The sequence below is a fragment of the Tiliqua scincoides genome, chromosome 7 (assembly GCF_035046505.1).
Source record: "Tiliqua scincoides isolate rTilSci1 chromosome 7, rTilSci1.hap2, whole genome shotgun sequence".
Taxonomy (NCBI): Eukaryota; Metazoa; Chordata; class Lepidosauria; order Squamata; family Scincidae; genus Tiliqua; species Tiliqua scincoides.
Genome location: NC_089827.1, coordinates 26,997,984 through 27,142,162, shown reverse-complemented (window position 1 = coordinate 27,142,162; position 144,179 = coordinate 26,997,984). Strand labels below are relative to the sequence as shown.

General features: G+C 43.0%; 2 protein-coding genes across 3 annotated transcripts; both read left to right on the top strand.

The window, feature by feature from the left end:
- The first annotated feature begins 65,632 nt into the window (after window positions 1-65,632).
- On the top strand, window positions 65,633-94,679 carry NAMPT (nicotinamide phosphoribosyltransferase). The gene is made up of 11 exons (XM_066633698.1): window positions 65,633-65,821; window positions 80,093-80,249; window positions 81,890-81,993; window positions 83,055-83,183; window positions 83,691-83,849; window positions 84,197-84,333; window positions 85,343-85,568; window positions 86,693-86,812; window positions 89,699-89,839; window positions 90,272-90,406; window positions 91,955-94,679. The coding sequence occupies exons 1-11, from the start codon at window positions 65,762-65,764 to the stop codon at window positions 92,066-92,068; spliced, it is 1,482 nt and encodes a 493-aa protein (XP_066489795.1). The 5' UTR covers window positions 65,633-65,761; the 3' UTR covers window positions 92,069-94,679.
- A 6,917-nt stretch (window positions 94,680-101,596) lies between these two features.
- On the top strand, window positions 101,597-143,283 carry SYPL1 (synaptophysin like 1). Of its 2 annotated transcripts, XM_066633531.1 has the most exons (7): window positions 101,597-101,793; window positions 123,092-123,176; window positions 134,392-134,463; window positions 136,217-136,335; window positions 139,593-139,797; window positions 141,307-141,495; window positions 142,299-143,283. In XM_066633531.1, exons 3-7 carry the CDS (start codon window positions 134,395-134,397, stop codon window positions 142,425-142,427), a joined length of 711 nt encoding a protein of 236 aa, XP_066489628.1. In that variant the 5' UTR covers window positions 101,597-101,793; window positions 123,092-123,176; window positions 134,392-134,394; the 3' UTR covers window positions 142,428-143,283. The 2 variants fall into 2 exon arrangements, with proteins under 2 accessions (XP_066489628.1, XP_066489627.1); XM_066633530.1 differs by lacking the exon at window positions 123,092-123,176.
- The last annotated feature ends 896 nt before the right edge of the window (window positions 143,284-144,179 follow it).

Genomic DNA, 144,179 nt, shown 5'->3' with positions numbered 1-144,179 from the left:
CAGGCCAGTGCTGGTCTCCATGGGAGCTGCTGGTATAAGCTCCCTCTGGTCAGGGCACTTCATCTTGTTTCCTCCCCCAGAGCATAGAGATCTCAAGCATATATACAATTTAGGGCGCAATCCTAACCAACTTTCCAGCACTGGCATAGCTGTGCCAGTGGGGCCTGTGCTGCATCCTGCACTTGGGGGACAGTCACAGAGGCCTCCTCAAGGTAAGGCAATGTTTGTTCCCTTACCTCGGAGCTGCATTGCCCTTACCTTGGTGCTGGAAAGTTGGTTAGGATTACGCCCCTAATAATATATAAGTGAGGAGCTGGGTGGCTCCATATGAAATGCAGGTGGAGAATGCAATAAGACAGTTAATTCTGCATACTGAATTGGCAGTGATATTGGGAAGCTTAGCAGCCCAAACCTGTCTAAACGTCCCCATCCTGCAGGGGAGTTTAGCAGGCTAAAAGTTTAGCACTAAACTCTGCAGGGAAGTTTAGCAGGCGGTATAAGGGGGCATTTGTTCTCTTGCCCCGGATAAGCCCCAGCCACCACTATGGGTCAACTTGGACCCACACCAGTGATAGCACTGCCACAAGTCCAAGTTGACCATGTTGGTGGAATTGGTAGATCTGGCCCAGGAAGGGGGATAGGATACGGCATGTGCCAGTGCTGCCTATCCCACCCCCTCCCAGGCCTGATCAGCTTACTCCCTGCCCATCACTGTCCTCCCCTCCCCCATTCCACCCTATTCTACCCCTCTCCACCTTCTCGCGACCCCTGCACTGCACAGCGTAAACCTTATTTAGTCCAGCAGGTGTCCTCCACTGTGCCAGTGCATGTGGGTAGGCTCTGGTCTCCCCACCAGTGTGCCTAACTCTAATAAGATTGCAAAGTGCTTTACGGAACTTTTGTAATGGCTAGTGCCAGTGAAGCGTGCACTCCACTGGCACAGAGCAAGGATAGAATTGTGCCATAAAGTTCAGAGGCTCTAACTAGTCACAAACGTGGTCATGTGTGATATCTCTTCCATCATCTTGAATGGAATTATTGCTCTGTTTAGTCAGATATACAAGCTTCATCTTCTGAAAATAGGTTACATACCTCTTGAGAAATGGTAAATTTCAAGTTACAGCATACACACTTCTTTTAGTCCTTTCCATCCTGTGTCACTTATTCTCCTTTCAAGTGCTTTTTATCTTGCCTTGAATGGGAAAGAATTTGAAGGGAAAGGAAAAAACAATCAAGTATTTATATTCATCAGATCTCTTCCTCTCATCATAGTTCTTTTCTATTCTACCCCCTTGCAGATATTATTCTTTCTTGCAAATGCCCTGCAAATATTCTCCTGGGCTCTTGGTCACCAGCGGGAGTTTTCCTTTTTCTATGATGTTTGGATTACAGAAATTATTAAGGTCTTTAGAAAGCTCTATTAAAGCAAGTAGGTAAATAAATGGCTTTCAAAAATCATGTTTTCAAGTGACTGAAGCTGGAAGCTGGTGAAATGGCTTTACTGAAAGAAAACGAATGGAGCACAATGACTTTCTTGTCAACCATATTTAGTATCTCTTTCACAGCCCAATCCTGAGCTTGCCAGAGCCCACCGTATCCAGCAAAGCAGCTACCGCTGTATCCAGCAAGTGCCAGGAATGAGTGGGAGGTCATGAGTGAGAAAGCCCCAAGCCCCGCAATAGGGCTTCTCAAGTCTGCGCCAGCTCTTTTGCCAGTGCAGACTTGAGAGACTTTGTACTGCTGATTCCACTTCCCTCCTGCCCTGGTTCCTCCCCCTGCCTTCCCCCACCATCATTCCTCCCTCCCCTGCCCCCTAGAGGCTGCACCGCCACCCTGCCATTGCACTTATTCCTGGCAGTGGCTTGTCCTTTTCCTGCTGGTGCTGGGCCTGGAGCCTGGCTGGTAAGGGCTCAGCACTGGTTCTCCTTACTCCCTGGGTGCTGTAAACATGTTTTGTGGGAGGATTATGGCACCCAGCACCATTGCTAAGGTTTGGTGCCAGCTCTAGGTCTTTTTAGGATTGGACCCTCACGCAGCTCAACATAGGCAAGCCAAAATTATCCATTTTTTCAATTTTTGTTCCCAAGGCAGAGGCAAAAATGAAATGGAAATAAATAACCTACCCCCTCCATATAGTTTTCTAGACATTTTAAGAAAGTTCATTAAATGTGAATGCATTGAAGTCAATGTAGATGCACATGTCCACAAGTATATGACTAGTTTTTAATGAAGTAGAAAACGTCAGCTGTTTCTGCCATCTGTTAAATGGAGATCTGTTTGAGGGTTCACTGTTTATTAATTCATGCTATCAATCATTTGGAAAGTCATGTTTAGTGGGTGCAGACACTGCTTTGTATTTAGATTTGTCTTTCATGTTGTAGATGGTTATCAAGATTCTAGTACAACAAGTGAAGAAACTTGAAAAGGGAAGTTTGGTGCACCATCCAGGCTTGTCTACACATTACTCGTTAGTATCATTTGTGCAAGAATGAGCAAATCCATTTTTCAAACAGACCAGCAAGAATGGACACATTTTTGAGTACTGATTTCTTTAATATCCCAAGTCAACAAGGACTCAACTATCAGGTATATAGAGCAGGGGTGCCCAAACCCTGGCCCTGGGGCCACTTGCAGCCCTTGAGGACTGCCAATCCGGCCCTCAGGGAGACCCCAGTCTCCAATGAGCCTCTGGCCCTCCAGAGACTTACTGGAGTATGTGCTGGCCTGATGCAACTGCTCTCAGCGTGATAGCCAACTCTTCAACCTCTCATGTGAGCTGTGGGACGAGATCTCCCTCCATTGCTTGCTACTTCACATCTGTGATGCAGCAGCGGCAGCAAAGGAAAAGCTGGCCTTGCTTTGTGCAAGGCCTTTTATAGGCGTTGAGCTATTGCAAGACCTTCATTCATTCATATAAGTTCCATCTCTTATATATTCATTTATGTAAATTTATTCCAATTTGAAATGTAAATTAATTCTTCCCCCCCCAGCCCCCGACACAGTGTCAGAGAGATGATGTGGCCCTCCTGCCAAAAAGTTTGGACAGCCCTAATACAGAGTATGGTCAAACGTGCATGTACTAACCTCATATGGGTGTTGAAGAAATCAATTTCATCTTTAGATGGCATCATGTGCCTTGATTTTTTTACTTGATTTTTCAGACTTGCTTTCTTGCTTTGTGCTTTGGGTTTCATACACTGTAAAATTCAGGATACAAGGAAATGCATATATTATTTAGAATAATAATAATAATAATAATACAGGTATTTCTATACTGCCTTTCTTGGTCCTCACATTTCTACTCGGACTTTATTTATGTAACATTAATGGCAATTTAATGGCTTTGATATTTATCAATTAACTTATTATTTTATATATTTTAAATACTTTTAAAACTATGTTAGAAGTAGTAGATCTTCAAAAGAGGTGAGCCCATGGCCTGGCTCCAACAGACTGCTTAGGGGTCTTGTCACAGAGCATACAGGTCAGGGGCAAAGGGACAAGTGGCACCAGATATGAGCAGGACAGGGTGGGGTCAATGACAAGAGGATGGACCAGAGGCAGAAGTCATGGTCATGACAAGTGGGTCATCTTGTTCCAATTTGGCAAGGCAAGGCTGTAGCTTTACTAAGTGGTATTGCTCAAACTGAGGAATGAAGCTTAAAGCTCTCGTTATATGGGGCCAACTAGGCTCCATATAGGTCACTGCATCTGCAGTGCTGGTTCTAGCCATTATGTGTCTTGCATGCACTGCTGATAATTCCCTGTGGGGAACAAGGTAGCTGAGCCCAGCTGCCAGAGTCCATGGTTGGAAGGCTTCAGTGCTTTACAAGAGTAAGCACCAAGAGTAAGCTTACCAAGAGTAAATTACTTCTAACACAGTGCTTAGCTCGGTCGTTCCCAGACTGCTGAGGGAGAGAGTGCCATGAGGAATTAATTAATGGCTCCTGTAGTGAAAGGAGAGAATAACTGGGACATATAAATGCCAAATTCCTTGTTCCTTCAATTGGTTTTTGAACCTGAATTTCCCAAATATTAGGGGGTTCTGATAAAGTGCCACCAAATTGGTAAAAGGGCCAAAGGAGCACCCAATCCCACCCCACTGCTGGAAGAAATGTTCTGGCCCAATGGTCCCAATAGGGCACTGGCAAGGCAAGGTTGCAAGCAGCCAGACATGTGATTGGTTAGACATGTGACCAACCAATGTGATAAGGGGCTTATTCAAAAGCAAAAGACATGGGGGCTTGAGGTATAACACAAGGAAGTCTTAAAGTTGAAAAGGCAAACACACAGAGAATAATAAAACTTCAGGCATCTGGCTACACAATACTAGCTAAAATTTACTAAAGTGGATTCTTCATGGCTGTTTAGTTCCCAACCAAGAAAGGACAGTTGCTTCAACCTCTAACAAATGGGGCCCTTAACTATCATCTTATTTCACCCTGAGAAATCCAAAGCAAACAACATCAAACTGCAACATGCAGGTCCTGATGAAAGTTTTGGTCCAGCCAGATTTTGGGATTCCAGTTGACTTGTTCAAATATTAGTCATCACCCAATATTATTGATCGATACTTGGTGACAGTCAAAGGGGTGCTTGGTCAGTCCTTTCTGGGAATCCTGGCAACCACTGAGGAATCTATATGTCATAGATATTTTATACTGAGTCAGACCACTGGTTCATTTAGTATTGTCAACACAGATTGGCAGCAGTTCTTTCAGGTTCCAGGCAGAGGCTTTTCCCAACCTTCCCTGGAAATGTCAGGATTGAACCTGGCACCTTCTATTGGTTGAGGTTGTATAAAATCTCATTTTTGAATTCTCCCCATCTATTATGTTCACAGCTTTGACTTACTCCTGGATCAAGTGCTCCTCCTCCTCAACCAACAGTACTTCCATCTTCTCTGGATTAAGTTTCATTTTGTTTGTCCCACTCCAGGACTGACACCAGTTGCTGGTTCAAGATCTCCACCACCTCCCTAGAATCAGAGGATGAAAATGAAATATAGAACTGTGTGTGTAATCAATGTGATCATGTTAGAAAGCATGAGAGACAAGAGTCCACAAATATCCTCTTAAGCTGTAATCCTGTACACACCTAAGTAGGAGTAAATCACATGGAACTCAATTGAACTTACTTCTAGGTAGACATGCATAGGATTGTGCTTTTGGGATTAAGCATCCATCTGCTTCCCAATACCCAACTCCAAACACACAAACATGCACACATGCGTGTAAGCACACAGACACAAACACACCCTCCAAACTGCTTCCCTAATACCTCCCAACACCTGCCACATACACAGCCTACTCCAGGGGTGGCCAACCTGGAGTACCTGTGGCACACAGACACTTTCTGAGTGGCACACACAAAGCTGATATATATTTTTGAAAAACATAAATAATAACAACAAAAGCACCACAGTAGTTTATGGTTTGCTTGATTTCTTTGCTGCTCCTTACACAGCATACCCTCAAGTTTCTAATGCTGCAGTGGGGATATTCAGTGTCGCCACTCCAACTCTACTTGATTTGCTCTGATTGGAAAATTGGGAGAAAGTTGGAAAAGGAATGATGGATAGGAGAGAGAGAGAGAGAGGGTCAATAGGGCAGATACTAGGGAGCTACATTTCGGTAACTGGTGGTTCACTTGCTTATCCAAGAAGGCCTGGGGTGGGCAGTGGAAGGCAGCAGGGGCTCAGCAGGGCAGCACAGAGATGGCCCAGAGATTAGCAAAGCCCAGGTAACCCAGCTGGGTAGAGATACCATCTCTGAGAAAATCATCCACAAAGAGATCCTGACTAAGACCATCTTTGAGGGCAAGAAGGTGGGCAGGTGAAGAGGGGCTGGGCTGTGTAGCAGGGCAACCAACATACCTTATATGAGCTTTGGAATAGGTCTGGCAGAGCCAGACTAAAGGTCCATGCAGGCCACCTTTCTGGCCTCATCAGCAGTCAGCCAGGTGTCTTTGGAAAACCCCAAATAGGCAACAGCACTCCTGTGTTTCTTGCTCTGTACTTTCTGGCACTTGGAGATATACTGCCCTTGGAGGCTCCATTTACCTAATGTGGTAATTGCTAAAAGCAACATTAAGGTGGAGTGGCATGTTCAAGATTCACTACATAAAAAGTGGCACATGGTGTGCTGCAGGTTGACCATCCCAACTCTAAGGCAGTGTTTCTCAAACTGTGGGTTGGGACCCACTAGGTGGGTCGTGAGCCAATTTCAGGTGGGTCCCCATTCATTTCAATTTTTTATTTTTATATATTAGACTTGATGCTACCATGGTATAAGACTGCATTTGGGGAAATGTTACAGACCTGTACTTTTAACAGGCAACTATGGAGATGCTTTTAACAATGATAGTAAATGGGACTTAAATGATAGTAAATGGGTAAGTGTGGGTAGGATTTCAGTCTAGGATTGTGAAAAATTTTCCTGCTTGATGATGTCGCTTCCGGTCTTGACATCACTTCCGGTGGGTTCTGACAGATTCTCATTCTAAAAAGTGGGTCCTGGTGCTAAATGTGTGAGAACCACTGCTCTAAGGTAACACTCACATGTACACCAACCTGTTTCCAAAGCACAGTCCCACACGCACACTCCCCCAAATATTACTTTGTCCCTCCCTTAATTCTCCTGCAACCTGCTCTTGCCACAAGCAGGTTTTTCACTGTTTGCAGCAATCCAGACACAGAGCTTCAGTGGTGCTACTGTTCAACAAGAAGCTGTTCATCACTAGACCTAGTGAGCACAGTCTTTTTCTAAATTCTCTCTCTCTCTCTCTCTCTCTCTCTCTCTCTCTCTCCCCCTCTCCAGGGTTTTGTGCTAACCCATTCCTCCAAAGCAGCATCTTTGGAGACGGGCTGGTTCTTTGGAAGGTTTCTTCTTTCTTTCTTCAATCAACCTTGGGAGGGCAACAGGGAGGGAGATCCCCCCCCTTTTTTTCTGAAACAGGCTTTGCAGCACAAAGCCCAACTTTCATTCAGCAGTACAGAGTAATTCACATGATCCCAACCACAAGAAAATCTTGCTCCTCAGTCAAATTTGACTTTCTATGAAGTCATTTTATCCATTTGTTTTGTTTTTGTGAATTTTTCCACTGTGTACATTTGGAATGGAAGAGTGTGTGTGTGTGTGTGTGTGGTGGGGAAGAATGAAGATTGCCTGGCAACATTAGGGTAAAGGGAAGAGGAGGAACATGAAGCATTAAACCTTCTCACATATTCTGAAAGCAGCCTTCCTGTGCTCTGTCTTGGTGCTTAAAACACACAAGGGCTGATGTGAGAACAAAGAGCTTGAGCTTTTTTTTGTTTTTTTGTTGGCATCCTTCAGTCTTGGAAGACCACGGTATCACGCTCTGAATGGTGGTTCTGAAACAGTGTCCTCTCCAGTGCGTGAAGCCTGGGTAAAGTAGATATGGAGGATAGACTGTTTCCCATGCAGCAAATCCCCCCTCTTCACGTTGCTGAAATGGTCCAATGGAAAGGCAGAAGCCAATACAGTTGGTTCCAGCGGCTTCGCAGGAGTTCCTAGAATGTGACTGTGTTCAGCCATGAACTGCCTCAGGGACTCCGGCTCCGGATTTTGCCTTGAGGTTGACTCCTGAAGCCTTTTCCATAACTGGATGTACCCACAAGGCAGTGGAGGTTTGGGATCAGAGTTTTCCTTCTCTCAGATGAGCTGCCTTCCCAGGCAGCATGGCTGGTTCCATCTACCAGGTGGCTGTTTAGTCACCTCTTAGTTTAGTCACAAGTACAGCCAAACTGAGGGCCTATTCTTATCCCCAGCCCCCAGCGGAAAGAGCTTGAGCAGGCACATACATAAATGGAGTCAAAATGCAAAATCCTTCTGAGGGAAAGACGTTCTGCTTTCCCAAGATGTCTGTGGAGACTGAGGTTTCTCTTTCCTGCTAACCATGTCCTTGCAGGAGGACACAATCTCTTTCCTTTCCCCAAAATCAAATCCTCCAGTGGGAGGAATAGACCTTCTCCACACAACCAAGTTTTTTTGGGAGCCTGATAAGAGATTGGATGAAACTCTGTGGCACCCCACAGTGAAAGACCATTGAGAAGAACAGTGACCACTCAGCACAATCATCTGGACAAACCTTGAGAAATGACTGGAGCCATGCAAACCAGTCATATCCTGGAAAGGCAGCCCAGAAGGATACCATAACTGATTGTATCAAATAGTGTTGAGAAATCCAGAAAGCCATCAGAGTTGCACTTACCCTGCCCCATATCCTAGATTACATCATATACTAGGTCAGTGGTTCCCAAATTTACCGTGTTCATGGTGCCCTTTGCACTCACAGGGGTGCCACGCCATGTAGCCTCTTCTTCCTGACTCACCAGGCCGGCACTGCACAATATTTCATGGTGCAAGAACTCATGCTATTCACATGAGATTTCATACAATGTTGACCTGGTGAGACAGGAAGAAGAGGCCATAAGGTGTCTCACAGCGCCTTGTGAGCTTGGGCATTGCACTTCTCTCGGAACCTCGGAACATTGCACACACTTTCGGAACCTCTGCACTAGGGTAAATCAGGGTGGTTTCAGTTACCAGATTTGAGCAGATGCAAGCCAGAAATTGATCTAAGTGTAATCTGAATCATTCAGGCATACTTAGAGTGGGCAGCCACCACATTCTTGAGCTCCTTGCTCAAATATGGCAGCTTTGGGTGGTATTTCTTCTAATCATTAAGGTTCATTAAGGTTTTGTTTTTTTCCCCCCAGGAGGAGTCCCTCTCACTACAGCCTTTTTTATGGCTGCAGGAATGATACCCTTCCTTACACAGGCACTACCTACCCTGTCAAATTTGCTTTGTTAGTTGTAATCAAGGACCGGGCATGTACATGGTTTCCCTCTCCTCTCCAAGTATCATGTTTCAGCTCAGCTAAGTTTACTCAGCTCAGGCTGAGTAAGCGGAATGATATCCATAAGGAAACACTACAAGACTGAGTCATTCCATGTTATCATAGGTAGGAGTTATCAACTATATCAGAGTAAAAGTAATTGGATAAAAACGTACCACAAATATTGAAATGGTACTTTTATCATTTCTTGGAGAAACAAGGTATGCACACCAATAAATTTCATTCACACATTTATGAGTAGTTTAGTGTGATACAGTATTAATGTTATTGTTACAGCTGTAACAATGAACCCACATCATCCTGAGACAGCTTGGTCTTCTGTAGACCTCATGAAACTCTTGCTGATTAAGTAAATGCAGAGAAAGGAATTGTGCTTGCCCCCTGATGTCAGCATGCTTGCCACACATGTGATCATACATTTGGTCTTTATGATGAAGGGGCAGTACCCATGCACACCACAGAGCAGGAACTCTAAATTCCTATTCCTGTGATGTAAGCAGGTACTGCCCATTTCTTATCAAAGCTGAATGCATGACTCCTAAGTGGCATGGCTAGCAAGCACATTGTCCCCAGCATACATGACCAGTGGGCACAGTTCTGTTCCCTCTCCCAGCATCTACTGAATGCAGGGAGGATTTTATGAGAAGAGGGCTCCTAATCATCTTACCAAGTAGTATGAAGTATTTTTCTGTACCTCAAACTGTTAATTCATTGGTTTGGACACTATCACCCAACCAGTCCTTCTACTCTCGTGATGACGGGCATGTGTGTGCATATCACACTTTCCTTTCTGGCACACCAGCACGCTTCTGCATGATTGCATGGGGACAAGTCATCCAAATTTCCTTTTACCCATTTTTGCCCTGCCCACAGGTATACAAATTTGATCTCTGTTGTGTACATGCAACATTGGGCAGAAATGGCTTAATTTGTATTTTATTTGCATGTTAAAGGGTGGTTTGAGTGAATAACACAAACTAGCTATGATGTGGGAGCAGGACATGTGCATGCATACCCCTCATCATGAAACTAGAATGACTGGTCTGGCAGTATCATCAGAACCAGACCACTGTAGGTAAAATGTGTAGGAGACTATATGGTGAGTTAACTTATAGGATGTCTGTTCCTAGGCAGCAATCCTATACACACTGACCTGGGAATAAGTCACATTGAACTCAGTGGGGCTTACTTCTGCATAGAATGCTCATAGGATTGCTCTGTAAGACATTATCTTATTTTCACAAAGTTTAATAAATTGTTCAGTTTAAATATTTAATATTGACTATTTTGCATGTATGTACAAACAGTGCCATTTCTAAGAAATACTTCCATTTAAAGGAATAGTACCATTAAGTACCTCCATTAAATGGAAGCAACATCCCCCTCTGGTTGACTGCAAAGCTGGATTTAGTTTTTCTTTTTCTTTGCTTACATTTGTCAACATTTACTGTAGCAAAACTGAACTGAGTTGAAAACAAAACCTCAGTGAGACTGCTAGATGCCAGGAAGTTGAGTAATTCGAAACCTTGCCCTCAGAATTTGACACCCCATCCTCCACCATGCAGAGATCTCTGCAATTGGTCCCTTCCTGCCCCCACCCTTTTCTCTGTCTGAGACCAGATTGCTCATAAACTTTTTATCTCAATCATTTTGCTACTAACTCTTGGGATAATTAATTTGGGTGTAGCAAATAAATGTGTTTCCTATTGAAAGTATGCAACTCATGGCTGACTTTCTCAGAAAGCACATGGAGACAAAGGGAATACACACCACTGTGACTATTTTTAGTTTATTAGTCAGCTTTGTTTCCTTTGACCCAACAGCAAATATTTGAATGCTTAGTACATCTCTACAGCTTGCCCAGATTAACAATAGTATGATGGAACACATGTCAACTTTTATTGGGATGGGGATGATATTCATATCATCATGGATTGCATTGATCCTGTGAATGTTGATTCAGAAAGATGCCCCACTGAGTTCAAGGGGACTGGCTCCCAAAGTATAGGATTACCATCAGGAAGGGTTGTATGCTGAAGTATTTAACAATGAACCCAAGCTTTCTTTCCTGGTTAGTCACCAACAGCACTCTCTCTCTCTCTCTCTCACACACACACACCCCCACATACATCACCCACACGCACGTACACACACACATGCACATATGTACATGTGTACACACACATGTACATATGTACGCACGTACACACACACATGTACATATGTGTATAAGTTGGAGTTTTTTTTATCCTAGAGTTCATCACTTCACACTAACCATGGTTGTCCATGCATTGGTTACATCTTGATTGAACTAACAGAAGTTCTCACACATTTGGCACTGGGACCCACTTTTTAGAATGAAAATCTGTCAGGACCCACCGGAAGTAATGTCATGACCAGAAGTGACATCATCAAGCAGGACAGTTTTTAACAATCCTAGGCTGCAAACCTACCCACACTTACCCAGGAGTACGTCCCATTTACTGTCATTGTTAAATGAATATATATAGTAGCCTGTTAAAAGAACAGGTCTGTAAGATTTCTCCAAACCACAAACCATGGTAGCATCAAGTCTAATATATTAAACATAAAATATTGAAATGAATGGGGACCCACCTGAAATTGGCTCGCAACCCACCTAGTGGGTCCTGACCCACAGTTTGAGAAACACTGGACTACTGTAATGCACTCTACGTGGAGCTGCTTTTGAAGACCATTTGGAAACCAGCAAGTGCAAATGCCGCTGATGTTTGCTAACTAGCACGATCTCGTCTGATCTCAGAAGCTAAGCAGGATCAGGCCTGGTTAGTACTTGGATGGGAGACCACTTGGGAATACCGGGTGCTGTAGGCTTATACCATGGTCTTTCGAGACTGAAGGTTGCCAACCACAAGTCAGGTGGAGTACATCACATCTGTGTCATCTTGCCTGCACTGGTTGCCAGTATGTTTTTGAGTGCAACTCAAGGTGTTGGTGCTAACTTTTAAACCCCAACATGGCTTGGAACCAGAGTATTTCAAGGACCACCTCTTCCAATCTTTGGGGAAGGCCCTATCTGTTTTACTACTGAGAGAAGTGCCTCTGGCTGCAACATGTGAAACACCTTTCTCTGTGGTGGTACCCAGATGTACAACACCCTCCAGCAGGAGGTGAAGGTGGTGCACCCTCTAGTGCAGTGGTTCTCAAACTTTTAGCACCGGGACCCACTTTTTAGAATGACAGTTTGTCTGGGACCTGCCAGAAGTGATGTTATGGCCAGAAGTGGGAGCTGGTAGTGATACCAAACCATTTGAAAGATCCATCTGGAATGTTGTTTGGGTCTTGAAAGATAGAACCTCACTGTAATTGTAAAAACCTGCTCGGGGGTTTAGAGAAAGCCTGCCTATGTGAACCGCCTTTGACTTGAATAAAGTCTTGACTTGAATGAAGTCAAAGGAGTAATCCAATTACTAGAAAGACAGTATATAAATACTGGTTATTATTATTATTACTACTATGTGACTTTTGATTTTATTTCTCATTGGATTTAATTTTGGCATGTTGCTTTGTTTGGTGGTGTATGCTGCTTGTGATTTTAATGTTTTTAGTTTTTGTTAGTTGCCTTGAGCACCTTCCATTGGAAGGGGAAACAGGGTATACATTTTAAAAAGAAATAAAAATAACTGTTATTTAGATTAAACAATAATTATGATTTTGTTGGTTATCCACCCACTTTGGAGATATTGTTTGATGCTCATTGGGGAAGATCACTGCAGTTGGTGAACAGGAAATAAGAATGAATGACAAAATCCAAATCACCCCAAGTCTCCTCCTGCCACTGCAACCACACCAATAGGGTTCATACTGCATCCCGTGGGGGAGTTTTCAATCCTGGAGACTTCCTCAAGGTAAGGGAACATTTGTTGACTCTGCCCTGATGGGTCTACAGGGCAAAGCCTCCATTGACCTGATGGGTCCACTCCAGATGTGGCCAACCATTCAACTTTAGGGCTTCTGGACCTTTAACAATGACAGATGCACATGCTGAAATTCTCGCCTCTACACAATCGTTAAAGATCCTGAAGCCCTAAAGTTGAACATTTGGCCACTCCTGGTCTCCTCAGATCTGTGCCAGCTACTTTGCTGGTGCAAGTCCGAAGGCACCTGGGTAGGAGGCTAGAAAATAAATTGAACTGGGCATTGGGTGGGGCTGAAAAATCTTATGGTTTTTTGGGGGAGCAGGGGTTGAGATTTTTGCAGGCAGCCTTCAGAAAGAATTCACTTGGTGGAACAGGGCTGGCTTCCCCATTTCACCTCATTTTTTTTTTTTTTTACTTTTATTATTTCTAATTATTCATTTTAATTTACTTAATTAATTATAGCCTGCCTATCTAGGGAAAATGTCTCAGGAATCTTGGTCAAACCTCTCCAATTTAGGTATTTTTCTCCTCATATTGCAGATATGATTGGGGCATAGAGAGACAATGTGGTTTGCCTAAGGCCATCTAGTGAGTTTATGGCAGGCATGAGATTAAAACTTGAGCCTTCAGCCAGCTCCCATCATGCCTAAGATGTCATGTCTCCCTGCCATTCTCCCTGCCCCTCACAGGTAGTGGTGTGTGTGTGTGTGTGTGTGTGTGTGAGTGAGAGAGAGAGAGAGAGAGAGAGTATGCATATAGCTGCTCACCTTCCTCCACTGCTGCCACTTCCATTCTTGTTGTCACTGCCCCGCCTCCTCCACAACAACAAGCACTGCCATCTCCTCTGAGCCTTTCTTGATTGGCTCACTCCAAATTTACAAAGGCTAGTCTGGTCTAGAGTTGGAAGGGGACAGAAAGTGGAAGAAGTGAGTGGCTAAAATGTCAGTACAGGTGGGGCCTAGGTATCCTCAGAGATCTGTTCTCAGCGTGTCCACCCGCTGCCTCTGTAGGCTTCAGAATGGCCCATAGAAGCATGAAAACATCAGTTCTGATTTCCCGAGGGAAACTGGAAGTGACGTTTTTATGCCTCCATGGGCCTTTCTGAAGCCTGCAGAGGCAGTGAGCGGACACAGGCAGCCTCTGCGGGCTTCAGAAAGCCACCTGGAGGTGAACAGAGCTGTGTTCTGGTTGCCTTCAGAATGTTCAGGTGGGGCCGAGTCTAGCCCAACGTGGGTCCAGGGGATGTAAAATCTGTGGATAAACAAGCCCCACCTGTACTGAGAGGGAAGGAGAGCACCTGGAATGAGACAGAAGGTGAAGTGGGACTGGAGTGAGGGTGAATGAGCCTGGCTCAATGGATGAGGGGGCAGCCAGGCAGTGGGCAGGTGGAGGCAGTAGGGAGACATAGGGGCTGCATGGAGACAGCCCAGCCAGTTTGCCATTCCCTCCAGGCCACACCCAAGGAGGAAGCTGCACCTGGTCCCATGAGTCTGCTGGCTCTGTGAGGCATCCTGATTCACAGATCAGTCACTTAGCCCCTACACTGCACCAGCTCTCAACCGCATAACTTCTCAATAATTCCTTGCCCCAAATTTATACTGCTGTACAAAGCATACAGAGTACTGGTGTAAAATACACAGCACTCTGATTGTCAATGCACAGACGTTTTGCAAGGAATTATTTAAAAGTTATGAGTATTCTTATAAATATGAGAACATAGCTGCTGCACTTGCATTATCTAATGGAGTCAGGAATCTTTTTGCTGTTCTTGCTCTTTCTCATCAAGATGAACAGTGAGGCTCACAACAGTGGCTGAAGGAGATTGTTATTCCCTGTTGTGCCTGCAGAGGGCACAATGTTCTCAATGTCTAGTGTGGATGGATCAGCTTCCACATGAAGGTAGAATTGCCACCAGCTTGGGAGCCTGTGTGATTGAGAGGGTTGCCAGCCAGACAGTATATGATTGGGCCAACAAACAATACTTTGGTCTATCAGGTAACCAATACTAGGTCCTGAAAAGCCTGTAAAATCCAGATTCAGTTAGGCTCTGTCCTCAGTTCACCAGATTATCCCCAATCTGCTTCATTTCCCACTTTAAATACCACTGGTGAGAAAGGTTGCAGGGGGTAAGAAAAGTTGCAAGGGGTAAACATGACTGGTGAATAAAGGGCTCAGCTGGTTCTCTGCAAGGTCTAATTGCTGCCTGCTGCTTGACCATTTTATAACATTTAGACTGCAAAATGCATTGGAAATATAGTTTGACATGGTCTTCATGTCTAGTTCTGCCTACAGTAACATGTGCTCTACCCTGAGCTCCTTGGAGGAAGGACGGTATTAAAATGTGAACAATAAATAAATAACATGGAGAATAATTGACCTATAGTCCTTGGACCGGTCTGTGTCTACAAGTGCATACTGACAGCCACATTGCTAGAGACAAAACCAGAGGGTGAAAATCTTAGGATGAACTGCAAGACGTTTTCTTCAGATTCCAGTTGTTGAAATCAAAATCTCAGCACTCACATTTCTAGCTGCTTTCTTGAAACAAGGTTTGGAAATGTGCTGAAGGCTCAGAGAGCATTTTCAGAAGCAGCTGGAGGTAATTGATATGGTGACTGGCATCCTGTTGGGGATCCTAGAAAGGTCTTACAAGGGAAACCCTCCGTGCCCAAACTCCAGGAACAAGTGCACACTTTTGCACCATACTATGTTGAGCCCATGATGAAGCATTTCAGTAGTAAACGTCATGCTGAAAAGCACAAAGTTATGACTGAGAAAAGGAAGCCAATGAAAATGCTCCCCTGTGTGGAACTGTCAGAATGATCCATGTGAAGTGGAACAACCAGCATCTGAGCAGTGATGTGGGAAGAACTGGTAACAAATAGGCAACCTTGAAAAGAAATATGAAACAGTTCTGTGGAAACTCCCTGTAGTCACACTGCTGTAGGAAGCTGAGGAGGAATGTGACTCTGGTGCAGAATTTGTCAGGGAACCTTTTCCTGATAAAGGTCAGCCAGTGACAAGTCATGCAGGCTGCAGGGCTGTCTTGGGAAATGGACATGCAACAATAGTACAGAGAACTTCAGAAGCTGTAGATAAAATTTGTCCAAGAGGCAATCCATTTCCCAAGGGGGTTTGCCACTAGGAGCCCTGTCCTCTCTGCTGTTGCTACCACTGTATTCTAAGTGGAGAGGTTTGCAGAGGTCTCCTCTGGGTAAGGGAACAATAATTCCACCACAGGTAAGCCTCTGTGGTGCAGGGGAAGGTCTACTTGCACTAGATAAATAGCTGGCACAGGTCTGTGTAGGCGTGCAGTAAAGGATCAGGTTTGGGAGTGGGGATTAGAATTTGGCATCCACTGATGCTACCTAACCCACCACCCCTCCTGGACCCTCCACCAGTCAGGGGAGGAAGGGGAGGCAGAGCCTCACGAGACCCAACAAGTAAAAATAAAGCACTTTGCCTTCCTGCCAAAGCTTATCAACTCCTTTCCACTTTACCAACTCCAGCAGTCAGTTAAGTACGCACACATACATGCAGGCAGAGGCAGCAAGCACAGCTGCCTCAATTCTGTGCATAAGAAATCAAGGGAAACAGTGGGGCATCTGCACAAAGTGACCCAGCTCCATTTAAAGCAGCAGGGTCTCCAGCTGCTGCCTCCAACTGCTGCTTGTGGATACAAAAAGAAACAGCAGGGCACCTGCACAAGACAAGATATCCAACTCCAGTTTAAAGCACCAGGGAGGCAGCCATTGAGCTGCCTCAGGAAGGGGGTACATTATTCTTGCTCTCCCTCGCTCTGACTGGCTAAAAGAGGCAAGTTATGGTATTTCCTGTTCCCTCTGAGAGAAAGTGCTCTTGGAACATTGATCTCTTGTTGAAAGCAATGTTGACTGCTTCTTGTTGGTGGGCTACAACAACGAAAATTGAGAGTGACTGATCTGTAGTTATGCAGAGACAGAGGGAAGGGGGGGGGAGAGAGAGAGAGAGAGAGAGAGAGAGAGTTTCAAGAAGGAAGGTAAAATCTGTGGGCATTGAGTGAGCAGACACAGAGAGAGTTTGGAGGGCTGGAGGCAGGCCAGAACACTTTTCTGTCATGACCAGCAACTGTGGCCTCTAATGAAAGGAGCTTTAGAGTGCAATCCTAACTGTGCACTCAGCTGGCACAAGTTCTTTGCGCTGGCCTGGGAGGGTCGCAAATGTGCTGTAAAGGTGCACATTTGCACCTCCTCAAGTGTCAGGTGGTCCAATGCAGGGATGCACACTGGCCCGCAGAAGTTGCAACCAGCCTCCGCGCCAACGACATAAAGTAGGTCCGTGCTGGCCGAGCTTGGCTGGCACAAGGGTCTGGGGGAGCTGGAAGGAGGTGTTTCAGGGTGGGGAGAGGGTGGGCAGTGGGTGGGTGGCAGGAGAGCAGGGGGTGAAGCCAAGACCTGGCACTTGTGCCGAATCCTGACCCCATTCCTGGGCAGTGCGGCACATCTCCAGGCTGCTCAGATCTGCACCATCTCTTTAGGTGTCACAGATCTGAGTAGACCCATTGGGGTTGCAGTGGCTCTCCCTGAGGTAAGGGGAAGTGTTTTCCCTTGCCATGGGCTGAGACACTTGCAGCCCAAAACTTGCACTGGATACAGGGCAGGTCTGCTGGCCTCCCTGTTCTGGCACAAGTTAGGATTGCACTGCCAATGTTATAAAACGAATTAAGTCATACTTTTGGTCCACAATGGTGCAAGAATGGTTGAACGGTTTAGCTATTTGGAACAAGACAAGACAAAGTTGTTTGATTTTTCTGATGTTATTCATGATTTTTCCCAAAGAAAAACATGTAAAGCATTTCTAAATGTGAAGAAATGATGCCCATTTCTGATCTGAAATTCCCATTACAGAATGTATTTGGTGCTTCTCATTACATCATCTTAATAGCTGAATTTGCACTAAGTTTGAAAACTCCTCACAAGGTTTAAGAAGGAGATATTTTAAGCATTTTGGGGCTGGCGTTTTGGCGAAATAATTGACTTCTGAGTTAGTCTTTGTATATTTGACGTTGTATTTGGGTTTCTTGGATTGTATAGTTCTAAGAATAAATTGATTTCTTGATAGTGGTCATGATTTTGTGCAAAACAAGCAGCTCCTTAGTCATTTCAGTTCTATTTCTTTTATTCTGTTCTATTACTTGTAAGTATATCATACATCATATGTACGTGTATATACCCATGCATAAATCATATGTATATGGTACTGATTACAAAAGTACTTGAAAAGTACAGTTTGAAAGTGGGCCTACATTTCCCACCTGGCCCAGGCCTATATCCAGCTCTACAATGGTCCTGGCTGGAGTTGGGGAATGGGTGAATTGATTGGAGCTGGGAGGGGGCTGGAGGCGCATGTCCCCCTATTGGCATCAAGAAAATGCAGAAGTTTGTGACCTGGAAGTATGGTTGTAACATTATCAGGTCACCACTATACTGAGCTCTGCACACAGTACCTCCGCAGCATGGTGATATCACCACAATCCAGTGGCATCACTAGGAGGTGCGGACCACACCGGGTGATGCGCACGGGGGGGGGTGATGTGCACTAGTGTGGTGACACGCTAAAATCGCAGTGGTTAGGAGTAACCCCATCATATTATATACCGTTGGATGCAGAGTTTTGAGTGGAATGCAATGCAAAAAGCCCAAGTGAAATATCTCCTTTCTATCAAAAGTTATGGCCAAAAAACTGGAGAACAAAAATGGCATGGATCCCTATGGAAAGTGAAAGTGAGCCGTATAGTGTGTTTGTTCATGAGTAGGTGAACGTGCCTTAGTTCATAGGAAAGGGCAGGCTGAGAGGAATCCAATGACACAAGAATGGTCCTGATCCAATGAATGGAGCCCCAAAAACACCTGAGAAGGAAGTCCTTCTCTCCAACCAGATGAATGTTCTGAGCCCTATGGAAAGCGGAATGAAGCCTCATGGTCGCATTTACTCATGAGTAAGCAAATGTGCCTTTGGTGGTGTGGAAGATCAGGTGAAGGAGAGTGCAAGGCTATCAGAATGGTCCTGATCCTATGCACCTGCAGCTAAACAAGTGCTCCAGAAGGCAGCCTTCCCCCCCCCCCACTAAAAAGGATCAAAACAGAAGCTTCAGCTGATAAGGTGAACCTTTTTGAGACTTGCGAAGCCAGGTGGATCCTGACAGTGATCTGGTTTAAACAGAAGTTCTTAAATTGAACTGGGCACTGGGTAGGGCTGAAAACCTTACTGACTTTGGAGGGGGGTGCTATTGCTGGCAGGCTACAGAGGAAATTCACTTGGTGGAACAGGGCTGGCTTCTGCTTATTTAATTATTTGTTTTGCTTTAATTATTTGTACTTATTTATTTTAATTTGCCTGATGATGTCACTTCCACCATGACATCACTTCTGGTGGGTCTTGGACAGATTGTCATTCTAAAAAGTGGGTCCCAGTGCTAAAAGTTTGAGAACTGTGCTGCAATAAGGTGTTAGTAAGTTAACACCCTGGGGGGGTGGCACCAGTAGTGACCAAAATCACTAAAATCACAGTTTGGAGGAATAATACCAGCACGTTATATATCAATCAATGTGTAATTTCATGCAGAATGTGTTCTATCTTTGTTCTATCAAAACGTACAGCCCAAAAACCAGTGGGGGCGGAGTGATAGTACATCACCACGCCCACCACCTGCGGTGTTGCCCCGCCCACTGCATGGGAGGTGACAAGCTGGCATCCCGCACCGGGTGATGCGAACCCTAGTGACGCCACTGCCACAGTCCACTCACCACACATCAATGGAATCTGCCCTCCCTCACCCCCATTGCCATCTTATTTCACCTCCCCTGCTCCACCCTCCCGCAACTCCTCCTGCTTTCTCCACCATCTTACCTGAGTCAGCTGATGGCTCCTGATGTGCTGGCATGGGCAGGAAGGCTTTACAGCCATCAGAGCCAGTGGAAAAGTTGCTGCAAGAACAGCCAGAGCAGATAGGATTGGGCCACAGGTGGCCTATGTTTCCAGCAGCAAAAGTCAGTGTAGCATTTTGCTGCTGATGATGTTTGCTAATATTATGCTGCAGTGTTGCATGCAAACTTCATTGACATAAGTTACTACTGTCATTCATTTCCAGGACTGTTGATGCATTGGTACCGTGGTCATGTCTGTCTGGCACACTGTGAACCGTTCTGGTTGTAAAGCAGGAGAATGTATAGCAAAGGGTATCAAAAATCAACAAGGGGTGGAAGCATGAGGAGGGCATATTCAACAGTTCAGTTACTTGTTTCATGGTGCTCCTGGCCCATGTCTTTGGTCAACGGTCAATGATAGACAAGCATGTAGTCTGAACTCAACTTAGAGTGCAATCCACAATGCACCCTTGGCTGGTGCAGTCCCCTGTGCCAGTTGCATACCTGCCATAGAGCGGGACGGGGCAAAAGCTCCAGACGTCAGCCGCTAGGACCCCACAGAGGCTCTGAGGCTCCCAACAGGGGTGGTAATTGTGCTTCTGGAAATCCGGAAGCACAGTTTATAGCGTCAGGGAACCTAACAGAGGCTTCCCCAACGTGGGTGGAGGTCACGCGAGGCTCTGTGAGCATGTGGTGAGTACGGGGGTGGATTTCTGCATGGGGGGCGGCGGTGGCGATAGCCCACGGCAGGGCACCATAGCAGAACTTTGCCCCGGGTGCAGGGCTGCGGAGGTCCCCGGCTGCCCTACACTGACCCAGGACTGTCACAAATATGCTATAAAGCTGGTTTGCACCTCCTCCAGAGCTGGCTAGACCAGCACAAGGACATGCACCAGCCTGTCAGCGCTGAATCCAGACCCAAAGGGAGTAAGTTTGTGTAGGCTAAGGCAGGCCAGTGGCAGAAGGGCAAAATGGAGGCAGAGAGGGGACGTTTGGGGGCAGAGGGAGGGTGGACTTTGAGGTGGATTGGGCTTGGGAGAGGGGTGGGATAGGCCACAGCAGCTCAGGCTGAATCCTAACCCCCACTTTTGGGCCCTGCAGCCTTATATGGGCTGTTTGGATTTGCAAAAGCAAAATCACTGGCACAGATCCAAATAGCCCAATGGGGTAGCTGGGATGTGACACAGGATAAGAGGGAAAATACCCCCTTATCCTAAGTTGCCCTTAAGCCCCTACTTTACACTGGATACAGGGCAGGCCACTTGGCCTGCCTGTTGCAGTGCAAATTAAGATTGGGCTTTTATGTTCTTTTTGTCCAAAGGTGATGCTAGAAATGCATTAGGCCTAATTCAAATTGTAAAAGCCATATTGTTTTCATTTGCACCATCCATCCCTCCCCCTGGCTTGAAAAACCCAGGTGGAAGTTTCCTGAAATGACTGTACTTGCCTAATTGTATTATTGAGACATGCAGGGCTTTGAGACATCCTAAGCAGAGAAAGACAAGACCATTTAGGTCAACAAAAGAAACTTCCACCATGCCTTAAGTACCATTCAATTCCTTTCTCCCTTGAATATCAAAGGAGTGTGCAGCCATCAAGCCCCTTTTGAGAGGCTGAAGACTTTAGTCATCTTCTAATCCTTAACTCATTTATCTTGTCCTGGCTCAAAATGGTCCATGGACCAAACTCCAACTCTAACCTTTTCATCTCAAGGAAGCTGAATTGGCTCAACCCTGTGGAAAAAAAGATGAAAAAATCAAACATTTAGGGGACAAAAGAAAGAAATGAACTTCTGTTGGCTCATACCACCATACTTTCCATGTGTTTAAAAATATCCTAGTAAAGGTCTGGAAGATAGGGAGAAGATAGGGAGAAGGGCCAATGATCCCAGTCCCCCACCCACATTACTTACTCTTCTCAAAATTTGTTCAAGAGATACCAGCTGTGCTGCATTACTGCACAATGCCCTATCAGCTCCACAGAACTCTCTATGCCAAGCCAAGCACAGATCTGTTATTTCTTCAAAGACTATTTTCTTCATAAGGAAACACTCCAATCTCCATAGAATGCTAACACTTCTCTGCTTCTGCATCTCCCACTCTCCCATTCTCTTTCAAGCAGCTAAATCTCTCCCTTTTCCCCCAGAACCAGAGCTGAATTGAAAAGGCACCCTGCCAGAAGATTGGAAGATAGCAAATGTCACACCAATCTTTAAAAAGGGAAGGAGAGATGACCTGGGTAATTATAGGCCAGTCAGCCTTACATCTGTTCCAGGTAAGATGGTGGAATGCCTCATCAAAGATAAAATCTTAAAATGCATAGAGGAACAAGTCTTGCTGAGGGAGAATCAGCATGGCTTCTGTAAGGGTAAGTCTTGTCTCACAAACCTTTTAAAATTCTTTGAAAAGGTCAACAGGCATGTGGATGCGGGAGAACCCATAGACATTATATATCTGGACTTTCAGAAGGCGTTTGACACGGTCCCTCACCAAAGGCTACTGAAAAAACTCCACAGTCAGGGAATTAGAGGGCAGGTCTTCTCCTGGATTAGGAACTGATTGAGATCCAGGAAGCGGAGAGTGGGTGTCAATGGGCAATTTTCACAATGGAGAGAGGTGGAAAGTGGAGTGCCCCAAGGATCTGTCCTAGGACCTGTACTTTTCAACCTGTACATAAATGACCTGGAGGCAGGGCTAAGCAGCGAGGTGGCCAAGTTTGCAGATGACACCAAACTTTTCCAAGTGGTGAAGACCAGAAGAGACTGTGAACATAAGAACATAAGAACAGATCCACTGGATCAGGCCATAGGCCCATCTAGTCCAGCTTCCTGTATCTAACAGTGGCCCACCAAATGCCCCAGGGAGCACACCAGATAACAAGAGACCTCATCCTGGTGCCCTCCCTTGCATCTGGCCTTCTGACATAGCCCATTTCTAAAATCAGGAGGTTGCGCATACACATCATGGCTTGTACCCCATAATGGATTTTTCCTCCAGAAACTTGTCCAATCCCCTTTTAAAGGCGTCCAGGCCAGATGCCGTCACCACATCCTGTGGCAAGGAGTTCCACAGACCAACCACACGCTGAGTAAAGAAATATTTTCTTTTGTCTGTCCTAACTCTCCCAACACTCAATTTTAGTGGATGTCCCCTGGTTCTGGTGTTATGTGAGAGTGTAAAGAGCATCTCCCTATCCACTCTGTCCATCCCCTGCATAATTTTGTATGTCTCAATCATGCTCCCCCTCAGGCATCTCTTTTCTAGGCTGAAGAGGCCCAAACGCCGTAGCCTTTCCTCATAAGGAAGGTGCCCCAGCCCCGTAATCATCTTAGTCACTCTCTTTTGCACCTTTTCCATTTCCACTATGTCTTTTTTGAGATGCGGTGACCAGAACTGGACACAATACTCCAGGTGTGGCCTTAGGAATTCCTTATAAAGACTTGATAATTGAGTTGTCTAACTGGACTCACACAAAAATTATGCATGCTTCAACTCATGCTGGATGCTGGAGAGAACTTAACTAAATGTCAGCTATAGTTAGCTGGGGCCCCACTCCTATTCAACTTTCCAGCACCAATGTAGCCCTGAGGTAATGAGGAACAAATGTTCCTTTACTGTGAGGAGACCTCCATGACTCTACTCCCCCCCCCCCTGTGCCCACCATTGGCATGGCTACATCAGAGTTGAAAAGTTTGGTAGGATTGGGCACTAAATGTGACAAGTTTGGAATATGTGACAATTTTATGTGTCAATTATAATTGAAAATTATAATTGACAATTAAAATGACAATTATAAGTGTCAAAATTTAGCTCTTTCAAGGAAAGGATGGGATTCAAATGTAGCCTAAAAAATCCTAGCTCCCTTCTGTAATGGAAGATCAGACGACCATCAGGTGGATGATGTGGTGTTGACAGCTATTCCATGTTTTGACAGCTTTTTGACAGCTCTGGGAAGGGCAGGGCTGGCTCCACAGCTGTAATAAATCAAGGCCAGTGGAGACTCTGATGGACACCTGAGCTTCATTTGACCTTGATGGGACTTTGAATGGACATGGACTGAAGAGATGGCTCACCTGAGCCTAATTTGGACTTAACAAGGGGCTAACAAGGTAACCCCTGGGGGCTGGGGATAAGAATAGGCCCTCAGTTTGGCTGTACTTGTTGTAAGAGGCGACTTAACAGCCACTGGGTAGATGGGACTCGTCAGCCTGGGAAGGCAGCTCATCTGAGAGAAGGAAAACTCTGATCCCAAACCTCCACTGCCTTGTGGCTACATCCAGTTATGGAAAAGGCTTCAGGAGTCAACCTCGAGGCAAAATCCGGAGCCGGAGTCCCTGATGCAGTTCATGGCTGAACACAGTCAACCATGTTTCTGGCAACTCCTGCGACACCGCTGGAACCAACCGTATTGGCCTCTGCCTTTCCATTGGACCATTTCAGCAATGTGGAGAGGGGGGATTTGCTGCATGGGTAACAGCCTATCCTCCATACCTACTTTACCTAGGCTTCGCACACTGGAGAGGACACTCTGTTCCAGAACCACCATTCAGAGCGTGAAACCATAGTCTTCCGAGACTGAAGGATGCCAACACATAACAAGGTAAGTCATAGCTGAGCTGCATTTTGGATAATGGGACATCCAAGGATAAAAGGCAGCTTCAGAAGAAGCCCAGAGCTACCTGACCCAGACCTACAGGACCCCAGACCTATGGGACATAGATGGACCAGGACCTACAGGAGAAGGGAACTTCTAGGACTCTGCTAGAGAGGCTACAGAGGAGGGACTCTGCTGCAGAAGACTGAACTGGGAAGACTGGACTGTGCTTCGGACACTGGACTTGGACTGGAGGCTATGGACCTTTACCCACTAAGTTAAGTGGAGTTTTGGGAAGGGGGCAGCCTCTAGACAAGAGGAATTGCAGGGAGTGTCTGTGTTTATAGCAATAAATTTGGTCAACTGCTATAGATAAGGAGTTCTGTGTTCATTCCTTTGCACACCAACAGCTGTTGTTTCTAGAGATAAGGATGTGTTGATTAGCCAAAAAAGTGGGCATTGAGAGACGGAACATTTTTTGGACAGGACACCTTCCCACCAACTGAAACTTGTTCCATGACCTTTACACAGCATTATACAAAACAACTGACTATGGTCAGGAAATGGCCAATTGCTTGTGTGTCATGGCTTAACTATACCAGGGACAGCAATTGTTCATTTTATGTTCTTTTATTGGAATAAAGTTTAGTGCAGAAAGGCAAAAAACAGTTACTAAGGCAACAGCACAAGGAGGGTTAGTTGCCCCCAGTACTGAGCATTCATTTGTTTGAATGAATGTGTTGAGCTTGGGTTTTTTTAGAATATTCTTTTTTAGAATATTGATATCCCACTTTTCAACAAAAAGTTATCAGAGGTTGTAGTTCTATATGTATTTACCAGGGAGTAAGCCTCATTGGACTTGGTGGGACTTGTTTCTGAGTAGACTTACCTAGAATTGTTTGTGTAATGAGATAGATTTACAGAAGTTGACATGTTGATTTCAACGGAGAATCAAGGCCATGTCATTTACAGAAGGACAGCAATAAGCTACAACAGCTTTTTGGTATGAAATATCTTGTTGAAATATTTTGGTTGTTTCAATCCTTCAGATGCCTGAAAGAGAAAAAGCCACCTTGCACTTCAGGTGGATTTGGTGCATTCAATATAAGTGCATGAAATATGTCAGGTCTATGTTCTGGATAAGGCAGAAACACAGCCAACAAGGTGGTTCAGGAACAGGTGCAGATTGCTGGAGTCAGCAGGATCAGCAAACACCTGTGACTGCCTCACCCTGGGTATGGCTTAGCCTACACTGATTGGCCACTCCAACTACTTAATGTTTGGTCTGTTGAGCTTCCAGTGCAGCAGTAGGAGTGTAGTAGGAGACTACTGAACTGCTGCCAGTAACTTGGGAGGCTGGATGTGAGTATATACATGTTGTTACTGACCATGGAATGAACTTTGACTGTGTATCTTGGAAAGCTGATTTGGATTTGTTGTTTATGGACTGACTGCTCATCATGCTGACTAGGACTGTTTACTGATTACTCTACCTGTGATAACCCTTGCTCTGAAATATAACCACTGCATTCAAAGAACTCTGCTGGTTTATGCTGTTTTGTGTGCCTGCTCATCCAAGGTTCCATACAACTCTTTACCAGACAAAGGGTTGCAACTCTAACAGAGAAAAAGCCACCTTGCACTTCAGGTGGATTTGGTGCATTCAATATAAGTGCATGAAATACAACCACTGTTCTCAGATAAATGAACAAAGGGAGCCATGATAAAGGATTTTAGCAGGACCTTGTTCTAACCTCATTTCCTGTAAATGAAAAGAGATCACTGTTAGAATAACTTATAACGGTGTTAGACAAAACTTATGACAAAACTTCCTTCTCTATATGTATTTCCTTCCCTGTTTATGCTGTTGTCTTATCTGCAACTGGGAGTTTTTACTAAGCAAAAAAGGCAGAAGATTGCTGTATGCTGTGTATGTCACCCCACCCTCCCCCTCTATAGATATTCCAACCACATACACAGCGTCCAAAAGGTGGTGAATGACATTTGCATGCGGATACTAACAATCTCAGATTCATTCTGTGAATGCCCTTCAAACAGCTGTATAGCTCTTCACTTTTCAGACATACTCTGATGATCTCATTTAAGTGATTGTCAACATTTGTTTTCACTGGTGTATCTTAGTTTCTATATATTCACGAAATGTGTCATGGATCAACAACAGTAATATGTGAATGTCTAGTCACCAAATGTCAGACATTCCACTGTAACATAATAAATATGTTCTTTAAATGGAGTATGCTTTTACCATATGGTCCAAATGCCATAGTTAACAGCGACCAGCAGAGGTTCGACATGTGATGACACAGGAGAAGGCATTCACCAGGGTTGGCACCTCATATGTGGAATTCCCTGCCTTTGAGGTCCAGATGTCTCCCTCTCTATCAGCTTTCCAAAGACCCATCTATTCTCCCTAGCAGTGGCATCACTAGGGGAGTGTGGGGGATGCAGGCCACACTGGGTGACATCACTACTGGCCAAAAAATTTTAAATCCTTGTACTTGTGAACAATGCCACCATGTTAGATATCATTTGATGTGTAATTTCATGCACAATGCAATGAAACACAATTGTGTTGAAATATATCTAGCCTATCCAAAGTTATAACCAAAAAACAAGTGGGGCAGGACAATGGTGCATTACCACGCCCACTGCCCAGGGCATTGCCCCACCCACTGCATGGGAGGAAGTCCATCATGGGGGTGATGTGCTGGCCTCCTGCACCAGATGATGCAAGCCCTAGTGACGCCACTACTCCCTAGTATTTCATGTTCAATTTTGTTTTTGTTCAATTTTATATTATACCTTGTTATGTTTTATTGGTTTTTACTGTCATTTTGTTTTCAATTAATGTAAACCATTTTGGATGCCACCAATTTGGGAGGAAAAGGGGTAGATAAAAGCACACTCCATGGCTCTATAACTCATGGAGCTCCATGGTTCCATGAGTTACATCTGAGTTACAAGCATCTTGCTAATGGATAGTGCTTTTGCTTAGATGTGGTAGTGCTAGGCTGGCAAGAATTGGCTGATTTGACCTCTCAAGTTATGTGCAGACCTCTGGAAAAATCAGTATGTGTGTTGGGGTCTTAGTGTAATGTAAATTATAAATATACTGTATAATCAGTATATACTCCACAGTGCATGGCATGAAGCTTCTGCATGAGTAAACATCCTCTTTGACTTATCAAGAGGGCAGCTTGATTTGCACACCCCTTTACACTTGCAAAACTACCCTGTCAAAGTAAACAGGGAAGCTCACAGATGCAGCACTACTCATATTATTATTCCCTGGTTTGAATGACAGGTGATCTCTGGCTCAGTGCCCAAGAGTGGGAGGGCTCAGCCTATGAAGAGTGACTGAAACACAAGTAACTTCAAGGTTCTGAAGAATGTTCCCTGCACAGATTCACCTCAACAAGAAGTCCACCAAGACTGGAGGATCACTGTGGGTGAAAGCTTCAGATCTGCCCTACAAGTCTTCTCCTTGTAGTTTAGGCACTTCTAATGCTCACAAAATGTTGCTGGCATTCGGGAAGCTTTTTCAGAGGTTTATTGCTCACCATCAATGCTGCCCTTGCCAATATACTACGTACATCTGTGATACTTGTACAGTTGCTTGGCAAACAGTGCTGCAAATTGCAATGCTCGCAAGAGCTGGGGAAAGAATGGCTTTTTTCTCTGCAGCAATATGCTGATGGGAGCCATGGCTGCAATAGTGTAAAGTATTTCAGGAGTAACTTGGTCCTTAGTGGGCAATCAAGATTAATTAATTTAGGAAAGAACCAATTCATTGGAAGAGAAAAAAGTGCTTCTTCTTGGTGGTGGGAAAAGAAAGTGCAAGGAGAGTATTGGGGTGCTGGTCTTATGGTGCTTGGGATCAGAGTGACTGGTCATTCTGCTTGTGCTGGTTGCTTTCCTTGTAATTTTATTTATAAACATATTGTTCCTTTTGGATGACTGCAAACTCTTATAACAAATGAAATTAGACCCCCTAGTGCTGCTCAAAGAATTATTGTTGTTGTTGTTGTTGTTAATACTTATTTGTATAGGGCTTACTTCCAAGGGAGTGTGTACAAGATTGCAACTGAGACCCAGCATTTAGGTTTGTGATAAAGCACTCCAATAGCCATCCCCTTTGCTCAGGAACACCAAGTGACTGTGACCCCATTTTAGGATGTCTGAACAAGGCTGTGAAAGATGTAAAGAACCCCAAATGAGAGCTTGTATCCAAATTCCCAGGTCTGTTTGCTGAACAGCAGAGGCATATCTTGGGTGGCACAGGAAGGACGGGTGTTCCAGGCACCAGTTGAAGTGAGGTGCTGTGTGCAAACTTACAGGTGAAGAGTAATTGGAGCAGTAGATGACAAAAAAGAAAGTGGAAGCAGGAGCAAAGGAGGGCCGTCCTGCCCTTCCCTGTGTCCAAAATGGAACAATTCCAGGTGCTGGGGGGTGTGGCAGGGTGCTGCAGGGGAGACAGGGTGACACAGGTTGCCCCACCCCCACTGTCATTAGGCTCTGTTATGGTGTACGCTGTACAGCAATCTATTATGCATACAGCACATGCACTACACATTTTCAGGAATGGAAGAGTATAACTTGGTGGTGGCAGAGAAAAGGGCCATAACAGAGTAGGAGGCTGAATGTAGAGCTAGCATCAGGATTCAGCATCAACAGGCAACTGCTGAGGGCCCAGGAAGGCCCACTCTGGATTTCTGTGACCATCTCTTTGCCCACAGCCTTGTGGTTGTGGTGCTGGAGTGACTTGGCAAACTGCTCTGCCTTGGGTATTTACCATGGTGAGCCCCCCCCCCAAAGTACAAACAGTTTGCTAAGGGCCCCCAAACCTGGAGCTGGCTTTGGTTGGATACTAGGATTGAGGATGGGTGACAATGCCTCTCATTCAAAACTCTGAATTTCTGAGACCAGGATTTGACTTGGAATCCATGCTCCCATGTAGCCGTTGCTTCCATAGAAAAAAAGAGTAGTTCTATATCTGGTGCATATTTGAGAGTTCTCTTGTTGCACATTTGTTGTATATACCACTGGTGAAACTGGTGTACACAGTCTGTTTATACCAACAGTCATTGCTTGATTCCCCTTCCAAACAGAAACGCAAATTACACGCTCGCAAATTACAACAGACCAGTAAACAACACTCAGATACAAAATGATTGCAGTTCATGCCATCTGATGGCATCTGCCTTTCAGCCTGCTACACTTCAGTGCTTCAGATGAGCTGTGCAAGGATGCCATGGATACCTATCTCATTTGAAAGCTAGTCAGTGAGATGTTGCCATCAGTTTTCAATTCCGTGCTATCAAACTGGAATCTCTTTCAAGTAGAACCCACATTAGAGATATTTGCAATAAATGCAGTTCTTCCACATGGCCAACATAGAAGACTGACCTGTGCCCCTTGACCCTTCCTCTTGCTGCTGAATATCTGGATAGACACCTCCTTTTATCAAGAAAAGATGAGACAAGAGCAGTAACTACCCACTCTGTGGTACTGGGTTACTGTTCTCATTACAGGTATTAAACAATTTTCTCCACTCATTAATGCAATGAAATTGAACCAACATGGGAAGCGTGGATGGATAATGGATGGGTGACAAAATCCTATGAACCACTTGTAAAGTGAGTGGTTCCTTATTTTCCTTATTCAGAATATTTATATGGCACTTTCCAAGCAAAAAGATCATGAAGTGTTTTACATAAATAAATGAGAGCACCATGCCAAGGAAGATCCTAAAATTCAGGATCCTTGCAGTAATGACAGCAGTGGCCACTGAGCCTTTCTGCCTACCAGCTCAGGGGAGGGAACATTCAAAAAGCAGCAAGGCTATCCCTTCCCCCACCTCTTGCACCATCCCACCATTCTGGAGGTATTTACTCAAGGCTTTGTAGTTTCCTGGCTGCTCCCTTCCTTTGCAACATCAGCACTGAAGCATTGTCACACCTTAGCCCTATTCAAAACGGCCACAGTGCCAGAAGATTGGAGGATAGCAAATGTCATGCCTATTTTTAAAAAGGGAAAGAGGGGGGACCCGGGAAACTATAGGCCGGTCAGCCTAACATCCATACCGGGTAAGATGGTGGAATGCCTCATCAAAGATAGGATCTCAAAACACATAGATGAACAGGCCTTGCTGAGGGAGAGTCAGCATGGCTTCTGTAAGGGTAAGTCTTGCCTCACGAACCTTACAGAATTCTTTGAAAAGGTCAACAGGCATGTGGATGTGGGAGAACCCGTGGACATTATATATCTGGACTTTCAGAAGGCGTTTGACACGGTCCCTCACCAAAGGCTACTGAAAAAACTCCAGTCAGGGAATTAGAGGAGAGGTCCTCTCATGGATTGAGAACTGGTTGGAGGCCAGGAAGCAGAGAGTGGGTGTCAATGGGCAATTTTCACACTGGAGAGAGGTGAAAAGTGGTGTGCCCCAAGGATCTGTCCTGGGACCGGTGCTTTTCAACCTCTTCATAAATGACCTGAAGACAGGGTTGAGCAGTGAAGTGGCTAAGTTTGCAGATGACACCAAACTTTTCCGAGTGGTGAAGACCAGAAGTGATTGTGAGGAGCTCCAGAAGGATCTCTCCAGACTGGCAGAATGGGCAGCAAAATGGCAGATGCGCTTCAATGTCAGTAAGTGTAAATTCATGCACATTGGGGCAAAAAATCAAAACTTTAGATATAGGCTGATGGGTTCTGAGCTGTCTGTGACAGATCAGGAGAGAGATCTTGGTGTGGTGGTGGAAAGGTCGATGAAAGTGTCGACCCAATGTGCGGCGGCAGTGAAGAAGGCCAATTCTATGCTTGGGATCGTTAGGAAGGGTATTGAGAACAAAACGGCTAGTATTATAATGCCGTTGTACAAATCGATGGTAAGGCCACACCTGGAGTATTGTGTCCAGTTCTGGTCGCCGCATCTCAAAAAAGACATAGTGGAAATGGAAAAGGTGCAAAAGAGAGCGACTAAGATGATTTCAGGGCTGGGGCACCTTCCTTATGAGGAAAGGCTACGGCGTTTGGGCCTCTTCAGCCTAGAAAAGAGACGCCTGAGGGGGGACATGATTGAGACAAACAAAATTATGCAGGGGATGGACAGAGTGGATAGGGAGATGCTCTTTACACTCTCACATAATACCAGAACCAGGGGACATGCACTAAAATTGAGTGTTGGGAGAGTTAGGACAGACAAAAGAAAATATTTCTTTACTCAGCGTGTGGTTGGTCTGTGGAACTCCTTGCCACAGGATGTGGTGACGGCATCTGGCCTGGACGCCTTTAAAAGGGGATTGGACAAGTTTCTGGAGGAAAAATCCATTATGGGGTACAAGCCATGATGTGTATGCACAACCTCCTGATTTTAGAAATGGGCTATGTCTGAAGGCCAGATGCAAGGGAGGGCACCAGGATGAGGTCTCTTGTTATCTGGTGTGCTCCCTGGGGCATTTGGTGGGCCACTGTTAGATACAGGAAGCTGGACTAGATGGGCCTATGGCCTTATCCAGTGGGGCTGTTCTTATGTTCTTATATTCAGATATTTGGTTTTCTTGAAAAGTGAATGTCTGAAGGACTGTGCCTACTAACCATACCCCTGCAATGGCTAGCCCCCCCCAGCTCTCACTACATTCTGTATCTGCTGTGGAAGTGTTTGGTTCCAATCAAGGAGAAACTGTTCCTGCTTTCAGCATTTACAGACAAATGCCAGGCCTAGCCATCATGTCATTGGTGGTGTAAATGGTTAACATGTTCATTCCACTCACACATTTTACTTTGATGGAGAGTGAATGCCTCAGTGGGACTGTATGGCATTTGGTATACAGCCAAAAAGTTGCATAGAACAACATGATTCAGTGGTGTGCAAAGAGAGTGGCCGGGGGGGAGGTGACCCCAGGTGTCAGGCAGCAGGGGGGTGTCCAAGAGGCCACCCCAAGATGGCAGCAGTGACAGAGTGAGTCTGGCTGCAAAGCAATTTGACTAGTGCTGGTTGCAGCCATCCGCAAGGGAAGTATGTTTATTGGTATGATTATATACATGATGTTACAAAATTATAAGGATACAAACTTACCAAGTTAGTATATCTATATTAAATATTTTATTTATTTATTTTTCACATTTTATACCGCCCTTCCTCCGAAGAGCTCAGGGCGGTGTACACAGCTGCTCCCCTCCTTTTGTCCTCACAACAACCCTGTGAGGTAGGTTAGGCTGAGAGAAAGTGACTGGCCCAAGGTCACCCAGGAAGTCACTTCATGACTGAGGGGGGATTCAAACCTGGATCTTCCAGGTCTAAGTCCACCTCCCAAACCATTACACCACCCTGGCTTTGAAACATACAAAGTTTAATAAAGAAAAATGTCCTCTGTGCGTCTCCTCTCACCATTATTATTATTGATTTCTAGAGGTGTTTGTTTCTGGTAAGGTAGAATTACAGCTGAAATCTTACTGAACACAATGGACTTACTTCTGAGTAAAATAAATAACATTGTTTTTATTTCAAGTCATTACTGAAAATAATTTTGTCATGGGGGCCTCCAAAAATTTATGGGCCCTGGGTGCCAAATGATCTTAGTACACTATTGACATGACTATTCCCCACCCCCATGCCATTTCCATTTATTATGTGAAGATGAAATCTTGCAAAAATGGCTTTGTGGATAAAATCCATTTTTTAAGAAGTCTAGGGGAGCCCAGTGCCAAACTCAAATTTTCTGAACAGGAAACCATCTTCATTTTTATATATAGAATGTGATTTTTTAAAGGTGATATCCACTCTTCCCATGCCCTAGTTCTTCCAACATCTAGAAGCCTTTGGCGGCAATCCTAACCACACTTTCCTGAGAGTAAGCCCCATTGAATAAACTAGGACTTACTTCTGAGTAGACCTGATTAGGCTTGTGCCCTTTGTCTCTTAAAGGGGTCAGTTTGGAAATATTTGGAATAGTGTCAATACAAGCAGGTTGAAGGGTGACCAGTGTGTGCTCTTTAAGGTCATGGGCCTGTGAGTGCTTACTCTGGAGTTACTCTTTTGAAGTCTGGAGTCATCGGCCAATGATTGCAGCAGGCTATGGAAAAATGAACACCTTTTGTGTTGTATTGTTTCCATGTCATAATTAGCTCTGCCAGAAGATGAGAGATATTTTCATTCTGGCTTGTCATATTCAGGAATTACAGCCTGTAATAATGGCAGCAATCATAAAGCCTAATTAGCACAGAAGATGTTTGGGTTCTGAATTAAGCTACTTGAGTGTCACATTTTCATGACTTGTAATTCAAGGCCAGACACACACACCCAAAGTGCCTTCCTTTAATGTTTTCTTGAAATTGGCTTTCAGCTGCACTCTGTTCAAGAGTGACAACTATCATTCCCATAAAATATTTATTCTAACAACAGTTTTTGGTATTGCAAGAGTGTTTCTGATCTTTTGCCAGAAGTGTGGGTAATCTGTGGAACCTGAAAAATAATCTGTGAATAGATCCATTGTAAAGCTTTTAGGTTTGCATCCAGATCAGAATCATGGACCACATGGAATGATTACTAAATTCACGTGTGCAGATTTCTTTTTAATCTCTTTATCTCTCATTATGTTCTTTTAAAAATTTTAATTCTCAATTTTATTTCTGCCTTAAAAACTCAGCAGCTATTCAGCTCTGCTAGGGAGAAGGCAGAATGCTTGATCAATAGACCTACTATTCTGAAACCAGCTCTGGAGACTCTGAGAAAACTCACATTTTATACAGTGGAACAGTCTGCTGTATACACATCTATATTTGCCATGCCTAATGACATAAAGTGTAAAGGAAATCAGGAAACCATGGTCAAATTGCAGCTTTCCATTATCTGCCCATTGTCATGGAGGGAGGCCAAGAATTCTTTTGTAAGGGAGATTCCCAGTTAATTACAGGATACCTAGTTAATGTTCCTTAATGAGATTTTTTCAGTGGGAACTGGTTAAGAGACAGGCAGAGGTTTCTCATGAATATTTGGAATGAAAAAGACATTAGAGCTGGAAAAGATGGACCTCCTCCTGTCCTGAAGCAAAGGAGAACATAAGAACATATATTCTGATGTAAAGTAGGTATGTGAATGAGATGGTGGGAGGGTGAGAGAGAGCTTTTAGCTCAGGGAGGGTTTGTAGCTCGGGGACAAACTGAAGGAAAGACAGAGAGACAGAGTGTAGAAATATCTCTCTAGGAATTTGATATGAAGTAACAGACATGCTGCCTTGCAGGAAAGCACATGCTGTTTGCCTTTGCTGGTGCTCAACTTGTACCTTTGTAAATAGATCAAATATTACAAAGACACTGTAAGCCTGCTGTGATCTCTCCTCCAGAGAACTTCACAATGTTCTCCTAATGTACAGTTATGTACAGTACAGTAATGTACTGTGCCTCCTAATGTACAGTTCCCCTTAAATTTTATGCTTTTCGGCAGATACATGATAAACACCTACCATGTCAAATGTGAATGAGCTTTTGCCCTTCCAAAAAATGATCATAATTATATTTCAATTAACTGGCTGCTCTGATAGTAATCCATGTCACACTCTCTTACAGTGTAGAATGTCCTCCCCAACAGTGTAAGGCAGAAAATGCGCAAGTGGAAGTGTTCCATCTTAAATGATTTGTACTTCACAACAACAAAGCCAAAACTAGACATTGTGGTGGCACAACCTTTTCCCTAACAGGTCAGCTTGTTAGGGAAAAAGAGCAGAGATTGAAAACTATTCACAGATTGGTAGAAAGGGATTGCCAAAAACTTTCTTTGCTTGCTTTCCCTCAGTGATTTTTCCTCAGCCATTTTTCTCCCAGCTGGGGTTAGTTCTAGTCTTAGAGCCCTATCGGGGGGGGGGGGGGGAAATTAGTAAGGGTAAAACACTTTGGAGAGAGAAAAATCACAAACTAGAATAGGGAGTCGCTCTTCCTCTCCATACTGTACTTAAATTGCTTTATGACAGCGGTTCCCAACCTGATGTTTGCGACACCCCCCAGGACCTCATTCAGAAAATCAACTCCCCTTAAGGGATGGAAAACTGGTAGAGCCTGTAAGCAAGACTGCCTGTCACTTCCTGGTTCTTCCCCCCCCCCCCCAACTATAGGTAGGAAGGGGTTTAAATGGGGCTTATTACATACACAGTTCATCCAAGCATTCAGCAGCAGCAGTGGCGGGGAGAACCCAGAAGTGACAGGTGCCATCACTCATGGGTCCTCCAAAAAGTCCCAACCCTGTCTTACAGGATGTTGGGGGCCACTGCTTTATGAATTTGTCCACAACCCATTCTTACAGATAGACGTACCACAACTAGTCTTTCTTCCCTGGATTCATTTACACCAGTGGCACCCAATTTCTTGGCAAGTTGTCCTAAGTATGAGATGGTGCTAGGTTGGTATGCATTGAAGTTCATGAAGTTCTGCACTCACTTTGGTGTGGTTTAGAGTCAAGTCTACAGAGCTGAAGGGCAGGTCATGATATAGCATGGCAGAGGCTAGAATGCAGACCTGATTCTTAGCCATAGTCAGGGCTAAAAATTATTCCATGCTTGCGCAGAAATGTTATCATAAATCATGCCCTGAGCTCAGTGTCTGACCCTGAGGAAGGGGTAGTCAGGTCAGAAGAACCAGCTTCAGACTCTGTCCCAGGGTTCCACCCCATCTTAGAACCTGGGTCTGAATCCACTAGCCAGAAGGCCTCAAAGTGAGAGAGTGGGAGTCTTAGAACCCAGAATGGGAAACCCCAGAGCTACATCTCCTCAAGGGAATGGAATCAGCAACACCCATAACACCAGGCTCGCTTGAGCTTGTACCTCAGTTCTGGCAATAGGAAGAATGCAATGGAATGAAGGAGGAGTGCAAGACTCTAGGCCAAAGACCTATCCCTTTAAGATATCTCCAAAGTTCAAGTAGACAGAAGGAGCTTCTAGAAGCACTAGAAGTAAGAATCCCAACTTTTGGTCCTTGTTGGAGTAAGCTGTTCACTCAGAACTCTCCAAGGTGGTGCAAGCCTGACCTGAGTTCACTTGGGGGACAAAACACAACACCTTCAACACCCCATTGTCTGTACCAATTGTCTGAGTTGGTCATCAATGGTTTAAGGTGAGCCATCCTTGGATTACCTGGAGCTATTTTTTCTCTTTAAAGACCCTTTGGAGTGATCAGAAAGATGTCATTTGGATAGATGGTTGCAAAATGATTGCATCTCCCATGAGAAGATGGAGTCAGTCACAAAACAGCAGCTTGATCAATAATTTTATAATTTGCACTTGTTTCTACACATGCACCAATTTCAGAAGTGGAGTCTGTTCAGTATCCTGCCCATCCACCAAGCAAGGTTGGGCTGGGATTTGGAGCGTGGGAGAACATACACACAAAAATGAATCTGCCAAGGTGGGAAGTAACTCAAGAGAGAATTTAGTGAAGTGGCAGTACCACTAGCTCCAGGGTGACCTCCTACCTGTCCCTAGTTTACAGATATGTTTTTGAACAAGAAGCCTAATCACAACACCCTAATTAAAATAAATAGAAGTATGGGTAAGATTGAGTGAAGTGCTTCAGCATAAGGGGTTTGCATTGGTATAAACAGGAAAGCTGTAAATATGGTTCTCGTTATCTACATATGAACTAATGGTAAGAGGCCCCATTTGCTCTTTCTAGGAGAGAAAGTGAGTGCAAAACAAACAGGATTGTGCAATCTTTGCCCTGCCAAACTATGAGGCAGCCATGAAATGTGCTTTTATAACCTTGCTACTAAGTCTTTTTTGAAAGACAAGTACTAGAACAACATTGTGCTTACAGTGAAAGCAATCTAGACTAAAGTGCACATCAGGACAAAGTCTACATTGCCATTCAAAAGCATTTTCTCCCGCTGGGAGAAGATAAAGCAGTTTTGACCCTTGGATTCACTGGTATTGTGGCATGCCTATGCTAAGCTTCAACTTGTCCCAGTCATGTTGCACTGACTCTGCAGGCTAAAACATAACATAAGAACTTTGCTAGATCAGATCAAAGGCCCCTCTGGTCCTGCATCCTGATTCCCACAGTGGACAACCAGCTGCCTCTGGGAATCTCACCAGAGGAACATGATGACAATAGCTTTCTCCTGCTGCTGATCTCCTGCGATTGGTATTCAGAGGCATATTGCATTGGAATCTGGCAGTAGCATACAACCAACTTGAATAGTAGCCAATGCAATTGACAGCCTTATCCTCTACGAATGTCATTGAATTCCCCATTAAAGTCAACATTTTCTGGATTGACAGAATCCTGACCCTGGACCTAATACTGAACAACATTCTCATTTTATTTATTTCACTTACATACCGATTGTTGCAATCTTATTGGACTTTGTTGGTTGCCTGAGATCACATCTGCTGGGGGGAGAGGGGGAGGTGCAGAAATGATTCAAACAAAACCCATCCTGCTCTGTTTCACCAAGATGTTCAGCAGAACACACACACATAGTATAGTCTTTCCAGGACTGTATCACATCACATTGCAGGAATGTCTAATTTTGAATGTTACCTTTCATATAAAAATCTTCCTGTGCATGTGTCATGAATATGTACAGTTTAGGCCTAGTAGCATTGCAAAGCCTGAACCACAGTAACCCAGTAACACAGAAGGGGCTTGCAAGGGGCTTGCAGTCCTAGCTGCAAGGATTTACAATTCAATGGAAGGTGATGATGTAGCACCTAGGCAGCCAGAAATTCGCCCATCAAGGATGGAATGCAGCTGTAGATCTCCAGGGGGGAGGGAAGAGCTGAGAGGGTGAGCTTCCAGCCCACTTCCGGAGGACAGAGTCTTTTGGTCTTTAGTCTTTGTCTCTTAGTGAGATAGGTGGTGGGTGCATGTCCTGCCCCGCCAGGATCATGTGGCCTCATAGGTAACTGAGGATCTACAAAAGAAGCTGACCCAGGTGAGCATTAGGAAATAATAGAGATAGCCAGTTAGCTTTATTATTTTATGCTGATATGTTTCCTAGAAGTTTTTATGCCTCTAGCATTTGCTGCCTTTTGTAACTTTTGTAACCTATGTACTTAATAAAGTAAAAATCCTTTTACCATGTTGGTTCATTGTCTGTTGGGGACAAAGGTTCAGAATCCTGCCTAGCCGTTCAGCAAGCTACCAAAAATCCTCATTGTGGACTAGTAACTTGAGCACTGAGACTTTAAGTAAAGGAAATGCTCAGTTCCTACAAGGGATATAGTTAAGCCTAGAGGGTCTCGGTGTCCCTGGACTGAGGCACTGGCTCTTACAGGGTGGTGGCAGTACTACCAAACAGGGATCTTTGAGGGCTCTAGGGTTCAGAACCAACAACTCTGAGCACCCCAAAACCCTGGGAGTGAGACCAAGTGTATGACAGCATGGAATACTACACTGTCAGGAACTGGAGTTTTAATATGTATTGAATTTCCCCACTGCTGATTTTCTGTCTCTGATTCAACTGCTGAAGCCCCCATAGCAGTGGTGTTACTAGGTTTGCATCACCTGGTGCATGAGGCCAGCATGTCACCCCTATGATGGACCTCCTCCCATCCAGTGGCTGAGGCAACACTCCAGGTGTTGGGCGTGGTGATGAACCCTTGCCCTGCCCCCATTGGTTTTTTAGTTATAACTTTTGATAGAATAGAGCTATTTCAATGAGGTTTGTTTCATTACATTCTGCATGAAATTACACATTGATCAATATATAACATGATGGTATTATTCAAAAATAGCAAGATTTTAAAAATTTTGGCCAGCAGTGGTATCATCCTCCCCCCTCCCGTGTGTGTGTCACCTGGTGCAGCCTGCGCCCCCCACCTCCCTAGCAACACCACTACCCCATAGCCCTGCCAGATAAAAATTAGATGGTGGCCTTAATTTATACCTAAAGTTTTCATCTTGATGCCAACCATTTAATTAATAGGAAGTAACTTAGTAAGTTGCTCCATTTACTTTCTGTTCAACTTACAAATTCAGAACATATTCCCCTTTTGAAAGGATGTTTCGAATATGTTACTGACTTTCCATAAAGCAATGTAAGAGTTTTTTATTACTACGAATATGTATGTACTGCTCATCAACAAAAAAGCAGTTTACCTAGCAAAGGAATAAGAAATTTATTTTCCATGTCCCAAAGGGAACAATCACAATCTAAAAAGATTCACTGGGAGAGATGCTATCCTGGGGTGAAGAGGGGCTGTTGCTCTCCCCCTGCTTAATATAAGAGAGTGACCACTTTCAAAGGGGCCTTTCTGTTCAGTTAGCAGGGGTCAGTTTTAATGGGATGTGCATCTGATAGGATTTATTTGGCATCAGATATATATATAAGAAAAAACCAACCAAAATGTAACCTGAAAGTTGGTGTTAATGTCAATTCCGTAGACTTTGATTTGTTTTGGTCTTGCAGATTAATTAGTACTCATATCTGAGTGCAGCGATTTGGCATCTTATGACTGAGGTTTTCTTTTTCACATTCTTTGATTAAACTCTTTGATTTGTTGCTGCTTTGAACTCAGAATGAAACACATACTTTTTACCTGTCAAGCTGTGCTCAGCTCTCTGCTTTCAAGACATCGAGCCTCTTCAAATATTTCCATAATGGGAAAATGTATTTTACTTTAATGAGCTGTATTGAAATACTGAATAAATATTGCCATTTGGAATTTCAGGTTAAATAAGGCACATTCTCCAGCATTTCTGCTTCCATGCTTTTTGGTGATTTTTATTGAATACAATAGTATTTGTTTATTGCATTCAGTAGGTCTTTTAAAATCTATTTCTTAGCCATTATATAGTCGTAGTGTTGATTTTTCCTTAACTCTTCTATCTCTGTTATTTTGTGCTGCACTTTTCACTCAAGATTTTGCTCATACATTTGCATTTGACACCTACAGCTGTCACTGTGTAACATATGGATAGCAAAATCTCCATCATCATTCCATATGGGTGAGAGACAAGTGGCAACTCACTTGTCCCCCAGAGAGTTAATGAGTGCAAATGGCAACCCACTTGTTCCCCAGTAATGCCCTGGGCATTACCACTATCACCATCACTGAGGGCTTAGGCATCAAGCCTGGCCAGGTGGGTCCCCAGAAAGTGGCCAACATATCTGATCCTGATATCATCCCTGGATTGGCCACCTTTCAGCAGCTGTGGACCTCCGCAGCCCCACGCAAAACTCCCAATGGCGCCCCCCCGTGGGCTATCGCCGCCCTCCCCACATAAATCCGTCCCCCTACTCACCAGAGGCTCATGGAGCCTCACGCAACCTCCTCCCATGCCGGGGAAAACTCTGTAAGGTTCCCCTGTGCTATGAACTGTGCTGCCAGCAAACCAGAAGCACAGTTTCAGCTCCCGTCGGGAGCCTCAGAGAGACCTCCGCGGGGTCCTGGAGACTGGTACCTGGGGCATTTGCCCCAAGGAGCTCTATGGCAGGCACGCAACTGCCTTTCATTTTTCCTAAACTTCTCATTGAGAAATCCCTGGCAAGCTTCCATATAAGCTCAACAGACCCTGGAATACAGTTTGAATACCATTGTTCTTTGTCAAGCACACAAGACTAAAAATGCTTGAGAGTTTAGCCCTGACAAAAGTTGTGCATGAAAACACGTGCTTTGCAGGCAGAAAGAGCATGTGAGCAGGACTGGTCTCCATGCCAGTGCACTCTAAAGCCCTGCCTCCATCCAACACACAGACTATGTGCATTACCCTTATGCTGGTGCTAGAAAGTGGGTTAGGACTACACCCTAAGGGTGCAATAAAGCTTTGTTTGGGCCCCTTTATACCCCCTGATAAAATTCCTCTCAGAGGCCCTGTGGAGGGGTTGTTTGTCTTTTAAACTTGGCAGCCATTGATAGTCCTCTCAGGGCTGGTTTCTATTTGTTATGTGCCTAATGCTTATTATGTGGCTACAATTAATAATATCAATAATTTAATTTATTATGTGAAAAAGGTGTATTCATTCAGTTCTCAAACTATATTATGCCTCGAAATGATGGCTAAAACATTCCAGGATATGATAAACGACAGAAGAGGTATCATCTTGATAAGGCTTGCCCTTTAATTGGTTCAAAAAAATGAGTAAGCATGAACTCAGCAATTTCATCTTAAAAATATAATCATAAAAAGTTAAAAGCAGGTCTCAAAATGCAGACTGGCCATTGGGAATAACTTTTATTTATTTCTTTAAAGAATTTAAATCCTGTCTTTCTCCCAATAAGGCTAACCAAGGCAGCATACTGAGTTTAAAACATAAGAAGAAAGCAATTAAAACTGCAAAAAACCCCAATGGATCCAATGAATGACCCCAATGGATCATAAAAATCAGTTGGAAATTACATTTGATTAAAATGCCTGTCCATCATTTCAGCTATCAAACACCATCCTGAATAAAAAGCTCTTAAGACCTCACTGAAAGGTCTCTAAGGAGAGACCTATTCTTAATTCCCAGGGGAGGGAATTCCACTTTATGCAGGCCATCCTTTATTATCAGGTCTTCCAGTGATATTTCCCCTAGAGCATATAAAAAGTTCCAGAGTTTCCCAAACATGTTTGAAAACCACCAATAGAAGATACAGGAACCTTGCAGGAAAAATGCTGTAATCCTACAAGGTCCCTCAGGCTGCAATTGTGTATATTATTAGCTGGGAGTAAGTCTAATTTAATTCAGTAGGCATGCATAGAATTAAATTGTCAGTCAGTTAATGGCGGAACAGTGATTTAGACCACTACTGCCTCCCAAGTCTAAGGGTCAAACTTTTGCCATGTTCCCTCTAAGGTGCATAGCGGCATGGCCACGCACCTCCCAGTTGAGTTCCACGCAGCTTGGCAACCTGGAAGTTCAGCAATTATGTGATGATATCATCACAGAACATCCGGAGGCAGCATTGCCAGTGGTGTAGCTAGCAGGGGGCAGGGGCAGTCCGCCCCGGGTACCACCCTTGGGGGGGTGTAACACCACAAATGCCCCAACATCGCTAACATCGCGAAGTTAGGCATAACCCCATCATGCCATATACTGTTGGATGCAGAATTTCCAGCAGAATGCAATGCAAAAAGCCGGATTGAAATATCTCCTTTCCATCAAAAGTTATTGCCAGAAAACCAGAAACAAAAAATGCATTGAAAATGGAAACTGAAACTGGAAAATGAAACTGAGCCATATCGCACGTTTACTAGCGAGTAGGTGAACTTGCCATAGTTCGTCAGAAAGGGCAGGCTGAGTGGAATCCAATGACATCAGAATGGTTTCTATCCAATGAAAGCAGCCCCCCCCAAAACACCCAAGAAGTAAGTCCCTCCCTCCAAGCAGACAAATGTATTGATCCCTATGGAAAGAAAAGTAAGCCACAGGGTTGTGTTTACTCATGAGTAAGCAAATGTGCCTTGGCTCCTGGTCAAGTCAGGCAAAGAGGAATGCAAGGCTAGCTGCATGGTCCCTATCTAATGAAAGTGGAGCTCAACAAATGCTCCAGAAGGCAGCCCCCCCCCCAAGAATAAACCAGAGGCTTGAGTTGGTAAGGTGGGCACTGGGGAGGGCTGAAAATCTCACTGATTTATTTGTGGGGGGTGTTATTGCATGCAGCAACCCCCCCAAAGAATAAACCAGAGGCTTGAGCTGGTAAGGTGGGCACTGGGGAGGCCTGAAAATCTCACTGCTTTATCTGTGTGTGTGGGGGGGGGGTGTTATTGCAGGCAGGCTACAGAGAAAATTCACTTGGTGAAACAGGGCTGGCTTCCCCTTATTTATCTGTTTTTCTTTTATTTAATTAATTTATAATTATTTTATTTGGCTTGATGATGTCACTTCCAACCATGACATCACTTCCGGTGGGTCCTGGACAGATTATCATTCTAAAATGTGGGTCCTAGTGTTAAAAGTTTGAGAACCACTTCCTTAACTCAAAACAGGCCAATGAGACATCCGGTGGGGGGGCGGGAATGACATCCTAGTGACCGAAATTCTGGAAATAATGGCTTTTAGGAATAATACCATCATGTTATATACCATTTGATACAGAATTTCATCCATTGCTTGTGGGGAACTATTCACTGCATTTATTTTTCTGTCATTATTATTATTCATTCCATGTCATGACTATTACTATCTCTGTCTCACCTACCTCACAGGGTTGTTTTGAGGACAAAATAAGGGGAGGAACCCTGAGCTGCTTAGAGGAAGGGTGGTATAAAAAGTGAATTAACTAAGCAATATAATTAATAATTAATTAAACAATATAATTGTTTAATTAAGTCATATGGGGTAACAGAAATTTATGGGCCCTGGGTGTCAAATGACCTAGCTACGCCTCTGAGCATTGCAACTCATGATGTTGTGCAGCTGCTGAAGGGGTTGGCACATGAGCACTGACCCCTTAGAGGGAATACTGCTTTTGACCCTTGAATTTTAATTGTTTTAAATAAATAGAGAAACCCTGGCACAGAAGTAGAGGGACTTTTGCCCTTAGGCTCTGCCATGGTTCTCGGGGTGATTGCACACTCCTCTGTGCATGACTTGTAGTGAAAAAAGAAATTGACTTTCATTTCAGCAGCCAGACTCTTATGGTCCATGAGACTTTCTTCTAAGGCATTTGATTTGGCTCAGAATCATTCATGTTAGTTACACTAGGTGCAGCCACAATATTTTTTGGGCAACAACATGAATGATTCATGCGTACACACACACCCAGAGTGCTAGTTCTTAAAATAAAAAACAATTAAAGTGTCAAAAGCCTGCATCTGCATGTGCATCTAGTTAAACTTAAATAGCACAGTTGAAAACTGCATTCCTCAGCTACTGTGCATTATATACATGGGATCAAGTAGTAAGCACTAGAGCACAATCTTGATTCAGAAATGTGTTTACACATTTGCTTTACTTAAGAACATGATTAAGAATGTAATTGAGGCCAGTATGTTACATAAATAACCTGTTTACAACTGTTTGGGTACAAATGGATTAAAATGTTGCTGAGTCATTCATCTGAAATAAGGAACGCCTTATGATGCTGTGGATTTGATGATCAAGGGATATGCTCATGAATAAGGAGTTACAATACTGCAGCAAAAGCATTTTTTTCCTTGTTTTTTTAATTAATCCAAATTGCTATTTGCCCACACCCTGGGAAAGCCATGCCTGCTAAAGGGAGGGTTTTGTAAAAGTTGCCCTGAGAATATCTTTTTCCTTTGTCAAAGAAACAAGGCATTCATTCATTGCTTCTTAGCTATATTTGCATAAAAAGGGTTGGCATGACACACATGCCAACATTTTTAATTTTACATTTCCTAGGGGAAACATTTATCATATTTATTTCTCTGAAAACACCATGAGGCATTTTCTTCTGTCCACTGAATAATCCAACCACGTGTGAGTATGGGGACTATCTTCCATCTTCTTGCATTTCCTTTTAACATTACATGAAAAAGCGTCATATAGATTTTCGTAAATGTTGAACTTAAAATGTTGGTTCTCTTTAAGTACAGTGGTGCCTCGCATAACGAAATTAATTCGTTCCTCGAGTCCTTTCGTTATGGGAGTTTTTCGTTTTGCGAAGTGCGTTTTCCCATAGGAATACATTGAAATTTAATTAATGCGTTCCTATGGGCAAGAAAAGTCAGAACAAAGTCAAATTTGGTTTACAAAGTGTTTATTAAGTGCTCTTTAAAGGCATACATACTGTACAGAGGATTTCAAAAATTTCAAGCACAAAACTTCAACTTTTTAAACATGACAGAAAAACATTTAAAAATCAGCAAACATGAGGCAGGACCATCTGACTTGAGGCTCAACACTGAAACTGAACAGAAACAGTCACAAACAGTCCTTGGACTGTGCAAAACTCTTCAGAAAGTACATTTTTAAGGCATGTAAACAGGGACATCATACAGAAACCAATACAGAAACTTTTTAAAATCACCAAAGGACTCTCTAAGGCTCTAGGGGACACTTGTACACAAACATTTTAAGGTGACCAAGTGAGGCTGAAGTGTCTCAACCTACAGGACCAGTCTTTTAAGTCAGGAAACTGGAGGCAGACAGAACTGTCTCCACATCACAGCAGCAGTTTTTTACGTTCCCAGAGCTGCGGAGGGTCTCTCTGGGGATGGCACGAACGCTAGTCAGCTGGGAGAAGGCGCAGTAGAGTAGGCAGGGACACTGGCAAACTGGGAACGGTCTCAGGTTGGCTAGCTAGGACAGAAGCAGTTTACAGTTAGCCAAAGACAACCTGGAGACAGACCCCTCTGTCCCCCAAGTCTCAGCATCACTGCTCTAAGTTACCAGACAACTTGGACAACGCTGGACAACTTGGAGAAGGCTTCAAGGCTTGACTTCAAGGCTTCTAGGAGGACGACGAGGAGGAGGAAGAAGGCAACTGGGCACCACTGGTAGAAGCAGCAGGTTCCTCTTCCACTCTTTGCTTCTTCATGAAGAACCTCTCCATGGTCTGCTGCTTCAGCTGCCTTTTCAGCACCCCTCTGAAAGAGGACATGATCCTTGTATCAAACATGTTCGCAAGGTCATGTGCCAGAGCCTTGTCTGGGTGGTGCCGCTGTGCATAAGTCTGCACGTTTTTCCACTGTTGGCAGATGTCCTTCAGTTCTGTGGAGGACAGCTGTTCCTCACTTGACGATTCTTCCTCTTCCAAAGAGGCCTGCTCCTGCGTAGCCTCTGCCTGCAGTTCGACCAGCTCCTGGGTGAACAGCTCCCGGTCGTGGTCCTCCACCAGCTCGCAGACGTCCTTCTCTGTGACCTCGAGGCCCATGGTTCTCCCCAAGGAAACAATGTCCTCCAGCACTGTTGACTCTGGTGCAGGCGCAGAAGCATCAGAGTCACTTGTTGCCACACAGTCTGGCCACAGGTTGCGCCAAGCGGAATTCCAGATTTCTCTGGAATTCAGATTTCATTCAGATGATCCTGTCCCAGGCCATGGTGATAATCTTCACGCAGCTGACGATGTCGAAGTGGTCTCTCCAGAATTCACGCAGGGTGAGGTTGGTGCAATCGGTCACCTCGAAGCAGTGCCTGAAAAGCTCCTTGGTGTAGAGTTTTTTGAAATTGGCGATGACCTGCTGATCCATTGGCTGGAGTAGTGGGGTGGTGTTAGGCGGCAGGAACATGATGTTTATGAAGCGGAAGTCCTCTAACAAGTCTTCCTCAAGGCCTGGAGGATGAGCAGAAGCATTGTCCATCAGAGCACGGCCTTCAGCGGCAGGTCGTTGTCCAGCAGGTACTGCTTGACAGCAGGGCCAAAAGCCAGATTGACCCAGTCCACAAACAGGACACATGTGACCCAAGCCTTAGCGTTGGATCGCCACAACACGCTCAGCCGGTCTTTGTTGACCTTGTGCTTCCTGAAGGCCCGTGGGTTCTCGGAGTGGTACACCAGCAGGGGCTTTATCTTCAGGTCCCCGCTGGCGTTGGCACAGAAGAGGAGGGTCAGACGGTCCTTCATGGGCTTGTGGCCAGGCAGCTTGGTCTCCTCTTGAGTGAGGAAGGTCCTTTTGGGCATCCTCTTCCAAAACAGCCCGGTCTCATCGCAGTTGAAGACCTGCTGTGGAAGGTAGACCTGTGTAGTCACGACCTCCAGGAACTCCGAGGCAAAGTCCTCAGCCACAGGAACATTGGAACTGGCAGCCCCTCCGTGCCTGACCATGCTGTGGATTCCAGTTCTGGTTTTGAATCTTTCAAACCAGCCTCTGCTTGCCTTGAAGACTTCTGGCTTGGCTGAGGTTCCTGGCTCTTGCTGTACGAGGTCTGCGTGCAAGGCCTTGGCCTTCTCACAAATGGCAGCCTCAGTCACTGTGTCCCCTGCACGCTGCTTCTCTTCCATCCAGATGAGCAGCAACTTCTCCACCTCCTCCAGAACAGCTGGCCAGTTCTTCACGATCCTGGTGACTCCCTTGGCTGCATCTGTCACAAGGATCTTCTCCCTCATCTTCAGGATGGTCCCGATGGTGGATGGATTCCTCCCGTACTTCCTGATGAGACCTGTCACTCGCATGCCTCCGTCTTGCTTCAGGATGATCTCCTTCTTCATTTCTAGCATCATCTTTGTCCTCTTCCCGGCCTCTGCAGGAGCAGCCTTCTTGGGACCCATGTCAGCTGTTGCTACGTTCGCAAAAACAAAAGGCAGTGCTTCACATCCACTTCACGCACACCTTCCCACCCCTGGCCAAACCTGCCCGGGACAAAAGTGGCATAACAGCCCCCCCCCCAACACAGGAGAACAAATGCAGATGGTGAAGCTACGCTCCCTATCTGGCCAAACCTGCCCGGGACAAAAGTGGCATAACAGCCCCCCCCCCAACACAGGAGAACAAATGCATATGGTGAAGCTAAGCTCCCTACCTGGCCAAACCTGCCCGGGACAAAAAAGTGGCATAACAGCCCCCCCCCCCAACACAGGAGAACAAATGCACATGGTGAAGCTACGCTCCCTACCTGGCCAAACCTGCCCGGGACAAAAAAGTGGCATAACAGCCCCCCCCCCAACACAGGAGAACAAATGCACATGGTGAAGCTATGCTCCCTACCTGGCCAAACCTGCCCGGGACAAAAAAGTGGCATAACAGCCCCCCCCCAACACAGGAGAACAAATGCACATGGTGAAGCTAAGCTCCCTACCTGGCCAAACCTGCCCGGGACAAAAAAGTGGCATAACAGCCCCCCCCAACACAGGAGAACAAATGCTCATGGTGAAGCTAAGCTCCCTACCTGGCCAAACCTGCCCGGGACAAAAAAGTGGCATAACAGCCCCCCCCCCAACACAGGAGAACAAATGCACATGGTGAAGCTACGCTCCCTACCTGGCCAAACCTGCCCGGGACAAAAAAGTGGCATAACAGCCCCCCCCCCAACACAGGAGAACAAATGCACATGGTGAAGCTAAGCTCCCTACCTGGTCAAACCTGCCCGGGACAAAAAAGTGGCATAACAGCCCCCCCCCAACACAGGAGAACAAATGCTCATGGTGAAGCTAAGCTCCCTACCTGGCCAAACCTGCCCAGGACAAAAAAGTGGCATAACAGCCCCCCCCCAACACAGGAGAACAAATGCACATGGTGAAGCTACGCTCTCTACCTTTCCACTGCTTGAGATGTCCCTGTGAAGAAGCTCCTTAAATCCTGGTCTGGAAAAACAGTTGCAAATGAGTTCCACAGATTCCCCAAACTGCTGGAAAAACTCCCCTAACCTCCCCAAAACAGCAGGCCAAAACTGGCCAACTGGCCAGCTGGCCCCCCAAAACGTACCTCAAACGCTGGCCACCACTTCCCAAAAGTTATGAAAAGTTCAAAGAAACTTACCTTAACTGCTGGTAGTAGGTTCCCCAAGGAGTTGGTGAACTGCTCAGAACTGCTCAGAACAGTTGACCAAAGACAGGGTTCGCCCACAGCACAGGCCACAGTTGCTCCTGGAAGTCAACCCTGGAACTGCAAGTGGAGAAGTGAGCCCAGGCTGCATTGGGGAGGCTTTTTAAACCTCCAGGCACAATGCATCCTGGGTATTAACGGTTGTGCGATTTAAAACAAACCAGGACAATAAAAAAAGGAAAAAATTTGTCTTGCAAAGCACGGGTCATAAAAATTCGTTGTGCGAGTCACCAAAAATCGCAAAACGCTTTCGTTCTGCGAGTTTTTCGGTGCGCGAGGCATTCGTTATGCGAGGCACCACTGTATTTGAATTGCTCTGCTCCATGACATCCAGGGACCACCACCAGGACATTTAAAAAAATTCAGACACCCCTCCCCCCCCCAAAAAATAGCTTGAGGAGATGCATGGAAAGGTGTTACTCTTCCCTGGTTATGAAACACAATGTATCAGTAGAGGTGCTTGTTTCCAGTGAGTAAAATAGGATTACAGCCTAAGTCTGACTAAACATACTGGGTTTACTTCTGAGTAAAATAAATAACACCATTTTCAAACATCTCTACCTATCAGATAGTGGACAGAGGCCTCCTGAGTGCAGTCACTAGACATGGGAAGAACTGCCAGCAGCCAGACTCTTATGGTCCATGAGTCTTTTTTGTAAGGCATTTGATTTGGCTCAGAATCATTCATGTTGTTGCCCAAAAAATATTGTGGCTGCACCTAGTGTGTAGGTAGTGACTGGTGTGAGAAATCCAACACAACAGGATGGAAAGATTAAGAATACTTTATTATTCTTCCATGGAATTGAGACAGTTCATGTTGGTAAAAGGCCCTCTCATGTTCAACTGCATCCCCAAAAGGGAGGGGTGGTGTTTTTGTACAGCCATTTGGAACTTTCTAGAATATGACTGCTCAAAACTCTGCATGACTGTCCTGACAGAATCAGTAGAGCTGGTTCAATCTAGCTTAGTTTAGTTCAGCCTCCAATGATTGACAGTTACCACTGCAGGTCTATGACACTCAGAATGGCATAACTTTGGCTTTTGCATCAGTGCTGAGGCCAAAGCAGTGCTGCCATTTTAGGTACTAAGTCTGACTTAGCAGGTGCACTGAGCCAAAGGACAGCACAGACCTCTGGGCCTGCACAGAGACACATGGTAGAGATTCTGGAAGTATGCTGTGTGTTACACCCAGATAGCTGGGTCCAAATAGAACATGACAATTTTAAGGAGATCTATCTCCCTTTGCAAGCTCCTTGATTTTAAGTCTGCTTAGGAGTGCTCAGCTTTTGAACAGATGATAGCTTCTTGCAGGGTTATGATTTAATCTCTCCTGCTCTCTCTCCTATGAGCTGTTCTGCTGCATTTTAAAGGTCTCCTTACTTTTTCTTTATGAAGATGCTCTTCATTTCAAAAAGACATCCTGGATTTCTGCTGGATTTCAGACTGATGGAGAAAAGGAGTTTCGAAACTAATGAAAGTGTGTGTTTCTTTACACTTTTCCTGCTTGGCTTTTCTTATGATCATCACGGACTGCTGAGCTAAGAGGGAAAGAGGCCAGAGGAGTTCTGAGTTCTACCTATCATTGGTGACAGCACACACAGTTAAGCTTTTGTTGCAGACATCAGAAGGATTTAGCAGGCTTAGCTGAGGTGGCTGTGAAACACCATAGCTAGCCTCTGAATTTGAATTATGGCTTTGAAAAAGGAAGTTAGCCAGCCCTTAGCTTAGCTGCATTCTTCAGACACGATCTTTGTGGTACAATTTTACTTAATAATGTGCTGATCCTTAATGACGGACATTTGGTTTCTTCCTCCTCAGGATTCTCCAGCCTAGTAAGAGGAATCTGATCAGGTCTGGCCTTCCCTTGAAGCGACATGTTTAGAGGGGTGGCAAATGTTGAACCTGTCTGTCCCGCACTCTCTCTAGCTTACCACCCTACAGAGGACTCCAATCCTCCTCCAATTTGCTGTCAGTAAATTGGAAGAGGATCACAGCAGTGGAATCCCCCTTGTCCCTCTAGAGCAGGAGGGACTGGAAGAAGGAGAAGAAAATAAAAGCCACCATGGATCCAGATCATTTCTTTCCACCCACTAGTGCTTACAAAGCATCAAGTAGGCAGTGAGAGGCAATATGGAGCCCAAAATGGGGGGGGGGATGTAGGGAGCATGGTCCACCATTAGATTTGGTGCACAGAGTAGAAGGCAAACCCTTTGTGTTCTGCTGGGTTTGCATATTGTGCATACTCATGTAGTCACAACTGACTTCCTGTGTATTCTCAACACTGCTGATGTCAGAAGGATAAAATGAATTCACTTTCACCTATGAACTTATTGCTACTAAAACTCATAACAGAATTGAGAGGGGAAACTGACTTGCAACAGCTGGTAGCAATGAAATACAGAAGAGGGGAGCAATAAGGGCCCAGGAGTATAGACACAGAAGAATAGGTGAACTAGTTGCTGCAGGCATAACATGTTTTGAAAAAGATTCCTGCAAGTTGAATTGCAGAGCGTAGGACAGGATTATTGAAATATCTTTGGCAGAACAGACAGGTTTTTAAAACCATGGGACATGAGAAATCTGTACTGAGAAATAAGGGATGAAGACTTCATTGTACTAGGTCAGGGGTGTTAAACTTGTTTCATACAGAGGGCTGAAGTTAGCATTCATGGTGGCTGCTTGAGGGCTGAAAGTGACATCATTAAGCAGAAAGTGACATCATTAAACCATTTTTGCCCAGTATTGCATATATGCAATAGGGATCAAATGTGGACACCTGTGCACTGGGCAAAAAATGAGTTAAGCAGATGTTGGCCTGAAATAAGCAGTTTGTTCTCATATAGAAACTCATTGACAGAAGAGAAAATGACAGAAAAGAAAATGTGTAAATCTTGTTCATATTTTTGAAATATGAGAGATCCCAATTATCACATTGGGAGAACTCAATTATAATGGGGGGTGGATAAATTGCTTTCAGGGGCCACATTCAGCCCACAGTCCTCATGTTTGACACCCTTGCATTAGGTACTATACAACAAGAAAGTCAGAAGACATTAGCAAGAGGGACTTGTGTAAAACATTGCATCTCCTCAAACCTAATGCCTAGGGTCAAGCAGGCCAATTCCCTCTCCCTACCACTAACACCCTGTGTTCTGCAATTTTTTTTTTCTTTTTCAAACTAATACCTCAACATTTCGGGGCTCCTGGGAGCCATTGAGCACGCTCTGTCTGCAAGTATGTAGAAACCTGTCTGGGGGTGGCCCCATTCCCATACTGTTAGGCGCTCAGCCACTCCCCAACATACGCAAGGGTTCTGTTCCAAACAACCTTTATTTTTACATAAATCGGAATCCCTGATCACTTAGTAGTGGAGCAAACAGGAAAATGAGAGACACAAAATGAGAGACACAAAAGAACACGTGGCTGCTACCACTACTAGTACAGCTAGTCTCCAACTTATGTAAATATAGCCAGGATCAGTATTGTTGGCAGACTGGGGGGGGGGGGTGGAGTGGCACCTACTGCCTCCCTCCAGTCTGCTGACAGCAGAGTCGGCCTCCTACCTGCCCCATCTTTACAAGATTCCGGTGTGCTCTGCATTTTCTCCATCATCTAAAAAAGCTTGTGAGGGGGAAGGGACCTGGAAGAAGGAGTTCCAATTCAAGGCCTGTGCCAGGCTTAGGTAAAATCAAGGCTTGCTATACTGACAAGAGGGACCCTTCAACATACTGTTGCAGCACACACTCTGTCCCGTGAGCACACTCCATTAGACTCAATCAGGCTGACTTCAGAGTACGCATGTCCTGGATAACTCTTGGGTTGCAGGGGTTATGTTTAAGTTTTTCATACTCAACAAGCAGCCTCATATATCTCCCAGTTCTGTTCTCTTTTCCTCCGTCAGATCATGATAAGTCTTCTCTTTTTTTTTTCCTGTCTGTCTCAGCTTCCCTTGTGTGCCCCTCCCATTCTTAAACATTTCACCTTGAAAGCCTGCAAACATTTGTGCTTGAAACTGAAAGAGAAACTGAAATGGAAAGTTCTTTTCCTTCCCCCCTCCCCAGCAGAAAAAGTGCAATGTCTCCTTGGAATCTGGACTTTCCTCCTTTAACCATTTTGTTTCCCATGAAACTTAGCTTTGTGATATTTCTGCCCCCCCCCCCCCAGGCTTCTTGTTTTTGAAAGGGCCTCACTTCTGCAAGCCTCTGGAGTTCAGTAAGTACCCAGAAACCTCCCATCTTCTTTGTGCATAGTCCCATTTTATCTATAAAAATACGAATGTGGATGGGGATTTTAGAAATAGAAGGTGGTTCGGTTCGAGGACTGGTAAAGCCCCATTGTCACCCCATTCTGATTCTCCAGATGCTTGGCAATGACATCACACATCAATACCGAACTTCCAGATCGTCAAGCTGAGCAGCTTCATAGATGTGCAACTTAGAGGGAACAGTGCGCCTAAACAGCAGTGGCACACACTGACAAAGAGACTCATGCTCCTGTAGCATAGTGGAAATGAGACAAGGTTGCAAACTAGAAAATTGTTGGTTCAAGTCTCAGTAGGTGGCCTTAAATTACAGGGCATGTCAGGGCTTGGCGTTTTGGGTGGTTGTCAGAGGCCAGGGCCCTCAGAAGGCACTACTGCTGATATCTGTGCCTATACATTGTTTTTCTGTGGTGGTGTGTGACTTTCTAAAGCAAGAGCGTTGTGTCATTATCTCTTCTCCCACCCATGCCTCACCAAAACCTTGGTGGAACTGAAGGAGAGCAGTTTGCTGAGGGCATTCTGAAATTTTGATCCTGCCTCTATAAGTAAGGCAGATGGACAGATCAGGGGAGTCAAGTAGCTTATACCTACCTGGCATGGGGGTGAAGATTCTTCATGAAGGAGAACCAGGATTGTCTCATATGATCCTTTATGGAACAGGCTATGAAGTAAAGGATCAGAAGTGATGCAGCTCCTAGGTCTAGCAGCAAGAATGGAGAAAAATGACCACAAGAACATGGATGCCCTGATTTCAGCTCAGCTGTGGGTCTTTGGCAAGGCTGTACCAAGTTTACCAAGTTTTCTGCAAGCAACTTGGGTTTATTGTAGTGCAAGGTGGAAAATGGCCCCCTGGTTCAGCAGTAACTGAACAGTAGTAACTGGCAGTGTCTAACAAGAGAAATTAGCACCCAGGTGAGGGGGGGAAAAGAGTACCCAGGCTCTTAAATAAATAAATTGGAGTAATAGTACAAAGAGGAGGAAATGACTCTCTGGTGGCCTAATCCTGTGGGCCTTTTATCAGGGATGGGCAAATCAGCACAGCTTGACTTGAGTCACAAGTCTCCACCCCTGCAATATGACTCAAAAATGAGTCATAACAGGGGCATTTTCTGAGTCACCCAGAGTGTTTTTGCAACTTAAAAAGACTAGAGTCTCAAGTCGTTCCCTTTATAAAGCCAGCCATGAAAGAAACAGGGCTGCTGTCTGAGTTCTCTTTAAACATTTCCCAGCTGCCCCATCCCATCTGTAAACAAGGGCTGCAAGAGAATGGGGATAGAAGTGGCAAGAGGAGGAGGGTCACACACAGCAACTGCGAGGCTTACCAGGATGATCCAAACCTTTGCAGCTCTACTCAGAAGTAGTCCCATTTGCGCCAGTTGTTCAATGAAGCTCCCTCCACCCAAGTAACAATGGAGCCATGTGTCTTGAAAGCATGATTGCTGTGAACTGTCTCCTCCCCCTCTATGGGCTTCGGCAGCCAATTCCAAGACAAGAACCCCCTTGGGCTCCTCCTTCTGCCCTATCTCAGCCAAAGAAAATGTCAGACTGCCCATCCTTTGTCCAATGGTCATCTGTTCTTTCAGAGATGGGCAAGAGAGCCTGCTTCTGCCTTCTATTCATTTCAAAAGCAAAACATTAACCCTTCCCTGCCTCCTGGTTGGCACTTTCCTGGTACTTGCCCAGTCTGAATGATGGCCCCATCAGGTTTTTCACGCTGCGAAAACAGTAAGCAAGCACACCCAGACAGACTCAAGTCTGCATAAGTGGGGATGAGTGCAAAGTTAAGGGGCCCTTGACTTCAGTGTTTTGCCAAGTCTTCCATGCACTCAAGTGTACACAAGTCAGCAAAAAATGTGCATTTTTGTGACTTGGACTCAAGTCACCTAACTCAAGTTCCCATCCCTGCCTTTTATGACAGCAGAACAAGTGTCTGGCTGGCAAAGTCCCTCTGGGTTGGGGCAGCTTTCTTATGAGGAAAGGCTACAGTGTTTGAGCCTGAGGATGAGACATGATGAAGACATACAAAATTATGCACAGGAAGGATAGAGTGGATAGAGAGATGCTCTTTTACCTCTCACACAACACCAGAACCAGGGAACATCTACTAAAATTGAACGTTGGGAGAGTTAGGACAGACAAAAGAAAATATTTCTTTACTCAGAGTGTAGTTAGTCTGTGGAACTCTTTGCCATAAGATGTAGTGATGACATCAGGCCTAGATGCCTTTAAAAGGTAGACAAATTTCTGGAGGAAAAATCCATCGCGGGCTACAAGCCATGATGTGTACTTGCAACCTCCTGATTTCAGAAATGGGATATGTCAGAATGCCAGATGCAAGGGAGGGCACCAGGATGCAGGTCTCTTGTTATCTGGTGTGCTCCCTGGGGCATTTGGTGGGCCGCTGTGAGATACAGGAACCTGGACTAGATGGGTCTATGGCCTGATCCAGCAGGGCTGTTCTTATGTGACAGTGCAAAATCACACCATTGCCATTTAAGGCTACTGCCACAAGCTGCAGTGGTGGATCCCTGGACCATAGATGGCTCCAGGGTAGGTAGACTGGCACAGGGGGTGGTTCATAAGCAGGGAGGTGACGGCAGGGGAAATAACTGGGTGGGGAAGGGGAGGAGCTGGGGCATGTCAAAGGAAGGAGGGGTGGATCTGGCTGCAACAACTTTCATCAGATCCTTTCCCCATTTTGCAACGACATGCTCCCTGGCTCCCCTTGTACTGGCACCAGCCATTGTCTGCCACAGGTCTGAGGAGACCTATAGATGATTGGCCAGCCTACCAGGAGGTAAGTTAAAAATATTTTACTTACCTCCTGCAGGCTGTCCAATTGCTCTCCACCCCCACGGCATGCATGCCACTGACATGGCTACATGCTATAACATGGCAGGGGGTGGGATTGGTCTGTGGGTTTCAGACAATTATCCTGCTGTACCCTTTAACATTTTTGCGCCCCTGTTATTTTTGTGCCCAGGACACATGCCCCATTTACCCCACTCTAGCTCCATAACTGTCATCTGGCAAGTTCTGTGGGTGCATAAATCATGACTTTCTCTTTCTCTTTTTTCAAATAGCAGTTCTGCATGTTTCTTGACAATCTCCTACTGGAACTCAAGTGAGCTTCAAAAAAGTGCTTTGCAATTCAGCACAAGTATCTATTTATAGAAAAAAGTGAGACACTCATGTGCATGCAGACAGTTTCTCCTCAGCTAAAGGGGCTCAGCTAAAGGCCCAAGGAGGAACAAACTGCTACTTATAGACTTGTGATGCAAATGTTAAAAAAAGAACACCCCCAGGGATTCTTCATGGGAAAGGTTTTCCATTAAGTGAAGCATACTTTCAAAATGTCTTTATAGCACTGCAGTCTTTCAAGTAGTTTGATCTTTGGGGCTTTGATTTCCTTGCAGCCACATCAAACAATTGGATGGAAAAGCTTGCTCTCCCTGATGAAAATGATGCCTTTGTGCAAATAGCCACATAAAACGTGCAGTGCATCTCCTCTGTTTAATCACACCTGGTAGCAGAAGAGAATTTTCAAAAATCTGGTTAAGCTACAAAAGTAGAATGCAGTTTATAGGGCATAGGTGAAAAAGATGGCATATCTTTTAATTGATACATATGAACAGGACACCATTATCACATGTAGTTGTTGATGCATTATACTAGTATAATAGAGTCTATCTGGACTAGAAATTCTGATCTGAGCTGGTGTAGCATAGTGACTAAAAACTGAACTACAAAGCAGGATTACCCTGAACTGAATCTTGCTTCTGCCAGGAACTTGCCATAGGTAGGCCACTTTGCCTCAGCTGCAATATGGAGGATAATAATAGGTAGCTTACAGAGTTGCTGGAGAAATACATGTGAAGCACTTTGTACCATCAGAAAGCACTATGCTGTACAAATGTTAAATATTATCATCCCTATAACGTATTGACAAATCATAATTCAGTAGTATTTAAACAATGTGAGTGCAGCCAATTCTATGCATGGTAAGGCCACACCTGGAGTACTGTGTCCAGTTCTGGTCGCCACATCTCAAAAAGGACATAGTGGAAATGGAAAAGGTGTAAAAGAGAGCGACTAAGATGATTACGGGGCTGGGGCACCTTCCTTATGAGGAAAGGCCTCTTCAGCCTAGAAAAGAGGCCCAGTGTTTGGGCCTCTTCAGCCTAGAAAAGAGGTACCTGAGGGGGGACATGATTGAGACATACAAAATTATGCAGGGGATGGAAAAGGGGATAGAGAGATGCTCGTTACACTCTCACATAACACCAGAATCAGGGCGCATCCACTAAATTTGGGGTTGGGAGAGTTAGAACAGACAAAAGAAAATATTTATTTACTCAGTGTGTGGTTAGTCTGTGGAACTCCTTGCCACAGGATGTGGTGACAGCATCTGGCCTGGACGCCTTTAAAAGGGGATTGGACAAGTTTCTGGAGGAAAAATCCATTACGGGTTACAAGCCATGATGTGTATGTGCAACCTCCTGATTTTAGAAATGGTCTATGTCAGAATGCCAGATGCAAGGGAGGGCACCAGGATGAGGCCTCTTGTTATCTGGTGTGCTCCCTGGGGCATTTGGTGGGCCGCTGTGAGATACAGGAAGCTGGACTAGATGGGCCTATGGCCTGATCCAGTGGGGGCTGTTCTTATGTTCTTAGCTAATGTGGATATTCCATTCCTCATGTGATTTTGCTGAGGGGATGGGACAAGCACACTAACACGTGCGATGGGCAAGGCCAGTGGATGGTATCATTCTAACCAGCCCAATGATATGTTATTTGTTCCAAAGAGAACATGGTATTTGTTCAGTGATTGATTACACTTGTGTGAACAGAAGGAGTCAAATTCTTTTCTTGCATTTTAGATTTCATGCCTCCTACCTTACATGTATACCACATGTATAAATTCAAGAAATTATTACCAGCAGTGGTTCAATGTGTCATTTCTTTGCTCTTTAACTGGAAGGCTTGATCCCTCATTCTCAACTTCATCATTTCAGTGACGTTCAAAATAACTAAAGACTACTCAAGACATTTTGGTGATTGGGGGCTTGTGCTGCTGAACTCAGTGTTCCAGCAGTGCATGGTACTTTATGGTGGGCAGCAATGTGGCACAGGCAACAGCAACTCCAGATGCCTCTGTCAACACCAGTAAGTTGGCAGTGGAGGCATGTCCATGGCCAGGGAGGAGAAAGGAGGGGGTAGATCTTAGTAGCACCAGTGTGCACCAGATCCTATCCCCTCTTTCCCAGGCCACCCAGTCCTTTTCTTTCCTCTGACTCCTTGAACTCTCCAGAAAAATAGCTGGTATAGGTCCAAGGAGACACATAAGTGAACAGGAAGCCTGGGAGAGTAAACAAAATATATTTTTACAGATTTCCTGCTGGCTGTCTGATTGCCTCCTGCCCCCCCCCCCAAAAAAACACAGGATGCAGTGCATGCTCCATCAGAGTGGCTGCATCAGCACCAACGGTAGGGGATAAAACAGGGCAGTAAGGCAGAACACCCAAATGGCACCTCCCATGGTGTAAAGTGCCACAGGATTCTTAGCTGAGTTTATTCTTGATAACCTTGAGAGCTAGAAAATTTTAAAACTAATGTTCTCAAAACATCTTCCATGCTTTTTCAGCATTTCAGGGACCCACTACAATCTTATGGGCACAATCCTAACCAACTTTCAGCACCGAGGTAAGGGCAATGCAACTCTGAGGTAAGGGAACAAATATTGCCTTACCTTGAAGAGGATTCTGTGACTGCCCCCCAACTGCAGAATGCAGCACATGCCCCACTGGCACAACTATGCCAACCCTGGAAAGTTGGTTAGGATTGCACCCTAAGTCTCATATCAAAATTCTGAGACTATGGGCACAATCCTAACCAGATCTACTCCGAAGAAAGTCCTATTTTGTTCAATGGGGCTTTCTCTCAGGAAAGTGTGGTTAGGATTGCAGCCTAAGGGCGCAATCCTAATCCCTTATGTCAGTGCTTTCCAGCACTGGCATAGCTGTGCCAATGGGCTGTGTGCTGCATCCTGCAGTTGGGTGTCACTCATGGAGGCCTCCCCAAAGTGAGGGAATGTTTGTTCCCTTGCCTCGGAACTACATTGCCCTTATGTCAGTTCTGAAAAGCACTGACATAAGGGGTTGGGATTGAGCCCCAAGTTAGTTATATTTCTGCAATGTTTCTACAGTCCAGAGGTGGCCAAGCTTAATGTAAGAGCCAAATACAGGTTGAGCCTCATTATTCATGTGGGTTCCATTCCAAGAACTCAAGTGGATGGCAAAAAACGCACTATAGCAAATCAATTTAAAAAACAAAGTTTCTTTGCTCTGGTGATTTAAAAACAGCCTTGCTGACCTTTGTGATGTAAGATAAGAGTCATTAAGAAGACAATCCATCAATCAGTCATCCTTCAAGCTCTTAGAAAGGCATTTCACTCAGTCCCTTCCTTCACCAATGCAAAGAGATCGCCTTTCTTTCTTGTGCTCAGGGGGGAGGGGGTCGCCTGGAGAGAGAAGGATTGATGGATTGTCAGCCAGCTGCCCTCTCTCTCTCTCTCTCTCTCCCATTAAGGAGGCTATTGTTAAAGGACTGTTCAGTTGTTTTAAAACTGATTTTAAAGGGATGCATTTTTCCCCAGCTCCAGGGATCAGCACATTCCTTCTCTTTTGCAGTGGCCATTCGTGTTGAATCAAATCCGTGTATAAAAAGTCAGTGTATAACAAGGCTGGATCTGTACAATAAACCTCAGATGTTTGAGAGTGACACTATTTAAGAAGCATTTAAAGCTTAAATATATTTTACTCATGATGAACATTAAACATGTTTTAATCCAGCGGACTATCTGTTTATACCTGTTAATAATTTTAAAGTCTCAAAATTTCTTATATTAGTGCTGTCAAAAGGAGCTCAGCCAACATAGTTCTGAGAGCCACAAGCTATATGTCAAAGAGCTGCATGTGGTTCGTGATTCACAATTTGGCCACCCTTCCTAATGTCCAAGATTGCTGCTTATGTTCACTCTCACTTCTCTGTTCTATTTTACCATTTCTGCCACCAATTGAAATCTTTTTAAAAGGAACCCACACCAAAACCACTTTGGGCATTTGACAAGATAATCAGCCTCATGCTGTAGTACTAATGAACCCAAATGATTGGAAGGGAGGCTGGAGTAATGAAATCATATCTCTGCTACAAAGAGCCTTGTAGCACCTTAAAGACTGAAATATACATTTCAGTATAAGCTTTCATGGACTAGAGAGTCCACATCATCAGATGAAGAGTGTTATCCTTGGCAGATATATACATGTATGGGGATAGAGGGCAGACATTGATTATTATTATTAAATAATACCTTGTTTGGGATCTTCTTCGCTGTCCTGCTGAAGCAGGCCTTTGGAACTACAACAGAAGGCATCTATCTCCGGACCAGATCAGATGGAAAGCTCTTCAACCTCTCCAGACTGAGAGCAAAGTCCAAAGTCCAGCTGAAATGTCTGCGTGACTTCCTCTTTGCCGACGATGCAGCTATCACTACCCACTCTGCCAAAGATCTCCAGCAGCTCATGGATCGTTTTAGCAAGGCCTGCCAAGATTTTGGACTGACAATCAGCCTGAAGAAAACACAGGTCATGGTTCAGGATGTGGACTCACCTCCCTGCATTACAATCTCTGCGCATGAACTGGAGGTTGTCCATGACTTTGTGTACCTTGGCTCAACGATCTCCGACACTCTTTCTCTCGATACCGAGCTAAACAAACGCATCGGTAAAGCAGCTACCACGTTTTCCAGACTCACAAAGAGAGTCTGGTCCAACAAGAAGCTGACGGAACATACCAAGATCCAGGTCTACAGAGCTTGCGTCCTGAGTACACTTCTGTACTGCAGCGAGTCATGGACTCTTCACTCACAACAGGAGAGGAAACTGAATGCTTTCCACATGCACTGCTTCCAACGTATTCTCGGCATCACCTGGCAGGACAAAGTTTCAAACAACACAGTCCTGGAACGTGCTGGAATCCCTAGCATGTATGCACTACTGAAACAGAGACGCCTGCGTTGGCTCGGTCATGTCGTGAGAATGGATGATGGCCGGATCCCAAAGGATCTCCTCTATGGAGAACGCGTGCAAGGAAAGCGCCCTACGGGTAGACCACAGCTGCGATACAAGGACATCTGCAAGAGGGATCTGAAGGCCTTAGGAGTGGACCTCAACAAGTGGGAAACCCTGGCCTCAGAGCGGCCCGCTTGGAGGCAGGCTGTGCAACATGGCCTTTCCCAGTTTGAAGAGACACTTGGCCAACAGTCTGAGGCTAAGAGGCAAAGAAGGAAGTGCCATAGCCAGGGAGACAGGCCAGGGACAGACTGCACTTGCTCCCAGTGTGGAAGGGATTGTCACTCCCGAATCGGCCTTTTCAGCCACACTAGACGCTGTTCCAGAACCACCTTTCAGAGCGCGATACCATAGTCTTTCGAGACTGAAGGTTGCCAACTAAACCCTGGTTATGTTGAATTAAGGTCAAATTAGGTTTACGCACAAATTTTGACCCTGTATTTTTCTTTTTTTTACAAATAGTGCTGAGGGAGGCATATAAAATGGGACCAAAATTGCAGTGGGAATGAGGTAGGGAAGCTTTAGTACAGCCTGCACTGTAGTTAAAAGTTACTGTATTTAAAAGCTGTAAATAGTGTGCAATCAGTCTGGAAACCATAGAGGAGACTAAGTGTTGGTGGTCCCTATCCTCCATTGCAGCTTTGTGCACCGCCACCACCCAGTGATATCTGTAACAAAAAAATATAGGGCCAAAAACACACATTTGCATGTATGTCTAATTTTACCCTTAAAATACAAAGAAAGGAACAATGGTATCCTCTAAATGGGTAGACTGACACCTGTGAATAAAGGGACCAGATGGAAAGCAGCCGAGTATGGGCAAGGAGATGGAGGTGTGACAAACTGGAGCCTATGCTGTGCCCATGCTATCAATTGGTGAACTAGAGCCCAATTCCACAATCCCCCTACATGCTACTACCTCACTGTCCTCGTCACTGTGTGTGGCCAAGGAGGATGAAGCATGGTGCCCATCCTGGTATATTCTGCTCTCCCTATTTGAAAAGGGTAGACAGAGGAAGGAAGCAGCACTGGAGCTCCAGGTAAGAGGGCTGGGCTCTGGATTGCCACACCTCACGTTCCTTGGCCACAAAGAGGGAGGAAGAGGGTAAGGAAGAAGGGGCGGCAGCATGCACAGGGATAATGGAATTGGGCTGCTGCCTCAGGCAGTGCCCAAGCTTTAACCAGACCTGCAAGATGGCAACAGTACCCATCCCAGTTCAAGTGCTCTGGTGGCCACTGGCTTTGGAGACAGGCCTGATGTAGTTCAACCCCAACTCCAGGACATACCAGGGGATAAAAAGCAGATGACCATAATCTATTATGATTATGCTGTCAAAATTTTGACAACAGATGACCATAATACATAGTAATCAATAATAAGTGATTGTATGGTCTTCCTGGATGAATTAAGTTACAAATTCCTCCTGGGTTATTGTTGTCCTTCACACAAATTCCCAATTTTGATAGTATTGAAAGCTATGCTAAATATTAGCTAAGAAACTTGGCAGAAAGTCAGTCAACAAGCATGAATAATATATAAGCAAATGTGCACAATTGACATATACTGAATTAAACATGTAGGATTTCAATGCAGCTGTTCCCAGCCAATATTTAGTATCTCCTTAGCAAAAGAAAGTGATTCTGTTTAGCCTTGCCTTACTGGAAAAAGCCTTACTTAAACCTTTTCTCATACTGGACTAGTCCAGGGCTTTTCAAACTGGGGAGTTGTGACACACCAGCCTGAGGGCCCTGGCCTCTGCCCCCTTAAGGGGTGGGGGCAGGGAGGAGGTAGCGCTGTGATCCCCAGGAACTACGTGATCCTGGGGATTGCGTCGCTGGCTCCCCCTGCCCCTTCAAGGACTTAAGAGTTGCTCAAACTCTCCCAAAGAGTTTGAAAACTGCTGGACTAGCCTGTTATACTTGAAAGAATCTTCCTTTTGATATTGTCTAAACATCCACCTGTGCTTTTTCTTTGGTTGCGATACCAGTATGAAGTATTACTGAGGTCTTGGTTTTTCATATTATCAATGTGTTTCTCTTTTACAAAATGACCTAGTGTTTCATGGTGAATTCTACAGCCACTGATAGCTACTCCAAGCCACTGAAGACTGCATCACACCCAAAAAATCAAGGCAGAGACAGAAGAAAGTCATGTTTGCATTTTTAATTCAAATGAAGAGAGAACCATCTGCATCTGCAGCAAATAAGCAATTTGTTTGCAAAGAGCTGATCATAAAGGGTACCATAAGTAATATGGTAATATGCTAATATCTTCTCAGAATATTATTGGTGGCTGTTTGTGTTAGCCCATTGGAAGAAATGCACAGGTTTCTTTCAAAACAGACATGAGGAAAACACAAAGCAACAAACTGGGCTTCAAATTTTCAAAGCAGGAGATATATGCAAGCTGTGAGGCTGAAAGCCAATTGAAGCCAAACTGAGAGCATTACCTGTCCTAGAGAGTTTCAAGTTAGTGGTGGAAACTGGGAAAAGAATGTGGAGGTGGAAGGGGTGGTTTAACCAAGTTTTGCTTCTTATGTTTAAGCAGACCTGTGTGTGTACTGAAACTGCCTTGAAACTGGTGCATTGAAACCCCTTCAGACACTGGCTCAAATCTGCAAAAAAACCCTTCTAAGCATTTTAGAATATACTTCAAAGATCAATAGATTAATTGTGCTGCATATTGTGGGGGGAGGGCAGTCCCTACTCAGACTGTGTTCAATGGAGCTTACTCCCAGTGAAGTGCGTATAGAATTCTAGCCTTAATTTACATTTGCAGTTTCCCTGCCTGGTCTCTGTTCACTTGGGTAGAAGTAGGTTGCCCCATCTACCAGATACCTGTGTTGTGCTACCACTTGCTTTTAGGGAGATGCTGCAGGATTTGGGGGCTGCCTGGGAAGGAGGCTTTCCCAAGGCAACCTCCTTCTGTTTGAGATTTCTAGCTTAACAGATAATAGCAAAGGCCAATTTTCCCCCAGTCCAATTCCAGTTTACCCAGTCAAGAAGTGAGACAGGGAGGTGGGTCCCATTGCTAACTACTAGGCACTGCATTTGTTTTAACTTTTGTCTTTCTTTACAGGGTCCTAGTAAAGGGCTTGAGAGAGAGAAAGCACTAAAACTGTAACATCCAGGCAACCAAAATGATGGGAGTTCTGGAACACCATTCTTATGTACATAAGAACAGCCCCACAGGCTCACCTAGTCCAGCTTCCTGTATCTCACAGCCGCCCACCAAATGCCCCAAATGTAAGGCAGGCTCTCCAAACTTTTCAGCACAAAGGCCACATTGTGTATCTGGCACAGTGTGGAGGGCCAGAAAATAAATAATAAGTACATGGAGGACCAGTGATCTGGGAGTTTGATGGAATACAATAATTGGGTGGAAGGAGGAAGGGAGCAGAGGGCAAAACCGATTTGCACAGGAAAAGGGGGAATGGATTTTGAAAAGGGTCAGGCAACCTGCAATGCAAGTCTCAAGCTTTTTTTTGTCTCAGTTCCTGCTCTGTTTTAAGTTTAACGTTTTATTTATATTGCAGGTCATCCAACCACTAGAGGTGCGGGTGGAATGCATCCAATACCTCTAGTGGCTGAACGCTGCATATACCTGGAAGTCTGTCTTTTGAGTTATTGTTCGCACCCAGAGGCTGGGGAGCCTCAAGGGCCGGATAAAGTCCTTCCAAAGGCTGGATTCGGCCCCAGGCTGGGGTTGGAGACTCCTGAATTCAGGGAGTCTCAGTCCTAAAACACCTTCAAGGCAGTGAGCCCCACTGAATATAATGGAACATGCAAAGAATTGGGCTGTGAGGCTGGCATCCTGTGCACACTTACCTGGGAGTAAGCGCTATTGACTACAGTGGGACTTACTTCTGAGTAGACGGGCCTCGTATTGGGCTCAGAGGCTGCACTCCTGTGTACACAATGGGAGTAAGCGCCATTGGCTACAGTGGGGCTTACTTCAGAGTAGCCCTGCACAGGCTTGTGCCCCAATTTCGGAGCAAACGTGTTTATGCGGCGTTGCAAAGGGTGATGTGGGGAGACCCTCCCCCTTCCGCCCACAGCCCCCTCCCCACGCGTCCTGCGCACTCGGCCTGCACTTTCCATTCCCAGGCGGACCCTTCCCCTCAGCCGCAGCTCCGGAGAATCGAAAGCGGAGCCGGCCCCGACTGCGCATGCGCCGCATCCCTCCGCAGCCACCGCCATCCCCGTCCAGCGACTTCTCACGCCCTTCCTCCCTCCGTCCCCTACACCCCTCCCCCTCCCCCTCCCCCTCCCGGCCAATGGGAGAGCGGGAGAACGCATGGGCCCTTGTGACGTCAGTCCCTCAACCCCGCCCCCTCCCGTTCCCGGGGGGACCGCGAGCCAAAACAGACGGAGAACGCGCGCTCAACGCCCGTCGTGTGACGTCACCACCCTTCCTCCAGCGCGGCGATGCAAACCAATTGATGAAAAGGCCGCCGCCCCCCCTCGCGGTGACGTCACAGCGCTCAGCGGTTCCTCCGTCCCCCTCCCGCCCCGCTCGAGGACGGCGGCCAATCAAGGGCGGGGACGGACCTTCGGTCCCCGTGACGTCGAGGCCCCGCCCACTGACCGCCCCTGAGGCGCTGGGCAGCGGGAGAGGCGGCCGGACCTCGCTCGCGTCTCCCTCGGCGGCGGCTGGAGCTGCTGTACCCGCTGCGTCGCACTCGCGTGTTCCTCCGCAGCCACCTCAGGGCGACATGGAGAGCGCCGCGCAGGGAGCCGAGTTCAACATCCTCCTCGCCACCGACTCCTACAAGGTGGGGCGCGAGGGGCTGCGCGATGGGGCTGGAGGGTGGGCCCCCCCGCCCGGCTTTCGCGGGCATCGCTGGGCTCCTCTGTCGCCGCGGCTTCCGCGCCCGCAGCTGCACTGCTCGCTCCTCTCCTCGTCGCCCTAGTGCCTGCCCCCTGCCCCTTTAGGCGCCCGGTCCTCGCAGTGCTGCATGGCGCTGGTTGCCCGGCGCTACGTGTGTGGCCGCTCGCGAGCCATGCCTGCAGGGGGACCCGTGGGGCTGTGCAGGAGAGCGGGCGGGCTGGGCTGCAGCAGGGACGCGCGGCGGGGGGCAGGTGAGGCAGAGGCGTTCACAGTGGGTCCTTCGCCCCACCGGAGTCCTTCGCAGTGGGTGGGAGGCAGAGCCTCCTTTGCAGTTGCTGGGGAGGCAGGAGAGGCAATGCCTCACCACAAGAGTTCTTCACAGTAGTTGGGGAGGCAGAGCTTCCTTGCAGTGCTTCCCCACCAGAGTCCTTCGCAGTAGGTGTGTAGGCAGCTGAGGCAGAGCCTCCCCACCAGAGTTCTTCAGAATGCACCACCATCGTGTGAAGCGCCCAAGCACTCACAACCCACGCGCTGTCCACACTCTCCATGCTCTGTGCGTTGGTTGTGGGTGCTTGGGCACCTCGCACAACAGCGCTGCTTTTCAGAGGACTCTGCCTCACCTGTCTCCCCACCCACGGCATGTCTCTGGAGTGCAGAAGGCCAGCTTGCCCTTGGTAGCTTGTGCACCTGATGCCACACTGCATTTTGCCTGCTGGGGAATGTTTATGACCCACTTCAAGTCAAGTATTTGCCGAGTCATGAAAGGTTTTGTACTGTTGTAACTGATTAAGGGTGTGATTCTAATCACCAGGGTTGCTCTGTACCTGACTGCATTTTGGGAGTAATTCCCATTGGAATTCATGGGGCTTATTTCCAACTAAACTTGCACTATGGAGCAAGGCTATACTTAAGAGAGTAAAAGTGGTTGCTCTGAGGGTTAGAGGTGGTTGGGGTTATTTCTTTACCTGTTAAGTTGGTTGGAAGTATTTAAGGTCTGTGGTGAGGAAGAGAGAATGACAAAGCACTTGCCTTGTTCTGGAGCACAATCTCTTTCATATTTTTCTAATTGCAATGAGTGTGATTGGTACTAAGTTGGCTACTAGAGATTTTTCATGTCCCTGTGCTATCATTGGCAGAGAATGGGCAAGAGGTTTTGAGAACTACAGCTCAGCTCCTCGTGTCTCTAACTCATGCTCTATGCTGAAAAATTTCCAGTAACAGGAGAAAAAAAATGAGCAAGACAGAAAGTGAAACCTTTGGTAAGGAAGAGTTGGCACAGCTCTGCAGTCCTTATGCTTTTAATTCTTTCACCCTTTTTCTCAAGGTCTTGCTTCTAGGACTCCCAGAGGGAATGAAGAGAAATGGTGAAGCTCATCATTCACCTACTAGGCTAGTGTAAAGTGCTAAGTTTAGATACTGATGGTGGGAAAAGGGATCATTTGTAGACAAGCTGACTAAAATTATTTGACTTTAAAAGTTTCATACTGCCAAAGTATCTGTTTGTCAAGGTAACATATATTCACTGATTCGTAGAGTGCTTTACAGCTTTTATATGGATTTTAAAAAGCTTATCTACACTACTGTTTCCTGTTATTTTGCTTAATTTGGATAGCAAAGGCCCATTATTGTGCTTTCCTTCTATAAGATTGTTGCCTGCAACTCTGTGTAAAGAATCAAACAATCTTGAATTAAACAGGAGGAGAAGGGAGTTGAAGTCCCAAATAAGTTTTTAAAGGTCAGGATTTTGGTTAGACTCTTCTACTGTCCCTTTAACTATCTTTAAGCATGTTTTCTTTCCAAAATCTGAATTCAGATTTAATTGCTGCATTATAACAAATTTAATTCCTAACTTTAAATTAAAGAATGCAGGCGCACCTATTGTGGCTTCCAAAGTTAAATCCCTTACACAATTGTTGCTGCTTGAAAAACTTGAAACTGGGATTAGATCCTAGTGTTATGAAACAGAAAACATTGTACCAACAAGATCATCAAACTATTTAAACCAGTTGTGCAGCCCCTGCAGTTACAGATTATGAAAGCATGTAACTATACAGCCCCACTAATTTCACAGAGTATACAGGAGGAGGTTGCACTTGAGGGACGCTTTGCCACCAAAGTTGTAAGTTCTAAGGGTAATGAAATTCTAAGGTCTCAAATGCTGTTCTGTATTAAAGTTGTTGCAGTGATTCATTTATCACTACACTTATTTGCAGATGTTAATGCTGTAAACCCAACGTCAAGGAATGAATATACTGTAGTAGCTATACTAAGTGAATATAATGAGTATACAAGTCCAGTCTTATTATACACGGATTTTTTATTCACGGATTTGACTCAGCATGAATGGCCACTGCAGATGAGAAGGAATGTGCTGATCCCTGGAGAAAGGGAAAAATGTATCCCTTTAAAATCGCAGTTTAAAAAACTGCTTTTCCTACTATTGTAGGGAAGACAAGTCATGCAAGGGATCATTCCATTCTTCAGCTGAGCCAGGCAAAGGCAGGGGGCCCTTTGCATTTCTAGTTGTTGACTGCCTCTCTATAACAGTAAGAAAAGCCGTTTTTAAACCACAATTGTAAAGGGATGCACTTTTTAAAACTGCTTTTATTTAACACATTTTATGGTATCAGCAGAATCAAAGCCCTGTGGATGTCAAGGCAAGACCTTATTCCATTAGGAGCAATGGAGGGGCAAGAAACCTGGAAGTGGATCTTTAAATCTATTTTTCCACTGTTCTTTTATCCACTATTTTTTTAATCTACTAGGGGTTCTGGAACGGAACCCCAGTGGATAATGAGGGATGACCTGTACTTAATACACTTATGTTAAGCACTTTAGGAATGATTCAGCCTGAACTGAGCACTTCTAAGCCCCATTTTTATGTAACTGTGTAGACCACGTTGACCTTTGTTGTGAAGTAGTATATGAATAGTCTTAATTATTTTTTTTCAGTGGTTCTCACTTTGAAATGAATGGAACTATGAGAGTATACTGTAAGGAAGGCTTGTTCTTAGATGTTAAAGCACTTTGTGAACTGAACATAGTGTGGTACATTGCATGTGTGGTACAGCGGTAGAGTAGTTAGACATACTGCATTTAAATAGTGCTCAGCTAGGGAACTTTTAGGGTGGCCTTGAACAAGTCACTATCAGCTTAATCCAGAGGGTTTTAAAAAAATGTTAATGTTTGTTGTGGTTTCAATTCTTAAAATATGTGTTACCTGTTTTGTTTTTGTTAGTTTTAGATAGCTGCTTGGGTGTTCTTGAGAACAGAAAGAAGGGGTATAAATATTTAATAACCTGCCTCACAGAGTTGTTGGAGGAGCTGAGGCTCTCTCCTTGAGCAACATGAAGGAAAGGCAGGATCTGGAAGTAAGAAAGAAATCTTCCAGTTACATAGAAGCATTTGATTTTGCAATGCTCTGAAAATTTGCCGTTGGCCAAAAGTAGTAAAAAAAAAGTTGGCTTATTTTTATTTTAAAAGCTAATATTTGTCTGAGAGTGCCTTATGATTAAAGATAAAATACAGAAATAATGGTTAACTGCATTTTATTATGTGCTTATTATCAGTTTTGTGTCTTGATAACATGAGCTGACCCGCAAATTTTCTGTTATATATGTATATGTTGAGAAGTTTTAGTCTTTAAATATACCCTGAAAATCTGGGTTGATCTAATCCACATGTCTTCCTTGAAGGACATTCTAAGGCCCAGGAGTGGATCCGTCCACAGTGGCTGAGCCCAGGCCCAACGTCAGCCAGCATGGCACGAAGCACACTGGGGTGCTACCCAGCAAGTGTTGCCATGGCCAGCCGCAGAGACTTCTAGCAGTATTTGGAGCCAGGCAGGCTGGAGGCAAGTGCCTTCTGATGCTGTCATAGGGCCAACTGAGACAGCTCATTATGGAGAACCTTCCCTTCGACCAGCTACAGGGCGGTTGATGGATGGAAGGCTGATGGGAGACAGGGTGGGGTTCCTTTTGGGCTAGGGAGACAGCCCTGTAAAATCATAAAAACTTATCTAAATGACAGTTCCATAAGTCCTAAGTTTTATACTCTACTTATCCATGGGTCATAGCAAATTTTGTGGTTCCCCCCCTCAAAACTTGCCCTCTACTTATCTACAAGATCTAACAGATGAGTATATATGGCATATAGTTCTATCACTGTTTATGGTGTTTTAATCCAGTTTTGCCCGGCCCACAGGTGTACACATTTGGTCCCTGTTGCATATATACAGTGTTGCACAGAAATGGCTTAAAGAGGCCATTCTTCACAAATAATAGTAGGGACAACTTTATATATTTCAAATACCACTGTACTTTATACTAGCAATAAATTCCTTCAATATACATTTCTAAAGACTTTTTCATCTGCTAGATTTTGCATTAATTTACTCTGCAGTATCTTTTCCTGTGCTAGTTTCTGAAGCTAGTAAACTGATCATGTTTACTTTTAAGTTAATAATGTTTAGTATCATGCATCAGATTTTGCTTATGACAAAATAGCTGTAGATCAGATACATTTATCATCTCTATCAGACAAAGCGATTATTGGGTTGAGTGTGTGTGTGTGTGGAAGCAGTGCACTTGAATTCTGTGTTTAGGTTGTGTGCATTGAAACTTCCAATACCTTCTAATGAGAGCCACATTTTAAAGCTTTCCCAACCATCTCCCCAAAAGGCCAAATAGGCAAAGTTGAGTTTTTTTTAATAAGGGACAAGTAGGGCTGACTATATTGGGATGACTGAACTGTAAGTCAGAATGCCATAATCACAAACAAAACACCAGAGCTACAGTCTGAACTTCAACCATGGAAAAGGCAGTGGGGGGGGGGGGGAATGTGCACAAGTAGTTTCATCTGCTTAAGATTTCATTTCACTTAGGATTGAAAACTGAGGGATAAGTGAAAGGATTTGCAGGAACAAGAAGTGGCACTATATAGTTCTGCAAGTTGCTTGGCCTCTAAAATGAAATTTTGCTAAAAGTGATTCATATACATGTATATATTATATAATTATAGACCAGATTATGGAGGCTAATATGGAGACTAAAAACTTGCTTAAAATTTTTTTATTCATCTCTGAAAGTCAAGTAAGTTCTTTCATAGCTTCTCTAGGAAAAGAGGTCTGCAGAGCACTGTAGCTGTCATTGTATAGGCTTTGCCCCTTGCTCTTCATGTTGTTGCATCACAAGTTGTTGAAACTCAGTGCCTCCCCTGCTGATTTTAATGGGTGTAAAAACTGTTAAAATTGTTTAGGCTGGCTGTTTAAGTTTTTAAACACTTTGAATGATTTGCAGAACTGAACTGATATCCTGTACATTTCATTCAAGTATCTAGTCCAAGGCGGCGAACCTATGGTACCTGTGGTCAGTGGCATGTGAAATTTATTGGCACACATCATGCAGTGCCCCTCACTAAATACAAGTGAAAATTTGATCATGCTTTCTTCCCCATGCTTCACAGAGTTTAAAGGGAACACATTCTTTTACATTTCAGTTGCTGCATGAGAAAGGAGAACTTCACAACCCCTTCTTGCTCCATACTTGCACAGCATAAAAAATTTAAATTCCCTTTAAAACTTTAAATCCCATGCTAGGATTGAGTACAGAGAAGAGATAAGGAGCTCCCCCTCTCTTCCAGTGCTGCAAGAATGGGGGAAGGAAGACTGCTGTGTTCCAGATCACCTTGCAGGTGATTTGGAGACTGCTACTCTTCCATTTTATTTATGAGGAAGTGGGTCCGGAAACTGCTTGGTCCACACCACTTCTGCTTGATATGAAGCCTGGGAACCAAATTGCACCACTTCCATTTCAAACAGAAGTGGCATGTACCAATCAGGTTACAGATCACACTTCTGGTAAGGAAAGGGTGAGAGTATGTAAATGTTAAATTAAGAATGCTTCCAAGCGTTTTGTTCTTTCTCTGTTAAAAAAATGTAAAATACAAATATAGTAATAAATTATAACCTGCTGCTCAAAATCACTATGATCACACGAGATAACTTTTTAAGAGAATCTTAAGTTACTCATATTATTGAATTCCTTTTCCTGTAAAAGAGAGGCTTTGGTGATGAAATAAATTTGTTGTAGTGCAGAGAAAATATTAGAAATTGGTCTGACTATTGCTGCAAATTGGCCTTTGATTTCCCAGCACTTAAAAGATCTTTTTACCTTTTGATTAATCTAGCTCACTGGCATGTAGCATGTATCATACTTATTTTTAAGAATATTCGTATACTACTTTTCAGCAGGGGTAGTTCATAAAGTGGTGTCCTCTTATATTTAGCAAGGGAAGAACTGTCCCTCTTCACCCCAGCATGGCATCTTTCCAATGACTGTGGCTGGTGTCTCTTCTATATATTTTTTTTTAGCTTGTAAGTCCTTTGGGGACAGGCATCCATTAATTTACGGACGTGCTATTATATCCACATGCAGGGAGGTACTGGAACCCCTTGCAGATACTGAAAACCGCGGATACACAGGATGCCTCCCTGTGCTCCCTTCGCCTCTAGAGGCCCTTCTGAGCCACATGGGTCCACCCGCAGCCTCTGTGGGCCTCAGAATAGCTGTTAACAGTGAAAAAAACAATATCCGGATTTTTGGAAGTAACGTTTTTATGCCTTTAAAAGGCATAAAAATGCCACTTCTGGTTTTGCCGAAAAACTGGAAGTTACTTTTTTTCATTGTAACAGTCATTCTGAGGTCCGTGGGCAGATGCATGTGGTCTCTGCAAGGCTCAGAAGAGTCTCTGGAGGGGGTGCAGGGGGCTCCCATATCCAAGGAACCATGGATAAGTGAAACCACGGATATGGGCATCCCTGTATTATACTATGCAAACCGTTTTGTGAACTACCCCCGTTGAAAATTGGCACATAAATATTTTTAATACAGGCATCCGTTGCTTAATAGCCTTCCACTTAACGGCTGACCGCATATACGACAGTGGTCAAAGCACAATAAAGAGGCTCTTAATGAGGCAGTCAGATTTCCCATAGACTGCAGCACAGTGTCTGTTTACAAAACAAAGAGGCTCTTAATGTAAAGAAGAGGCAATCAGTCTCCAGTAGTCTGTGCAGCAAGCTAGTGTCTGTTTACACAACAAGGGCACTAGATTGGGCTGAATGTTCACTTAATGACCTAATTGCATAACAGTGGTGATTGGAGAACACATCCCCATTAGTGGCACACACCTGTAATATAATAATTCTTGTTCCTTAAGTCTACATGGACAAGAGAGTGAAGCAGCCCAAAAGGCTCGCTATGAAATAGAGGCTAGTTGTTTCTCGCTTAGATAGTACTGATTTTGTATTTCAATTGAACAAATGCATCATTGGCATTTACTGAGTTGGGACATGGGCTACAATTCAACAAACCATAGGCTAGATTTTGATCCAGATGTCATGTTATGAATGCTGTCGTAGGAAACCACATGATTAAACCACTCCAGAATGTGTGGCTAGTCATTTCATTTAATAAATACACTTCTATTCCCATTCTGGCCTGAGCCAGAACTTTAAAATAGTTTATAGCAGTGGTTCTCACACATTTAGCACTGGGACCCACTTTTTAGAATGAGAATCTGTCAGGAACCACAGAAATGATGTCATGATCAGAAATGACATCATCAAGCAGGAAAATATTTTGCAATCCTACCCACACTTACCCGGAAGTAAGTCCCTTTTACTATCATTGTTTAAAGAAATATACATAGTAGCTTGTTAAAAGTACAGATCTGTAACATTTTCCCAAATATAGTCACATACCATGGTGGCATCAAGTCTAATATATTAAAAATAAAATATTGAAATGAATGGGGACCCACCTGAAATCGGCTTGCGACCCACCTAGTGGGTCCCGATCCACAGTCTGAGAAACACTGGTTTATAGGATAAAATACAAAATACGCTTGTATTATACTTCTTTTAGAGTGGTTTGCTTATCTGATTTTTATGAAGATATTTGCTCACTGCACATCAGGCTCAAAGATTAAGATTTAATTTGAAAACATGACTGAAAAAATTTTTCACTTTTACGCTTATCAAATGTTCCCTTGCAGTGTTGGAAACCAAAATCCCTACACCATTGTGCTTGGTGTATCAGAAACAGAGAGTGAAACTGACCAGTCTAATTCATTGCCCAAGCTGAGAGAAATGCAAAAAATAAGCAATAAACAGCATAAATGGTGGAAAGGAAATTTGACTTTTAAAAATCTTTTAATCTACAGCTTTAGTATTGCAGGTAAGGGAACATTCAAGTGCTTTTGTCTTGAAAATGTCAGGAGTTTGTATAAAATAAGCTGAGAATATTCTCTGAAGAGGTGTGATCAAAACTGATGCTGTGTGTAAAATTATTCAGTTTTCATGGCATACTATAAACTTTAGAGAAGTGTGCTAGCAGAAAGATTCCAACTGGAGTCCCTTATTTAGACTGTCTTGATCAAAGAATCTACCAAAAATGCATTCATCTTAACCTTATATTTGGCAACATTTCTTATTAGCTTCAATTTGTAATAGTGTTGTAACAGAAAAATATTCTGCTGACTGGTGCAGCAAAGCCCATGTCATGTCACATATTTGGGACTAAAATTTATTATCTGTGACGCAACCGTGAAGAGTAAAATTTGGTTACATCTTTTTTTATGCTTTTAAATGGCTCCTCTATGTAGACTTGTAACATCAAGAATCATAAGATAGACAGATGAGGTCTAAGAGAAGATTGTTTATAGACAAGGCAAAGCTCTCTAGTCTTGCAGTACAAATAAGAAATACATGGCTGTATTTGATTGAGACGTGTTGTGATATTCATGTCCTACCAAAGTAATTGGTTACAAGCAAAGTTTGTATTACTTAGCCTGCACTTAAAGGAAATCTTGCAGTAAGTAGAAAAAATCATTCAGGTCACTCAAAGAATAACCTAATCTCTGCAGGCATGCTGCTACAACTAGATGTGTCAATGAAACTGCAGAATGAAAATTGACCAAACCTGTCATTTTTCATATTTAACAGTCCTGGTCAGTTTCACTTCTCAGTTGTGGAAAAGTTGTTGTATAAGCTGTGTAGAAGAGAAACATATGGTGAAATAAAATTGTAGTAGAGGCATGTTGCTTGAGCAGCTGGAAACTGAAGGGAAGGATGCTCTAGTTAAGTATGTAAGAAGAGCCTTGCCGGATCAGACCAAAGCCCTATTTAGTCCAGCATTTGGTTTTCCCCATAACTAACCAGATACCTCTAGGAAATTAGCAAACTGAACATGAAGACCGTTGTTCTCTCTTGATGCTGTTTCTCAGCAACTGGTAGTCAGTGCAATACTGTCCCTGAACCTCAAAGTCTTATATGTTACCATCATGACTAGCAGCTGTTGATAGATTTGTTTCTCATGAATTTGCCTAAAATGGTCTTAAAGCTAATTAAAATAGTGGCAAACATTGCATCCTGTGGCAGTGAATTTCATAAACTATGCTATGTATTATTTCTTTTTTGTCTGTCCTGAATTCTTGTTGTTCAGTTCCATTGGAAGATTATATTCTTTTGTTACGATAAAGAAGAAAATCTTAAGAACCCTATTGGATCATGCCAAAGGCACAATTCTTATTAAGTGTACTTGTATATACCATTGAAAAGAGGTATATAGATTGGATATCCCTTATCTAAAGTGCTTAAGACCAGAAGTGTTTTGGATATTGGATTTTTCATATTTTGGAAAACTTGCATAAACATAATGAGATCTTGGGGACGGGCCCCAAGTCTAAGCGCAAAATGTTTCACATACTCTTTTCTGCACATTGTCTCATTCAATATTATATAATTTAAATAATTTTGTGCTTGAAACAAGGTTTTTGCGTGAAACAGATTGTGATTTTATTTGGCAAAAAATAAAAAAGCTCCATATTTCAGAATATTCTGGATAAGGGGTACTCAACCTGTAAATTATTCTTAATAACTTTTATTTATTCCACTCTTCATTTAGTCCATATCCAGTTTCTCATAGTGGCACACAAGCTGAAAAGACTTACTTTGTTCTCACCATCGGTTCCCTACAGCTAGTATTCAGTGGCATATTACTGCTGAACTTGGTGCTAGTTCATAGCTATCATAACAGATAGCCTTTGATGACTTGGCCTTCTTGACTTTGTCCAGTCTCCTTCTAAAGCCATCTAAGCTAGTGGCCATCGCATCTTGTGATTAGAGCTCACAGACTAATATGCAGTGTGTGAAGATGTGCCTTTTTCATCTGCCCTCAAGGTTCTGCTGCTCATTTTCATTGAATGACCAATACTGGCTCTAGCATTGAGAGAGGAAGAAGACATTTTCCCTATCCACTCTTTCTAGACCATGCATAATTTTAGAAGTCTCAATCGTGTATTTTTAATCACCCTCCCCCCAGGTTAAAAAAATGTTGTAATCTTTCTTCATGAGAAGGTGCTGCAGCCCTCTGATCACTTTGATTGCCCTCTTGTGCACCTTTTCCTACAGTATCTTTCTTGAGGGGGTAGTGTCCAGAATTATATACTCTGTACAGTATTCCAAATGTGCTTGCACCATAGATTTGTACGTAGGCATTCTAATATTTGTAGTTTTTTTCTCTATCCCTTTCCTAATGACCACATTGTGGAATTTGCCTTCTTCATAACTGCCATACACAATATTTTCATTCACTAAACTCTCAAGATCTCTTTCCTGATGACTCAGATCCCATCAGGATACATGGATGAGATTTTTTTGCTCCACTGGGCATCACTTTACGCTTACTGACATTGAACTGTATTTGTATTTTTGTTGCCCTTTCACCTGATTTGGAGAATTTCACAACCTGCTTTGATTTTGAACACCCTAGATAGTTCAGTGTCATCTGCAAACTCAGCCACATCTAAATCAGGTTCATTTATGAAGTAGTCAAACACCAGTCTCAATACCGATTTTTTTTTTTAGGGAACTGACTTCTTACTACTTCCAATGAAAATTGCTCATTTATTCACACTCTCTGCTTTCTGTTCCTTAATTACATAAAAGGACCTATCCTTTTATTCCATCCCTAAAATCACTCAAGAGTCTTTGTTGAGGGACTTTGGGCACAATTCTAACCAGGTCTACTCTGAAGTAAGTCCTGTTTTGTTCAATGGGGCTTACTCTCAGGAAAGTGTGGTTAGGATTGCAGCCTTTGTCAGGTCCTCAGCCTTTGTCAGTATCAGCTGGATCATCTCTATTTACATGCCTCTTGACACTTTAAAAGACCTCTAAGGTTAGCTGTAGGCTTATACCATAGTCTTTCAAGACTGAAGGTTGCCAACCAATAAAGGTTAGCTAGGCGAGCCTTATTTTTGTAGAAACCTTGCTGATTCTTCTTTAGTAAGGCTTGTTCTTCTAGATGCACAACTATTTTATTTTTAATTGTGCAGTTTACCAGTTTATCTGAAGCATACATTTAAGTTGACTGGCCTGTAACTTCCCAGGATCCCCTTTTAAATATTGATATTTCATTGGCTACCTTCCAGTGTTCTGCTATGGAGGCTGTTTTAAAGGACAAATTACATATTTTTATTAGTTCAGCAAATTTCAAATTTGAGTTCCTCAAAAACACTTGGATGGGTGCTGCCTGGATTCAATAATTTTTTAATTTCTCATTTTGCTTTAGAACCCCATCACTTGTCAGATCTGTTTGACTTGGGTCCTCAGACTCTCCCCCTGAAAATATCAGTTTGGACTTTGCACATCTTCCCTATGTTTTCTGTAGCAAGGACAGAAACAAATAATACATTCATCTTCTTTGCAATATCCCTATTCTCTTTAAGCTTCCCTTATATTCCCTCATTATCTAGTGGTCCAGCCACCTCCCTGGCAAGTTTCCTGCCTTTGATGTATTTAAGATTGTTTGCTGTGTTTTTAGCCATGCACTCTTCATATTTCTCATTTGTGTTCCTTACTGTTAGCTTAGCTATCCTTTTCTCAGACTTTGTATTCCTTTTTGTTCTAATTTGGGCAAGACTTCCGTTTTTCTGAAGCTACCTTATCTCCTATAGCTTCCTTGAGTCTACTTATGAACCATGCTGGCATCTCCTGGGCCTGGTGGTGCCTTTTTCATTTAATGGTATATCAGGGGTGCTCACACTTTTTTGGCTCGAGAGCTACTTTGAAACCCAGCAAGGCCCAGAGATCTACCAGAGTTTTTTTTACAATGTTCGCGCCATCATAACATATAACATTTATGTGTACAATGTATGTTGGTGTACCTTGAGCCCCACTGAGTATAACAGGACTTACTCCTGACTAGACATGCCTAGGATTAGGCTGTGAGGCTGCAATCCTAGCCACACTTACCTGGGAGTAAGCCCCATTGAGTACAATGGGCCTTACTCCGGCGTTTCCTCCCAGAGGCACCTGAAGGGGGGGGTCGGCACTCCGCGATCTACTCATTTTGCCTCGCGATCTACCGGTAGATCGCGATCCACCTATTGAGCACCCCTGGTATACATCTTCTTGTGCTTCTGTTATAGTTCTAAACGCTCTCCATGCATTCTAGGGAGATCTGATCCTCTTGACTTTCTGTTTTTCTTTATTAATACCTTTATTAATTTATTGGGGGGGGAGTCAAAGTGTTGGACTTCCTTAGAAATTTAGCAGGTACACCTGTGTTGACTGAATAGCACCATGGTCACTGTTCCCTATCCATTCAATAGCACATCTTGCACTAAGCCCCGGGAGCCACATAGGATTAAGTCTAGGGTCTACCTAGAGGTCCTCCCTAGAGGTCTCCCCTCTGGTTGGTGCCAACTGTCCTAGACCACAGTCACTTATAATAGAAGTCTCTGCGTGCCTACTCAGATGCAACTTCCATTGATTCAATATAATTTACTATATGTAAGACTGCATAGGGTTTTAGCCTTAGTATATTTAGAAATTTTCTCTGTCGTGGACTGAGCGTGAATTTACATAGTCTGTGTGAGGATAATTGAAGTTGCTTATTACTACAATACTTTCCCTTTATATACCTCTCTGATTTCTTTCCCCTAGTCAAGATCTCTGTCATCATTTGGTCAGGAGGGCCAATGAATGAGCATGTCTCCAGTATTTATTATTTTGACCTGGTTTTTCTACCCACAATGATTCTGTTGAGAAGTCTGATCCTTCTAAGCTTTTTAGTTTGTTGGATTCTATACTGTATTTGACATACTGAGTTGCACCACCTCCAATATTCCCCCCCCCCCGTCCTTCTATAGAGTTTGTATCATGGAATTACCGTATCTCATTGGTTCTTTCTGTTCCACTAGGTTTCCATTTAGACTACTTTATCTGTATTCTCTATTGTAACCAAGAAGTCCAGCTCCCCTTTCTTAGCTTGGAAGCATCTGACATTGGTATATAAGCACCTGTATACTGTGTTTTCTTCCAGATGTTGTTGGCATGTGCCTTTCCCCTGCTCCCTTTAATTCTCTTAGTCCAGCTATCCTACATGCTCATTTCCAAACTGTAAATTCCAAATGTCCTTTCTCCTTCTGGATGATTTAGAACAATTACACCCTCATCCCCTAAGAATGATTTGGTCTGCACCAGATGCATTCCATCCCCTGTTGAGTTTCCTTCAGGGGGCAGATTAAAAGCTGCTTTGCCATTCTTTTAATGTTAAGTGCCAGCAATCTGGTTCCATTTTGGTTCAAGTGGAGCCTGCCCCTTTTATGCAGGCTTGGTTTGCCCCAAAATGTTCCCCAAGGCTTAATAAATTCTGACCTCTGCTCCTAACAGTACCATCTCATCCATGCATTGAACCTCAGCTTTGTCTTTTTAGCTGGCCTTGTGTATGGGATTTTCCAAAATACTACCCTGGAGGTTGTGGCTTTCCACATCCCACCTAGCAACTTAAATTTGGCTTCCAGTATCACCTGACCACATTTTCCAAAGTCATTGGTGCTCAATATAACCACAGCCTACTTCTCTCTGGCCACTTCCTCCACACTTTGCATAATGATATAAACTTCTATCATGTCTCCAGAAATAGCTTGTTTTATATGTTGTTAATAAGAGTCGTGGAGTAATAAAATTCTCCTTGCTTTCCACAAAGCTAGGAGGCATTGGGGGCTAGTTCACGTTTGCCAGACGTAGATCGAAGAGTGAAACTGATCCTTGCTTGAAATGCGTGTGGCAGAAACATAGCTTATTTTGGATAACTTTTTCTCGCATGTGGTAAAATGTTTTAAGTTCTTACTAAGGCTTTTCTTATTATAGGTGACACATTATAAGCAATATCCACCCAATACAAGCAAAGTTTATTCCTACTTTGAATGTCGTGAAAAGAAGACGGAGAACTCTAAATTAAGGAAGGTGAAATATGAGGAAACTGTTTTTTACGGGTTGCAGTACATTCTTAATAAATACTTAAAAGGTATTTTGCCCTGGAATTTTAAATATATTTGAACATTCCATCTCAACTTTTTTCTGAATTACTTACAAGGAGAACAGTTTTCAAAATGCCTTTATTCAATCTCTGTGTTAAGGATAAAAACAGATTAAAACGTTTTCAAATGGTAATAGCTTCTGAAACTATATTAGTTGCTCCCATTTACATAAATCTGTGTCCAAAGATGCCTTGTGAAAATGGAGCTGCTTCATGTTAAAACAAATTATCTCCCCTTAGTGGTGTCTGTTGGTAGCTCTCCCTAGGGTTTTTGGGCAAGGGTCTTTCCTAGTCTTGTTTCTTAACTAGATGTACTGAGTTTTGTATGGCACATGCTTTGCATCTTTAGATTACCTTTTGTGCTAAATATATCCTCAGGTGAACTATTCATAAATGTTCAGATACTGAAAAATGTTTGAGAACTAAAGGATAAATTTGAAAACAATTCTTTATTTGCCATGGGATTAAGGATTGGATGAGCTTTGTGTTCAAAAGTAAAAATGATAATGTTTGTGAATTACATTCTGATGTGATGTCTCCTAAAAACAAGTGTCGAACTGGTCTTAATAGCATTTTAAAGTGTGGCCAAGAATACCTATTCATTCAAATTATTATCTTGTAGATATTATTTTTGAAGTGTAAGTTGAAAAATTAGTTCCATGGAAGAGAAACAAGATATAAATGTTATAAAATGTCTGATTACTAATATGCTTCCCTTTTGCTAGATGTTACAACAACATTTTGGCATGTGCATATATTTGCCATAAGCTTGCGCACTGTTTTAAACATTCAGGATTTAAGAACTACGTTTTCTCTGCTATGACTAATAACTCTGCCTAAGATGGTAGTATAACTCAAAAGTTTGAATTCATAGAATTCATTACTTTGAATAACTTGCAGTTCTAACATGTTTTTATGAAAGACTGTAGATAAAGCCCACTGGTTTGTCCCATTGGCTGTGCAGGTGTTTTGTGGAAGCTGGGGTGGAGTGATTATCCTGTCATTGGCATTTTTTATACCAGTTTGAAGGCAACAGCTGTATTATCCCTGGCAACATAGTATCTAGTGTCTAAATCTGAGACAGAGAATAAGGAAATCTTTTTTTCCTACTTGGAGATAGTAATAGACTTTACTGGATTTGATTTAGCATGTAACAATATAAGTCTCCATTTGATTACATGAAACTTCTGTCATTGATGATTCACAGGTGATTACCTACTAATGGGTTATGGTAAGCTTGATATATTTGCTGTAACATGAATTGATCATTATATGCCCTGAACATAAAATATTTATTTGGAAGTTAATGCTACTTAAACCAGTGAGACTTGCTTCCAGGAGATCTGTGTTTAGGATCAGGAAGTACGAATCCCAACCCTAAGCATGTTTGCTTGGAAGAAAGCCCTACTAAGTAAGGGACTCTTCTATTTGCAACCTAAATCATTTACAAAATCAGAGTGAGCTCATTAAGCCATGTTAAGATTAAATTATGTAAATGTTTTGATCAGGCTGCCCTCTCACAGTACATTTATCTGTCTATAAAGATTATGCTTAACCAAATTTTAGAAGACATTTTTTTTGTTTGTTATATTCACTTGTGTCCAAACTTAAACTGCTTTTCAACTCAGGTAAAGTGGTAACCAAAGAGAAAATTCAGGAAGCCAAAGAGGTATATAAGGAACACTTTCAAGATGATGTCTTCAATGAAACAGGGTGGAACTACATTCTTGAGGTAAAAAACCCACATACATGCAATTAATTAATATTTTTATTTAAAAGAACACAGATCTTTGTCATCTTATGGGCGCAATCCTAACCCCTTATGTCAGTGCTTTCCAGCACTGGCATAGCGGTGCCAATGGGACATGTGCTGCATCCTGCAGTTGGGTGTCACTCATGGAGGCCTCCTCAAAGTCAGGGAATGTTTGTTCCCTTACCTCGGAGCTGCATTGCCCTTATGTCAGTGCTGTAAAGCACTGGCATAAGGGGTTAGGATTGCGCCCTAACTGTCATTCATGACTAGCAAAAGTTATCTGTCTAGCTCGTGGATTATAATTGCAAGAACTTAACCTTATACTTTGCTCAGTTTGACACTGTTTTTTGTAAGTCAGAGTGAAGCAATGCTCTGTGGACCTAATCTGTATGTCTAATAAATATATAGTGGTGACAACTGCTAGCCCTTTCAAATTCCAAGTAGGAATTTACTTATAAGAGGGATTAGTTATGTGCATGGGAATTCAGCTTGCTTGGCAAATTTCCATACACAATAGCAAATGGTGACATGAATTCTGAAAGAGCTTGATGAATGTTGTAAATAATTCTTAGTAATTCCATATGTAATGATGTTTTCTAAAGTATTAGCTACTTAAAGTCAGAGATTAGTTAAAACTTTTTTATATTGATCAAATTGGGGCACATGCTGAAGGGTGAGAGATTCTGTGTCTCACAAGTTCTGTCTCTGCCTTCCTAAGCAGACTTGCCCCCATGGTTTGAGGGCACTGTCCTGAGTTCCCTAATGAAATTATCTTTCTGTTTCTTTGTGGTATTGTGTCTTGTATGCAGGATGTACATTGAACATTGTTAGCATGTACTCCTTATCATAGCTTTAATTTTTTGTTTGGTTTTTTAAGTCCAACTATTTAGAGAGTGGCATTGGCTTTGTGTATCTCTCAGAGAAGCAGACAGTCCAATGAAAACATCAGCTACTAAACTGGTTGTTCTGTCCTTTATTTTATTGATGGTAGTCAACCCTGCTTTCCAAGTAATTACTATATGTTTCTGTTTATTCAACAGAAGTATGAAGGGTGTCTTCCTATAGAAATAAAGGCTGTTCCTGAGGGCTCTGTCATTCCCAGAGGAAATGTACTTTTCACAGTTGAAAACACTGATCCAGACTGTTATTGGCTCACGAACTGGATTGAGGTAAATAACAGTTATTTCTTTACAATTGATGAAATTTTTCTAGCAAAATGGCTTCAGTTTTCAGTATGCCCCAAACACTTATTTGAAGTCAGCTTTTAAAAGAGCGTCTGTCCTTCAGGGTTCTTTTGTTATCTTCATCCACACATTGTCATCCTTTTTGTCGTGTCCTCCAGATCATGTGAAAATGTAAATAGTATATTTTGTTTTCCTAAAGTCATCAGTTTTCCATCTGTGCTACCACAGATGAACCCCATTTTTCAATTATGGGGTAGACTTTAGTGCTAACTCCAGCCTTTTCGTATCTCTTTGACAGTACTGCACAATGAGTAATAGATATTGTAAAACAATTACATCACATAAATGAGAGCCTTTCCTGCCATGTCTAGTTTCATTGCTATTTTGTGGTTACCAGACCCTTACGACATTCTAATTTTCCCTGTCGTATCTACCTGGGATCCATGATAGGATATGTTCACTCTTATTCATTGCACATCTGTCTCCTCCTAGACGATTCTTGTTCAGTCATGGTATCCAATTACAGTGGCCACAAACTCCAGAGAACAAAAGAAGATCTTGGCAAAATACCTGTTAGAAACTTCTGGCAGTTTAGATGGACTGGAGTACAAGTTGCATGATTTTGGCTACAGAGGGGTCTCTTCACAAGAGGTAATGTTACTTTGAAGTCTCTTTAGCTGAACCATGGATATGCATAATTTTGGATCATAAAATAAACTACTCTTGATCACTGATTTTGTGTAAAGTTCGTTCTAAAATTGGGAAGTACAAACAGTAAGCATCATATGTTATGCTGTTTTCCCTCTTTAACCTTCAACTTTGCAGTAAAAAACAATTAGTATAGCACTCCACATTTATATTGGCTTGTAGATACTATAAGAACAATTGTAAAACTGGAGAAGGTACTATTTAATCTGGAGAGTGCCTTGAAACAGAATGTTCTAGTAATTGCCATTTAGGTTTAGTGCCTATAATTCAAAGTCATGTCTTGTTCTCAGACTGCAGGAATAGGTGCCTCTGCACATTTGGTGAACTTCAAAGGAACTGACACAGTAGCAGGAATTGCTTTAATTAAGAAATACTATGGAACAAAAGACCCTGTGCCAGGCTATTCTGTCCCAGCTGCTGAACACAGGTATTTTTGTGTATTGTTGACACTTTCTAGACATCCCCCCATTCTTTCTGTGTATTTAATCAAAATCCATATCCCGTTTAACTAAAGCTGCAGCCATACTCTGACTGTGATGTGTGCAATTGTGCATTATATCTTTTTAAAACTTGAGCTCATGTAGAATGTTGAAACAGTTGCAAATTAGATGCAAAAGAAGTAACACCTGTTGGTTACTTCTCTTCAATGGCTTTATTTGTTTAAATGTAAGTGCTCAATAACTTTGAATGTTTTTTTCAAAATCATAAATAGATCATGCCTAGCAAGATATATAGGGAAGAATAACTGTTAACTGGCAATGATTTCAGTTAGGGTTTACTTACTGAAAGCCCAGTGCTCTCTACCACCTATCCCTCCAAAAATGTGATACTTGCTATTATTCAGTCCTAGAACCAGTTCTCCCTTCTTGTTTACATAGCTTCTTGAATAGTAATGGTTCTGCTACTTTCTTACTATCCAGCTGTCTGAGTGAATTTTCTACATTAGCTTTGCAGGTATAGGTCTCCTCCTCCTGCTCATATCTTTATAGGTTTCCTTGTAAGGTACAGTATCTGAAAGCATTCTTCAGCATCAGCTTTATTTTCCTAAAAAATATGAAATACGCTCCAGCGAAAGGGGGATGAAATGCAAACATTTCGTAGCCATTTTTATGTTCAGGTGGTACTTTGTTTACATGTGTGCATCAGGACGTGCTATTAGAACTATTCCTGCTACTGTGACTTCTCTCTAAGCTTGGGAGTAACCAATAATTTCTATGGAACAGTGAAAGTCTTTGCCTGAAGTGGCAGCTGGAACTGTTTCAAATGAGAGAAAGTAGCATGTACATTTAGAACTCTTGCAAGTGTCTTTAATTGAAACCCATACTCTATTGGAGTGGTTAGAGGAGGTGTTAAAATAAGGAATGCTTGTGTTATGATAGTGTGGTGTATGTTAAAGTTCAGATGGTCACTAACTCCTAATATTCTATTTTTTTCAGTACTATAACAGCATGGGGGAAAGACCATGAAAAAGATGCTTTTGAACATATTGTGACACAGTTTTCTTCAGTGCCTGTGTCTGTGGTCAGTGACAGTTATGACATTTACAATGCTTGTGAAAAAATATGGGGTGAAGATTTAAGGAATTTAATTGAATCAAGAAGTGCAGAAGCTCCCCTAATTATAAGACCAGATTCTGGGAATCCTCTTGACACTGTGCTAAAGGTAATAAGATTTTCACTTAAGAGTTAAACTTAAAAGTGTTTTCTTGAATTTCTTCATTATCATTCATTACTGATACAGACTGTATACCATATTTAACAAAGTCCAAAGCCCCACAAATTGCTATATCCCAAATCCTTTTTAGGCTTTTCCAGTTATACTTGTAGATAGCCTTTGTTTGAGCTAATCAAGACATTTTTAGAGCATTTAATCTTTTAGGGCACATGGCATGTCATATGTTTCTAAAATAAGGGTTTAGTGCAGTGATATCCAGAGTATTCTCCTGAAGTTCTGGAATTTCAGGTTTGGCTTCTAGAAATTTAGTCACAGAATAGAAAATTTTTCTGTGTTTTGTATGTGGTCAGTCTGCTTAACCAATAAAAGTTAATGATTTCAGTTTACCAGCACAACAGAGAGCTTGATGAGATCACAAATGCTTCAGTTGTAGTTATTAGCAAGAACAAATATGAATTTAACTAGTTTAAATTGGCACTGGTTCTAGTGGGCAGATGCCTCTGCTATAATAACGGAAAGGCCTTCTCTAGAAAGGGCTTAAGTAAGCCAAAACACTATAAACGAGGTATTGAGATGAATTGTGAACTTACCAGGTAAGCCCATGTTCTGCAAAACCACCAATAAGGTTTTGCAGAAGGTGGCACTGCAAGTTTAATTTTATTATAAACATTTCTATACTGCCTTTTTGCAATTGTTTAAGGTGGCTCACAACATCAGTGTAGAACTATTCCATACAATAAAACAAAATAACACCACAAAACCAAAGCACATTTCTTTCTCCATCTTACCAAACACATTTTGGAACAAATGGGCAATTCAGAGGCATCCAACAGCTAAGTGAGACAAACACTGATGGACACGTTGGGTGAGGATATTTACAAAATAGTAATGATAACGTATATCAACGAATTAACAAACAAATTCTGTGCTGAGAATTGTTTAGACTGAATATTTCAGTCTGGTCTCCTTTCTAAGTGCTCTTCAGGAGACTGGCTGTGTTCATGTATGTCCTCCTCCAGATGGTTGAAAGAAGAATTTTGTGACAATTGCACTTTGTATTATTCAGCAGAGTTATAAACAAAGCTACTTAACATTCACTTTGCTTCCTACAGGTCTTGGATATCCTAGGAAAGAAGTTCCCCATTACAGAAAATAAGTTGGGTTATAAAGTGTTGCCTCCATACCTCAGAATTATTCAAGGAGATGGTGTCGATATTAACACATTACAAGAGGTGCAACTTTTTGTTAATCTGTAAATAGCTACATCAGTGAGTGCTCTTAACTGGCAATTAAATCACAAGTTAGAAAAAAAAAGTGGTTAATATCTTGCTTTTCAATCATGAAAAACATTGTTGTATATTATAAAAAAATCAATATTTTTCATAAATTCAAAGAGGCAAGCTTAAGGAATACAGAGAACATGCAATAGGCTTAGATTCAGGAGCCTTCTTCCCAAGTGGAACATGTTTCTGCAGATGTTAGTTTCTAGGAGCCAGTTATGGAGTTGCAGGTTTGGAAAGAAATTTGGTGACACGAGGGTGCAAGTGTTTCCTACTCACATTGTAGCGTCTTTTGATGCATTCTGTAATGAGTAATGGATCTCCATGCTTTAAGCACATTAGTTCTATCCAGGGGAAAAAAGAAAATTAACTTAATAGTTGTCAAGCTTTTTTAATTAAGAATATGTGCTAAGCCATTCTGTTTTTAGCCAAAATAGAATCTTAAGATTCTATTTATCTTGCTTGGCATATGTGTCAATCTGACAACAGTAGAGAAACTCCTGTATTCTGGCAACTCTGATTTTTACAAAGTTAAGGTGGCATATGATACTAACTTTTCTGACCTCCCCGACACATCTATGACAAGTATTCTGAGTGTATGCCTACATGAGAAACATAATGTATGATGCAGCAAATTGTAGATGCAGTTAGAAGAATCTAGACAAAAAGTAAGGCTGCAATCCTATCCACACTTACCTAGGAGTAAGCGCCACTGACTGTAATGGGACTTAGTTCTGAGTAGACATGCATAGGATTGGGCTCTCAGATTGCCTGTAGGAGCAACAGGCCAAGGAAAGTTAGAAAATAAGACATCAAAAATTTTGATCAAAAATAAGACATCAAAAAATTTGAGTAATGAGAACCTAAGCACACTTGTTTAAAATTGTCACTGAAATCTGTGTGTGTTTCTTCAAAATATGATTAGTAGAGGTGTGTTTTTTGTTTTTTGTTTTGTGTTAACAAAATAAACACAACACTGATGTCTGCATTTTTCATTTTTGTATTAAAAAAAATCAAAATCTGAAAAAATCAGTTCTCCAACACCTTTGCATATTGATCACTGGCTGGCTGGGCTGGTGGGGCACGCGTGGGTAATGACTGTGGCTGCACCTTCTGAAACTATCGTCTATCCCGTATACTTCTAAAGCAATTAATTTATAATTTATAAAAATGTGCCTTTGAAATAAAAACACAACATTGCTTTGTGCACGTCTCATTTTTGTAAAAAAAACCAAAAAAACACAATCTGCCAAAAAATAAAACTAAAAAAATCACACCTCTTGTGATTAGTTTAAAGGTAGCAGTGCATGGTGTTCAGACTCTAGATAACATCAGCTTGCTAAATAAGTAGGTTTTTGGCCTCTGATCTCTGAAATATTCACATATCTCATGACATGGTAGAGAATCATATAATCTGAACTAGGATCAGTCATAAACAGCTTAAAATGCTATAGGAGCATGCTATAGATAGTTAGGCTGTGGATAGTTGGCTGTTGATTCCCTGGAATGCATGAACATGACTGGTAATTGACTAAAAGTTAGCTGGCATATATCAGTCACTGTCTGACCTTCAACTGTGAGCAAACTTTAACTGAAGAGACATGGCAAAATCTGTCTGTTTTGTATCCTTTGACTAGGGAAAAACCTTATCACCATGCATTGTAGTAAAGTGAGTAGGTAGTATCCAGCTGTCATGAAGAGCAGGGAGGGGGCTTCCAGCAAGCACTTGCTGATCTATGGTAGTAGTTCCTAGTGCCAGGCGCTCACTCCTTTCCCATTCCCCACTCTTACACTTGGTTTGGACACACAGCTTAGTGGGACAGACTCGGTCTTTTGAAATCTGCTGCCACCAGCCCAAGATATCCAATTCCCAGAGGGATTCCTTGGGCATAATCCCTCAATATACTATTCAGCATTTCATTGCTCTCACTGACAGTAGTACCTGCAGCACGGGGAGGCTAACAAATCCACTGATCCCAGAACATGGCAGAGGCTTTAAAGAAGTTTTATCAACAAATTAATCAACAGAAGAGAAAAACAGGTATATAAACAGGTTTGGTTGCTCACAGGTGAGCATCCTAAATAGTGCTGGCTCTGCAGGAAAGCCTCTCATGTGCAGGCCCTGCTGGACTCTAGGCTGAGAACCTGAATCATGACTTGGCCTAGCCCTTAGCTGAGGTAACCAAGAGCTTCTAACATCTGGAGGGGGAAGACAGACCAACATAAACATAACCTAATGGCGATTACTTTGTCCCTTTCTATGTACCTGGGGAGCTCTCCCCAGCTGCCATCCACTCTGATCCCTGGAGAGTGGGCACTCCCTGTCTTGCTCAGTAAGAAGTAGACTGGAAAAAAGTCTCTTCAGGTCCTGGTGACTGTTTCTTTTAGCAGCACCCACTGGTCCTCTGCTTGGCTAGCTCCCTTGGAACCTGAAGCACCTCAGAATTGGAGAGAAAAACCTCCACAATGAACCACAACTCTTTGACCAAACTTATTTGCTTGCTCTGGAAGAAGAGAAATTATGGATGCAACCCAGTATATTTTTGTTCAGAGATGTTTACCAGTTCACCTGTTTTTCCACAGGATAATTAGTTGGAAAAATTAGCTTGACATTTCTGTGTAAGCCTGGCTTTTGCACTATGCAAAATGATCCGTCTAGACTGAATAACCAGGTACACATTATGAAATTCTTTGGCATTCAATTTATGTAACTACTTCAGGACACATTTGGAACAGGAACATGCTAAGTTCCTGTTTCAAAAGATGCACTTAATTGTCTTTGGTAAATTTGTAATAGGAATGTGTCTTATTTGCTGTTTATTTTCTATTTCTTATCAGATGGTGGAAGGAATGAAACAACATAAATGGAGTATTGAAAATATTGCGTTTGGGTCTGGTGGAGCTTTACTTCAGAAATTAACTCGGGATCTCTTGAATTGTTCCTTCAAATGCAGTTATGTGGTGACCAATGGCCTTGGGGTATGTTCTCTAAAGGTAGCATTTACACTGAAAAAAGCTCATCAGTTTCACAGAGTGTATGTGTATGAGGGCTTGTTTGTGTATGAGGGCTTATTTGGAGGAAGAATCAATTCTTATTTAAATGGTTTGTTCTCCACCCTCTTCAGCAGAGAAGCTGCTTACATAATACAGTATCCCAGAGCAGCTTACATAACAGCAAACAATGAATTAATTACAACAGAAAAGGTATGTGGGGGGGATTAATGCTGTGCTGGTTTCTTCCTACAGGCCTGTTGGCAGTTCTTTGGCCTTTGTGAGTGGGGGCGGGGGGGGGGGGGAGAGGGACATACATTTCCAACGTAAAAGGCACCAGCAAATGGAGATGGCAGTAGAGACTTATCCTTGGTGATTTTTCTTTCTTCCTTTTACTTAAAACATTTTTCTGAACTCTAGGTAAATGTCTTTAAGGACCCTGTAGCTGATCCTAATAAAAGATCAAAGAAAGGAAGGTTGTCTTTGCACAGGACACCAAATGGAGACTTTGTTACACTAGAAGAAGGCAAGGGAGATCTTGAAGAATATGGTCAGGTACGTATGTCTCACATTCTTATTCTCAGAATAGATCTCATTTTCTTCTGAAGTCTTAATTTTCTTTCCTCATATACCTAGCTGTAATGCTGTTAGAGCAGTGGTTCTTACACATTTACACTGGGACCCACTTTTTAGAATGAGAGTCAGGACCCACTGGAAGTGATGTCATGACCAGAGGTGACATCAAGCAGGAAAATTTTTTACAATCCTAGGCTGCAATCCTACCCACACTTACCCAGGAATAAGTCCCATTTACTATCATTCTTAAAAGAATATACATAGCAGCTTATTAAAAGAACAGGTCTGTAATATTTGCCCCAGTGCACATACCATGGTAGCATTAAGTCCAATATATCAAAAATAAAATACTGAAATGAATGGGGACCCACCTGAAATTGGCTTGCGAGCCACCTGGTGAGTCCCAACTCACAGTTTGAGAAACACTATTTTAGAGAATAACAAATTTTCCAAAGTAGAATCAGTTTTTCTCATAAATCAGAAGATTAATCTGATTAAAATAGCATTAAAAACATGAATTGGCACCCAACTAATAGAAGACTGACCAAACTAGCAGCCACTCCAGGTGCGATTGTGCACAGTCCCCTCCATCAGGAGGAGTGGTTTTTTTCCTTTTAAAGTGAAAGTACTGCTGGCTTCTTTATTTAAAAAAAAAAAAAGATAAATGGGCGGGATGGAGGGGGTGAAGCTGTCAGTGCTGCCCCCACAGGTGTGGCACCCTGGGCAATTTGCCCTTGTTGCCCCTCGGTATGCCACTGATGTATATGGGATAGTTCACAGATCCATATTAATCATTCACTGACTAATATCAAGCCATTCAGTTGTTTGATTTTTTTCTGTAAACCTCTCTGAACTTTTTTGTTAAAAAGCAATATATAAATATTCTTAATAAGTGGTGACTTATTAAGTGAAAACCTGAGTTTCTCATCACCAGTGAGAACCTAAATTTCAATATCAGTTCCTACACTTTAATTTTCAATTGAGGCAGATCACACATTCAGCTGAGAGTCATCAAGTTGTTAAATACGTGATGAGTGCATTTGTGTTCATTAGCCTGTAGTTCTGTTCTTTTGTAAGTTTAAACTTGAGGAACCTAGAGCCTCACTGATTGTAAACATTAATCACACCAAAAGCAGCCATGTGTAAGGCAGGCTGTGGTCAGCTTGTAGTAAGCTTAGCCTTTAATGGGTCCTTTAGCGCTCTCCTCACCTACAGACAAGAAATTGCTAAAGGAAATTTGAATGGTCTGCACCTGTTGCTTCCCTGTGTATTTGCTTACAGTCCCCCTCCAACTTTCTCTGCCTGTCTGAGATTGCTTCAGAATTGCCAACAGCATCTGTTTAACTTGTGGTTACTTCTGATATACTGAATATAATGTTGTAGCCGGGCTCACTATACATAGGACAGTGCATTCGGACCTGTTTAGGTGTGAGGGTCAATGCCTGCCAGTATAGTCTGCTTGACTCTTTGAGACAGGAAGTATTATTTTTTACTGAAACTGAATGAACAAGTTTTGTGTTTTTGCAGGATCTCCTTCATACGGTTTTTAAGAATGGAGTAGTAATGAAGTCTTATTCTTTTGATGAAGTAAGAAAAAATGCCACGCTGAAGACTAGTGAACTGAAAATGACATCTCACTAAACTTGCATTCCATGTTTATATATGTGTTAACAATTATGTATTGCATAGATAATGTTTTCTTGTACAGATCTGTGTTTGTGTTTTCACATTATAGCCAAATTATTTGTTGGTTTATGGACATCACTACCCTATTTTTTTATTTTTATTTTTTTGCTAGCCTTTAGAAAAGATTGGGGGAATTGGGGAAATACTTGCAGTGTAAAACATGTTCAGTGTGCTTCTAGGGGCCCTTTGCCAGTAGTGATTCAATCTGGTATTGATCTCACAAATGAGACAAAGTTGAGATTTTTTATAAATATATATATATAGTAGGATACCACAAAACAGATTTGCATAAAAGTATCATTGCTTTATGTTTATATTTAACTTGTATTTTTGTACAAACGAGATTGTGTAAAATATATTTAAAGTTTCAATAATTAAGTCTTTCCAACTTTTCATGATTTTTATGAGTACAGACTTTCAAGGAAATATTTAGGGTGGGGTGGGGGAATTCATTGCCTTGTTGTCCATTGATCAGCAAATAAAACATGGCCTTAAGTTTTATTGTGACAGCTGTACTATTTGAAAGTTTTAATCAGAATTCTCCCTTGGATCCCACAGTCCTAGCTGTTCATTGTAGTTAATGTGTCTCAGTTGATGGCTAAACTTCTATTCTTGCTAAATGGCGAGGTACTATAAATACACAGGCCTTGCTAAAGGGCAAGCAATGTCAGTGAATGCCAAATGTGGAAGGACTTCTTACTGCAACAAAGATTGCCAAGTGCACCTCAGTATTTTAAGATTAATACTGCAATCCTACGTACACTTACCTGGTTGTATAGTATGTCCCAGTGAAATCAGTGGAACCTATTTCCATGTACAGGTGTGTGAGATTGGGTTATAAACGTCTAAGGGATCTGCTCTTCCACTACAAAACATACATGTAAAATATAGACAGGTATGCAAATGATGTATTAAAGTTAGTTACACTTCTGGATCTATTTTCCATATATTGTGACAGCTTTAAAGGAAAATATTGAACTGAGTAGTGCACTTTTTTACTTTTTGTATTTTGGTCCTTAATTTTGCCTTTTGTGTCAGACTGGATGTTAAATTGTATAGACGTCTTTATCTATTTTTTGTTAAACAACTTTAATAAAACATTATACTAGCCAAACTCCTTTTACATTGGTAGCCTCCCCTATAGGGGGATACTATGCAGAGGTTAACTATTTTAAAAACAAAAGGTAACGAGAAGTACTCTTTTTGTGACTGCACTGGATTCACTTTCTACACATGCACTGAATTGCTTACTAAAGAACAAGGTTGTTAGCAACTGAATTTGCAAGCTGTATCCAGTTCTCAGGTATACAGCCATACTTCAGGAGGGTTCCTAAAAAGAAAGACTTTGCAGCCTTTCTAAAGGAGGCAAAATAATAGTCTTGGTTTGTTCACTCTGGTCACTTGTGTTGGTGGCATTTAAGTGGGTTCAAACAATTATCTGGAAAATTGTTAAATTAGCTTAAATAAAATGAAGAAAGCAGATAATATGCTTCTAAAAATGTTTGAAAAGCCATATTATAATTTTCCTACTTTGAAAATGTATTAAATTACAAAGATGTGGTGTTAATGCCACTTATGCTGTCTCAAAACTTTATTTTGCTTAATAAGGTTTCTACTATTATTGTATGTGAATATACATGAAACAGATGTATTTTTATCAAAAGCAGTGATTTGGTTAGTTCTCTGAACAATGACTTTCCTACCTAGAAGCAGCCTTCCTTACTCTAACAACTGTGTTCAGAAAATGTTTCAATTAAAAAGCAGATTAAAGGTCAACAAAAGTTTAACTTCTCCACACAATATATTAGAGAATGAATTATGCTACTAGTAAGAACAGCATGGTAAGTCTCCCTCATAACTGATATTATGGTTTGAAGGCTGTGCAAAGGCACACTTATGCACCATAAGTTTCCTGTGTGGGTGTTTTGCTTTCTAGATTTTTCTAGGGGTTTTTGTCTTCATATTAAGGCTTTTGATTTCCTTAGCAGTATTTGCTTAAGAATCCTGGGTTTCTGCCACCAGGTTTTAGTGTTAAACAATTGGCATCTCAAGAACCAAATTATTTAGTGTTCAACTTGCATTACAGAGCGTGAACCTTAAAATATCCTCATTCTTCCATACTGAAACAAACAGCATGTTTTGGTTTTGCTTTAAACAATTAGGCTTGTAGGAACTGATATCTTTAGCTCCTGGTTCATAATAGTACAGTACTTGTATTTAAAAATGGTAGTTGGGAAACTTTTTGTGTTTAATCTACAAATAATTTATTTGTAACTATTTAACATAAGAAATTATTTTTATGACTATTTTTTCTCAGAGAACGGTTATGAAATTGATATGAAATCTTTTTATAGCAAAGAATCAATCTTGAAAGATTTAAGATGTATTTATTGTTTGCCAAAATTCAAACCTGAAAACAGAATTCTCTCTAGTTTTACATTCCTTCCTAACCTACATAGCTGAGTATTTCTTCACACAAATCCTATGTTTAAGTAGTCATAATGTATTTGGCATCAAAGACAAATGTAATAAACATGGAAATAAAGTTTTAGTTCCAGTAGTGAAACTTTTAGCTATTTGACTTTATTTTAGACTTGTGCGGTTCAATCCTGAGACAACTTCTACATTAATGATGAAGCCCTTTCTAGGGCAGAAAAGAATATGATACTGTAACCAGGGTTAGCCAACCTCTTAGTATTTAACAATACTGAGCATTTATATAGGTCTGAGCATTTAATGTGTGTTATCTAGATATCTTTACAATGACCTTGTAAGGTAAATATCCCTATATCATACTAGGGAACAGATTGAGATGGGAGTGACTTGCCTCAGGCCATCCTAGTGAGTTGATGGCAGAGATGAGATTTAAAATCAGGAAGACTGAGCTGAGTTGCAGCTCAGTCTCTTGGCTAGTGTGTTACCTCAGGCCTCAGTTCCTTGGGTGGTGTTCTAGTCCCTAGACCAGCCATTTTAAACTACTGTGCCATGGCACACTGGTGTGCTGTGAATGCTCTGCAGGTGTGCCACAGGAATTTGAGGAAGGATCATTTATTAGGGCCATCGGGGGATGTGAGCACCCCACCAACAGCATGGCTTGCCTAGTCAATTGTCAAAAAACCAGTGGTGTTCCTTGACAATTTTGTCAGTATGCTGTGAGATGAAAAAGGTTGAAAATCACTGCCCTAGACACTTCTCCAGAGACTGGAATATAGTCATATTCTATATTCATATTCCTTTCCAATGTATAATTAAATTGACGTGTAATGGTAAGGACCTCTAATGGTAAGGACATGGCGTAGAAGTGCTTGGATGGTGTGAGATCAGTGATTCAGGAAGGTGAGGAATAGAATCTACTGAACAGATCTGCACAAGAGGCAGATAAAAAAATTGATATTCTAGAATACAGTTGAAATAGTAATACAGTGGGTGTGAAGTGCTGTGAACAATTTATAACACTGATTAAAATTTGGTAAGGTCATATAGGACCAAAAGAGATTTCTTCAGGGACAGATTCAAGTCAGTCTCCTCAGTGGCCATCTTTTCTGCAACACAGCTGCTGAGTGCTGAATTTCTTCCAAATATATTCACATTCTTTGTACATATGAATACAGTATGCTTTTGGCAAAATAAAGATAAAAATGTGGAGAATGTTCATTCTACTTTAAGCTGCTTCACATGCTGTTTAGGGTATGAAACACTATAAAGATAAGTAAAAACTGCAAAAAGGTTTACAGTAGGAAGTCACAATTTACCACTCCTTCCTACCCTGTGTATTCTGAGTGCAAAAAGCCAACACAGTCACAACTTTTTAGTTTTTAACTCTAGGGCACAAAAATTGATAGAAATTGTGGAGTGTTCATCTAGGAAACAAGTATATTCTGAGAAGCAATTATAATTTAATGACCAAGCATATGCTTTGCATGTATAAGTTTCAGTTCAGGCCCTGGTGTGTTGCGTTACCAGTTCAAGGAAAGATCCTCTGCCCTGACTCCTTGGGAACTTCCCCTGACTCAGAAGCCAGTACTGGGCTAGAATAGATGGAACATGTAGTCTGATTTGGTGCAAGGCTACTTCATACATTCACGGAGTCAAGGAAAAAAATGCTGTCTCTACCTATGTAGAATACCTGTCTTGCCTGTAAATCTCAAACCAAGTTTTAATTCTTTTCTCCTATAAAAGTCAATTTACATTCCCAAACTGAAAAGTATAAAAAATATTGCGTTGTGTATGTTTTACAGTAGACCAAAGGGAATCCTCATTTTCCTGTATAGTAAGGCAGTATATATGAACTCAGTTTGACTTTGCTTGATCAACATGCAGGTATTCTCCTAAAGTTGTAACAGACCCTCTGAAAACAGATTCACAGCACAAGCCTACTTAAAAGTCCAATGAGACATACTCCTAGGAAAGTAGGTATAGAATTGCAGCCTTAGACTCTAAATCAGGGTCTGTCACTAGAAATTCCAAACCTACCTGAGCATGCCAAGGATCGAAGCTGGGAGTGGGGTCTTATTTGTTAACCATCCTTAATATATTGTGGTGTTCTGGGTCATGCAAATAAAGGTATTACTATATTGTGACTTTTGCTTTCCCGTCCAAACCATGTCTAATTTCAAAAAAAACCTCATCTTCATCACCACACCTTCTCCTTGCCCCTTTTTCCCCAAGCTAAAAAGCCTCTGATCATTTTGGTAGCCCTTTGCACCTCTGTACAAGGTACAGCGTTCTTTGTACCTTTCCCACAATATTCTTTTGGAGATGGAGCAAACAGAAGCACACTTCTGCTGGAATAGCAGACACGCCTGCATCACTTTTATCAGAAATTTAAGCACATTGCCTGGCTTCTCTCCAGTTTTAGAGAACAACAGAAAGAGATAAGACAGCAACTTCTGTCAGTGTTCCTATTATAAGTTTGGCTCATTAGCTGAGAGCAGATAATGACCCAATAATTGAGATAGAGTCCAATTATCATTTGGGTTGGGTGAGTTTCCATGTGCATGATTTTCAACACCCCTGGCCTAGTGCGTTTTAACAGAAATTTTACACAGGACAGGAATATGTTCAAAAGCAAAGTTACAGCTTTCCAATAAAGCTACTGTATACCACTGTGGCAACAGACTAGTACTGTACATACCAACTGGCAGTGGCTCTCTGATAACTTGCTGGAGGAAGCAAGTGTAGTGCCAGATCTTTTAACTGGAAATGAGCTGGGTGTGTTCTACTTGTATGTACCTCTGCTGAGTAACTATTACAGCACCTTTCTGGATGACCAAAATTGTTTCTTTTTCTTGAGCTGTGAAGTGATGCATTGGCAGAAGCAGTACTGGAAGAAACCAATTATCATACGGACCACCCTTGCAGCAGTGCTGCTTCTGCTGAGGTGTCACTATTGAAAGGGCAGCCTGTATGATAAGTGGTTTTTCTCACCATCACCTTTTCAAGCAGCAACATTTCTGCTGAGGTACTGGGAGGGAAGTAGAAGGAGGCCCCAGACAGTAATTGTAGGGGAAAGAGGCAGACCAAGAGGAATGAGGAGGTGCTGGGAGAGCCCAGGCTGCCCTTTCAGCAGTGCTGCATCTGCTGAGGTATCATTTTTCAGAGCAACTTTCAGCTGCTGAGCTGCAAAGTGATGCCTTGGAAGAAGGGATGACTCTGCTGGTACATGTGATAATTGGGCTGTACCATACCATGAAAATATCAAGATTTGCATATTTTCTGTCATTTGCAGCTAATAAACATATACAGGTTGAGACTAATTATTCGTGTGGGTTCCAAATAATTTTGTGGATAACAAAAAAACACTATAGCAAATCAATTTAAAAAACAAAGTTTCTTTGCTCCAGTGATTTAAAAACAGCCTTGCTGACCTTCCTGATGTAAGATAAGAGTCATTAAGAAATCAGTCCATCAGTGATTCACTCAGCCCCTCCCTTCACCAATGCAAAATGATCACCTTCCTTTCATGTGCTGGGGGGGGAGGGAGGGGTCCACTGGAGAGAGAAGGATGGATGGATTGTCAGCCTGCTGCCCTCTCTCTCATTAAGGAGGCTGTTGTTAATGGACTGTTCAGTTTTTTAAAGGGATGCACTTTTCCCCTTCTCCAGGGATCAGCACATTCCTTCTCATTTGCAGGAGCCATTCGTGTTGAGTCAAATCCGTGTATAAAAAATCAGTGTATAAATAGGCTGAACCTGTACATGAGAAAAAAAGGTAGTCAACACCTGCTTAATTACATCACTTCCAGCCCTCAGCAGGCACCAGGAATGCTATTCAGCCCTCTGTATGAAACGATATTGACATGCCTGTTCTAACTCTTTATAATGGGAAAGATGTGAGGATGGCCTTGTTGAAGGAGGTATTAAACTCATTCTGTTTGCTACTCAAAAAAGATGTAGATATATTCACTACTGCATACCTATGGCAGAAATCGAATTATGCAAGATCAAATGGCAGAAGTCATGACGTTATTAACAGTATTTACAGGTTGAGTCTTGTTTTTCACGAGGGTTCCATTCCCAGAACATGTGAGCTGGCAAAAATCACATTAAAGCACAACTATTTAAAAAACAATGTCCCTTTGCTAGGTGTTTTAAAAAACAGCCTTGTTGAACTTTGTGATGTAAGACAGAGTGATTAGGCAGACAATCCATCAATCAGTCTCTCTCCCAGTGATTAGAAAGGTTTCACTCTGAGCCAGCAACCTCTCCCTTCACCCAGAGCGATGCACTGGGAAGGAATGCAGTGATTATCTTTCTTTCACAAAGTGATTATCTTTCTGCTCAAGGAGAAGGGAGGGGTCACTTGCCTTGGACTGAAGCTGTTCTAAGTGCCTGGAGAGAGAATGATTGATGGTTTGTCAGCAGGCTGCCCTCTCTCACATTAAAGAGGCTATTTGTTAAATGACTTTTCCCCTTTAATTTAAAGGGCCTTTCTCTTCACATTGAGATAAAACCATGGGTGAAAAATCTGTGGATAATTAGGTTATATACCTGTATATACCACTTTTCAACAAAAAAAAGTTCACATGGTGTACAGTTCATGGAATTGGCAGGTGATATGGGTGTGGCATTTGGCTATATTTTGCTGGTAGTCTGGTGTTATGCATACTTTCCCCTGAGTGAACAGTTTTAAGGGCAGCACCAAACAGATTCTGGTGTTCTTTGGAAAAAAGCCTGCTAAATGCCTACTATGTCTTTCTCATATTTGTTTAATTACAGATACACAGGTTGAGCACTAAATGGCTGTAGCTAGGAAAGTGCTCTTTACAAGCAACTGCAGTTTCCCACAGTACGCCAGAGAGGCATACCTGCAGCATAGGTGTTTCAGCTCTTACCTGAGACTTCCATTATGTTCTCTCTGTCTCTGATCAACTCTTAGAACTGCTAGAAAACTGCGTTTTCGTTGCACAGAGCATACAAGATGGTACCAGAGGGGATGAGTCAGTTATACTGCAACACTTTCCATCAGGTCAATGTTACATGATATCTTGCTAGCCTTGGATCCCTTCCCCCAAGCAATTAAGAGTGCATCCATAAGTTGCCAATTCCTTATTCAGAGACAGCAGTTGGACTAGCAGCCAGGAATCTGCAAGACAAAAAAACCTGGCCAACTGATAATCCATTCCATAACCTTGCAACACTCTCAAAGGATTTAGGGTCCCATCCAAGGGGCCTCTAGGACCAGCGCTGGTTGTAGCAAATGTACCATAAGGCACATCCGCAACACCCAGAAAGGAGGGAGTGTCAGTTCTGGGCCCAGCGTTGGACGGACACCGCCCAGAGCAAGGGAAGAGCTCCAGGCAGGAGTAAGGACTTTTGGGGCGGGGGAAGGCATTCTGAGGTGGGGAGAGGAGAGGAACTGTGGTGAGAAGGAGGTGGTACCAAAGAAGCCCTGCTCCACTGTATCCTATCCTCCATGTTGGATTGAGAAGCCCAACATGGAGGTTCTCAAGTCTGCACTGGCGAAATAGCCAGTGCAGACTTGAGAAGCCCCTTTGCGGGGCTTGGGGCTTTCCTCAGGGGAAGGAGATTAAAGTCCCCTTCCTCCGAGGAGACTTTGTTGGCGTAGCTAGATACAAGAGTAGCCATTTTAGTACTGCTGCACCTGGCAGTGCCGCTGAGTAGAGGATTGGGCTGTTAGGGGTAGTTCCTTTCTGCTGTGTTATAGCAGGAGCTCTCAGCCTCTAACAAAACTTTATGTCAAAGAAAAGTTCACAAAATTGAATCAGTAGCTAGAAGAGAGGGAGAATTGTGACAGGTTGGTAGTGATGGCACAGGCACACATTTCAGTAGTCAGAAATTCAACAGAAATTCAATAGTCATGCTAACCACAAGAGATGGAACGTGTGATGGGACACAACAAAAAATACATTTAAGTTCTGGGTAATAGTTCCTTTTCCCTAGAAAGAAGGAGAAATAGACCTGGGAGAAATATTTCCCTAGACCTGGGAGAAATATTTCTGAATCATCCACAATACCCCAATAGTTGTGCATTTATTACTTCTGTACTGTATACCACCAAGCTCTTGCTCTAACTAAAGGTCATATTTTATGTATCTGTGAAGAGCAATTTAACGTTTTTGGCCATTCTTTTCCACACTTTGGAATACTGTGTCACCATTTATGATTGTACTTAAGATCAGTGAAGAAAAGCAGAACTTCTGACATTTCTTGGTTTAAATTCCAGGAACCCATAACTGCCTTTTAGTAAATGACAATTGTTACTCTGATTTCCATTGCTCTAGTAAAGGAGACATCTCATCTAACCTCCTAGAACCTGAAGAGTTCCCAGACATGTCTACATTAGGCCCTTGTTTTCAAGAGACCCATTTTCTGTAATACATTTACAGTATTAGCCATTGAACTAGGCTTTCCATTGTGCAGTCAAACTGCATATGGCAAACTCATAAGGATAACACACACTCCTGCCATTCTTTGGTATCGGCATCTGCACAAGAGCTACAGTTCTCTCCGCTTCCAATCTGAACATCGTTCCTGCTCTCCACCTGTCTTCAGTATGGCTTGTGTTCAGTATTCTACACTTTTCTTACATAATTTTCATAATCCACTGTAAAGATTAATTGGTCAAGGGTCAACTGCAACCTTTGAAATTATTATTATGACTACCCACAAACACATGTAAAACACCCATGTAAAATTATGACTACCCACAAAAACATGTAAAACACATTATTATGACTACCCACAAACACATGTAAAATTTATTTGAAATACAAGTGTTCTTCATTCTCTTCTGCAAGCCATCACTGCAGCATACACCATCAAAAGTACCAGGTAAAATGCAAGACAAAGTTGAGGCAACTTAAGTCAGTGCTCCCTGTTCCTCTGTGTCTTCTTCACTTTCCTTGTAAGCCCCCCCCCCCCCAGCTAGAGCACTTGTTGGCTACATTCTTCATTATATTTTTAGCAGCTGCTCTATGAGCTCGCTCAGCTATTTTCAGTTGTTTGTGAGTGACAGTGTTCTCAGTAAAAGAGCACCAAGAGGGAAAAGCATTTGGATAGCAGTTTCTAACTCAGGCCTGGCACTCCTGCATAGTGCGCTTCTTCTCAATCATGTTGTCGTGTGCCTTTTCATTGACAAACCACAGCGCCTGTCATAATTCTAGAAGAGACTTCTTATTGTTCCTCTGAGACAGCTGGAGAACAGACATTGGCAACAAGGTAGATGAAATTGTGATACACCTATTTCTTCAGCCATGACACTGATGGTCCTGTTATGACTAATTTATGGAAAGCTAAACCTCCATCTATTAACTGGTGGGAATGTAAAAGGGTTTGATTCCATAGACTCCAAAAACAAAATGGGATCCCAACAACTTAAGTAGCTTTTTTAGGAAGTGAGCGATGGGGGATTACGGTGCATCAAATACTTTGAGCTTCCAGCTGCCTTCACATATTTGACAAGGTGCAAAGTTCACCTCTTTGGTATTTCCCTATGAAATTGGCAGCATGCCCTGCCAAGACTCTCTGGGAAGTTAACTCCTGAGAGATGTTTCTGAACGCTGCCCTTTGCTATGTTAAAACCAACGCATTGTGCTTCTAGAGGGGTACCCGTGCTAATTTGAAACACCTAACTGCAACACCTGAAAAAATAATACATTTATTTCAGCAAAAGTTATTATGAACTAGAGTCCACTTCATCGGATGCAAGAAGTGTTACCCTCAGTTGGCAGGTGTATATGTACAGATGGGGATAGAAAAAATGGAAACAGGTGGGTGGTCAGAGGGCTATTCGGAAAGTTAAATGTAGGAGATATTTACAGTGAAGAAGCATGAAACTGTACAGTGACAAAATGTCCAGAAATACTTTATTTGTTTTCTGCCACAAAATTCAGGTTTTGGAGATATATTACAGGATGCAACGTGAGGAAGCCCAGTGGATGCCATGTTAGTATCCCAGATACAGACAGTTGTGAATGTTTTAATCTATGAAGGACTATGTACATCGATGACACTATATTTTAATAGAATTTTCTTAAAGCATTAGTATTATGACATACTGGAAGTGTTTACATGAAAGTGATGTAAACATCTTCATTCCAATGGTTAACACAAACCGCCACACCATGGGTGTGGATCAATTCATTGATTTATTATCTAAGCGCTGCTTAAGGGCCCAATCCTATCCAACTTTCCAGCACCAGTGCAAACACACTGCAGTCCCAAGGTAAGGGAACAAATGTTCCCATATCCTGAGGAGGCCTCTGTGACTGCCCCACCACCACAGGATGCAGCGCATGCTCCATTGGCATGGCTGCATTGGCACTGGAAAATTGGATAGGATTGGACCCTAATGATTTATTTAACTGTGAATTAGAATCCTATTTTTAAAAAGGCTTGGGCTATAGTACAATTCCTGCTCTAACAGCATGATCCTATGCATGGCTGCTCGGAAGTAAGCCCATTTGTGTTCAATAGCGAACACTCCCAGGAGCATATGCATAGGATTGCAGCCTAATTTCCTGTGTTTTCACAACAACAACAACAACAACAACAACGCACCTTGGTTTGCCAATGTGTATTGCCTGCCTTGTTATGTCATAGCTATGCTCACATCACCATTCTTCACACCATTCATTCCAAAGTCTCAAGGCCCAATGCTGTATGGCAGTGGTTCTCACACGTTTAGCACCGGGACCCACTTTTTAGAATGAGAATCTGTCAGGACCTGCCGGAAGTTATGTCATGACTGGAAGTGACATCATCAAGCAGGAACATTTTTAACAATCCTAGGCTGTAATCCTGCCCACACTTACCCAGGAGTAAGTCCCACTGACTATCATTGTCAAAAAAATATTCATAGTAGCTTGTTAAAAGTATAGGTCTGTAATATTCCCCCAAATACAGTCACATACCATATCTAATATGTTAAAAATAAAATAGTGAAATGAATGGGTACCCACCTGAAATGGGCTCATGACCCACAGTTTGAGAAATACTGCTGTATGGGAAACATTGCTGAATGCAAAAAAGTCCAGTTCATCCTGATATGCTGCCCAATTCTTCAGATGACAAGGGATATGACCAGGCAGGGCAAGGGGGCAGGGAATAAGGAGGAAATGGAAATGAATTTGTTTTTACCAGAAACAGATTTTTTAAACATTTGGTAGAAGTGATATTGGGCATATTTAGAATTCATTCACAAAATTCACAAATTCAACTTTAATTGTCTTTTAAAATCAAAATATTAACCACATTTTTATCCTGCCATCTTCCACGGAGTTCAGTGTGGTATATTTGAATGCACTGACCACTGTATTGTCACTACAACCCTGCAAGGTAGGTTAGGCTGAGCGAGAGTCCACAACTGGTTCAAGATCACCCAGTGCACTTGATGACTAGATGCAGATTTGACAGTGAGTCTTTCCCTTATCTTAGTCCAACACTGCAGATATTTTACCACTGTCTATCAACCTCCAAGGACTGAGGCAGTGGAAGGCTAGGTGAGACAATCAACAGAAAGGAGTACATTGCACATGGCAGGGAGAGAGAAAGTTGGTGGAAGAGCACAGTAACAAGAATGAGAGACTATTCAATATGCCCCCTTTTGTCATATGATGCATATCCTCCTTCAACAGACATTGCACTCTTATTATCAGATGTTTATCCACTTTGATAAGGGTCAGAAACTGTTTTCAAAAGAAACCAAAAATGTACCAATATGCTGAAGAATATTTGAATATTGTTCCCACCAGAAAACCAGATTGCAGCATAAATATTGGCTTGCAGTTTTTTTTTCATCCCTTGGAAAGGGTACATAATGTCTGTTCTGTTCGCCAGTGTTCCCCTGTTTACACTGCAGGGCTCATGTTTCTCCCTACAATTCAAGCAGAGAAAACCAAAGGGTTCAGAAAGAAATCAAATATGAGCAAGTCAATATGATGAATCAGAACAGCCAGGCAGTTGCTGCAAAATCCTGGGTGTTGTGCTTTCCCATACACTGCAGTACAACAACCCCACATGTTTGATTGCTCACTGTGCTTTGCACTGATGCCTTAAGTTCTCACAAGCAGCTGATGAGGAAACATGTTTCTGGACTCTACTAATTCAGATAGTTGGAGGGGGAGCACTCATATGAATGAATGTTCCTTCATTCAAAAGATTAAGAAAAAAAATACTCTGTGCACAGAAAATCAGAACGGTTCTGGCCTAATAAGTCAGATTTCTCCCTGACATTGAGCTTTCTAAATTCAGAGATTTTTTTAAATTGTTTCAAAGACAACACATTCAGTTAAATGAGCCCCCATCTGCAGTTTGAAGGAACAGGTTGATCTCCTCTGCTGTTTACAAAAATCAGTCCTGCTTTGTAATTTTTACAAAATTAGCCTCCTTTGTGACAGTGTGTTCATTGCTATCGATGCATTTTCAAGATCCCAAAGAAAGGGAAATAGGGAGGGGAAAGTGGGAGTAGAGGAGCCACAGATGGTTCTGAATATTAATGGACATTTGGGAAGATAACACACCTGCCAAGGGTGTCACCAACGTGCTGGGTGGGGTGACCTGTGCCACCTGGCCAGCACTGCATTTGAAGCTGTAGCCACTGGCACAAGCAGATGGCATCAAGTGGCACAAAGGCATGGGGAGAGTGGTGGGGAGATGAGTGTTTCAGGGCAGGGGGGTGGAATGAGGGGCAGATTGGGCCCAGGAGAGGCATGGAATCGGTGGAGGCCTCCCCTGACATATCCTAACCCAGCGCTCCTGGCCTTAACACTGGACTTACTGGATTAGCATCAGCTAAATACCCCCATAGGGCAGGCTGGCACATTACTCAGGGTAAGGGGGAAAATGTCCCTTTACCCGGAGGAGACCTCCTAACCTGGATGCCCTGGATACAACACAGCCCATGCAGCCTGGCCATGCCGTTGCAGGTTAGGATTGAACTGCCCTTATCTTTTAAGCATCTATTAAAATGAATAGCAAGACTCTAAATCGGGAACTGAGATCAAGTCTGAGACAACTTCCTACTTCCTGAAATGCCAACAAACTTTGGTAGATAAAGACATGGTAAACTATAACAACAGACCGCAGGCACCCACCCATAAATCGATCCCATAGATAAGTCAAGGGCAGGTTTTGAGCCAACAATCATGGAATTTTCTCAGATAAATCGGGGGTTAAACTTAGGGGGGTGTCTGACCATAGTTTTGTCTGATTTTACCCGAGGCCAGATCCTGAAAAATAACCTGCCACTAATTGTTACCTAAGAACTGTAGTCTCTAATTTATTAAAAACATAGTAAAAGATCATAAGATACATTTTTATTCTTTTTAAATTCTGGTCTTCACCACCTTTTTGGAAACACTGTCAGAGTAAGTGCACTGTAAACAACAGACCAGTAAAACAGTGTTTCCCAACCTGGTATTCATGTACTCCCAAGGACACTCAACAGGACCTTTGCGGTACTTGAAAAAGAATGGAATACTGGCAGAAAAAAAGTAGGTCGTGCTCCAGAATGCCTTGCAAGGCAGGAAGCCTTGCAAGGACCAGCAAGGCAGGAAGGGAGGTAGCTAGTTGGCTGTGAAAGCCCCACCAATAGCTAGTTTTTGGTCATCAATTCATGTATGAGCCAGTGATTGAAAACCAGCACAGTAAAAACGCTGAAACATAAGTGATCAATCACCCAGAATTTCTCAGCCCACTTCTGGTGCAAAACAGTGCAAAGGCAGAGTCTTCTGTTCTTCAAACAGATGAAAAGAGAAAATATGTGATGAATACATGAAGTCTGGGTTTTCATAGAGAGGAGATGAGGGCTTGTATTATTACAAACTTTTTGCTAATATGAAAGGTACAATTTATGGAAATGGGCTGCCAAGGGATGTGCAAGTGAAAAGGGTTGGGAACCACTGCAGGAGATCCATGAATCAAATCCACCTTTAAGGTGTCTGGTGTGTTAAGCCAGAAGCTCTACATACAACCCATAACACATGAGGGCAGGAGGTCTGGTCTAGAGGGTAGAGCCTCCATTTGCCTGAAGATAACATCCACAGGTCGCCAGTTCGAGGCCACCGGCACCGTGCAACCTTGAAGCAGCTGACAAGCTGAGCCAAGTTATTCCATCTGCTCTGAGCGTGGGAGGATGGAGGCCAGAATGTGAAACCAGATCAGAGTGAAACATCTGGACTGTTGTGGTTCTTGAAAGATAGAACCTTCTTTCAATTGTAAAAATCCCTATGGGGATAAATCCCTATGGGGATTTAATCAGCCTGCCTATGTAAAATGTCTTGAATAAAGTCTGAGGAGAAATCTGAGACCAAGAAAGGCGGTATATAAATACCTGTACTATTATTATTATTATTATTATTATTATTATTATTATTATTATTATTATTATTATTATTTACACATAACTGAGAATGTGCAATTCAATTCACAGCAGAGAGATACAGCTGCATATATTTGCAACCCTTTTTACTCAGAAGTACACCCACTGCTTTCCATGGGTGTTATTCTTAAGTAATGGTGCACTGAATTGTAGCCTGGGACTTTGCTTCAAATGGAAAGGAGGATCCCATCCTGGTGTTGAAAAAAAACAGACTTGCTTTGCAAGCATTTGCAAAGCAGAAACAGGCTGCAGCAGAAGGAAGGAGAATAAAAGGTTAACTTTGGCTGGAATTTCCCACTTGCTGTAGAAACAAATGATCTCTGCAGGTGCCTGCCTGCTGCTTTAGCAAGAAACTGTTCAGAGTTGAAAGGCTCTGCCCTCTGATTGACCCGGAGATAAGGCAAAGTGATAATTGGCGCTTGATTACTTGGCAAAAATTTTTGGTCCTATAGGAGAGTATCTACAGTACTTGTTGACTCTATTTGAACAGTGTGATACAAAACCACAAGAGTGTCTTTGGCAGCAGAATCAACCTTGAATGTTAAATGCAGCTTCTTTTCTCAACAGCTTAGGATGTTTGTTTTCCCAGACCATTCTTGAATTGTCAATGACAGGCAAAATGTGCTATAGCCCTAGTACAATAGCTTCATAGACTGATTTCTTATTGTATCAAATGTGAACATGTGGCTAAGATTTTATCAGAGAAAAGGAATGCTCCCTCCCTCGCTCCCTGTGTCCCCCCCCCCCCTCATGATTAGGGATAAAGAGGATGGAATGGGGGAAGATAATCAGTGCAGTGAAAATAATTATTAATATTAACAAACCTATACTAGTATAATTTGGACAATAAAGTTACATTGGTGTTATTTTCACAAGCACACTCAATTTGTTCTACAACAGATTAGGGCACATATACATTAAACAAGTCCAGTTCATTTATTTCATCAAAAAGAAAGATCCTTCCTGAGTGGCAAAACATTAAAGTTTCCTCATTGCTGAATAAATTTCCTTAGAGGAGAGAAGAATAGAGACTTGGTGCCTTTGCGGTCATCAAACATAGAGGATGAGCAGAGAATGTGATGACCAAAGACGACAGTATTAGCCTCCATGCAACACCAGTTCTGTCCCCCATATTCCAAACCAGCTCAAACTCACACCCAAACAATTGTTTTTCAGGCTGTGCATACACAACAACGCCAACAATTATTTTCCCAGGGTAGTTAATATTTCTCAAAACAACTTTTGCAGTGAAGAAGGCCAATTCTATGCTTGGGATCATTAGAAAAGGTATGGAGAACAAAACAGCTAATATTATAATGCTGTTGTACAAATCGATGGTAAGGCCACACCTGGAGTATTGTGTCCAGTTCTGGTCGCTGCATCTCAAAAAAGACATAGTGAAAATGGAAAAGGTGCAAAAGAGAGCGACTAAGATGATTACTGGGCTGGGGCACATAAGGCTATGGTGTTTGGGCCTCTTCAGCCTAGAAAAGAGGCACCTGAGGGGAGACATGATTGAGACATACAAAATTATGCAGGGGATGGACAGAGCGGATAGAGAGATGCTCCTTACACTCTCACATAACACCAGAACCAGGGGACATCCACTAAAATTGAGTGTTGGGAGAGTTAGAACAGACAAAAGAAAATATTTCTTTACTCAGCGTGTGGTTGGTCTGTGGAACTCCTTGCCACAGGATATGGTGATGGTGTCTGACCTGGACACCTTTAAAAGGGGATTGGACAAGTTTCTGGAGGAAAAATCCATTACGGGTTACAAGCCATGATGTGTATGTGCAACCTCCTGATTTTAGAAATGGGCTATGCCAGAATGCCAATGCAAGGGAGGGCACCAGGATGCAGGTCTCTTGTTTTCTGGTGTGCTCCCTGGGGCATTTGGTGGGGTGCTGTGAGATACAGGAAGCTGGACTAGATGGGTCTATGACCTGATCCAGTGGGGCTGTTCTTATGTTCTTAAATTCTTACAGCATGACTAATAAATTCTGTAAATTCTGTATATTTTTTGGTCCGCAGTATGCAATCTCTTGCACTAATCTTCCTACTCAGTGTCAGCAACATGCTGCCAGGGGCAAAGCCCTGCACTGGGTCCAACATGGTACCCAACCTGCCCCCTGTTGGTGCATCTGGTGCTACCATCAATACTATGGGTTTAGGGCAATTCTAGGCATGTCTACTCAGAAGTAAGTTCCACTGTGTTCAATAGGACTTACTCCCAGAGGTAAATCTAAATGGGATTGTAACCTTAGTACAGGGGTCTCCAAACTTTTTGGCCAGAGGGCCGCAACAAATATCTGGCGTGGTGTGGAGGGCCGGAAAAAAAATTTAAATATAAAATTTAAATAAATAAATTAGAGATGGAACTTAGATGAGTGAATAAATGAATGAATGGGCTCATTCATGCAACCTCTTGGGCCCTCAGAACACTCTCCAGGCACAATCAGAGCACAGTTCTGGTCATATTCAGTTGAGTGGGCCAGAAGCTTTCAGGGGACAAGAGGTTGGTTGCAGGCTGGAAAGAGGCTTGCTGTGGGCCACATCTGGCCTCCAGGCCGGAGTTTGGAGACCCCTGCCTTAGTGTAACATGTGATATATGTCATCTTATGTAGCCCTTGGTAAATATGCCCCTAGACACCTTTCTCAGTGTGCCTCCTGCTGACCTGATGCTTCTTCTCAGCTAAGGTCCTTTGAAAATGTTAAAGGCAACATCTGGGCACTTCTCCTAGTGACATCACTGCTCCTGCTGCGGCCAGGGCCTAGGAGAGGGGAGTAAAGTGGGTAATTTGTACCCGGGGCCAGGGTCAAAAGGGGGGCCCAGGAGCCAAAGGAGGGGGCCCAGAAATTTCCTGGAATTTGAAATTTTCCTATCTACTCAGATTTGTTGCCCGTACGGGATGCTGGGGACACTACCAATGCTATAGTGGTGCGTAGACCTGGGCTCCAAAAACTTTTTCAACTGTCTCTACCCTCCCCTTACCCTGCTTTGCCCCTCCCTGTCCCTGTTCTGATCACCCGCCACCATCTTCCCCTGCTCTGTTCCCCCCCCCTTTGCAAAGGGGCCCAAAAGAAACTTTGTACCCCCTGACAAAATTTCTCTCAGAGGCCTTGGCTGGGGCAGAAGTCCTGGAACTCCACTCCCCCACTTTCATTCCCTTCACTTCACCCTCATCCATGTCCCCATTGAACACTAGCTTCAGAACTGAAAGTATTTCTTCAGCCTTCTAGCAGCGTCAGCAAATGCTAATTACAGCATTCTTCTACCCGGCTGCAACAGGCTTCTGGTAGGTCTCTGACGTATAAAACATGAACTGAAATGTCAGCATACTTTCTGTGTTCATTTCCATTCCAATGTGATATTCAGCGTTTATCAAACTGATCCCCATTATCATTTACTTCTGCTCAACAGTTATCATTTGCAAAGATGAAAGCTAATCAATGGCTCAGAGATACACTACAGACCAGACCAAAAGCCAGTTCAGAATTCGTCCTTGGCACAGTGTTGAGATTTACACAATTGCCTCTCTGTGGTCCTTCTGAAAATCACAGTTGCTAGAGGTTGACATTATGACAGGGCCAGCCCAAGACCTCCTACCACCTAAGATGGTGTGGCAAATGCTAACCCCGCTTACCTAATGATGTGCTGTTCCTCCAACACTCTAGCTCACTGCTTTCCACCACACTTCCACTTTGTCCCCTTCTTCCTTTTCCAGTCCAGGAAGTGGGAGGATCAGTGGGGGCGAGCAGGTGGACAGAAGTGGGCACCCTCTACAAGCCTGCTACCTAAGGCAACTGCTTCAGTTGGTCTCATGGATGAACCAGCCCTGAGTTATGATATTTTTCCCCCGTTATGTAATGCATACAGGTCTATCAGCCGACTTCTAGACTAGCCTAAAAATCATAACCAAAACAACATCATCAATAAATGATAAAAGAGAAAAATGCAAAGCAGCAGAACAGATATATCCTGTATCCCACATTCTCCCCTCTCCCTCCTTCTCATATAGAGCAGGAAAATCTACAAAAGAAACCAACAAAATTCTAGCAGTCACTGTACCAGAAATCAGTTTCCCCCCAAATGCTCTGAAACAAAACTGTTTCCCCTTGCCATCTAAAGGATAGTAGGGTCAGAGAGACAAACCTTCCTAGTGAAAAGTTCCATATAACAAGGCTGACAATTCTTACTGAAGCTGTTCCTATATATTTGTTTTTAGACGTGATGTGATGTCATTGAGCCAGAGAGGACCTGTTCAGGTCTCTAGGATGGTTTTCAGTGTTCGCCTGCAGATTGATGCTGATTCCTAGATTACCAAACTGTATGAGAAAGATATGAACTAGATTACCAAACTGTATGGGAAAGTGCAGAGGTCCTTCAAGTATCTTGATGCTATACATTAAAAACAAGAACTTGGAAATGGACCCAGAAGCTAACCACGTAGATACCAGTGAAGCCTCATAATTGTAATTTGCTCTAGAAAGCCTGCACTGTCTTTGCAACCATATTCTCTACCAGCTGTAGTTTTAAGGCACCCATGTGCAGAGCACTATAAATACAATGGTTATGTGATCAGATACTGAGGTATAGAGGTGGGAATTGCATGAAAAAAGTCTTGGCCTGCTCTTAAAATTATATCAGAGCTAGTAAGGACCTTGTAGTCCAATCCCTTGCTCAATGCAGGCAACTGCTGCAACGCCTGTGACAGGTGGCCATCAAGCCTCTGCTTGAAAAGTACCACCAAGGGAAAGCCCACAACTGCACAAGGGAGACTGTTCCAGTGCTGGACAGCTCTTACAGGTTGGAAATTCATCCTCATGTCTAGCCTAAATCTACTTCCCTGTAGCTTCTACCCATTGGTTCTTGTCCCACTGTCAGGAACCACAAATAGCAAGTCCTTCCCTTCTTCTGTACAACTGCTCTTCAGATACTTGCAGAAAGCAGTAGACAAAGTTTTTCACAGCATGGAAATGGACACTGTGCTGAAGAAATGCCAAACTAATGTCCATTTCAAGGTCAGCCATGTTGAACACTGGCCAAGGGCCCATGACCATCAAAGTGCCCGCCTGGCTAGGTAGACCCCTGAATCCTAAATCCTCAGTACTGGTGGCAGTGATGGTGTCCAGGGTGCTATCAGAGGTGGATGGGTGCCCAGCGCACATCCTTTCCATTTCTCTCTGTTCCTTTTTGAATTCGGAGAGCAGGAAGAGCTGTAGTAGAAGCAGCAGCTGGACAGCTGTTGGTTAAGGAGGTTGGGGAGATACTTTATAAGCTGTTTTAGGGCCTAATCCAGATCAGTGAGCACCAGCTCACCGCTGGCATGCACTGTCGCAAATATGCCGTAAGGCACGTGTACATACCCTGACCGAGGGTCCAGCGCGGGGTCAGCTCCGGCGCTGGGCCTGCATTCCACCACCTGGTGGTTACCCAGACCACTTGGTGGCAGAGAGGTGGGTGAGGGTGTGGGGGAGACGGGGAGGAGGCATTCCGGAGTGGGGGGAGCTGGGCAGAGGGCAGGTGGAGAGTGGGGAGGAGGTGTGGCGGGGGGAGGGAGCAGGCAGAGCCAGTGGAGCTCGGCTCCACTGGATCCAGAGCCCCATTTTGAACCACGCAGTTCAACACAGGATTTTGATTCTATGACAACTTGTGAGCTGCCACAGAATCGAGTAGCCCCATTGCAGGCTACTTTCTTACTTGGGGGAAAGGGACAAAAGTTCCCTTCACCTGAGGAGGTGGCGGTGGCTGATTGGGGCACGTGGATGCCATGGCTACCATTTTAGTGCAACAGCAGCCCCACACTCCAGACAGCTCAGGATTGGGCTTTCCAGCACTGCAAGCATTTGGGCTTGACCTGCTCCTTGTTGAGTATCCCATTGAATATTCGATTGTCTTGAGTGACCCCTTCAAGAGGTTTGCTCTCCAATTCAAGTAACAGAAATGCTTGTCGATTTGTCGAAATAAAATCTGATATATCTTCCCTTGCTTGGATGCATTCTATCATAATATTTATTAGCATTTTTTTCTCTTTTATTATGGGTGTTTTACTGAAGCTGAGCAATCTATGGCAATATGTGAAGAGCTAATTTTGAAACAAATGGCTTAATAGAATCCAAGACTCATCCTAAAACAGGGATCAGACTCTGGAAGTATTGTGTTCAGTGTTTCTCAAAATGTGGGTCAGGACCCATTAGGTGGGTCACAAGCCAATTTCAGGTAGGTCCCCATTCATTTCAATATTTTTTTTTTAATATATTAAACGTGTTGCTACCATGGTATGTGACTGCATTTGGGGAATCGTTACAGCTCTGTACTTTTAAACAGGCTACTATATATATGCTTTTAACAATGACATTAAATGGGACTTACTCCTGGGTAAGTGGCGCCAGTTCAAGGCCGCCGGCACCGGTGAGACCTTGAAGCAGCTGACAAGCTGAGCCGAGTTATTCCACCTGCTCTTTGGTGTGAGCGAAGAAGCGTCTTGGCTGCCCTCCATGTGAGAGATGACGGAACTGCTTCTCGGCTTGCATGGGAGGAAATTGGAGGGCAGAATGTGATACCAGATCAAAAAGATCCATCTGAAATAATAACAACAACAACAACAACAACAACAGGTATTTATATACCGCCTTTCTTGGTCTTTATTCAAGACTTTATTCAAGGCGGTTTACATAGGCAGGCTTTATTTAAATCCCTTATTAAATAGGGATTTTTACAATTTGAAAGAAGGTTCTTTCTTTCAAGAACCACTACATTCAGGTGTTTCATTCCGATCTGGCTTCACATTCTGGCCTCTATCCTCCCACGCTCAGAGCAGATGGAATAGCTCGGCTTCAGCTTGTCAGCTGCTTCAAGGTCGCTTGGTGCCAGTGGCCTCGAACTGGCGACCTTGTGGATGTTATCTTCAGGCAGACAGAGGCTCTACCCTCTAGACCAGACCTCCTGCCCTCCTGAAATGTTGTGGTTCTTGAAAGATAGAACCTTTCTTCGATTGTAAAAATTCCTATGGGGATTTAGAACTGCCTGCCCATGTAAACCACCTTGAATAAAGTCTGAGGAGAAATCTGACGACCAAGAAAGGCGGTATATAAATACATGTATTATTATTATTATTATTATTATTATTATTATTATTATTATTATTATTATTAAGTGTGGGTAGGATTGCAGCCTAGGATTGTCAAAACTCTTCCAACGTGATAATGTCACTTCCGGTCATGACATCACTTCTGGTGGGTCTTGATAGATTCTCATTCTAAAAAGTGGGTCCCAGTGCTAAAAAAGTTTCAGAACCACTGGTGTATAAAATACAACAAAAATGCAGCTCTTCACTAGCTGAACTCCTTCAGCCTTGCTTCGGCTAATGTCCTTGGCTAGACACCTCAAGAATGACTCAACAGCTTATTCAAATGTTCTTAATTATCAGTTTGGTGGGAGGGAGGGATGTTGAAACCGTCCATTGCAATACACAAACTGCAAATTAATGTGCTGTTTCTCAGCTGTTGAACAAAAACTTGGTAGTCCATCTTTTTCCCCCATGGCTGCTTGATGAGACCTCACATTGTGATGGCTACTGAGAGATGCTGATCTTGACATTTGTTCCCCTGTGGCTGAAATGACATTATTAAACCAGCTAGTGTATAATTTCCATCAGCTTACCCTTGATCATGTCCCCTAATAGATCAAGAAGCTCAATTAACAAAAAAATAAAAAGAAAAACCACTCTCATTGCCAAACTGACCTTATAACAATCATTATATTACAGATACTATTAGCATATTTGCCTAGACTCCATGGCTGTTCTTAGATTCTTTACATCAGTCTGCAACTGGACCCAAATCACTGAGCATAAAAAGAGATCTATTTTTGGAAGCAAATAGAGCAATGCCAGTTACACATACCAGGGAGGTGGCATAGCATGTAATAACAGCTACTGAGAGGGAAAGGCTGTCAGGTTTCTGCAGATTTGAATGTCAAAATAATCAAAGATGGGAATTCAGAAAGCTTAATACCGTAGCTACACTGGAAGGAAAATAATAGCAGACTGTCAAACACAGACAGACGTGCCCAGCAGGAGGCAAGAGCTGATCAGGACAAAAGGTGTGCTCTTTAAAAACCCACAGAAACACAAAATATCAAAGGGTTACAAGAATATTGATGTTTTAAAACATACAATATCTTGTCCTACATCAAAGTCTGGCTATAAACAAAAGGCTTCTACATAGAAATGGTGGAACCAGCCAGTGTCAATCCATTGGGGGTTCCACACAAATCTGGAACATTCATCTGGACATCAGAAAGTTTGGATTCAATGTGAAGGTCTAGATGTAAATAAATTCAGGACCACACAGGCATGGAGACGTACAGTTCCATCTGTCATTTATATCACAGTTCAGGACTGTCAGCACAAACTGGAAGCAACTTCCAGGATTTCAGACAGGTCTTCCCAGTCCTCTCTGGAGGTTTCAGCCAAGGATAGAACCTGAGATGCTCTGCAGGCAAAGCATTTGCGCTACCACTCAACCATGGTCCCTCTCCAGTGACATTCTAACACTGATGAAATCATTGAAAATTATTACATCATTATTTTTTCTTCTAGATGAGTTAGAACTTTTTCCAAGTTGGGGAAAAAAAATCAGCCACTTGCTACTTGGGATATTTATTAATACAACCCAAATGACTGTGGGTCCAATCCTATCCCGTTTTCCAGTGCCGGTGCAGCTGTGCCAATGAAATATGCACTGCATCTTGTGGTGTGGCAGCAGTCATAGAGGCCTCCTTCAGGTATGGGAACATTTGTTCCCTTATCGTGCAGTTATACCGGTGCTGGAAAATTGGATAGGATTGGGCCCTGTGTCATCAGTAGGATCAGTGGGCCCATTAGGGTTGCGTTAAGGCATCCTTCTGCAAAGAGAAAAAGGTTTGGTGTTAACAATGTGAGGGACACAGAAAAAAATCACCCTGTAAAAGAGTTTCCATTGCACTGTGATTTCAGTGATAAACTGTAATCTCTTGGCAAAGGTGACTTTGGACTTTAACTTGCTAGAAAAGTCCTGGGGAAGTGAGGAGCAGTCTTCTGCAAAAGGTCTGTGTGCCACTTTCTTTTGTTTCTGTGCCAAGTTATACAAACATGCCATAAACACACATGCCATAAACACAAAGATGAATCATTACCATATTAAAACAATGTGCTTTCAAGCAGCAGCTTCTATTTGTACATGCGCATTTTATGTTTTGTGCTGTTTTCATTGGCACCTGTCCACTGGCTTTATGGTTTCAGCAATCATGGAACTAATTTTCTATATCATTTACAGGTATTGTGAGAATCAGGTAGTTACGTCTGACAGGAGCATGAGAATGTAGAATCTGAGCTGTGATTTGGCTTATGAAATTAAAATGTTCTTTAAGAATTTAATTTTGACATTCAAAGCTTAGAAAGAAGAGTCCAGAAACAAATATGCAAATGTTGCATCTTATCAAAAGTACTAGCTCAAGAGTGCAAAGCTCCCAATTAGGGCTCAAACTGCAATTGTTCACCAAGAAATGGACAAAACTAACTGTAAAGCAACTAAAAGCCTAGAAGCGCAATCCCGGGACTGTTGCAAATGTGTCATAAGACAAGTCTGCAATGACTTGGTAATCGGCGGTGCCAGTGCAAGGATGTGTGCCAGCCCACAGAGGCCAGATCCAGCCTCTATGGTGCTGTGGAAAGGTAAGATTGCACCAGCCGAAGTTGGGCCGGCGTGGAGCTGGGGAGGGCAGAATTTAGATGTTTCAGGGTGGGGGAGGACCGATGGGTGGGTCAGACCTGGGAGAGGGGTGGGACCGACTGTCCTCCAGCACTTAGGCTGGATCCTAACTCCCTCCCAAGCAACTACTCAGATCTGTGCCAGTGATTTTGCTGGCAAAGATCCAAGTAGCTGCACTGCGGTGGCTGGGATATTATTTGGGGTAAGGGGACAAAAGTCCCCTTACTCTGAGTTGTGCTCCATTCACCTCGATCTCTGCACTGAATACAGTGCAGGCAAGCCAGCCTGCCTGTTCCAGCAGAAGTTAGGATTGGGCTGTTAAAGTCTGAAAGTGTTCAGTGGTGTTTACTCCAAGGAAACTGTGTATAGGATTGCACCTATTACACTTACAGCTTATTCCTATGCATGTTAATGGAGACATAGGCAGACTTACCATAATTTTTAGATTTGAAACCAGGACCAATTGAAGTATCACCAGGTGTGGCACCAGCTGGGGGTGTGCAACTTTAATAGCATCTTACACTCCTGCAGGCTTTCCTCTCAGGCGCATGAGCCCCACTAAAGGAATTTAACCCTCTTTTGTTCATCCAGACCAGGCATGGCTTGAGGGCAAAAACTTAGGCAACCTGGAAAAAGGGAATTTAAACTGTGATCTGGGGAGTGGGAAGACATTCCCCCCCCCACAGAAAAGAGGATCGCTCTGGGGAGTGGAGCTTGCCCAATCAGTGCTGGAGGTACAAGGGCAAAGTTTCAGATGAAATTAGGACAGAATTACCAACTGGACGGGATACCAGGACACTGTTCCCAACTAGGACAATTCCAGTCAAAATGGGACATCTGGTAAGCCTACACGTAAGTTCTATTGAATTCAGTAGGATCTACTCCCAAGGAAGCATGTTCAGGATTGCAGCTTATGTGTGATTAAGCACAACCAGAAGTGGTTACATAAATGATCAAATAATGTATAGAATTAGCAACTGACTGAGAGCCCAATCATATCCCAATCACCCCTGCTAACTGGTTAAGAGGCACTTTTTCAAGTGGGTGCTTCTCTTTTATTTAGCAGGGGGAGAGTAACTGGCCCACCTCATCCCAGCAGTGTCTTTTCTAGTGGCTGTCTGCTGGTGTTGCATCTTTTTAGATTGTGAGCCCTTTGGGGACAGGGAACCATTACATATATGATTTTCTCTGTAAACTGCTTTGTGAACTTTTTGTTGAAAAGTGGTATATAAATACTGTTGCTGTTGTTGTTGTTGTTGTATCCCTTCCCCACTCCGCTGGTGCAGCTGTGCCAAAAAGAAACATGCTGTATCCAGCAGGGGTGGGGGCAGATTTGGAGGCTTCAGAGGGAAAAAAAGATTTAAATCCACTTACCCTTTTGTAAGCCTCCTGCTCCGCAATGGGTCTCCTCAGACCTATGCCAACTGGTGAAAGTTCAAGGAGAGAGGGGGCATGGAGGCTCCTACAGCCTCCTCACTTCCTTTCTGCCTTCCTCCCCACCCAGATTTGTCCCCTCCACACAACCACTGCTGCCCTACCTTCTTCAGCAGCTGTGACGGGGTGCATTAGCAGACAGGAAATGTTGCTGCCTCTTATGGCAATGCTTCCAAAATGGCTACCGACAAGAGTGCGCTGCGCACTGTTGGCAATTTGTGACAGCAGAACTCCACTCTGGCTGGCAACTCAATCCTCTATAGGACTGGTATGTGAGTCAGAGTGCCTAAGGCATTATTGTGCTAAAAACTGGTTGTGGTTGACTTGGTCTATTATTCCTTCCTTCCCCTAATCCCTATCAATAGCAGTCCAGTAAGCTGTTTTAACTGTCACATGGAAACAAAAGATGGAGCTTCACTTCTGTTCTCCAAGGCTGCATTCCACTGATACTTGTTATTTTATCTCTGAAGCCCTCTAAATGTGCAAAAAATGGGACGAAATGATCAATCATCTCATTTGCGAATATCCCAAAATAGCCAACACTGATTACAAAGAACGGCACAATGATGTGGCTAAATTAGTACACTGGGCCTTATGTAAACGGTACAACATACCCATGTCAGAAAAGCCGTAGCAACACCAGGTAGAAAGAGCAGAAGAAAATGAGGAGGTCAAAATCCTGTGGGACTTTCGGATACAGACTGACAGACATGTGGAGGCCAGATATTACCATAATAGAAGCCAGGCGTGTGTTAATCATAGATGTCACCATTCCTGGCGACTTGCGAATTTTGGAGAAAGAACAGGAGAAAGCAACCAAATACTGCAACCTGTGCATAGAATTGACACAGATCTGGATGAAGCATGTAAAAGTGCTGCCGAATTGGTGCACTAGGAACAATATCAACAAAATTTAACAAGTACTTTGCACAACTGGATGCCCCGGCAATAACACCAGTGGAATTACAGAAGACCGCCATAATTGGCACAGCGTCCATCCATCGTTGGTACCTTATCTACACCTAGACGTCAGGCAGATGTCCGTGTGGATGAGGATTTACCAGCTGATAAATGTTGCAGTTTTTGTGTATACACGATCCTTATCAGCTGTGTTGTCATTTTGATGTGAATAAAACAAATAATAACAACAACACATTGATACAGTGTATTATACAACAACAACAATAGGTCAAATTCAAAAAGCTACCCTGCTTGGTTCAGCACACATCATTTGCAAATATATTATTAAGTCCTAGCCCCCTGGGTGGGGCCTGACTAGTAATTAGTGCCGTCCAGCTAAAGAACAGGGAGCTGTGATATGCGAGATGATGAGGAGGAGGAGGAGGAAGCTGCTTTTCCATGTGCAGTTCCTATGCGGCTTGGATAACATGTAAATGACTCACCCACATGCATCAGAGTCAGTCACATGGTCCCAAAAATGGAATTAGCACCTGGGCCCTGTGTTAGTTCTCCCGTGGCACGATCACAATGCAATAGGAATGATTGCTACTAGTGGAAGCAGTGGTGCCTAATGCGTTGTGATAGATAGAGTGCCATGGGAAAACTAGCACAGGGTTTTGCCCCTGGCCTCCAGAACCTGAGGCTGGCCCTTGGCCATGTGGTTTGGTAATTTAAAAGTTACCTCAGATGTGTGGGAGCCAATCATGGAAAGCCAGTTCCCACACAGCTAGGATGCCAAGTAAAAGCCCTATTAGTTGAAGAGTACATCCCATGGTGCTGCCTTTTTTTGTAGGACTTGCAGCCCAATTCCCATGCAGCAGTGTAGCAGTGCTGGTGCAGACTACACTGCATCATGTGGGGGATTTTTGGCTGCTGGAGGTCTCCTCAGGGTAAGGGCACATTTGTCTCCAACAGTCACTGTGGGTCAACAGGGTGTCCAAGCTGATCTATGCAGGAGGACTAGAAAGGGGTTTGCTGCACCAAACCCATCCCTTCCCTGGCCCAATCTACCCATCCCCATCTCCTCCCTGCTCTGCCATCCCCCTGCCCTGTTCAACCTCCCCCCCACCTTCCCTCCCTCCCACCCCTTGCACAGGGTTAACCTGCTTCAGCGAGCCTATGTCACTCTGCCATTGTATGTAGAAAGGCTCAGGCCTTCTTGTCTGCAAGTGAGCTCCCTGCACTTTCACAAAGCACTTTACAGCACTTTTGCAGCAGACTGCACCAGCGAATGCATGTTCACCCAGCACAGGCCTTGAATAGGACTGGTTGTAAGCTGTCAGTTTGTGTTCTGCTGCCTGTATAAAAGTGAGGGGGGAATAAAAGAACCAGAAGTGCTTTAAGGTAAAGATACCTACATTTTCAAACACGTATGATTTATAATTCAGTGTTTGCTAATGGAAAATGTGATACATTAAAAAAAACACATATAATGTTGATATGCCAGATTATTACTGACTGGAAAGCAGGAAAAATTGAGCTTAATAATAATAATAATAATAATAATAATAATAATAATTTGAAAGTACAGACTTATGAAACTACAAGACAGACAATGCACTTCCCTTTTATTATTTATAAATATTTTATTTCCTTTTCTATTAAAAAAAAGCTGCTGAAGTGGTCGTTCTTTTTTATCCTCACCACCTCCTTTACCTCTCACATCCTCAAATATATCATGGGCAACTTTTGTTTGCTTGTTTTGATTTCTGTTATGGACTCCTTACACTCTTATGGATGCTTTTCAAGTCACTTCTAGAAAGAGGCTTAGAGCAACAGGGACTTTCCAGTAAAGCTGGATGTTTTTTCCTTGCAAGTGCCAAAACTAACAACAACAGTCTTGCACGTGCTGCAGGAAAACCACAAGTGGGACACATGCCAAGAAAGAAAAGCAAACAAAAAAGGACATCAAATATATTCCATCTCATAAGACACAACACTAGCTAAGATCTTAGCCTCTAGCGTAGAACAAAATGTACCAACACTGATACTAAAAAGAGATGGGAGGGGGAGAGATGCAGAAATGCAGTTGAACATTTTAAAGGACATAATGCAGCCTGGTCTCTTTTGTACATAACAGTACAAGGATTACTCCAAGTTACTGCGACTGCACTCCTACCTTTTGTGCACACAAAAAGCAGGATGCAGATCTGGGCTGGCCCAAGATCTCCTTGTGAAAAGCATTAATTCTTCAATTGTATCTCAGCAAAAAATAAGGATGTATAAAAATGGGTATCCATTGACTCCAGTTAGGTAACTTGGGCATTATGATAATCCTGAACAGAAGGCATTTATGCATATGCCAAATAAAATGGGAGATTCCCTATTTGGAGCATTAGCAAAAAGTTATTCCTTGCAGGGCAGATCCAGGGACATTTTAAACTGAGATACAACTAAAGAATTAATACTTTTCACAACCAATTATTTCTCCAAAACAAATACAGGTGTGCCCCTGAATCCACGGGGGTTCCATTCCGGAATGCCCTCCACATATCAGAATCTGCGGATACGAGGGGATGCCTATACTCACCTTCCAAAGGCGAGGGGAGCTCTGTTCCTCTCCCTTTCAGAGGGTCCTCTGAGCCCAGCAGAGGCTGCGAATGTCTATCTTTAGCTTCTGCCAGGCTCAGGCTGAGCTCTAGAGGTAAAAAATGCCACTTCCAGCTTTTTTTGCAAAACCGGAAGTGATGTTTTTAATGCCTTATAAGGTATTAGGAGGCCCAGGGGGGCCCTCAACCAGAAGTGATGTTCTTTTGCCTCAAGGGCAGATGTTGCAGGCAAATGTCGATGCCTCTTCTGGGCTCAGAGGACCCTCTTGAGGAGGCGTGTGCTGGAGCCTGTGTGTGGGGTGGCCACAGACCCGATCTGTGGATAAGTGAATTCGCAGGTACAGGATCCATGGATACGGAGGCCCTCTGTATTTGCACAGCCCAAATCCACTGTTAATGCTTGCATGCTGGGCTCAGCTGAGGTGGGGTACTGGCTGAGGGCCCAAATCCAGTATAGGGTCTGCTCACCTGGATCAACCCCCAGTGGCAATGATAGCTATCAGTATGCAATTGGTTGCTGAACAGGAAGGGTGCTATGGGGGCCCAGGGCGGAGTTTTGCCCTAGAGTCCACAATAACCACATGTGATACACAATCCTCTAGGTAATCATTATGATGTTCTTTTGATCAAAAGAATGAATCTAATGTTGGGTGTCACTTCAGATGCTGGGAAGGGATTACCATTACTTGCAAGGACCTGTATTGCCAACCATCTGCTCCAGTTATATAAGTATTTATATTGTCAAGTCTGAGGGTTTTATAGTCATTGCAGTGTGCCAAAGCTGTTCACTTGAAAGCCATTGCCCTTTGATCTTCATATGTTTCTCCTTTTCCTGTAATAAAATTGCAAGAGTAGTTCTTCCGAGAGCAAAAGCCTGTTTGCTGTAGGCTGAAGCACCACATTTCACATTATATATCTGCTTCGAGTCAGGCAGCGCTGTGAAAGCATGCAAAACAATGACTATTATGCCAAAGTCAACACAGTTACAATGCTCAAAATGAAACCAAAAACAGTTTCACCCAGATTGCTGCTAACAGCTCTGCTCTCAAAAGCACCAAAATCTATAGTCCGAGGCAATGAGAATATATGGCTATACCATGGAATTATAATACCATTTGATGTCTTCAGAGAAAAAAGACTTCAAAGGAATGCTCCAGCATGAAATTGTTGAACTGGAATGTAATCAGCAAATTCAGTTCTATTCAGTTCAGGCATAATCAAGTTTCTGAGTTTCTTTCCTAATAAAGTTGTTATCACAGTGATGGCTGCAAACGATAGGGAAAGCTAAGAAGACTGTGTTATCACCTATTACTGCTGCTGTGAATAGACACGGTGCTTATCTTGTAGACATTTCAGCTTGTCACACACTGTAACTTCTGCTTTTCATGGCCATTTGACCCTTTTGTTTCCAATTTTTTTTTCTCTGTTTCTTTATCAGTGTGTACACAGAGACAGAGAGAGAGACAGAGAGAGACAGAGAGAGCGCCCTGGAACTGAGGATAACATTTCATGCATCTGATGAAGTATTCCACAATGCTAATACTAAATAAATGTGTTCGTCTCTTAGATATCACAAGGCCCTTTTTTTCCGCAGCAACAGAGTAACAACTATCTCGCAAAATGTTCTTATTGTGCATGTTTGGGTTCATTGGCATACCTTGCATTTCATTGTTAATTATTATCAGAGTATTTTTATGTACTGCTTTCTTTTCCAAGTTAAAAAAAAAAACAGCTTATGTGGCAAAAGGAATGGAAATACGGCTCCTTGTGCCAACAGGGCTCACGGTTCTTAAGACAAAAGAGGCACCAGTCAGGAAAAAAGGAACAGCTGTTCTCCCCATGTTAAGTATAAGAGAACTAGAGCTTCAGACAGGGGTGGATACTGTCTCAAGGGTCTCTACCCAGTGGAGGGATATCCTTTTGCTGAAAAATTGCTACTTCATGTGAGTTTGCTCACCTCTTTGTCTTCAGCCCAGAAACCATCACAGGGTCTAGAGTGCCTTGGATTCAATGAATCCAGCAGGTCAAACTAAATTGGATTCGATGAATGTGCTTACCCTAAATCCATGACAAGCTCCTACACCAAGGCTGTAGAGATGGGGAGGCCCTATTGCTGGGACTAAGCAAGGGGACTCTGAGGAGGCCTGGTGCGTCACTTCCAGGGACACCATGCTGGTTTTCCCAGGGTCTCTACAGTGGAAGAGGATTTAGCCACTAGAGGGCACAGCTACTCTTCTCAAGGAAATATAGTTGGGGATCAACTCATAAATTTCTAGACCCAAAGTTTGGTAAGCTGGCTGAAGCTATAGATGGAGTTTGGTGACATGGTCAATCCTGACCAATTTCAAGCAGATCCAAGCATGGGTAATAATCATTTCATGTCTGTTAATTGTTTCCCAGAAAAATAAACAGTAAAGACTTCACACAAATTAGACTCTTGGTTGTTTTTACCTCACATTTAATGGCAATCTTTATAGCCTCTGTGGCTAGAACAATATTTTTTTCTAAATAAATAAAACAACCACGTATATTCTACTTTTCTGTCCTTAGAAGGACCCCCCCAAAATGTAACAAAAATCTATAAAATGTTGTAGCGAATTGAAAGCCAAATAATATCAGAATATGACAATTTATTTATATTTCTTCCATTTATATTTATTTACTATATTTATATCCTGCCTTTCTCCCCAAAGGGACCCAAGGCAGCTTACAACATAACTCAAAAATACAAAAAACATAAAAGCATAAATCACAATTAAAACATTTAAAATATTAAAGCCATCACAAATAAAATATACTAAGTGCCAGAATGGCTCACTGTAATCCAACACAGCAATAATAAAAACATATACAGCAAATAAGGCAGCATACAAATAACCCAGAGACAGCACAAATATAAATGACTTCCTCCAGGAAAAGCACACACAAATGAAACGGTTTTTCAGTGAGGTGAATAAACAAACAGACCCTGGGAACATGTTCCAAAAGCTTTACAGAAAGAGTTGGGTCTTAGATAACAGTAATGAGGAAGGCTGCTAATGACAGGTCCAGGCAGGCCACTGACATGCCAGCAGCTCAAACTAAATGCTATATGACCTGATCGGGAAGGCAGTGGAGGTGGTCCTTAAGTCTTGGGCCCCTGAAAACACAGGCTGAGATCAAACTTAAGATCTGAGAACTCTGCTTATTAGCAGCACACATCTGGTTTCAGCAAAAGGTCCCAAGACTACCCACCTTAAAAAAAAAAAATTATTTATTTAGCCTTAGAAACCTTTATTGGAATATATATATATATATATATATATATATAGAGAGAGAGAGAGAGAGAGAGAGAGAGAGAGAGAGAGAGAGAGAACAAACAACAATTACAGTATCAACCACAGGTACAGATGCAAATCAAAATGATAGTAATTAGCTGACCCCATATTTTCCAGATCTTGACATGCTGCTCTTCAACACTGACTCCAAAAAAGTAGCTACCTTTTCTACTGTGTCTGGAGCATTAACCGACAAGATATACTTTAGGATCTTGTTCTCGTGGTCATCATACTTTTTCTTTAAATGCAACAGCGGGTCTAGAAATTTTAAACGAGCTTCGGAGTGCAGTGGGCAATACAAAATTATGTGGGCTAGCAATTCAACTTCTCTTAGCTCACACACACAACGTCTTTCTTTATAAGGGATTGCCTTATATCTTCCGATCATTACAGCCGAAGGCATAACATTGCATCTTGCCAAAGAGAAAGCCCTTCGTTTCTGCGGAGATTCAAGGAGATATAGGTACCTTGCAGGCTGACTGGTCATAAATAAGATCTGGTTATTCAATGGCAAACAAGTCTTGTTCGCTGCACTTAGCATACTCTGCCACTGAATATCTAGGAGCCTTCTCTTGATAACCAAGTAGGCTTCCATCTGGGGTAAGGATCCCAGGGAATCAAATTCAATACCCATCATTCTGATTTTTTTTTTCAAGGTTAGAGGAGCCCACTATAGGGGACCTGTCTTCCAAGAGACAGTGAAGTAAACTGTTCTGTTCCCTATTATAATAGACTCTAAACCAGAACTTAAAGGCTCTCAGCCATGCCCAGGTCTCAATCTGGAGTTGGCCTGTCTCGAGACACCGAGTGGCATATGGTACACACCTTGGGAGGCCTAAAATTTTTCTCAGGAATGTTGCTTGCAGCTGTTCAACCGAGTGGTCCCAGGCACTTATCCATATGGGAACTCCATATAGAACTTGGGAAATGATTTTGGCTTTGAACACTAGGAGCGCTGCAGGTACGTAAGAGTTGCCTTTATTATAAAAAAGCGGTTAATGGCCTGAAGTGTTATTTTTGCCGTGCTTAGAGTCATCTTTCGATGGCTGACCCAAGAATGGTTATATGAAAAGTGTATATCCAGATATTTAAAATGTTTGACTTGTTCAATAGTATGGCCATTGAATTTCCACTTATAAAGCTTCCAAGTTTTGGCAAATACCAGAATTTTTGATTTATCATAATTTAGATGAAGTTTGTTGTCTGTCAAATAGCTCCCACATTTGCTCATCAGCCTGGTAAGACCAATACATGTCTATGATAGAATGATAACGTCATCGGCATGTTATCCAATAACAATGGGACATGCCGAGCTCCAAGTTTAGGGGGATGGCCAAATTGAACAACATAGGCGCTAGGAGGCAGCCTTGTTTGACACCTTTGTTCGTCAAAATTTCCTCAGTTAACTCACCTCCAACAGTGAACCTAACTCGACAAGATGTATTAGAATAAAGCTTCCTAATAAGAAGCAGTAGTCTCTTCTCTATGCCTAGATCAGGCAGTTTGTCCCAAAGCCTTGATCTGTCCACCTCATCAAAAGTACCCCTCAGGTCTAGGAAAATGGTTGGCAACCTTCAGTCTCGAAAGACTATGGTATAAGTCTACAGCACCCGGTATTCCCTAGCGGTCTCCCATCCAAGTACTAACCAGGCATGACCCTGCTTAGCTTCTGAGATCAGATGAGATTGGGCATGTGCAGGGTAACAGTCTAAGTTATACATAATTTGGTTCCAGTTGTTTGGCCTGCTCTAAAGCCTATTTGTTCCACACCTAATATATCCTTATCAATTATCCACTGGTTAAGTTTTATTAATAGGTGTTTTGCGTACAATTTCCCTATCACAGACAAAAGGTTTATAGGCCGAAAATTTCCAGGTACCCTGTAATCTCCCTTTTTATATATTGGTACAACAATAGCTTGAGTCCAACTTTTGTGAATAAGACCTGACTGGTTGATCATTGTAAAAAGATTTGATAAAGTTGAAGCCCACCATTGTGGGTCTGCTTTCAATAACTCTATAGGAATGGTATCTGGGCCGGGAGCTTTCCCAGATTTAAAAGAGGAGATCAGCTCTTTGACCTCGTCCATGGTCACACGAGGCATTCAGGGAGCTCAGCTAATGTGATAAATATCGCAGATGAAGAAATGGTGGTGTCATAGAAGAGATTGGAAAAATATTGCATCCAGAGATGATACTGGACTGAGGATGGGTCCCGTCTCTCTGTTCAAAAAGTACCAGTTACAATGTCCCAGAATTGCCTACAATTGTTTAGTGATATAGATTGCAATAATTGCTGCCACTGCTCTTGTCCATACTTTGCTCTCTTCACCTTGACCATGCTTTTAAATTGTACATTTGCCTGGAAGTACTTATTAGCAATTCTAATGAATCTTTAACAGCCTTCCAGTGTGCTCTTTAAGGGTTTTGCATTCTTTATCAAACCAACCCCAGTTGGATTGACAGGCCTTGTTGTTAACGGCCCTAGGCTCGTATCCTAATTCTGCTACCCTATTAAGCCTTCATACACACCCATCACACTCTCTGGGTCTACCTCAGCAGCAATTGAGGTTCTATAATCTCCACCTCTGCTACTCCCTAAAATACAATGTAATTTCTGCTAGCTGCAGTACCTCAGATTATCTTTGGTAAAGTTTCTAGCTCCCTCACAGATACACCCTGAGGCAGATTTCCAGGTATATTCAATTCTAATCAAAGTAGCAGAGGTAGGTGGTCATTGGCAATATAATCATCAATTGTAAAGTCAGATACAAGAGGCTTTAACGAGGAAGAAACTAGGATGTAATCTATCACGCTACAACCTTGTTGAGATATAAAAGTAAACTCTGAGGCATTCTTAAATTCCATTAAACCGTTTAGCCATATAGTGCTGAACTGCAAAATAAATTTAGTCAACAGAAGACCCGCATCATTGGCATATTTATCCTTAGAACATCTTGGAAGAGAGCAGAAATATGGCATAGAGTCATCACACTCCATATCCAGTGTTTTATGATATGTGCACTGGTCCGCTCCCACTCTCACATTCAGATCACCCCTATCAGGAAATTTGCATGGGGCAGATTTTTTTCAAGTGTCTCAATATAGTTTGTCAAGTGGTTCCACTGCTGAATACATTGGTTTTTGTTAGGACATGGGGACAGATATACATTAACCACTACTATCAACCTATTGCCTATACTCGATTTAATTGCTTGGCGGTTGTGGGTATTACACAATATAGATAGAGGTTCCATAGTGATATGTTTCTTATATCATATATAATAAATTTTCCTAATTGCCTATAATATATTTTCTAAATATTCACTTTCTATTATCTCAACTAATTAAATTAGAGCCCAATCCTGTGGTCTGTGCTGCGCCTCTGCGGAACAGACCACAGTCGCAAACGTGCCATAAGGCACGTTTGCGGGGCTCACTGCCCAGCTCACACCGGAGGTGGCTTAGCTCCAGCTGGTGCTGAGCCACTGCCCGGTGGGCGCCCACGTTCCGTAGCTTGGTGGTGCCTGCAACTGCCAGGCTGCAGAAAGGGGAATGGGACGGGGATAGGGGCGTTCTGGGGGGCGGGGAGGCCAGCATGACACGGGGAGGGGGCGGGGAGGCCGGTGTGACGTGGGAAGGGGGTGTGCCAGACGTGTGCCGGGGTGGGCAGGAGGAGGATCCGTGGAGCTCCGCTCCGCAGGATCCTAGGCGCTCATGAAAGCTGCATGTCTTACACGAGCCCTTTACTTTAGTGGCGCCCTTTGGGCACCCTTTGGGCACCACTAAAGAGAGTTAGCCCCATTGCGGGGCTGCCTCCCTTACCCGGGGGAAGGGGATGAACGTCCCCTACTCCTGAGGTGCCTCCTGCGGTAGCATAGGAGGCGCTGGATTCTGCTGCAGCCCTCATGGTGCCGCCGAGCGTTGGCGCTCCGGGGAGCTCAGGATTGGGCTGCCTGTTAGGATTGGGCTGTTACTCATTAATATCAAATAAAAATAATCTAATTTCCAAACTATGATGGAACCAACAATCTCTTATAATATATTCTTTACCATTCTCCAATCTAATTCTCCAATCTAATTACATTTTTTTCTTTGACATAATAGCCACATATAAAACAATTCATCCACACGTTAACATTTCCAGCTATTTTTTTTTAATACATTCTAATTCATATATATCAATTTCATATGTATTTTTTAAAAAATAAATTTGGACCATTGTTATTAACTAAATAAAATCCTCCAATTTTCTTTAACCTGCAGATTAACCTGCAGGTTTCTTGTTCTTTCTTACTTTCCTTTTTTTTCTCCTGTAATATCTTTAATAGTTTATCTCCGTAGCAGAATCTAATAGGTCCACACTTTCTTGTATAAGATGTGTTCATTCTTTCAGTTAACAGGGATATATTTTCTCCTTCTTGTTCCAACAGATTTTGTATTTTGTGCACCCATGTTACTCTGTCCATCTTATCTATCTTGCTCTCCGTCAGCTCTCCCTCTTCATCCCATTGATTTCTTTCCGTATTCACTCTTCTGATTTCCGTATCCACTCTTCCAAGGCTACCCACTTGATCTGTATCACAAAGTAACATTCAAGACCACCTCCATGGCACAAATATACTGTACATACAGGTGAAGTTTAATTTATACCAAGTTGCCCTGGACTTTAGGAGTCACACAGAGCAGCGAGGCCAACTGTAATCAGTAAAGTTTTTGTGATGTCACATAAGGTCTTATAAGTCTAGTGACAGATAGCTGGCTCACCTTCTAAATCTTGTTCTGAAGTGCTGTAAGTGTGGAAAAGCTCCATGGTTAGGGCACTCAGGTGTAACACAGGGCTCAGGTGTAACACAGATCCACCATGACATTACATGAGATCAGTCAGCTCCATCAAGAGAACAGCATGCAGAAGAGAGCATAGACCAGGAGTGTCAAACATAAGGCCCGGGGATCTGATGCGGCCCATGGAAGCTTTTTATCCGGCCCTCAGTCTCTCAGCTGCTGAGCAGTGCTGAGGTGTTACTGCTGAAAGGGCAGCCCACATGAAAATTGAACTCTCCCATAGCTTGAAATATTATCAAAATTTTTGTATTTTCTCTTCTGTCATTTGCAACTAATGAGTTCCTAAGTGAGAAAAAGTGGTGCATATTTTTGATATGCAGTTTAATTATATCAGTTCTTGCCTAATGACATCACTTCCAGCCCTCAGAAGGCATCATGAATGCTATTTGGCCCTCTGTATGAAACGAGTTTGACACCCCTGGCATAGACCATCAGAAGGGAGCATAGATGACATTCAGGGCTCATTGTTCTCACAGGTCCTCAGCCTGTAGCATACCGTATGTGGTTATGGAGGAATATGGAGGTAAACTCAAGTAAACTCAAGTAAAAGTAAAGATAAGTAAATATGAAGGTAAAATCAAGTAAACTCTTCAGAAATGTTTTCACTGTTTAAGCATTCTGTAAATGATTCGCAGCCCAATCCTGAGCTGCCCAGGGCCCCCAGGCTCGGCGGCACAGAGAACGGCTGCTGCTGGATCCTGTGTGCCCCGGGCTACCGCAGGAGGCGCCTGCAATGGGGCTACTCACTTTACTGCCGACCAAAAGGTCGGCAGTAAAGGCACTTGTGTATGGCGTAGAGCCTTCTACAAGTGCCATGTATCCTGTGGAGCAGAGCTCCACGGACCCGCCTCCCTCCCCGGCATGCCTCCAGCCTGCCCCCCTCCCCACATCACACCTCCGCATCACATCTCCCCCACCCTGCCTCCCACCTGCCAGCCTCCCCCCGCTCCGCCCCCGCCCCTGCTTACCATGCCGCGGCTCAGTGGTTCAGGAGACCGCCGAGCCATAGAGGCTGGGTGACCGCCCTGCGCTAGCCCAGCACCGGCTGGTGCTGGGCTAGCACAGGCAGGAGCCCCGCGGTGAGGCACGTTTGCGACAATGGTTGGCGGCATGGAACCATGCCACCGAGCACAGGATTGGGCTCCCACTCATGAATGTTACTATTACATAGAGTAGTGTTTCTCAAACTGTGGGTCAGGACCCACCAGGTGGGTCGCGAGCCCAATTCAGGTGGGTCCCCATTCATTTCAATATTTTATTTTTAATATATTAGACTTGATACTACCATGGTATGTGACTGCATTTGGGGAAATGTTACAGACCTGTACTTTTAACAAACTACTATGTATATGCCTTTAACAATGATAGTCAATGGGACTTACTCCTGGGTAAGTGTGGGTAGGATTGCAGCCTAGGATTGTTAAAAATTTTCCTGCTTGATGATGTCACTTCTGGTCATGCCATCACTTCCAGTGGGTCCTGACAGCTTCTCATTCTAAAAAGGGGTCCCGGTGCTAAATGTGTGAGAACCACTGACATAGGGCATAAGAGAGCTATTTTCAAATGCACATTCCAATCCATGTATGTTTTCCAACTGATTTACAGTTGCCACTCAAATATTTGTGCATCATTTATGAAAATGGCCTAGGATCAGTGTGCAAGGCAACAAACCCCAAATCATGAGTCATGACCACAGAATAATCCTACAAAAGTTAACAGGAATATTCTGATGTAAGATTCACAGCACCATGAAGTAATGAAGCCACTCTTTTAATTTTTTCACAGTAATTCTATGTAGCAGACAGAGAAAAATAAAAATTGCCTTGCTGAGCCAACCACACTGGTAACTCTCCTTTCCAAACAGTGACCAGTAAGAAAACCTAGAGGAACTATCTGCAGCTTTTGATGGGCCGCCCAGTCCTGAGCTTCCTGGTGCCTGCTGGAGTAGCAGCGCCAAAATGGCTAATGCTGCATCCAGTGGGTGCCAGGAAGCAGGCGGAGGTCTCGTTGGGGAAAGCCCCAAGTCCTGCAATGGGGCTTCTCAAGTCTACACCGGCTATTTTGCTGGTGAAGACTTGAGAGACTCTGTGTTGGGTCAAAAGGCCCAATATGGAGTTCAGGATATGGTAGAGCAGAGCTGCAGTGATCCTGTCCCTCTCCCACTCTCCCCTGCCCCCCAGAGGCTCCATCTACACTTACCCCCTGCAGTGGTGCATCCATTTCCTGCCAGTGCTGGGCCCAGCCCCTGACTAGTACAGGCCCAATGTTTGTGCTCCTTACTCATCAGGTGCCACACGTGTTTGACAGCACATTTACGACACCCAGCACTGGTGCTAGGGCTCAGTGCCTGCATTGGGCCACTTTAGGACTGAACCCTAATTCCCCAGCATCCTGTAGTTAGAGCAGTGGTTCCCAATCTTTAGGAGCCCACGGACCACTGAGGCAAACATTGGAATTGTCGTGGACAACGCCTTCCATCCCCACCACTCAAAAAAATACAATTCAATTTGGAAGCCCATGGGGGAGCACTCAACAAGACACTGGAACGTCAGCTGCAGGGGCTTCGTTCTCCACCCTCTCTGGTGGTCCATGGATAAGCATCTCACAGTGTGGGTGCTCCTCCACAAACTACCAGAAAGGATGGAGAATGGACCCTCCTGCAGCTGGCACTTCAGCAAGCATTGGAACACCAGAGAGGGCAGAGATTGGACTACCTACAGCCACAGCTGACACTTCAGTGGTCCATGAGGAAGCACTCACTTGGTGAGACACTGGAAGTGATCAAAGGTGATCACTTTTTTCATGAGACCTCAGGGACCACTTTTCAGGGTCTCCCAGACCACAGGTTGGGAACCACTGAGTTAGAGGAATGCAGCCTCTGGCTTAGTTTAGGAAGAATGTCTACAAAGCTTTGCTTGCATCTCTCCTACAGCTGCAGCCACTTCCTACTCTTACATATTTACATACCTATTGAAACTCTGGCTTGACAGCAGGCAGGGAGAAAATGCTAGCAATGACACTGCAAGGGGCTATGGAACTGTCTTAGTTCAAGTATTCAGCATTGCACCTTCTCATTTAAAAGCTGTGGAGAGAATTTCAGCAAATACAGCTTAACCTGACACAGGTACAGGGGTTTGAAAAGCCCCTCTGCCAAAATGGCCTCTTTTACATATCAGATAGACAAGCCACAAAAATACAAATCTTGAAAGATTAGCACTCCCTCTTTTTCACTCCCTCCCCAATATCTCCCAACTGAACAAACAGAACCACCTACCATTTACTTACTGTTTGAGCTCTTTTGTATTTTGTCTTTTTTGGATTGTATATTTAAAGAGGGCTACTCCCAGTTTGCATCATTCTGATTATTCTATGACTTGCTAAAATGGCTATTTATTTTGCCTTGTGCACTTGAAGGGAGTAAACCATGAACTACCTCCCTTTAAAAACTGCACTACAGTACATAATTAAGGAGTAGGCGGGGCAGTTGCTGCACTTGCCATTTCTTTACTCATTTACATGTGCACGTTTATTTTAATATTCTAAATTTAAAAGGGGCTATTGACTGCTCTTAAAACTGAAGAGAGATCTTGCAAAGTAGGTCCTGCAAACTTAAAACTGGTCACTGCCAAGTTTAAGTAATGCAGAGATTTAAAAAAAAAATACTGATGGGTTGCTTTGCAAGAAGCCCTGTGCCATGTTAAGTTACCCTCCAACAGCCCAATCCTATGCATCTCCACTGAGAAGTAAGTCCCATTACAGTCAATGGGGATTACTCCCAGGAAAGCATGGATAGGATTGGGCTGCAAAGCAGCTCCCTCTGTGATAATGCAGCCCCCTCATAGTCCAACAGGGTGATCCACATTTACTTATAAGTAGCCCCATTGTATTCAATGAAACTTACTGCAGTCCTAGGCAAGGAAGGGGAGGGACATCAGTAGAGCACTTAAGCACCCCCCCTCCACACTGGTAAGGTACACTTCAGCTGGATTAAGCCCATTTATTAAAACACAAGAAACACTGGGAGTAATGAGATGTGGTTATGTTTTGAGCTACCAGGGAATGTGGTGGGGGTGGGGAGGCAGGTGAGGCAGAGCCTCCCCACTGGAGTCCTTTGAAAAGCGCTGCCGCATGAGGTGCCCAAGCACCCACATGTGGGATGTGGGTGCTTAGGCACCTCACGTGGCAGCGGTGCTTTTCAAAGGGCTCCAGTGGGGAGGCTCTGCCTCACCTGCCTCCCCACCACATTTCCTGGAGCCTATATGATACTCGCACAGGTGATGCCCTTGTAGGTTTAAATGGGAGGCATGCAGCCACATGATGCCCATTATGAGGTGGCAGTTGGGTGGGGGAGGAAAGCTAATTCCATTGCTGGAGTGATGTGGGCGGAGCTTGAAGAGGCAGGCTCTATAGGCAGCAACAGGCCTGGGGCCTGACTGCAGTCTGAGTGTGGCTAAGGAGGGAAGGGTGTGCTTTCAGCTAGAGAGGTGGGGCTGCCCCCCTTGGCAAGTGTTCTCCTCATCTATGTGCTTCATCCTTTTAATGTGTGTTCCTTGTGTCTTTTCTTTTGCCTCCCACAGAAAATGAGTGATTTCCACCTGGATCTGAACCCACTCAAGGAGCCTCTGGGTTTCATCAAGGTTCTTGAGTGGGTGAGTCTGTGGGGTTAAGGTGGCATGGGTCTGCCTTGGTAGGGTCACTTGCAAAGAAGGGACTTGTGCTAAAGAGTGTGGGGTGAACTAAGGGGTTGCATTGGGTTCTGCTGGAAAAGTCTTGGGGTCAGACACTTCTAGGCCTAGGGTTGTCTACTGTAGCCTAAATCCTATCCTGGTTGCTTCAAGTTGTGTTTTTGCTTAAAAATTGTGTTCCTTATGGTGTGTGTGGCTCCTAACTATGGTGCAATATAAAAATGAAAGAGTAGAAAGCAATCTACATGGAGGCAGGTCTGTGTGTATAACTTATAGGTACAAAGCAGTGGTTCCCAACACTTTTTCCTTTGCATGTCCCTTGGCAGCCTATTTCCATAAATTGTACCCCTCATATTAGTTCCACAAGGTATTCTAATAGTGACCTGCCTTTTTCCACAATTATTCAGTTCTTTTTCAAGTACCCCTAAAGTTCCTAGCAAGTACTCCTGGGGGTATAATGTACCCCAGGTTGGGAACCACTGGTATAGAGCAAAGCTGGCATCAAACTTTAATGCTGATGGCTTTTAGTGATAAAATAGCTGTCAATGTTAAATGTGATAAATGTTAAATCAGTGATTTTCATCCTCACAGCACACTAAAATTGTCAAGGCACACAATCAGGTTCTTGACAATTGACAAGGCACACCATGCTGCCAGCTGGGGGGGGGGCTCACTTCCCCCTTTGGCCTAACTAATGAATGACCTTACTCAAAATTCATGTGGACCACTTGTGGCACACCAATGTGCTATGGCATACTGCTTGAAAGTGGCTGTGTTGAATTCTTGGTGGGTTGTTTCAGATTTTTGTGATGTGTCAACAGCTGATGCACAAGTAAATTGGGCAATAATTATTGGCAAAGATGTACTTTAAATGTTTATCAAGTTTTAGAAAATGTATATTTGGGGGGGGGCTGTCTTCAGTTGGATTGCAGGGTCCAATAAAGCTGAAGTCCCCTGCTGTGGTTTTGTTACATTTTTGGCCCCCTCCAGTGTGCTAGTTAAGAAAAATGGCAAAGACCATGTCATGCATGTTCAGTAATGTGATTTGGTTCTGATCTGTTCTTAAGGCTTGTCTTGACTCTAGGGCAAAAATTAGAGAAGTGTTAGAAATCTACTTTTCCAAAGCATAAATCATAAACCTGATGTTACTGCACTCCTCTTCAGGGAACTTGTAATAGAAAAAACTCAGACTCTCAAAGTTCATTAATATATCTCTATTAGCTATGTGACAACATGGCTAGCAAGAGAAGCTGCATGTATGTTAAGCAAAAATTTAAGGAAAATGTTCTCTTATTGCATAGCTGCCAAAGAAAACTGGCTATACTACAAAAATAACAAAAGGAACTAGTCATCTGTACTAACTCTTACTAGTTTTACACCTTGCATATTAAAGATTATAGCTGCATCAACATGTAACTTTATTGTAATCTTTCAAGTTGAGTATCTTCAGGTACTAAAAGATAGAAAGCACAATATACCTCTTTGCACAAATATGTGTCTATAAAGGAATGGTAAAAGAGTATACTGTGCATTGTTTGGTTCCACCTATTTCTAAAAATTCTAAATCTTGAAAATATGAAGTTGGTGAAATCTAACTGGAAACATGGCTGTGGAATCGGTGAAAACTAGTGTTTCCTGCATGGTATCTGCTGTTTCAGTTCTGCAAACGTGAATGTCTATATTGTACTAATGTGAAGTGTCTTGGGTTTTTTTACAGTTCTTTTCTATCTTTGTGTTTGGTACATGTGGAGGCTACAAAGGTGCAACTACTATCCTAGTCTCCTGTCATGGACTTGTGAACAAAACAGTAACAGCGGCTTTTGCTTATCCTTTCAGGTGAGCCTATGTAATGCCACTAGTCACTCAAACCTTCTTAGTTGTAAAGAGGACAATCAAAGGCATCAGCTACTGATATAATGAGTGATGTTATTGGTGGTGTGCAATAAACAGTCTCTCAAATTTATATAATGCTATGGAATAGAAATGTGAAAACGTATGCTGGGACTTGGGATATTTCAGATTCCATTACATGGTTTCAATAATAATGAGAGCCAGGGTCTAGTGATTTGGGAGTTGAACTTAAACCTTGAAGATCCAGGTTCAAATCCACACTCAGCCATAAAGCTTCCAGGATGACCTTGGGCCAGTCACTATCTCTCAGCTTCGCCTACCTCACAGGGTTGTTGTACATGGTTCCTTCCCTCCTTTCGTCCTTACACCAGACTCCTTGGAGGATGGGTGGTATAAAAATGTGAATAATAATAATAATAAATGTTCTCCAATTTATTATTCTGGGGCAAGTGAATTATAAAGCATTTTTACATTCTCCTGACTTGGATGGATAGATGTCCTGATATTGGTGAACGCAGTGGCAATTTCATGTAAATCTAGCTATTTCAAGCTGCATTTAGGAACGAATTACACTGGGCTTAATTTGTATCTTTAAAGCCTATTATCCGGTTGCAACTCTGTTCTCTCTGAAATCCTAAAATCCATCTGATGTCTACACAGCAGTGGGGATACCACCTATTTATAATTGGTCTCTTTCTCAAGTCTGAAATTTGAACTTGCAGGTCTATCTAGGTAAAGGATTTGTGGTACCTGTATATGACATCACCTTTTATCCATGTAATTATAACTGTTGGCATTTGTTTACCTTGAACAACATGACACCTCCCTGGCCATGTGACTGTAACTTGTAAAGTGTGGAGAAAACATCTGACATGTTTGAAGGGGCAGAGCATGTAAAATAAGAGGGTGGTATTTGGCTGAGTGTTGGAGCTTCCAGGCTGCTTATGACACTTCACGGTTTGCAGCACACATTGTAATAACCTGAGCTAGGGAATATTATGGCAATGACTTTCAGGTCATTCTTGTTCTTGCAAGAGATTACTAATTTGCCTCTTTTGATTTCCTACATGCAGTGGGGACTGGTGTAAAAGAAACAGCATAAATCTTGAAAGTAAACTAGGAGATTACTATTTAGACAAGCTATATTTCACCTCTACATAAACCCTTAACAAGGTATTGTTCAGTAGTAATAGACAGAAATTAAAACAGACAGATCAAATAAAATTAGCAGAAGTAGGAAAACAAGCAGTGATAATAATACAAGATTACTGTACAGTAAAAATCCTGAGCAGATATGAAGGTTTTTATGCTTTGGGGGCTGAAAAGCCGGATATAAATTGCTGGATAAATCTGATGCCTGAAGCTAAGCTAGGCCACATTAAGTGTCAGGTGAGCATCTACACTGCACTGTCTTCCACTGGATTTCCCCCCTTTTAACCATGGTTCAGAGTTATGTCTGACCATGGTTCAGGGACGTGATCGCTTTCACTTCTAACGTGCTGGGGAGTCCTGCAGAAGCTCACGCAGGGATACCCACACCCGGGACTGGTGAGTGCATCCCAGTCCCTGCAGCCCCCCTGAGTGGCACAATCCTGGGGATAGCATTGCTGCCTCCTCCCTGCCTCTCCCCTGCCCCCGTCCCTTAAGGGGAAAGAGGCCAGGGCCTTCAGGCTGGGGCATCACAACGCCCCAGTTTGAAAAACACTGCAATAAACTTTCTAGAACAGGGGTGTCAAACTCGTTTCATAGGAGGGCTATGCCTGCATAACAATAGCATTCATGATGCCTGCTGAGGGCCGGAAGTGATGTCATTAAGTGGGTCATAACCAAAAATAAGCACTTTTTCTAACTTAGGAACTCATTAGCGGCAAATGACCAACAGAAAATTTGCAGATCTTGATCATATTTCAAGATATGGGAGAGCCCAATTTTCATGTGAGCTGCCCTTTCAGCAGTAACACCTCAGCACTGCTCAGCAGCTGAGAGCCTGAGGGCCAGATATAAAGCTTCTGCGGGCCGCATCCAGCGGGCCTTATGTTTGACACCCCTGTTCTAGAAAGCCTGCAAGTAGGGAGGATATTCTACAGTATGTTTATCATAACTTTAAAAAAAGCTCCATTTTCAGTAGAAGTTGTTTTGTCTCAGTTGGTAGTGCTACACAAATGCATGCAAAGAAAAACTTCAGTTTATCTTGCTGCATCCAGAGAACTCTGGTTCATGCCCTGGTTATGTCTTACCTTGAGTACTGCAACAGTCTCTTAAGTCTTGCATTGTCTTACCTCTGTTACCTCACAGCTATTTGACACCCTGCTGCAAGAATCCTCCACATCTCATTCTCTGGCCACACTGCATTCCTCCTTTTAAATCTCTGCATGGGCTTCCTGTCCTAGATCATATATAAGCTTCTTGTCCCATCCCCTTAAACTCTCCATGGCCACGTCCAATCTTCTTATTCCTTCACTTATAACCAGACACATCTGTCTGACCTTCTGTTCTACCATTATTGGCCATCCAAAATATCCTGCTTTCTTAAATATCTCTTCCCTTGTTGCCTCTGGAATGTCTGCCATCAATTCCTCTGACACCTTGCTATGTCCACTAAATCCATCATGAATGAGTTGCTTTCATGAAGACTCTAGTTCAGTCCCTTAGTCCCCACCTTTCACTATAAATCTAATAAGTGTGTATCTAAATCATTTTCCTGCATCAACTTCCCTTCTCTTGTGTCTTAAGGACTATGAGCCTTCAGGACATAGTGAAAAACAGGTCCATGTATAAATTATCACGCACTGTATAACTTACCAGGTTCCTGACAGTCAATTTAGAATGTTATTCACAAGATTCCCCATTGTATTGGACCAATTCAGTAGATCTTTGCCAGGCCAGCCCTACTGATTGAACAACTCTCATGTTTCTCATAACTAGAGCCTCTCTAGCTTTGCTCCACCCAAAGCATTAACCTGTTGGCTTTATTTTTCAAACCTCCATCTTGAGTCCTTTATCTTTTATATAATTCTGCTGTTAAGCTAGCATGTAACTGCTGAGATAAACTCTATACCTTGTTTTAAGTTCATTTATATGAAGCATTAGTAAAAATGGAATGAATTTGCTAGCTGGCTAGGTTGTGGAGGGGAAATCTTGATGGCTGAGCTGGGTAGAAGTTTCTTTAGAACCACAGTGTTACGATGTGCAACGTAGCCTTGTAATACACTACTTGCAACTCTCGTGTTTTGTTTTTTTAGGTTGAACAAAGTTACATTTAGTTCACCAGATCCAGACCGCTGCAATGGCACTTGGACTGAATTTCACCTTGTAGGCAACTTTGCCTCCTCTGCCCAGTTCTTTGTAACTTTTGCAGTTGTGGTGTTCTTGTACTGTATGGCTGCCCTTGTGATGTACCTTGGTTATATGCACCTGTATCGGAATCGTGGCGCACTTGCAATGATAGTAAGTTACTTTCATGCTGTCAGTTCTGCAATGGAGGAAATCGTTTCTGCCTAGCCTTTTAGATGAGTCAACAGATGTCTAAAGTTTACTGCAGTGGGCTCAGCATTGCTTGATTTCAGTATTGTAGATGTTGAGGCAGCCGGTGGAGGGCCTCGGAAGTTCTCTTGGATTTGACTGGAAGTCTGAGGTCCTCTAGCTATAAATATAATTATCCACTGAAGGGTTCTGAACAGATCCTCTATGGATACAGAGGGCCCACTGTATCCTGAAAGTCAAGTTCAAATGTGTAGGCTGATAGCCTCAATTGAGGCTACTTTACATGCCATACCAAACTGTCAGACTATACACATCTACAGCTGAGGAAAACTATGAGATTTGAAATTGCCTAAGTCATTGGTTTGTCTTTGGAACAGTGAATCCTTAAACCATTTCTGCCCATTGTTGTATATATGCAACAGGGACCAAATGCATATACCTGTGGGCCAGGCAAAAATGGGTTAAACTAGAATTCTTATTTTTGGAGCAAGAATAGAATTTTACCAGTGAAACATCTGGTATGCTGACTGCATAGCAAGTGCCCCAAGAGCAAGTACTAAAGAACTGATCATAGTGACTAGTGTAGACATGTTGTCCCATGTTGGTATAATATCTGTTGAAACAGTCAAAATGTGACTTGGAATTGTATTTATATTGGGCAGGGGATACTGCAGACTTTGCAATACAACTTTCTGGCTAAACCCTGCCTGCATAAACACTTTGTTCTTTGCATAAACAGTTTGCAGATACACCAGTTAACATGCAAGAGAAACTAGTACTCAGCTAGCTCCTTTGCTTCTCTAGAACTATATTTGGCTAGATCATACTTTCTGTGATGCTGTCTGTGGTGATTGTGTGGTAATGGGTGCTGCAGTGGAAACTGTTTCCCAAGTTTTCAGTAAACAAACGTGTCCTGCAAAGACACTCAAGTGCTTGTTCTAAGCTGTGTGGCTGCACAGCTGAAATTGGGAGCCCTATGCAGCTTCCTGTTGGGGCTCTGGTGCTTGACAATGACATCATTGCTAAGCATTCCAGAGATGCTCCCATGCAGCTACCATACAGCTGTGTGCTCCCTATAAAAATTATAGGGAACATTAGTTCTAACTAAGTTGTTGGATGAAAAGTTGAATTGAGATGTGCGCCTCTATTCTGCAAGCAGTCAAGCTTCTACCAGACTGTAGCTGCAGATAGGAGAAACTTCTAGGAGGCTGGTGTGTAAGTGGAGATGAGTATGGCAACCTAACAGTGCTACCAGATCATATAGTAAAAGCTAATTGCAGGATCTGCTGAGCAATAACTGTTGTACAGGTGGCCTGGTTCAGCAGTTGAGAATGTTCTGTCAGCATAATTTTACAAATGGATACTGCTTGCAAAAAAGTATCCATCTTATTAGTTGTGAATGTCAGCTGATAACCATTTCATTTCTGAAAGCATGTGTTCTAAGCAGTGGTAATGATGCTCCTCTCTCTGCAGGATTATATCTTCAGCCTCTTTGCTGTGTTTCTGTGGCTTATCGGCACTGCTGCTTGGGCAAAAGCCCTTGTTGATATCAAAGTGTCAACAGGTCCACGCATTCTTAAAGAAATACCTGCCTGCAAAATGCCAGAGATCAGCTGTGTGTTTGGCTCTGTTTCTTCCATGGGAAGTTTGAATGTCTCTGTGGTATGTATAACACTTGAGTGACTATGACTGGCTTAATGTTGCAAAATGATTTACCACAATGAATCCAAGCTTAAATTTTATGCTACAAGGGAGAACTTGGTGGGGACAAATTAAACAAAATGTGGGAGGTCAACAGAATAGAATTTTACTGTTTAAATCTTAAAGTGAGCACACTGATCTTGACTAGGCTTTCAGGATGTGCTTGGGTGTGTGTGTGTGTGTGTTGCTCCCTTCTCCATGAGCCTTGGATTTCCCCCCCACCAGAGCACTGAGCATTGCTCCAATATTAACTACTATTAGTAGAATAGTAGCTAATCAGAATTGTAGTTCCCACAACCCTTAAAGTTATATAATCCCAGCTGTAGCTACTTTCATTAATTTTGTTCCTCTTAATTCTGGGAAACTGGTAATTAAAGGGTAATAGCATAACAGGAAGCTTTAATTCAGGTGCCATTGCTTTGCTTGGATTCTGTGAATTGACTGCAACTGCATTTTAAAGGCTGGTTTGAGATAACACTGGAAGATAATGCTGCAGTTTGGCATCTCTTCTGAATCTATAAAAATGAGTGTATACCAGCTAGTATAGAATTGCCCATAATCTCAGTCAAGTAACTTCTGTTTTCATGTCCTTAAGTGTGTGTGTAAGACAGAAATCCATTCTTCATAATTATTCCATCAAAATAAAATCACACAGTACAGAAAGCATGTGGGCTGTGGGAGTAGTTTTGAATTGACTTCCTAGGAAAAAGCTTACAGCAGGGTTTAATATGATTTAATATGAACTCTTATGCTTCAACTTGCAGGTTTTTGGATTACTAAACATGATTCTTTGGGGAGGAAATTCTTGGTTTGTATACAAGGAGACAAGCTTGCATAAACCAAACTCTAATTCTCCAAATTCTGGGCTCTATCCACCAGCATCGGGAATCTAAACTGGAGATAGAACTTCATAACTCAAGTTTCACTATATTCCATTGTCATCTGAAACCACAACAGTTCAGACTACTTTGCTGAACTGGGGAAATGGGTTAAGAAAACATTTCTAAAAACTAAGTTTAGATGTATAAATATGATTACTTGGAGGAATGACTGTACTTTCACATTTTATGGATATAAATCTTTGAAGCACATGCAATACATAAACTAAATTTTTGAAAGGGTTGGCTTGTACTACACTGGGTATATTAGTTTAATCAATGCCATGAGCAACCTTGTTTAAACCTAAACACTGTCAACCTTTTTGGAAAAGAGCATTGTCTGTATAGGAAGCATTTGATTTGTCCTAAATCTTGTCTGTATAGCTAGTGCTGTTCTGAGCTCATGTTAAGTCTTCTGTTTAAAGTGTAATTTTCAGATCTTTAAAATTGTTGCATATTCAAATGCAGATGAATGGTACTTCTCTGCTTAAACAAGTTGGGATTGTCTCTGAGCTCCCCCCAAAAAACTAGCATATTTGTATTTCTGGTTTCAGAAGAGAAACAAATCCGGGACAACTTTGAGATTAGGTGATAAGGAATGAGGTTGAGCCTCTAAATACTTGAAATTGAAACCTTCACCTTTAAGAACCAAAATGTGACCAGTATGACAACATGGCTAATATTGGATAAAACATTGCAGACATTTGTTTAAATTAAGTTTTTCACTTGAGTGTACTAGTGATGCAAATAGGCATGGGGGAAATGGGTTAAAACATTTCTAAAAACTAAGTTTAGATGTATAAATATGATTACTTGGAGGAATTACTGTACTCTTGACTTCAGTTAACTTAATAAATTGAAACTTCTAAAAGTCTTGTTTGCTGTATTGAATAGAATATACCATAAAACATTTAAGGACAGTAATGGACTAACTGGATTGTCCTCTTCACCTGATTTGGCTCCTTGTCCATTAAAACTTTGAAAAGCAAACATTCATCTGATGAATCTTTACTCTAGCTCAGTGTTTCTTAAACTGTGGGTCACAATCCACTGTTAGGATGCAAGCCCAAGTGAGTTGGGTTGTGGCTCCCACCCTTGGCTCCAGATGGCCCCAAATGGGAGCTATTTTGGAAGCAGAAGGAGGCCCTGGATGTCTCTTCAAGGTCACACTAGGCTGATAGTGCACACTGTTGGCCTCTGCGGGCCTCAGGATGGCCCACAGAAGCCTCTGAAAGCTACTTCCTATTTTCAGAGGCAAATCAGAGTTGGCTTGCAGAAGCTTCTGTGGGCCATTCTGAGGCCTCTGCAGGCCAATAGTGTGGGTGCAGAGCCTTGTGTGACCCAGAAAGTGGGGTGGGGAGGAGAAGATACAATGGCAATTTCATCATGACTCATCAGGAAAGACTAGATGGGTTGTGGTACTGGGAAGTTTGAGAATCTCTGCCCTAGTTTCTTGCTTTCCAAATGAAATCTCCCTTGGCCTATACTTGGTGGCAGTATACATCAGACTTGCTAGGGACAAATTGTTGATATGTGTCCAGAAGCATCCGACTAACTATTGTTGACAACAGCCTGGATTACTGAAATTTGTATCCTGCCTTTTCTTTCCTACAAGGGAGATACTCAAGGCGGCTAACCTATTACAAAACAACAAATTCAGTAACTGGTAAAGGAGCATGCAAGATCGCAATCAAACTAAGCATCATAACTAAGACAGAACAGACTAAATGGACTTTTGAAAAATGAAAGCCAATTTGAAGGCTTTTT

Excerpts from the sequence above, each read along its gene's own strand:
- NAMPT (XM_066633698.1), top strand. The coding sequence starts at position 65,762 with ATGGAGAGCGCCGCGCAGGGAGCCGAGTTCAACATCCTCCTCGCCACC. Across the intron at positions 81,994-83,054 it reads GGTGGAACTACATTCTTGAG|AAGTATGAAGGGTGTCTTCC; the intron begins GTAAAAAACCCA and ends TTTATTCAACAG. Across the intron at positions 85,569-86,692 it reads CTCTTGACACTGTGCTAAAG|GTCTTGGATATCCTAGGAAA; the intron begins GTAATAAGATTT and ends TGCTTCCTACAG.
- SYPL1 (XM_066633530.1), top strand. The coding sequence starts at position 134,395 with ATGAGTGATTTCCACCTGGATCTGAACCCACTCAAGGAGCCTCTGGGT. Across the intron at positions 134,464-136,216 it reads TCATCAAGGTTCTTGAGTGG|TTCTTTTCTATCTTTGTGTT; the intron begins GTGAGTCTGTGG and ends GTTTTTTTACAG. Across the intron at positions 139,798-141,306 it reads GTGGCGCACTTGCAATGATA|GATTATATCTTCAGCCTCTT; the intron begins GTAAGTTACTTT and ends CTCTCTCTGCAG.